The sequence below is a fragment of the Phyllobates terribilis genome, unplaced genomic scaffold (assembly GCF_046119375.1).
Source record: "Phyllobates terribilis strain yellow unplaced genomic scaffold, ASM4611937v1 Scaffold_1__5_contigs__length_1240528914, whole genome shotgun sequence".
NCBI classification, from domain to species: Eukaryota; Metazoa; Chordata; class Amphibia; order Anura; family Dendrobatidae; genus Phyllobates; species Phyllobates terribilis.
The window spans coordinates 140,012,325-140,156,503 of record NW_027362761.1 but is presented as its reverse complement, the minus strand read 5'-3'; the positions used below and the strand labels follow the sequence as shown (position 1 = coordinate 140,156,503).

Sequence of the window (144,179 nt, the reverse complement as noted above, 5' to 3'; positions counted from 1 at the left end):
CCGATACCCCATATCTGGGGAAAATATACTGTTTGGGCACACGGCAGGGTTCAGAAGGGAAGGAGCACTGTGTGACTTTTTGAACGCAAAATTGGCTGGAATCGAGAGCGGAGGCCATGTCGTGTTTGGGGAGCCACAGATGCGCCTAAACAGTGGAAACCCCTCACAAGTGACCCCATTTTGGAAAATAGACCCCTCAAGGATTTTATCAAGGGGTATAGTGAACAATTTGAACCCAAAGGTACGACACAGAATTTGATAACATTAGGCCATCATATTGAATAAGTTGCCATTAATCTTGAGCGCAAGTGCTCACTACTTGAGTTTGCATCGGGTACTCGGGTATGCACCATGTATTGCAGGTGCTCGAGTGACATGCTCGAGTCCCCGCCTCACAAGTTTCACGGTTGTTAGACACCAAAACATGTGGGGATCACTCGTGCATGGCAGGCAATCCCCGCAAGTTTTTTTTTGGCTGTATAACAGCCGCAAAACATATGAGGCGGAGACTCGAGCATGTCACTCGAGCACCCGCGATACTCGGTGCATACCCGAGCACCCGATGCAAACGAAGTAGCGAGTACTTGCGTTCAACACTAGTCGCCATATCTTCATCATATTCTTTTCTTTACTTTTGAAAAAATCCCAACCCCCAACACAACCCTAACTCCAACTCTAACACAACCCTAACCCTAATACAACCCAAACCCTAATACCACCCCAACCCTAGCACAACCCAAACCCTAGCAAAACCCCAACCCTAGCACAACCCTAACTCTAGCACAACCGTAATCCTAGCACAATCCTAATACTAGCACAACCCTAACCCTAGCACAGCCCTAACCCTAGCACAACCCTTAACCTAGCACAACCCTAACCCTAGTACAACCCTAACCCTAGCACAACCCTAACCCTAGCACAACTTTAACCAAAGCACAACCCTAACCCTAGCACAACCCTAACCCTAACCCTAGAACAACCCTAACCCTAGCGTTTATTTTTTACGTAGTTCCTCATGCGGTATAAGTGATTAGTCTACTTTTTTCTTTGGGTCGGTGCTATTACAGTGATACCAGATTCATATTGGGTTTTTATGTTTGGCAGCTGTCACACATTAAAAGAGGTTTTTTTTTGCAATGCTAAGTTTTTGCAATCATTTTTCCATATCTCGGCCGACAGAGTCATGTAAGGGCTTGTTTTTCTGCGGGATGAGTTTACATTTTTATTGGTGCAATTTTCCGGCAAATTACATTTTTTGACCGCTTTCTATTCCAATTTTTGGGAGGTAGAATAAACAAAAACCAATAATTCAGGAATTGTTTTTTTTTAAATATTTTTATGCCATTCCGCATGTGGTAAAATTGATAAGATAGCTTTATTTTTCGGGTCAGTACGTTTACAGCGATACTACATTCATATCTTTTTTTATGTTTTGCCGCTGTTACACAAACTATTTTATAGAAAAAAAATTTTTTTACCGCTTTATTCTGAGAGCTATTTTTCATTTTTCGGCTGATGGAGCTGTATGGCGGCTTGTTTTTTGCAGGACAAGATGACCTGTTTAGCGGTACCATTTTTATTTACATTCGTCTTTTTTATCGCGTTTTATTCCATTTTTTGTTTGGCAGTATGATGATAAAGCATCGTTTCTTGCTTTGTTTTTTTATAGTGTTCACTAAAGGAATTAAATATTGGGACAGTTCTATAGGTCAGGTCGCTCCGGACGCAGTGATACCAAATATGTGTACTTTTATTGGTTTGTTTGTTTGTTTGTTTTTTCATAATAATATTTATTTATGGGTACAGCATATTTTTATTTTTTTGGGATTTTTTCTTTTTTTAATATTTTTACAATTTTTTTTTCACTTTCTGGCACTTTTTTTTACTTTTACACTTTGACCCACTATGGGACTTTCATTTTTTGCAGGCTGATCGCTTGAATAGCATAGGGATGCAGCAGCATCTCTATGCTTTGCAGCCTGTCAGCCCTGCACAGGCACAAGTTACTTTGATCGTGCACTGCGCATGATCAAAGTAACTTCCTGATGCCTGGTGACCTGGATGTCGTCATGACAACATCGGGTCACCATGCCAATGACCAGGACCCACACAGTGCGGGACCCCCGGAAGCAAGGTAAGAGGCGTGCGTTTACCTCCCCTTGCTCCCGGAATGGTGCGATCGACTTCAATCACAGTATTTCTGGGGTTAATGTGCCGGGAGCGGTTTGGGACCGCTCCTGGCACATAGCATCAGGTGTCAGCTGTGAGAATCAGCTGACACCCAGTGGCGATCGCCCTGCACAGATTCTGTATGGGCGTAATCACATTGTGCATAATAGTATGTACCTGGTTCAATAGGATGAGGGCACAGGGACATATTATTACTGACAATGTCAGAAAGTGGTTACATCATGGCTGCTGGATAGAGAGTGATGCTCAACTTTTACCTTCAGAATTCCCCTAAGTGTTTGATTGGGATGGTAGCAATTTCTCTTTCAATATAGAGCAGTACTTCTTTGAATTCATGGTACCATCAATAAAATGTAGCTGTCATGGCTCGGTTTTGTGATTTGATCCAGTGACCTTTTGCTGCATGGTCCGTTTCCCTCTCTGCTGGGCTACAGTTCTTTTAGTCTCTGTCCAAATGCTGATGGTTTCTTTTGTCTTGGTTTTCCTTTCTTGGTTAGCTTCCCTCTGGGTGTTCCTTTTGGCTTTGGGATGGGCTTTATATGTTCACCTTTCACTTACCTCACTTGTTGGCTCTACTTCCATGTATGTTGGTGTTTGAAGTTCCAGCTCCTCTGTTAGGGGTTTACCTTGTCCGGTAAGCCACAGTTGTTTTTCCTGCTACAAATCTCTGAGTTTTCCTCTCATAATGTCACGGGTGTGTCGGGTGTGACAGACAGTCGCTCTGGAGCCGGCTGTAAAGGTCACTGCGCTTGGCATTGCAGATGCCTTCTTGATCCTCTCATCTCTTTAGTATACTTATCCTTCTTCCTTTAGGACCCAGCAGCGACCTCCACCTTCTGCTGCTGATTGACATACCCTTGCTTAGTAGTTAAAAACTCTCAGTTTATCCAGAGAGTCGCTGGTGATAGTTCTATGTACCTCTGTGCAGACTTGGAGTACTGGCAGTTGGTGAGTCTCGTCTTTGGTGCCCTTAGAGGACAGTTGGCGTTATCTCTCTGGTGTCTGCTCAAGCTAAGTGTATCCCCTTTGTTTGTTTACCTTATTGTCTTTAGTTTGTAGTGGGGCCTGACTAACGCTCACCCCATCCCTTCCGTATCCAGGGCCTAGCTGTAGGGACATTCAGGGCTTAGGTTACTGCTCAGCGATTGGTGCAGAACCAATATAGGGACGATAGGGTAGGCAGGGTGATATTAGATCTGCCTAAGGGTCTCCACTCCCTCTTTCCCTAGTTGTAGGGTTCCCTTCACCCTCTTCCCGTCGTTGTACACTTATTCCTTTCCTCACCTTGTGTGACACATAACCTTGGGACGTTTTACTTATTCTCTTTTGTTTTTTGGTTCTCTTTATTTATCCCTGTCTATCCTTTGTGAATGTGTTTTAGATTCTTACCTTGGATTCTTGTGTCTCACTACACGCTTTTCTGTACCTTTGTTGGATTTGTGTTGCAGCCTCCCCTCTGGTTCCTCAGGAGGTACAAGAAACCACTCGATGGCCTTTTAGGAAGCCAGGTCCGAGGATGTGTAATTACTTTTCTAGCCTGTACTGGGACCAGTTGGGAACAGGTGTGGCTTCGCTCTTTGGTAGTTCTTTCCCTCCTCTGTTACCCATGTGAATGTGTGAGTACAATCATAAAAGTAGCTCCCCGACATCAGCATTGTTCATGCAGCATGTCGATTGTCTTCAGCTCTAATCATCAGAAGATGCTCTTATTTAGGTGTTAAAGTCCATAGTTAGACTGTCAATCTCTGTGAGATGGTTGCAGTTCCATCTTAGTTAAATGTTTGTATCACTTACACTGCAGTATTCTGGCTGATAATTAAAGCTTTGCTGATTTTCTGGAGGCCCTTACCTTTCTTATGTAAAGAAATTATTTTTTTTCTCTCTTTGTGATAATTCTCTTCTATGTGGTGCCATAGCTGACAGAATTAAATGAGGAGTTTTCTTTGTTAAAGAAGTTGTCCACTACTTTATCCCCCACCCTATGTATCCCCCTGAGGCCCCTAAGACTTCTTGTAAATACCTTCTATTGCTGATAATGCCTGTGAGCGGCGCTATCGGTGGGCACTCACAGGCATCACGTGACCCCGCGCTGACGTCACGACAAGTGAGGCATGACTCAGCACTGGGGTCCCCGCGGTGGCTGCTGGGTTGTGGGTGGGGTTACCACCCTCGTCACACCCAGCATCCACGGCGCGATTTCCCCATGACTGGGGAAAGGCAGAGGGCGCGGTGGATGCCGGGTGTGACGCGGGGGTAACCCCGCACACAGCCTGACATTCACCGCGGAACCAGGAAGATCGTGACCCCCGGCTGCTGCCAACACTTGTAGTGACATCAGCGGTCAGAGTCGGCTGCAGCCGGGGGTCACGTGATGCCTGTGAGCGGCCAGTGAAAGTGCCGCTTGCAGGCATTATCAACAACAGAAGGTATTTACAAGAAGTCTTAGGGGCCCTGGGGAGATACATGGGGGGGGGGGTAATATAAAGTAGTGGACAACCCCTTTAAGTAGTGCCCTTTTATAATCATCTGACTGCTGGACATCTGTCTAATGAATAATTAGACTTGCCTCTTGTTGAAGTCTTGTTAAAGGGTTTTTCCCACAAACAAAGGTTCATTTTATTCACTAGATCTTGGGTTGGGGAATAAACAGATCAGCATGTATATCAGAGCATAGCAAGGTATGAGACGCCAGCATCTCCACCTTCAGGGGTAATCTGGGGAACAGGGATAGCCTAGGCTCCGCCTACCTTGAGGGGCAGGGAAGGAGCCTATTGCCCTGGGAAATCCTGCTACAGAATTGTTACATTATCACCAGCCATACCTGGATCATCTATGGATCTTGTGGCTGCTCTGGCTGGGCAGTTACAAACACTTAGACTAGAGGTGGCAGACTTGTGCACAGTTGTCTTACAGCATCCACCGACTCCAGGCTTGTGGTCTGCTACCTCTGGGCAACCACTGTTGGAACCCAAGATAGCTTTGCCAGATAGGTTCACTGGGAGTAGGGATAAGTTTGTGGTTTTTAGGGAGTCCTGCAAAATTTTAGGGGACATTTTAGCTACCGAGGAACAGTGGGTGGGGATAGTAATCTCTCTTCTCCAGGGTGGCCCCCAAGCCTGGGCATTTTCTCTCCCGCCTTTTTCCCAGTTCCTTCAGATGGTCGAGGAATTGTATAATGCTCTGGATCTAATTTATGATGACTCAGACTGTGTCTCTCTGGCTGAGTTTAAATTACGTTGGCTTCAGCAGGTAGACTGGCAAGCGGAGGAGTATTGCTCTGTGTTCCAGTAGGTGGTCTACGGATGCTAGGTGGAATGATCCTGTGCTCCTAGCCAGTTTTGTCTGGGGCTCTTACAGAAGGTGAAAGATATCCTTGTTCTATATGAGACCCCCTGGAGGCTACGTAGTTACATAGGATGAAAAAAGACCTAGGTCTATCAAGTTCCTTTCTTCACCAATTATACATTTTGTCACTAATTTATCTATAACCCACAATATTATTTGTACTAAGGAAATCATCTTGCCCTTTTTTAAAAGCTGTTATAGTGCCATTACTACCTCTTGTGGTAGGGCATTCCACAGTCTTACTGTTCTAACTAAAAAGAACCCTTTCCTATTTAGCTGCCAGAATTGCCTTGTCTCTAGCAATCCGAATAGACTGCCATCTATGAGGGAGACAAAAAGAAACACCTCAGTCTTTGGGGGGGAGGTCAGGTATCAATGGAATCTAGGGCTGAGTCTACTGAGGAACCTATGCAGTTGGGTGGGACGACCCGTTGCACCAGTACTCCTACAGTCTAGTGCAAAGAGGGAATGTGTTTTTTTTGTGGCAAGAAGGGGCATTTTGTGGGCACTTGTCCAACCTTACATAGTCGCAAACAAATCATCGGAAAACGAAGAAACCTGGGTTGCGGGAAGGGAACCATATTTCATTTTAGGTGAAAGTAAGGTGTTTTTTTTGGCCTTTTTTGAACAGTGGGTCAGGGTTTAATCTGGTTGACGCCTTGTTCGTCCAGGACCATGGTCTCAGTCCTCATAAATTGTCTAGGCCTATACCTATAATACCTATAATACCTATCGATTCTGAACACACAAGCTAGGGGTATTTTACTCAGGTCATTCGAGAGATACGGCTGCAGGTAGGGGCCATACACTAGGAATCTATAGATTGTCACGTGTTAGAGGGCTTGCCCTCCTCAGTGGTTCTTGGACTACCTTAGCTGACGTTGCACAATCCCGTGGTGGACTGACAGACTCGGGAAGTAGTAAGATGGAGCAATTACTGTAAAAAACACTGCATGTGCACCCGTATTGCCAGGGTTGCTACTCAGTCTCTGCCAGAATACCTGTCTGATTTTGGGGATGTGTTTTTGGACCAGAGGTGTCAAGAACTTCCACCTCATCGACCATATGATATCTCAATTGATTTAATTTCTGGGGCCAAGTTGCCTAAGAGTAGGTTATATAACTTTTCAGGTCTGGAGAGGCAGGCAGGGGCGGACATGCCGCCAGTGCAGATGCATCGGAGCCTGGAGGTGTAGGGGGGCCCTTGCAAGGTGGCTAATAATGAGCGTTTCTCGGAGCCCAAGGCTCCGGGGGGGACATCGCAGGTTGCCCTCATGTGTGGCGGGCAGGGAGCGATCCCTGCAGCTCCACTGCTTTCAGGAGAAAATGTCAGCGGAGCTGCAGGAACACATCCTCTGCTTCCTGCCCTGCACTTTTTGTCTGACACAAGCGCGCGTGGCTTGATGACGTCAGCATGAAGTGTGTGCCTGTTTCAGAGAAAAAGTTGCCGTAGATGATGATGCTGCGGGGAAACGGACAGAAAGGTGTGTGTTGTGGTGTTTGTTTGTTTTTTACCAATACATGGGGTAGAACAATGATGGAGGTGGAGGGAGGGACAATGGTGAATGTGGGGGAGAACAATGATGGAGGTGGGGGAGAACAATGTTGGATGTGGGGGAGAACAATGTTGGATGTGGGGGAGAACAATGTTGGATGTGGGGGAGAACAATGATGGATGGGGGACAACAATGATGGTGGTGGTGGGGGAGAAAAATGATGGGGGTGGTGGGGGAGAACAATGATGGGGTGGTGGGGGAGAACAATGATGGAGGTCAGGGAGAACAATGATAGAAGTGGGGGAGAACAAAGATGGGGTAGCGGAGAAAAATGATGGAGGTTGTGGGGTAGAAAAATGATGGAGGTGGGGGAAAACAATGATGGAAGTGGGGGAGAATAATGATAGATGTGAGGAAGAAGACAATGATTGGGGTGGGGAGAGGGACAATGATGGGGTGGGGGAGAGGACAATGATGGGGGTGGGGTAGAGGACAATGATCGATGTGGGGAAGATGACAATGAGGGGGATGGCAGAGATGACAATGAAGGATGTGGGGGAAAGGACAATGAGGGGGTGGGGGAGAGGACAATGAGAGGGGTGTGGGATTGGGATGAGAGTAAGGGGGACTTGTAATGGACTTATGAACAGGGGGAGGGGGAGAAGAACATTAGATATGGATGTAAAATGAATTGGGTGGTGGAGAGAGTGCTAAGTCCCTGATAGCGTCCTCCTCCATCTCTCAATTCACTATGACATTATCAGGGATTTAAAATGTATTGGGGAGTGGGAGAGAAGGCGGTAAGGGGCATAGAACACTTTATAATGAATTGAAAGGTGGGAGAAGACGCTAACAGGAACTTGTAATGAATTGGGAGATGACAGAGGATGCTCAGTACCTGATAATGTCTTCTCCCACTCTCAAATTCATTATGATGCTATTAAGGATTTATAATGAATGGGGGGGGGGGGCACAGAACAGGGACTAAGGCTTTGTGCACACGTTCAGGATTTGCAGAAGAGAGTTTTGCTGCATATCCTAATGTGTTGGCAGGAAGAATGCTACGTAAAATCATTTTTTTGCCATATTTTTGTTGCGGATTTTCCCCCACTCATTAGTACAAATGAAGTACGCTGCAAGAATTTACATTAAGCAGATTTTAATCTGTTGCAAATCTGCAAGGAAAAAATAAGCAATGTGTCCATGAGACTTCAGGGATCTCATTCACTTTGCTTGTACTGTAAAGCCTTGCATATTTTCTATAACAAAAATGCAGCATGTGCACATAGCCTTACAGTTAATTGGGGAGAGTGACAGAGACTGAATAATTTATATTCTTGGGCGGTGGAGATTATAGTTAATGGGGACACAGTGATGTCTATCACATTATATTTAATAGGTGCATTGCTAACAGTATATTAATGGTGGGGTATATATCTGTACTCAGGGGCGTATTGCGAGGGAGACTCATGTATGTGTAATAGTGGGGAAGAGCGTAGCCTTCCCTTGGCACTGAAGTAGTTAAAGGAAGTGTTCCTGTAGTTAGACCTCTCTGAACTGTTGGTAGGCCAAGCTAAGGGGTTAGCTTCAGTGGTTGAGTCAGTAGAGTAGAGGGGGAACTTAGTGCCCTGATCAAGCCTTGAGAGTTATAGAGCTTGTTCCTGGCATAATTCCTTGTGGGCTGCAGTACCTGTAATCAGCCACAAGATGCCACTGTCCTGGGTGCAGATGTCAGGTTGAGTCTGCTAGCAGTGTTACAGACAGTGATGGGGTTAATACTGTTCTGATCCGATTTTGAGGATCAGAATAGGACATGCTCAATGCGTCTGTAAAAGCGGGCAGCACACTGACATTGCACACAGGTACAGGAATGTAGCCTTATAATGTATAGCACAGTCCCTTAGTATATAGTGTACTCACTTATGCATAGCACAGTCAATTAGTATATAGTGTACTAATTATTATGTATAGCGCCGTCCTTAGTTACATAGTTTCCTCTTTTATTATGTATAACACTGTCCCTTATTACATACTATCCTCTCTAGTTATATATGGAGCCGTCTCTAATTATATAGCTTCATCTGCTGACATGTAAAGTGCTGTCCCTTACATAGTATATTCTTGTTATTTTTGTTATTCACAATGCCCTCTTTTATTACATAGTCCTCTCTTCTTAGATATAAAATGACCACTGATGGACTAGCTGGTGATCAGAAGACCAATCCATCAGCTCCTCCATCAGAAAAGAAGATTTCCCTTGCTCCATCAGCAATCATTTCAGTTGATATCTTACAAGAGACGACTGTATGTAATAAAAACAGGGCTCTATATAATCTGATATGTAAGGGACGGTGCTGTATATTACATGAGAGGGCACTGTGTAATACAGTCATATGAAAAAGTTTGGGCACCCCTATTAATCTTAAGCTTAATGTTTTATAAAAATTGGTGTTTTTGCAACAGCTATTTCAGTTTGATATATGTAATAACTGTTGGACACAGTAATGTTTCTGCCTTGAAATGAGGTTTATTGTGCTAACAGAAAATGTGCAATCTGCATTCAAACAAAATTTGACCGGTGCATAAGTATGGGCACCCTTATCATTTTCTTGTTTTAAATACTCCTGCCTACTTTTTACTGACTTACTAAAGCACTTTTTTTGGTTTTGTAACCTCATTGAGCTTTGAACTTTATAGCCAGGTGTATGCAATCATGAGAAAAGCTACTTAAAGTGGCCACTTGCAAGTTGTTCTCCTGTTTGAATCTCCTCTGAAGAGTGGCACCATGGGCTCCTCAAAACAACTGTCAAATGATCTGAAAACAAAGATTATTCAACATAGTTGTTCAGGGGAAGGATACAAAAAGCTGTCTCAGAGATTTAACCTGTCAGTTTCCACTGTGAGGAACATAGTAAGGAAATGGAAGAACATAGGGACAGTTCTTGTTAAGGCCAGAAGTGTCAGGACAAGAAAAACATCAGAAAGGCAGAGAAGAAGAATGGTGAGATCAGTCAAGGACAATCCTCAGACCACCTCCAGAGAGCTGCAGCATCAACTTGCTGCAGATGGTGTCACTGTGCATCGGTCAACTATACAACGCACTTTGCACAAGGAGAAGCTGTATGGGAGAGTGATGCGAAAGAAGCCGTTTCTGCAAGTACGCACAAACAGAGTCGGCTGAGGTATGCAAAAGCACATTTGAAGAAGCCTATTTCTTTTTGGAAGAAGGTCCTGTGGACTGATGAAACCAAGATTGAGTTGTTTGGTCATACAAAAAGGCGTTATGCATGGTGGCAAAAAAACACAGCATTCCAAGAAAAACACTTGCTACCCACAGTAAAATTTGGTGGAGGTTCCATCATGCTTTGGGGCTGTGTGGTCAATGCCGGCACTGGGAATCTTGTTAAAGTTGAGGGACGCATGGATTCCACTCAGTATCAGCAGATTCTTGGCAATAGTGTTCAAGAATCAGTGATAAAGTTGAAGTTACGCAGTGGATGGATCTTTCAGCAAGACAATGATCCAAAACACCGCTCCAAATCTACTCAGGCATTCATGCAGAGGAACAATTACAATGTTCTGGAATGGCCATCCCAGTCCCCAGACCTGAATATCATTGAACATCTGTGGGATCATTTGAAGAGGCTGTCCATGCTCGGCGACCATCAAACTTAACTGAACTGGAATTGTTTTGTAAAGAGGAATGGTCAAAAATACCTTCATCCAGGATCCAGGAACTCATTAAAAGCTACAGGAAGCGACTAGAGGCTGTTATTTTTGCAAAAGGAGGATCTACTAAATATTAATGTCACTTTTCTGGTGAGGTGCCCATACTTATGCACCTGTCAAATTTTGTTTGAATGCAGATTGCACATTTTCTGTTAGTACAATAAACCTCATTTCAAGGCAGAAACATTACTGTATCCAACAGTTATTACATATATCAAACTGAAATAGCTGTTGCAAAAACACCAATTTTTATAAAACATTAAGCTTAAGATTAATAGGGGTGCCCAAACTTTTTCATATGACTGTAGGTGATGGTAATATACATACAGTAATAAAGGAGACTATGTAAGATATATATATATAAATATATATGCACGTGGCTATATACAGTGTATATGTAGCTTTGTCGCCATAAAAGGAGGAGAGCCCAGACACATTTCTTGCACAGAGGACCCAAGCTGACAGTGTTCGCCCCTGGAGGCAGGCCATGAAGGACTATATCACAGAAAGTCTGGCTAAGGGTCATATCAAGCCCTCCTCATCTCCCGTTGCAGCAGGGTTTTTCTTTGTTAAGAAAAAAGATGGGGGGGTTACATCCCTGTTTAGATTTCCAAGAACTAAATCAGATCACGGTTCGGGATCCATACCCTCTCATTCCAGATCTATTTAATTAGACTGTCGAGGCTAAGTGGTTTTCCAAACTCGACTTCGGGGGCTTATAATCTCATCCGTATTAAGGAGGGGGATGAGTGGAAGACTGCTTTTAATACACCTGAGGAACACTACAAAAACCTTGTTGTTACGGATACGGGTGGTGGAACCTCTGTGCTGCGGTGGAAGGAGGGACCAGAGGGGCGTAACTAGGTATCAACTCGGACCAACCAAGGTCGTACGGCGGCTCAATCGACTCCGTGACCAGGGAAGGACCGAGCAGAGGGACCAGGGGCTACTCTGGGGCCGACCTTGTATGAGAGCAGGTGACTCCCATGGGGCCAGAAGGCAGGGACTGACCAGTACAGCAGATGAGCACGGGAGGCAGGTTGATGGGTGATCCGGGTAGACGGACTGGCAGACACGGCAGGTATCAAGCAGGTATCAAGCAGGAACCTCCAGGTAGGCTGGCTGGCAGGCACGGCAGGTAACAGGCAGGTGCTTCCAGGTAAGTGGGCTGGCAGGCACGGCAGGTAACAGGCAGGTGCTTCCAGGTAAGCAGGCGGGCAAGGCCCATAGACAGACTGGCGGACTGGACTGTAGACAGACTGTCGGGCTGGAGAGTAGACAAGCTGGAGGGCAGGACTGGTAGTCAGGCTGGCGGATTGGACAGGTAGTCAGGCTGGCAGACTGGACTTGTATTCAGGCAGGCGGACTGGACTTTTAGTCAGGCTGGCGGGCTGGACTGGTAGTCAGGCTGGCGGGCTGGACTGGTAGTCAGGCTGGCGGGCAGGACTGGTAGTCAGGTTGGCAGCGGGTCCTGAGGGCTGAAGCAGAGTTTAACACACAAAGCTACAATCTTGCACGGGCCCCTTCATTTTGGAGGAGGTGCCTTTTATATGGGAGGTTCTCCAGCCATTGGCCGGGGACTCCTTAGGACGGCGCGTGCGGCCCCTTTAAAAGGGAGGGAGCCTAAGTACAGTGCCCGGGAAGCTGCATGCGCCGGCAGCAGCAGATCCAGGAGCGCCAGAGGACGCCGGGCGGGGAGTGCGGCGCTTAGAGGCATGGCGTCTCTGCCTGTCAGGGGGCAGAGAAGCCGATACTACAGTACCCCCCCTTTCCGCCCCCTCTTTTTTAGGCCTGAAAGAAATTTTTTAAGGAGAAGCGGGGCATGGATGTTCTCCCTGGGTTCCCAAGTTCTCTCCTCTGGGCCAAACCCCTTCCAATCCACCAGGAAAAAGGTTTTTCCTCTTACCCTCTTGGTGGCCAGAATGTTCTCTACCTCATAGACGTCCTCAGTGGAGACCGCAGCTGGGGAGGTACCTGGATTGTCGGAAAAAGAATTAAGCACAACTGGTTTGAGGAGAGATACGTGGAAGGAGTTGGGAATCCGTAAGGTGGCCGGGAGTTTTAACTTGTAGGCTACTGGGTTGATTTGCTTGAGGACTTCAAATGGACCGATGAACCGTGGACCCAACTTATAGGAGGGTATTTTGAGACAAACATGTTTGGAGGAGAGCCAAACCTTGTCTCCCGGACGGAACTGAGGCGGATCCAGACGTCTCTTATCAGCATGTTTCTTCATCCGCTCCGAGGATTGAAGAAGTGCGGATCTAGTGTCCTCCCAAATAGTGGAAAATTTGCTGACCAGAGACTCCGCGACAGGGTTGTCCACTGAAGCAGAAACGGGAAACGGAATCTGGGGATGTTGACTGTAGACCACAAAGAACGGGGACTTGGAAGAAGATTCGCTCTCATGGTTGTTATAGGAGAACTCGGCCCATGGTAGGAGCTCCACCCAATCGGAATGGTGAGCGTTAACGAAGTGCCGGAGGAAGCTGGTAAGGATCTGGTTGACAATTGGACTGCGGATGGTAAGCAGAGGAGAAATCCAGGGTGACATCCAGCAACTTACACGTAGCTCTCCAGAAGTGCGAAGTGAACTGGACCCCCCGATCAGACACAATGTGGAGGGGTAGGCCGTGGAGACGACAGATGTGATGGAAGAAGTCCTTAGCCAGCACAGATGCAGACGGGAGACCAGGCAGAGGGATGAAGTGAGCCATTTTAGAAAAGCAGTCAGCGACCACCCAAATGACCGTACAACCAGCAGAAACAGGAAGATCAGTAATAAAGTCCATAGCAATGTGTTGCCACAGGGCAGCAGGTATGGGAAGAGGCAGGAGACGGCCGGCTGGAAGTTGTCTGGGAACCTTGTTGCGCTCACAGGACGAACAGGCCGTGACGAAGTCTACAACATCCTTGCGCAGGGTAGGCCACCAGTAATGCCGGGTAATGAGCAGGAAGGTCTTCTTTTGGCCAGCATGGCCAGCTAGTTTGGATGAATGACCCCAGTGAAGAACCTTCTTATGATCCGGAACCGCTACGAACGTCTTACCGGGTGGGAGACGAGACAGGTCCAAGGGGGCCACATTCATCACTTTGGAGGGATCGATGATAGGCATAGGCTCTTCCTGTTGATCGGAAGACAGGAAGAATCGGGACAAGGCGTCGGCTTTAACATTCTTGTCTGCCGGGCGGCAATGTAGGGTAAAGTTGAAGCGGGCGAAGAACAAAGACCACCAGGCCTGAAGCGGATTGAGTCTTTGGGCATTCTGTAGATATGCCAGGTTTTTGTGGTCAGTATAGATGACCACCGGGTGCAGAGTCCCCTCGAGCAGGTAACGTCACTCCTCCAGCACCAATTTGATGGCTAGCAGTTCTCGGTTTCCTATGGAGTAGTTGCGCTCAGACGAGGAGAAGAGCTTGGAGAAGAAGCCGCAGGTTACCATTTTCCCGGATGAAGATTTCTGGATGAGCACTGCTCCGGCTCCGGAAGAGGAAGCATCAACCTCCAGAAAGAACTGTTTGTTGCTATCCGGACGGTGCAGCACAGGGGCAGAAGAGAAGGCTTGTTTTAAGGAGAGGAATGCCTCCTTCACTTCGGACGGCCATTCCTTAGGATTTGCTCCCTTTCGGGTGAGCGCAGAGATGGGAGCAGTCCGGGAAGAGAAATGTGGGATGAAGAGACAGTAATAATTGGCGAAGCCCAGGAATCGCTGAATCGCCTTCAACCCCTCCGGACTGGGCCACTTTAGGACGGCAGAGACGTTCTCGGGGTCCATCCGTAGACCGGTCTTAGAGATAATATAGCCCAGGAACGGAAGAGAGGTCTGCTCAAAGAGGCATTTCTCAAATTTTGCATATAGGTGATTCTGCCTGAGCCTAAGCAGGACCTGACGAACATCCCTCCGGTGTGTAGGAAGATCCGGAGAGAAGACCAAGATGTCGTCCAGGTATACCACTACGCAAGAATATAAAAGGTCACGAAAGATGTCGTTAACTAGTTCTTGGAAGACGTCGGGAGCATTACAGAGACCGAAGGGCATCACACGATATTCATAGTGACCGTCCCGGGTGTTGAATGCCGTCTTCCACTCGTCTCCTTGGCGGATCCGGACCAAGTTATGCGCCCCATGAATATCGAGCTTGGTGAAGATCTTCACGCCTTTAAGGCGGTCGAACAGCTCAGAGATGAGCGGCAAGGGGTATTTGTTTTTGATAGTAATTTGGTTGAGTCCTCTATAATCGATACAGGGGCGTAGTGAACCGTCTTTTTTTTTTACAAAGAAGAATCCGGCTCTAGCCGGGAAGGAAGATTTCCGGATAAATCCCCTAGCCAGATTTTCTTCGATGTACTCCGACATGGCCCGGGTTTCGGCCAACGACAACGGGTAAATTCGCCCACTGGGTGGAGTGGCACCGGGTACCAGGTCGATAGGGCAATCATATGGCCAATGAGGTGGCAGTGTCTCTGCCTCCTTCTTGTCGAAGACATCAGCATAGGACCAGTAAGGTGCCGGTAGACCAGGTAAATTAGCCGGAGTAGATGGAGGTCGAGCTGGGCGAACCGGAACCAGGCAGGTCTCATGGCAATCCTGCCCCCAACGGAGCACCTCACTGGATTGCCAATTCAGAACGGGTTCATGTCTCTGTAGCCAGGGTAGACCTAGCAAAAGGGGGTGAGAGAGTCCAGAAAGCACATGGAAGGAGATCCTCTCAGAGTGCAGCATTCCCACCTGCAGGGTTACATGCTCTGTGACGAGCAGGATGGTCACCGGAAGGAGTCTTCCATCCACAGAAGCAACTGCCAATGGTTCAGCCAGAGGTTTGGTAGGAATCTGATACTTCTCTACAAGGGACTGGGAAATGAGATTCCCAGCGGCTCCGGAATCCAGATGTGCGGTTTCAAAGAAGCGGTTCTCTCCGCAGGAGATAGAGATTGACAGAGTCAAGAACGGAGAGGATTTACTCCTGCCTAGGACGACCTCTCAGAGCGGTCCTAGACACTGGAGTTTCCCGGCTTCACCGGACAGGAACAGATCAGGTGCTCCTTACTACCACAGTAGAAACAGCTCCCCTTGGCTCGGCGTGTTTCTTGGCGAGACTTGACCATCTTGGTCTGGTCGATCTGCATAGGTTCGGGCGAGCATGCCTGGGGAGTTGCTGGTTGGGAAGCCGGTTTCTGGAAAACAGGAGCAAGACGGGGAAATTTTCTCTCCCGGGTAGTCTCCTTAGCACATTCTAGGAAACGGATGTCAATCCGGGTAGCTAGTGACACAAGGTCATCCAGGGTGGTAGGAATGTCCCGGCCGGCTAACTCTTCCTTAATCCGACCGGAAAGACCCTCCCAGAAGGTGGACACCAGGGCCTCGTTGTCCTAGGCAAGCTCAGAAGCGAGGGTACGGAACCGTATGGCATACTGGCCCACGGTGAGACTCCAATGGCAGAGACGGAGCAATGAGTAGGCAGTAGAAATCCTTCGTCCGGGTTAATTGAAGACCCTCCGGAAGGCAGTGAGGAAAGCTGGAAGATCGGACACCAGGGAATCCCCTCTCTCCCATAGAGGGTTTAGCCATGCCAATGCTTCCCTGGTGAGGTGGGACATGATGAACGCCACCTTGGCCGGGTCGGAGGGAAACTGATGTGGCAGAAGTTCAAAGTGCAGCGTGCACTGGTTTAGAAAGCCCCGACATAAGACAGGGTCATCTCCAAAATGAGGAGGCAAAGAAAGCCGGGGTCCTAGGCTGGATGCCGTGGTATTAGTAGGCAGCGGCGCTGCCGGAGAGGGTGTCGCTTGACTCGAGGCGAGCACAGGTGGGACAGACAGCATGTCCAGGCGAGAGTTGACAGACCACAGGTAGGTCAGGATGGTTTCCTGTTGGGATCTCTGACGACAAACCTCCTGGTACAGGTCAGCAAGCGAAGGAGCCTGGGGGCCACCGGGCTCCATGGCCCGTGCAAACTGTCACGGATCCGGGTGGTGGAACCTCTGTGCTGCGGTGCAAGGAGGGACCAGAGGGGCATAACTAGGTATCAACTCGGTCCGACCAAGGTCGAACGGCGGCTCAATCGACTCCGTGACCAGGGAAGGACCGAGCAGAGGGACCAGGTGCTACTCTGGGACCAACTTTGTATGAGAGCAGGTGACTCCCACAGGTCAGAAGGCAGGGACTGACCGGTACAGCAGATGAGCACAGGAGGCAGGCTGACGGGTGATCCGGGTAGACGGACTGGCAGACATGGCAGGTAACAAGCAGGAACCTCCAGGTAGGCTGGCTGGTAGGCACGGCAGGTAACAGGCAGGTGCTTCCAGGTAAGCGGGCTGGCAGGCACGGCAGGTAACAGGCAGGTGCTTCCAGGTAAGCAGGCGGGCAAGGCCCATAGACAGACTGGCGGACTGGACTGTAGACAGACTGTCGGGCTGGAGAGTAGACAAGCTGGCGGACAGGACTGGTAGTCAGGCTGGCGGACTGGACTGGTAGTCAGGCTGGCGGTCTGGACTTGTAGTCAGGCAGGTGGACTGGACTTGTAGTCAGGCTGATGGGCTGGACTGGTAGTCAGGCTGGCGGGCTGGACTTGTAGTCAGGCTGGCGGGCTGAAGCAGAGTTTAACACACAAAGCTACAACCTTGCACGGGCCCCTCCATTTTGGAGGAGGTGCCTTTTATATGGGAGGTCCTCCGGCCATTGGCCGGGGACTCATTAGGACAGCGCGCGCAGCCCCTTTAAGAGGGAGGGAGCACGCGCACGCCCTAAGCACAGTGCCTGGGAAGCTGCGCGCACCGGCAGCAGCAGATGCAGGAGCACCAGAGGACGCCGGGCGGGGAGCGCGGCGGTAAGAGGGACGGCACCTCTGCCTGTCAGGGGGCAGGGATGCCGATACTACACTTGTTATGCCATTTGGGTTGACTAATGTAATTAAAAAGCAATCTTAGTGAAAAATAATATCAGCTGGTTTAACTGATGGGCTATAAAAAGGTGCCACACAAGAAACATCTCATGATGGGAAAAAAACAGTGAGCTGTCTCAAGACCTTAGCAACCTTATTGTTGCAAAACATACTGATGGCACAGGTTACAGAAGAATTTCTAAACTACTGTAGGTTGGTGTTATAATCCAGATGTGTAAAGAACATAATTTCACCAGAAATCAACCACGACCAGGAGCTCCCCACAATATTTCAGACAGGGGAATAGTTGTCCAAAAACCAAGGACCACCTGTGGAGAGCTACAGCAAGACCTGGAATCAGCATGTACAATACTTTGAAAGAAAACTATACATAATGCAGTCAACCTCCATGGCCTGAATTCATGCTCATCACACAAGACTCCATTGCTGAACAAGAAGCATGTTCAAATGCTTTTAAAGTTTGCTCAACATTTAGACACCTCTGTGAAATACTGGCAAAATATAGTCTGGTCAGATTAAACCAAAATTGAACGCTTTGGATGCCGTAATACACACCATGTTTGAAGGCCAAAAGGCACTACATATTATCCCAAAAACAGCATGCAAACATCATGGTGTGGGGCTGTTTTTCAGCATAATTGAAGAAAGGATGAATGGACAAATATACTGAAACATTCTTGATAAAAATCTGCTGCCATCTACCAGGATTATGAAGATGAAACGAGGGTGGAAATTTCAGCAAGGCAATGATCCCAAATCTAGGGGCAATATTTCTCCTTGCGGAGAGTGACGTGTTAAGTACGTCAGGTAAGGAGACTTTTAAAGCCGCAATGCTGCTCTGGGAAATATGCAAATTGTCTCTTCAGAGAGGAAGAGGACTAGAACTCTAGTGCCACCTGCAGGAAGTAGCAATCCTAAAAGTCAATAGCGACCCTTTAACGAGCCTTATCACATGACTTAGGTTAAAAGCCAAGACCAGAAACTCAATTTGCAGACACTGTGTTTCGGGGTACTGCCCCTTGTCAATGTAGGTGGCAATAGAGTTCTAGGGCTGGGCACCTTCTGAAACATACAGTGAACCCTCGAAAGTGCATCCGCTTCACCATGATCCTTACCGGGTCTATGCTGTACCTGGAAGCTGAAATCCTGTAAAGCTAAGAACCACCTAGTTGCCCTTTTTTTCGCGCATTCATGGTCTGACACTAGCCTAAACTTTCCACCTAACAGATAGTACCTTAATGCCTCCAGTGCCCACTTGATAGCTAAGCCCTCTTTTTCTACAATCGAGTAGTTCTTTTCACAGGGGGACAACTTCCTTCTCAGATAGATGACAGGGTCTCCCCCTTGTTAACTTCCTCCTGTGACAAGACAGTGCCTAGCCCGACATGCGACGCATCCGTCTGGACTATAAACTCCTTGGAGAAGTCCGGCACCACCAACACTGGCTGTATACAAAGGGTTAGCTTCAGCTCTTGGAAGGTTCCTTCAGCTTTTGGGGACCATTTAGTCATAGCCTACTTTGTATATTTGAGAAGGTCCGTAAGTGGGGCTGCTATCAGGACGAAGTAAGGTACAAATCTTCGGTAATAGCCCATGATGCCTGAGAAGGCTCTGACATGCTTCTTAGAGAGATGCTGTGGCCAGCTCTGTATTGCCTCTATCTTACTTATTTGGGTTTTGATCATGCCCCTGCCTACCACATAACCCAAATACTTGGCTTCCTCCATCCAGATGGCACAATTATTTGGGTTGATGGTAAAGTCCACCTTCCTCAGAACATCAAGTATCGCCTGGACTTTGCTCAGATGTCTTCCCCAATCCTGGCTGAACATTACGATGTCATCCAGATAGGCCACTGCATACTTTTTGTGAGGAGCAAGGACCCAATCCATGGCCCTCTGAAAGGTGACTGGAACCCCCTGCAACCCGAAAGGCATCCTGATGTACTGGTAACATCTGTCTCGTGTTGAGAAGGCTGTCTTCTCCTTGGCCTCCTTGGACAGGGGTATCTGCCAATAACCGTTTGTGAGGTCAAGGGTGGTGATGTACCTAGCCATTCCTAGCTCTCAAAGAGCTCATCCACCAGGGGCATGGGATAGGTATCAGACTTAGAGACCTCATTTGGCTTCCTGAAGTTGTTACAGAAGCGCCACTCCCTATCTGGCTTTGGCACCAACACCTGGCCTGGAACAGCCACTTTTGGACTCTTCAATAAATCCCAGATTCAGCATCCGCTTCACCTCTTTCGAGACCACCTCTCACCGGGCTTCTGGGATCCGATAGGGCTTTAGGTTGACTCAAACATGAGACTCCATGAAAACCTCATGCTCTACATACTCAACACCTGAGTGAGGCCTGGTAATTCAGAGAAGAGGTCTCTATTTCGGTACAGCAGAACCAAGCACTGCTGCTTTTGGGAGCTCAAAAAAGTCACTGCCACCTTGACATCTTCCACGTTGGCTTCCGACTTAGCCAACAAACAAGGAGCTTCCAGGGGTTGCCTGTCTTGCCAAGGCATGATCAGGTTAATATGGTAAACCTAGTAGGGCTTACTTTCCCTGGTTGATGCACTTTGCAGTTGACTTTGACAATTTCCTGTACTACTTAATAGGGGCCTTGCTACTTGGCCAAGAACTTGCTTTCCACCGTGGGCACCAGCACAAATACCCGATCCCTCGGTTGAACTGTCCCACCCTAGCTGATCTATTATACAACCTTAATTGTGCCTCCTATGCCTTGAGGAGGTACTCCTTCAAAATAGGCATCACGTTGGCAATCCTGTCTTGCATCTGGACCACATGCTCTACTAGGCTTCTGTAAGGTGTTGTCTCAGCTTCCCAAGACACTTTTGCATTAACCAGGAGTCCACGGGGGTGTTGGCCATACAGCAGTTCAAACTGGGAGAAGCCTTTGGAAGTTTGGGGAACTTCCCTGATGGAGAACAACAGATAGGGAACTACACATTTCCAATTCCAATCCCGGCTGTCCTTCTCTACAACCTTCTTCAACCTGGCCTTTAAGGTTTTATTAAACCTTTTCACCAATCCATCCCTCTGTGAGTGGAACACCAAGGTCCAGAACTGTGAAATATTTAGGGCTTGCACAAATCTCTCATGGCCTTTGACATAAACGGAGTCTCTTCATCCATTAGAATCTCCTTAGGCAGACCTGTTCAAGAGAAGATATGAATTGACTCCCAACCTATACAGTTTGCGGAGTTTCTCAATGGCACCTCCTCCGGGTACCGCGTAGCATAATCCAGGACCACCAGTATATATTTATGTCCTCTGGTGTACTTGACCAGGGGCCCCACCAAATCTATTGCTATACGTTCGAATAAGACCTCGATGATGGACAATGGAACTAGAGGACTGCGGAATTGGGCCACCGGGGAGGTTAGCTGGCATGTGGGACAGGACTGACAGTAGCTCATGATTTCACTATAGCACCCAGTAAGTAGAGTATCTGGAGGATCCGATCCTGGGTATTATCTACCCCCAGATGCCCACCCAACAAATGCGAATGAACCATGCTAAGGCACACATTGAGCATTTGGTGAGCTTTTTACCTCAGTATTTGTAAGCCAAAACCAGAGGTGGAGCAATCAGAGGAAAAGTAAAATAGAAACATGGGAGCTACTTTTCACCCACTCCTGGTTTTGGCTTACAAATACTGAGATAATAAAACTCACCAAATACTCAGTGTGTGCATGTGGCCCAACACTCTGCATCTATAGGCCCATGGCACCAGTAATTACTCCATAGTCACACTATATAACAGTTTCCCATTCATTGCAAAATATGGATTCCGAGTTTCGGCCCCAGCTCTTGGGGAACACCATTCAACCATTCAACACTGCTACGTTTTCAAATGCAGTTTCAATGTTAAGTTGCTGAGTTGGGTGGTTTCAAAGCTCCCTCTGGACACCTCCAGCTTAGGAACACTGGCTTCAGAGGATGCTTCCTCATCCTCATCATCAGCAAGCACAGAAAATGGAAATTTGTCGGCCGCAACATGCGACAAAGTTTCTTTCATTGCGACCTGGCTGGCGGCCAAGCTACCAGGCGACACGGCTTTCCTCCATCTTAGGAGGATATCTGTTTGTGCAGGTAACTATTACTGTGCAGAATTATTAGGCAGCTTAATAAAAACCAAATATAATCCCATCTCACTTGTTTATTTTCACCAGGTAAACCAATATCAGTGCACAAAATTTAGAAATAAACATTTCTGACATGCAAAAACAAAAGCCAAAAAAATTAGTGATCAATATAGCCACCTTTCTTTATGATGACACTCAACAGCCTTCCATCCATAGATTCTGTCAGTTGCTTGATCTGTTTTCGATTAACATTGCGTGCAGCAGCCACCACAGGCTCCCAGACACTGTTCCGAGAGGTGTACTGTTTTCCCTCCCTGTAGATCTCACATTTTATGATGGACCACAGGTTCTCTATGGGGTTCAGATCAGGTGAACAAGGGGGCCATGTCATTATTTTTTCTTCTTTTAGACCTTTACTGGCCAGCCACGCTGTGGAGTAGTTGGATGCATGTGATGGAGCATTGTCCTGCATGAAAATCATGTTTTTCTTGAACGATACCGACTTCTTCCCGTATCACTGCTTGAAGAACTTGTCTTCCAGAAACTGGCAGTAGGTCTGGGAGTTGAGCTTCACTCCATCCTCAACCTGAAAAGGACCCATAAGTTCATCTTTGATGATACCAGCCCATACCAGTACCCCACCTCCATCTTACTGGCATCTGAGTCGGAGTGGAGCTCTCTGCCCTTTACTGATCCAGCCTCTGGCCGATCCATCTGGCCCATCAAGAGTCACTCTCATTTCATCAGTCCATAAAACTTTTGAAAAATCAGTCTTAAGATATTTCTTGGCCCATTCTTGACGTTTTATCTTATGTTTCTTGTTCAAAGGTGGTCATTTTTCAGCCTTCCTTACCTTGGCCATGTCCCTGAGTATCGCAAACCTTGAGCTTTTTGATACTCCAGTAACGTTGCAGCTCTGAAATATGGCAAAACTGGTGGCGAATGGCATCTTGGCAGCTTCATGCTTGATTTTCCTCAATTCATGGGCAGTTATTTTGCGCCTTTTTTGGCCAACACGCTTCTTGCGACCCTGTTGGCTATTTGCCATGAAACGCTTGATTGTTCGGTGATCACGCTTCAAAAGTTTGGAAATTTCAAGACTGCTGCATCCCTCTGCAAGACATCTCACAATTTTGGACTTTTCAGAGCCCGTCAAATCTCTCTTCTGACCCATTTTGCCAAAGGAAAGGAAGTTGCCTAATAATTAAGCACACCTTATATAGGGTGTTGATGTCATTAGTCAACACCCCTCCTCATTACAGAGATGCACATCACCAGATTTACTTAATTTGTAGTTGGCTCTCAAGCCTATGCAGCTTGAAGTAGGACAACATGTACAGTGGTGGCCAAAAGAATTGGCACCCCTGCAATTCTGTCAGATAATGCTCAGTTTCTTCCTGAAAATGATTGCAATCACAAATTCTTTGGTATTATTATCTTCATTTAATTTGTCTTCAATGAAAAAACATCATTGAGTTTCTTACAATGCTCTGCTGGAATTGTAGACCATTCTTCTTTGGCAAACTGCTCCAGGTCCCTGATATTTGAAGGGTGCCTTCTCCAAACTTCCATTTTGAGATCTCTCCACAGGTGTTCTATGGGATTCAGGTCTGGGCTCATTGCTGGCCACCTTAGAAGTCTCCAGTGCTTTCTCTCAAACCATTTTATAGTGCTTTTGGAAGTGTGTTTTGGGTCATTGTCCTGCTGGAAGACCCATGACCTCTGAGGGAGACCCAGCTTTCTCACACTGGGCCCTACATTATGCTACAAAATTTGTTGGTAGTCTTCAGACTTCATAATGCCATGGACACGGTCAAGCAGTTCAGTGCCAGAGGCAGCAAAGCAACCCCAAAACATCAGGGAAGCTAAGCCATGTTTGACTGTAGGGACCGTGTTCTTTTCTTTGAATGCCTCTTTTTTTTTCCTGTACACTCTATGTTGATGCTTTTTCCCAAAAAGCTCTACTTTTGTCTCATCTGACCAAAGAACATTCTTCCAAAACGTTTTAGGCTTTCTCAGGTAAGTTTTGGCAAACTCCAGCCTGGCTTTTTTATGTCTCGGGGTAAGAAGTGGGGTCTTCCTGGGTATCCTACCATACAGTCCCTTTTCATTCAGACGCCGACGGATAGTACAGGTTGACACTGTTGTACCCTCGGACTGCAGGGCAGCTTGAACTTGTTTGGATGTTAGTCGAGGTTCTTTATCCACCATCCGCACAATCTTGCGTTGAAATCTCTCGTCAATTTTTCTTTTCCGTCCACATCTAGGGAGGTCAGCCACAGTGCCATGGGCTTTAAACTTCTTGATGACACTGCGCACGGAAGACACAGGAACATTCAGGTCTTTGGAGATGGACTTGTAGCCTTGAGATTGCTCATGCTTCCTCACAATTTGGTTTCTCAAGTCCTCAGACAGTTCTTTGGTCTTCTTTCTTTTCTCCATGCTCAATGTGGTACACACAAGGACACAGGACAGAGGTTGAGTCAACTTTAATCCATGTTAACTGGCTGCAAGTGTGATTTAGTTATTGCCAACACCTGTTAGGTGCCACAGGTAAGTTACAGGTGCTGTTAATTACACGAATTAGAGAAGCATCACATGATTTTTCAAACAGTGCCAATACTTTTGTCCACCCCCTTTTTTAGGTTTGGTGTGGAATTATATCCAATTTGGCTTTAGGGCAATTCTTTTTGTGTTTTTTCATTGAAGACAAATTAAATGAAGATAATAATACCAAAGAATTTGTGATTGCAATCATTTTCAGGAAGAAACTGAGTATTATCTGACAGAATTGCAGGGGTGCCAATACTTTTGGCCACCACTGTATAAAAAGTATCATGTGATCAAAATACTCATTTGCCTAATAATTCTGCACACAGTGTAGTCATGTGACAGGTCACGGAATTGCCGCTGCGGAAACGCTTAAAAAACGCATAGTGGGCACACAGCCTTAGTATTCTGTTAGTCATATGGATCTATATACACTACCGTTCAAAAGTTTGGGGTCATTTAGAAATTTCAATATTTTTGAAAGAAAAGCACATTTTTTTTCAATTTAGCTAACATTAAATGAATCAGAAATACACTCTATACATTGTTAATGTGGTAAATGACTATTCTAGCTGCAAAAGTCTTGTTTTTATTGCAATATCTACATAGGTGTATAGAGGCCCATTTCCAACAACCACCACTCCAGTGTTTTAATGGTACATTATGTTTGCTAATTGTGTAAGAAGGCTAATGGATGTTTAGAAAACCCTAGAAAACCCTAGAAAACCCTTGCACAAGTATGTTAGCCCAACTGAAAACGGTTTGGCTGATTTGAGATGCTATAAAATTGACCTTTCTTTGAACTACTTGAGAATCTGGAGCATTACATTTGTTTGTTCTATGAAACTCTCAAAATGGCCAGAAAAAGAGAACTTTCATGTGAAACTCGACAGTCTATTCTTGTTCTTAGAAATGAAGGCTATTCCATGCAAGAAATTGCCAAGAAACTGAAGATTTCCTACAACGGTGTGTACTACTCCCTTCAGAGGAGAGCACAAACAGGCTCTAACCAGAGTAGAAAGAGAAGTGGGAGGCCCCGCTGCACAACTGAGCAACAAGTACATTAGAGTCTCTAGTTTGAGAAATCGACGCCTCACAGCTCCTCAACCGGCAGCTTCATTAAATAGTACACGCAAAACACCAGTGTCAACGTCTAGAGTGAAGAGGCGACTCCGGGTTGCTGGCCTTCAGGGCAAAGTGGCAAAGAAAAACCATTATCTGAGACTGGCTAATAAAAAGGAAAAGATTAATATGGGCAAAAGAACACAGACATTGGACAGAGGAAGATTGGAAAAAAGTTTTATGGACAGACGAATCAAAGTTTGAGGTGTTTGGATCACACAGAAGAACATTTGTGAGACGCAGAACAACTGAAAAGATGCTGAAAGAGTGCCTGACGCCATCTGTCAAGCATGGTGGAGGTAATGTCATGGTCTGGGGTTGCTTTGGTGCTAGTAAAGTGGGAGATTTGTACAAGGTAAATGGGATTTTGAATAAGGTAGGCTATCACTCCATTTTGTAACGTCATGCCATACCCTGTGGACAGCGCTTGATTGGAGCCGATTTCATCCTACAACAGGACAATGACCCAAAGCACACCTCCAAATTATGCATGAACTATTTAGGGAAGAATCAGGCAGCTGGTATTCTATCTGTAATGGAGTGGCCAGCGCAGTCACCAGATCTCAACCCCATTGAGCTGTTATGGGAGCAGCTTGACCGTATGGTACGGAAAAAGTGCCCATCAAGCCAATCCAACTTGTGGGAGGGGCTTCAGGAAGCATGGGGTGAAATTTCTCAAGATTACCTCAGCAAATTAATAGCTAGAATGCCAAAGGTCTGTAATGCTGTAATTGCTGCAAAGGGAGCATTCTTTGACGAAAACAAAGTTTGAAGCAGAAAATTATTCTTTCTAATAAAAATCATTATTTCTAACCTTGTCAATGTCTGGACTATATTTTCTATTCATTTTGCAACTCATTTGATAAATAAAAGTATGGGTTTTCATGGAAAACACAAAATTGTCTGGGTGACCCCAAACTTTTGAACGGTAGTGTACACCTGATGAAGGCTCTTGGAGCAGAAACGCTTTGTGTGTGAATATTTTATATATTTTTGATGTAACACAGAGATCACTTTTATGATCGCAGTTTTAATAAATCTATAGTATTTTAAAGCTTGTGGTCATTTTACTCATACGGACCACAAAAAAGACAGAAATCTCCTTGCCATACTGGGGACATTACTATCCAATGGGAGCGCCTCTGGAATAAAATTTCCTTTTCCCTCTGTTTATGAGGTACCCTCCTGGCTTTTGACCTCGGACTCCTAGCCAAATAGGTTGAGGTCAGTTGGACATTAAAAAGGCTGTTTCCATTACAGAGCTCAAACAGGTTCAATAGACTCCAATTGGAATACATAGAGTTTTCTGGGCAATTAGAGGCCTCTTAACTGTTGGAGAAAATTTGGTAATTTCAAAATTCAAGTGACCATGACCAGCTCATCTCTAATGTGTATGTATTGTGGTAGAGTGGCTTGCTCGGCTGTACACGGAGGTAGACACGGAACACTGTCTCTTTAAAGTTTGGATAGGCTTATTAACGTCATAAACCAACCTAGAGTTCATAAAGTAAACACAGCCCATTCAGCATAATGGCAAAGCAAAAATAAAAGATAAAGCACAGTCCGTATATCGGCCGGGGTCCGGTCACTCAACAATAGAACACGGTCCAGGTTAGCACAAAACACAAGCTACTCTCTCTCAGGAGCTAGCTTCTCCATACACTGGACAACACCTGAGTCATTTATAGCCCAGACCACACCCTGAGGTGGAGAGATGGTGAATGACCTCCCACCCTTCACAATGGTCAGTCACAAAACCACTCCCTTTTAAAATGGAGGTTTGACCCCCCTTAGCAAATAACATGCTAGAGCAAACTTCATGGTTTCAATTCATGGAAGCTAATAGCCTCCGTGAAACATATCTTCCCTCTATCACTTTACCAGTGACTTTGTCATAGTGTATAGATATTTAGTGTACAGTGCAGTCCGTAAATATAACTTTTCTTTTATCTACTAAATATACACATATGCTGTACATACGAGGGAGTATTGATAAACAATTGGCCTTGCCTAAAAAACAATGTTTTCGAAGTAATACTATTTTATTCAACATGATCTCATTTCAAGAAGTAAAAAGTCTGGATATCTTATTCTGCAAACCACAAATCCACAGTATCAATGATGTTTGAAAAAGGATAATAATCAGATAGGGTCAAATCAGGAGAATATGGCAGATGATCGACAATTTCAAAGCCAGTGTCATTGAGATTTTGTAGGGCAATACGAGACTTGTTGGAGGGCAAAATATCCAGCAAAAACAAGATGTCTTTAGATAGTTTTAGCTGATGTTCCAATCTTCACCTGACAGGGTTAACTTTTCTTAACCACAATTTCAAAATGACAAATGATATAACCTTTTCTGCTAAAACTTAGCACTTGTACTTGTTACATTTACTACTTGTTTCCATAGGAAGGGGATTTATATTTTTCTGTTAGAAATATTGATAGCTAAATATTTATGAATATCTCCTTGCATGATTTACTTATGTTGCACTTATGTCTACTTATATTATATTAATTTGTGTGTTCATATATGAAAGATGCGGCAGAACAGGGATTTACATTTAGCGAATGTGCATACTGTGTCTTTTTGCTGAGTTTTCAGAGTAGAAACAAATTCTTGTGGAGATTTGAGTTTTTGAGGAGGATTTGGAGAATTTATGCTCCAAAAACTCAGCAAAAAGACATCGGGGCCAATACATCAAAGTGTTTACGACAGAAAACTGGCATAAAACACTTTGTAAAATCACAACATTTTTTTGCAACAAGGAGTTGTACTGTACAAAATAAATAGCAACAGCAGTCAAAATATAATATTTTATTATTGTGTTGCACATTGTGTTCACATCTTTAACACTGTTATGTATCTTCTGGTGAGGTGGATCCTTGAAGCCTTCAGTCCTGATGAGCAGTTGTCATGCAGCATGGACAGATGACAGTGGGCAGTCTGGTTGGAACCATGGAGGCTGCAGACACTGGACAGCAACTAGAGAATGAAAGTAGCAGTCTACTAGGAAGCTGGAGACTTATGTAGCTTAGAGAGTTTCATGAAGTATTGTCAAGATAGGGGTACAGCAAAATAGACTCACCAATAAAGTTAAACAGAGTATGTCACAGTCCTATGTAGAACATAAATCAGTATGGCAGAGCTGGGAGGCTCAATGGAGAGGTGATCAGCACAGTTAAGTGATGCAGCAAAGTTGGGTACGCTAAAAGACTCAATTTAGAGATAAACAGTAGAATTCAGAGATGTAGCAGAGCCAGGTGATGTAGAAGAGTTGGGTTTGAGAGTAGACTCATTATAGAGATAATCAGCAGAGCTGAATGATGTAGCAGAGTAATGTAACAGAGTTAAGTACAGTTAGGTCCATATATATTTGGACAAAGACAACATTTTTCTAATTTTGGTTCTAGACATTACCACAATGAATTTTAAACAAAACAATTCAGATGCAGTTGAAGTTCAGACTTGCAGCTTTCATTTGAGGGTATCCACATTAAAATTGGATGAAGGATTTAGGAGTTTCAGCTCCTTAACATGTGCCACCCTGTTTTTAAAGGGACCAAAAGTAATTGGACAATTGACTCCAAGGCTATTTCATGGACAGGTATGGGCAATCCCTTCGTTATGTCATTCTCAGTTAAGCAGATAAAAGGCCTGGAGTTGATTTGAGGTGTGGTGCTTGCATTTGGAAGCTTTTGCTGTGAAGTAAACATGCGGTCAAAGGAGCTCACCATGCAGGTGAAACAAGCCATCCTTAAGCTGCAAAAACAGAAAAAAAAACATCCGAGAAATTGCTACAATATTAGGAGTGGCAATATCTACAGTTTGGTACATCCTGAGAAAGAAAGAAAGCACTGGTGAACTCATCAATGCAAAAAGACCTGGGCGCCCACGGAAGACAACAGTGGTGGATGATCGCAGAATAATCTCCATGGTGAAGAGAAACCACTTCACAACAGCCAACCAAGTGAACAACACTCTCCAGGAGGTAGGTGTATCAATATCCAAATCAACCATAAAGAGAAGACTGAATGAAAGTAAATACAGAGGGTTCACTGCACGGTGCAAGCCACTCATAAGCATCAAGAATAAAAAGGCTAGACTGGACTTTGCTAAAAAACATCTAAAAAAGCCAGCACAGTTCTGGAAGAACATTCTTTGGACAGATGAAACCAAGATCAACCTCTACCAGAATGATGGAAAGGGAAAAGTATGGCGAAGGCATGGTGCAGCTCATGATCCAAAGCATACCACATCATCTGTAAAACACGACGGAGGCAGTGTGATGGCTTGGGCATGCATGGCTGCCAGTGTCACTGGGCCACTAGTGTTTATTGATGATGTGACACAGGACAGAAGCAGCCAAATAAATTCTGATGTATTCAGAACCATACTGTGTGCTCAGATCCAGCCAAATGCAGCCAAACTGATTGGTCGTCGTTTCATACTACAGATGGACAATGACCCAAAACATAAAGCCAAAGCAACCCAGGAGTTTATTAAAGCAAAGAAGTGGAATATTCTTGAATGGCCAAGTCAGTCACCTGATCTCAACCCAATTGAGCATGGATTTCACTTGTTAAAGACTAAACTTCAGACAGAAAGGCCCACAAACAAACAGCAACTGAAAACCACCACAGTGAAGGCCTAGCAGAGCATCAAACAGGAGGAAACACAGCGTCTGGTGATGTCCATGAGTTCAAGACTTCAGGCAGTCATTGCCAACAAAGGGTTTTCAACCAAGTACTAGAAATGAACATTTTATTTACAATTATTTAATCTGTCCAATAACTTTTGGTCCCTTTAAAAACAGGGTGACACATGTTAAGGAGCTGAAACTCCTAAACCCTTCATCCAATTTTAATGTGGATACCCTCAAATGAAAGCTGAAAGTCTGAACTTCAACTGCATCTGAATTGCTTTGTTTAAAATACATTGTGGTAATGTCTAGAACCAAAATTAGAAAAATGTTGTCTCTGTCCAAATATATATGGACCTAACTGTATATAAGCAGGCTTAATGTAGATACAGCATGTTCACAAGAATTGGGTGATTTAGCAGAGCACATGTGACATGCAAAAGTAGTGATGTTGCTTCAAAAGCATCCAGCAACTGTTACAAATAACACAAGCACAGGAGATAGGAAGTGTTTTGCTTCAGAAGCATCCAGCAATTAGAGGGGATAACACAGTCACAGGAGACAGGGAGTGTTTTAGCAGAGCCCAGGGGGATTGTGGGGAACTTGTTATTGTAGTCTGGCTGAAGCCAAAGAGAAAGCTGGTGTGTTATCTGGATCTGACAGAAGGCAACTGAACAGGATTCAGATCAGGAGAGAAACTAAACACAGGTCAGATAAACTCCCTGAACTAATAGTGCAGAGTATTATCGGGCAGGAAGATAAGGACTGGAAGGAATTGTGTCACAGGGATCATCTCCCTCATCAAACCCTCCCCCCTCCATCTCCATGCAGGATAAAGAATGCTGTGTACTATTGTGCCCTTGTGAAGGAAAAGCCTGTGGTTGTGTATGCATAGAAGTGTGCTGCTAAGAGATCTAATCTATGCTGAATTATGCTACTGAAGAGACTGTAATATTGTGCCTTGTGAAGAAACTAGTGTATTGTTACTGGAGCCGGTTGCTCAAGAAACTCGGACTGTACTGTAATTAAGATTGTGCTGTAATATCCCTGAATTGCACTGGCCGTGCTTCAGATTAAATTCTACTGTTAAACTCTTGAAAAAGACTCTTGTCAGATGTGTCTGGTCAGCAACTGAATCTATCGTGTGCCTGAGAGAAGCTGCAGCCTATGGTCGCCCTGAGTAACGGTTCCCCCAGGATTCCAAAGAATTAATGAAACCCGTCTCGACCTATCTGAACCTAGCGGCATGAGTGTAACACACAGCTGGTAGCAGAACTGAGTACATCAGAAGGCTTATTGTAGAGAGAGTAGGCAAGTAACTACCTGAATTCTCAGGCAGCAAGCTGGCATATAATGTCTTTAGAGTGTGACTCATTGAAGCATGCCAGATGTGAAGTATAGCCCAGGTAGCCAAACTGAGCAGAAGGGCAGAGGGTCAAACTGTGGAGCTGAGACAAGTGATTAAAAAATATGTGGAAATCTTGCCACAGTTTGACTGCAAATTTGTTGATAATTCCAGGGCAGAATTTTTAGGCTGTGTGCACACAATGCGTTTTTTATGCGTTTCCGCAGCGTTTCTGCAGCTGCGGAAACGCAGAAACGCATTAAAAACGCATGGTAGAAGGGCAACAATGTTCCCCAATGATAATCCGCATGTGCTGTGCACATGCTGCGGATTTTTCCGCAGCGTTTATGCTGCGCTCAAAAATCCGCAGCATGTTCATTAATTTTGCGGAAACGCGGCGTTTTCGCCGCCATTGACTTGCATTAGAACGCGCCAATTCCAGAAGACTGCATCTGTACTTGAGTTATTGGCGCGTTCTAATGTTTGGATGGTACCCGAGTGTAGAGCAGATGAGACTCTCCTCCACACCCAGGTACCATTAAAAAGCTGTAAAAACAAGAATAAAATATAAAATAAACATATATTCACCTTCTGACGGCCCCCGGTCTCCTTCCCTCTGCTCGCGTGCAAGACTGAAGGACCTTCGGTGACGTCACAGTCATGTGACCGCAGGCCCTTCAGCGCAGTGTCTCGCGATATCCCGGCAGCCAGGAACAAGCCAGGAACGAACGCGGCAGCACACGCCGGGGCATCAGAGGGTAAAGTATAGCTTTATTTTTTTATTTTTTACCATTCTTATACGGTCACACTATATAAATCCATGCCGGTTGCATGGATTTATATAGTGTGACCTAGTTGTCAAGCACTTTCCAGGTGATGCTAAAATCGCCTGGAAAGCGCTTGTCAATCCGCATGCGGAAACACATGTGAATCCGCATGTGTTCCGCAGGAAAAACGCATGTACAATCCGCATGCGTTTTTTCTGCCAGGGAGATGCAGAAATGATGCAGAAATTTTCTGCTTCATTTCTGCATCGTGTGCACATACCCTCACACAACATCCAGGTTGTGAACTTAAAGTGACCTTGGAAAAAATATCTAAAAGTAACCTCATTTTGTAGGCTGGCCAGCAGACTAGTTCCAGGGTGCTGCAGATCAGCTCCTACTGATAAGAACAGGAGCTGATTGCAGTAGTTGACAGAAGCCACTAAACAGTGTTCAGTGCTGTCCTGCTTAGAGCACTGTTACATCCGGCCTCCATTTGAGTGGGGACAGCTGATCTAATAAGGTGCCAGGTTTCGTACCCCCACTGATCATATACAGTTGAAACCAGAAGTTTACATACAATATATAAAAAGACACATACTGTATGCATGTTTTCTCAATATCTGACATGAAATCAGAATAAACCTGTCACGCAAGGTGTGGGAAAGACTTAGTGCAACACAAAGGGAAGAGTGAAAGGGAGCCCGGACTGGGGAAAGGGGGGAAGTGGAGACCTCCAAGGTTGATTTAGCGTCGCCCTGTCTCCCCTAACGTCCCTATATTGGCTCTTCACAAATCGTCGCACGCGTGCCTCGTAGTGATGAGCGAGCATGCTCGCTACTGCTCTATGCTCACCTGACGATCTCACTGCTCGAGATGCTCAGTGCTCGCCGAGTATTTCCAGGGTTGCTCGGCGGGAGCTCGGGTCCCCTCCCTGCATGTTTGGCTCTCTTTAGAGCACCAATGAACATGCAGGGATTGTCTGCCACACACTGTAATGCCGCAGCCATGTTGGTTGTGGCATTACAGTGATTGGCTGGACGCATAGCGTCAAAGGGTTTATATCAGACCTGGCGCCGCCATGCTCGTCACAGTCTACTTCGGAATCAGGCAGAGTAGGGAGAGCTGCTGCTGTGTCAGGGAGAGATTTGCTTGTTTCTTAGTTAGTGTAGGTATACCACAACATATTCTACACATATCCATCTCAACTAACAGTCCTTCTGAGGACTAATCCAGCTGTATAGATATCAGTGCTAGGCAGGCAGGCAGTGTATGTGGCAGACTGCAGTGCATATAGCAAGAGGGTCCGTTCCAGTTCTGTCTGCTGGTGCTTTTACAAATATTTCTAGAAATAACCCCAGGTATCAGGGGCCAGGAAAAAAAATTTTTGGGATATTAATCCTGATTATTTGCTTAAACAGCAATCCAGAAAACACAGTTTTTCTGTTCTATTTCCTTGTTGGCACTGCAGAATACACCAAGATCCTTTCCATATTACAGCGCTAAAAATCCATCTATTTAAAACTGTGGTTTGTCCGTCACACGGATCACATATAATTGCGCTGAAAATTCTGCCATTTCTGGCCTCCATTGAAATTTTGTTGCAGTGTGTTAGTGAAGTTATTGACACCAGTTCGCTGTTAAAAATAGTTACTTACAGACCAGCTATTTAAAACTGTGGTTTGTCCGTCACACGGATCACATATAAGTGCGTTGAAAATTCTGCCATTTCTGTCCTCCATTGAAATTTTGTTGCAGTGTGTCAGCTAAGTTATTGACACGAGGTCGCTACTAAAAATAGTTACCTACAGGCCAGCTATTTACAACTGTGGTTTGTCCGTCACACGTATCACATATCACTGTGGTTCAAATCCAGCCATTTGTACTGAACTTGGAAAATATTGTCCTCCATTTAAAATGGGCAAGGCGCGTGGCAAGGGACGGGGAAGTGGACGTGATGGTGATGATGGTGCGTGCAGAGGACGAGGCCGAAGCAGTGGGCTAGCTGAAATTGTGCCACAACAAACACCGACATCTTCTCGCTCGACCTTCCTGTTCCAATTAATAGGGGACCGCAGAACAACACTATTGAACACAGAGCAGTGTGAAAAGATTATTGGTTGGATAGCAGATAATGCTTCCAGTCACTTAGCCACCACCACCGCCACCCTGTCTTCCACACAGTCAAGTCTCAGTAGCCGTGAGTCTGGACCGCATGTTCCTCACTCTGATCCTCCTTCCTCCCACCATGCCGGAGTACCCGGAGACAACTGATCCCACACTTGGACACTTCAAAGAGCTGTTCACTTTTCCATTTATAGATTCGGGCCTCTCGCCCGGTCCACTTGTAGCGGGGCAAGAGGAGATTGCATATAGCGATGCCCAAATATTTGAGCAGCCACGGTCACACGAAGGCGATGGTGGGAAACTATCACAAGAGGTGGATGATGATGAGACACAATTGCCAGAATGTCAGGAGGAGGACCAGGGTGCGGAAGTGGAAGACGAGGTGGTGGATGATATAGTAACTGACCCAACCTGGCAGGGGGACATACAGAGCGAGGACAGCAGCACACAGGTTGAGGGAGGCGTAGCACCACAACAGGCAGAAAGAAGCAGTGTGGTGGCTACAGACAGAAGGCAGGCAACCGTTCCCCGTAACATCTACACGACAGAAGTTGCCAGTACAACTGTTAGGTCTTCCCGAGTCTGGTTGTTTTTTAAAGACTCTGCCGATAACCCCAAAAAGGCCATTTGCACCACCTGCCAGGCCAGCATCAGCAGGGGTAGCAAAACTACCAGCCTGACCACCACCAGCATGATCAGGCATATGGCAGCAAAGCACCTGACTAAGTGAGCCGAACCCCAGGGTCCGGGAACAGTATCTGCGAGTGGCACCACTGCTTCTTCCGCTGTTGTGCGTGCAAGCCAATCCCCTGTCCATGGCGCATGTGAAGATGCCTCCTGCCCTGCACCTGTCGTTGCACACTCTCAAGTAGCACCATCAGCAAGCACGTCCTTGTCCCAGCACAGCGTTCAGTTGTCCCTACCCCATTCCTTGGAACGCAAGCACAAATACACAGCCACCGCCAAACAGACTTCACTACTAAATTCACACATTTCGCGACTGCTTGCGCTTGAAATGTTGCCTTTTAGGCTTGTGGAGACAGAAGCTTTCCACAACCTGATGGCGATGGCTGTCCCTTGGTACTCGGTCCCCAGCCGCCACTATTTCTCCCGGTGTGAAGTCCCTGCATTACAACAGCACGTTTCCCACAACATAAACCGTGCCCTCAACAACGCAGTTACTGGTAAAGTCCACCTAACCACAGAGACGTGGACAAGTGCTTGTGGGCAGGGACGGTACATCTCGCTGATGGCACACTGGGTTAACATAGTGGAAGCCGAGACCCAGTCGGATCTTGGGACGGAACACGTCCTCCCGATGCCAAGGATTGCGGGCCCTGGGTCAATAAGGGTTGCCCCCACATTCTACAGCTCCAGCACCTACTACTCCTCCTCCTCTTCAGCATCCATCTCCGAAATGACCAAATCAGTCGCAAGCTGGAAGCACTGCAGCACTGCCTTGGCCAAGCGGCAACAGGCTATGCTGAAGCTAATATGCTTAGGTGACAAACCACACGACGCTGAAGAGTTGTGGACAGCTCTGAAAGAGCAGGCAGATCTGTGGCTCACACCGCTGAACCTACAACCAGGCATGGTCGTGTGTGACAATGGCCAGAACCTGGTGGCAGCTGTGAGGTGAGGCAAGCTCACACACGTACCATGCCTGGCCCATGTGCTTAACCTCATGGTTCAGCGGTTTCTCAAAACCTACCCGGAGCTGACGGATCTGCTTGTCAAAGTATGCCGCCTGTGTGACCATTTTAGATATTCACCTACAGCTTCCGCTGCCCTTGACATGTTTCAGCAGCGTTTGCAGCTTCCAGCTCACCGACGTGTGTGATGTCCCCACGTGTTGGAACTCTACATTGCAGATGTTGGGAAGGATTTGTGAGCAGAAGAGGGCAGTTGTTGACTACCAGAATTAACAAGGCCGTCGGTATTCAGTTCAGACTCCACACATAAGACCTCAGGAGTGGACATGGATGTCAGACATATGTACCATCCTTCAAAACTTTGAGGACTCCACCAAGATGGTGAGTGGCGATGACGCCATAATTAGCGTCACCATCCCGCTTCACTGTCTTCTGAAATGCTCTCTGCTCACAATCAAAGAGGATGCATTGCAGGCGGAGCACGATGAAATGAAGCAAGGAACCATACAGGGTGATTACACACAGCCCAGCCTAATCTCATCCCAACGTGGATTGGGTGACAATGAGGAAGAGGAGGAGGAGGAGCTAGTTTCATGCGCTATAGACGGTACTACCTGCACAATTGTCATACCGTCTGTTCAGCGTGGATGGCCTGAGGACAGGGAGGAGGAGGAGAGCATGGTCAGTCGTCCTCTTGGTGAGGACATGGAAGTCTTGCCTGTAAGCAGTCTGGCACGCATGTGTGGCACCCCTGCGGGTTCAGTCGCCACAGAGGTACTGCATCTCACCCAGAGGTGTGGTACCCCACTCTCAGGTAAGGAGGGAGTGCAACCCGGGACCCACAAACCTACATCCAACACTACACCACTCCAGACCTAGCAGGAGGGGCAAGATGCACTTATGCACTGCTGAGCCCTGTCCCTGGTTGGAAGGGGGAGAAGCAAGAGAGGGGGAACCATGTAGTGAGTGTGGGTGGAGGAAGAAGATCAGGGGAGCACCATCAAGAAGCAGTATAAAAAGACAGAGAGAACCATCTAGAAGGGTGGAGGGTCCAGTCCTGCTCAGGAGAGCAGTGTAGGAGGGTCCAGGCTCCTGGCTTCAGTGCTTGGAGCAGGAGTTGAGAAGAGAGAGAGGAGTCGGGCCTCGTCTGAGAGGCCCAGGAGAGAGAGTGAGAGACGACGGGAGCAGAGGGAAGGCTCCAGAGACAGAGGGGATCCCAGGGGCATGGTGAGTGCAGGAAGCCACCCGCAGAGGGGACCGGCCCCTAAACTAGTGGTGAACAATCAGGCTCAGCTAGATAACCGGAGGCTGTTGTACTTGCAAGGTGCAGCGGCCAAACACCACAATTACATCGCCAAAAAGGTGGCCGCGTAGGGTCCAGGGGACTGCACGTCGCCCGACAAGATCCGAGGCTACCGGCTTGGGACACTGATTGTGAGGCGCAGGGCAGGAGGGCGAGAGCCAGCGCAGGGAAGATGTCCGTGAAAGGAACATAGAACGGGGTCCCGTTTAAGTACTCCTGAGAGAGTTGATAATTGCTGAACCCCTTCCCTGGTGAACACCGGACGACGTGGGAGGTTACACACTGGCCCTGGTAACCTGGAGTATTGAACAACTGTGAGTAAACCTTGAAGACTGCACCATCACCAGCCCTGAACTACACTGCACCAAAAACATCTACCTCATAGCATCACTATATCCTGCCCTGGAGCTAAGCTCTGCCTGTGGAGAGCTGAACCAACTCTGCTGCGTCACCATCAGCTCCAGAGGATCTGCACTGCAGCGGCGGCTCCATATAGCCACATACCACAGGTGGCGTCATGAACATTATCTCTAAAAACTTCATTCCCCTTTTACTTTCCCCTTTAATTGACCGCCCTGGGTCACGGACCTGGATACTGCCACCGCGACATCCCCCAGCAACCGGCCCGGCTACCGAGTTCCCCACGGCCCAGAAGGCACATCACATGGCTGAGTTTATGTTACACTGCCTTTTCCGTGACCCTCGCGTTCTCCAAATTTTGGGTGACATTCATTACTGGTTGGTGACACTTCTAGACCCACGCTATAAGGAGAACTTTCTATCTCTTATTCCTGAGGCGGACAGGTTTACTAAAATGGGGCAGTACCAGAAGGCCTTTGTTGATGAATTATTAAAAAAATTCCCATCTGAAAACGTTGGCGGCAGAGGTCACAGTTCATTGGACAACCAACGAGTACAGGCGAGAGAGACACAACTCCAATCCAGCAGAGGCAGGGGAACACTGCCAAAGTTCTTGGACAGTTTTCTCAGACCCTCCCATCTTACAGGCCCTGAGGTGCGGAGTACTCTCACAAGGAGTGCAAAGTTTGGGAAGATGGTGAGTACCTTGCTGACCGTACCAACGTCCTCCGTGATTGCTCTGTGCCTTATAATTACTGGGTATCGAAGCTGGACACGTGGAATGAACTGGCTGTCTACGCCTTGGAGGTCATGGCCTTCCCTGCTGCTAGCATTTTATCAGAGCGGGTTTTTAGTGCCGCCGGTGTTATTATAACCAATAGGCGCATCCGCTTGTCAATTGAAAATGCTGACAGGCTGACTCTTATAAAATTGAACAAGGGCTGGAATGGGCCAGACTTTTCAACACCACCGAATGATAACAGCATAACCTAAACTCAAAAATAGTGTCTTTTTTTGGGAGATCTAATTCTATTCCCATGCACCTCTGTCTTCACACCCAGACATGGGTTCCTGATTTTGTCTATTTGCTCTTGTCCTCCTCCTTCTCCTCATCCTCCATCACCATATCATTCACCACCATATCTACCATATCAACTCCTCTACGTGTCTTGCAAGGGGCATTGGAGTTCCTCCAAATTTTTGGCAGCCGTTGCTTCACTGCATACGCAGTATAGGAGACCCACTCGTTAATAATGGGAACAACAAAGCATAGCCGGCTGATGGCTCTCTAACAATAGCGAGGGCCGACTGCTGGCCCTTTAAGAATAGTAAGGGCTTCCTGATGGTTCTATAAAAATAGGCTTTGAGACTTTCAGAGTCCCTCCATCATAAATGAAACAGGATGTGTCGGATGATGTGTCACACACCACATGGCCAGATGAGGTTGTAAAATGTTAAAATGACATTTCCCAGTGAATGCATTTGTCTTGGTTGAAAGCAATGCAAAAGTGCAAAAACGCATAAAAAATGCTACATGTGAACATAGCCCAAGGTGAGGAGGAGCATTTTTGCTTTTGTATATTTATTTTACCTTATATACAAGTCATTACCCTGGAAAGGATGTTCCTTAACATATTTCCCAGGAAAATCCATTTTGGATTCGTTTTTGTATGTTTTATTGTGAGTCCGTAAAAGTGGCGTAATACCTCTCACAAACATTGTTGACAGCAGTGACCTGGGAGTCAGAAATGCTTCCAGGGGTCTTCCCCATGCTGTTCCCATGTAATTTGAGCACTGTTCCTATCGATTTGGGCAATTTTTAGGCCCTCTGCAGACCGCCGGGGGGAGCCGCCTGAAAAATGCTTGAGTTTCCCATAGACTTTGTACATTGGACTCGTTGTTCGGGTCAAGCTCCCGAACATTCCTATTTGCTCGACCCGAGCATCGAGCACCCGAGCATTTTAGTGCTCACCCATCACTAGTGCCTTGTCCTGTCTTTCCCTGGCATATGGCTATGGCTAGGGAAGGGAGAAGATGAGCACTAGTCGATCTCCACTAAAAGTTATAAACAACAAGGGTACAAAAACAGGGGCAAATTGCTTAGCTTTAGATTAATCCAGACAAATGTGCAAAAGTCCTCAAGCTCCAGAGAGGATGCATTACTGCTCTTGCTAAAGCCTTCACCAGTAGTAATGAATATCGCCGGCACCTCCCTCTGAAACACAGCAGGTATTTATACACCCAGGCAGGGTGTTAATTAGCCAGAGGAAGGTAGCCGCTGGGTCCTAGAGACAGTCTCTAAGAAGATGTCTGTAATGCCAATCGTAGAGATCTCTTGCAACCAACTGCCCCTCTATGAGTGGCCTCTGGACACTCAGGACCGGGTTTCTCTGGATAAGAGGTGTGGAATGAGCAAACCAACCTGGGAGCGTTCACCTCTGATGCTGAAACCCACATCCTCTCCTCTGGACCATAGCCTTTCCAGTGCAACAAGTATTGTAGAGAACGATGATGGAGATGAGAATCTACAATCCTCGAAATCTGGAAATCCAGATTACCATCAACCATTACTGGAGGCGATGGTAGAGGTGAGTGCTCAAGAGGTTCCAAATACTTATTGAGTAAAGAACTGTGGAACACGTTGTGGACCTTAAGGGCCTAAAGAAGTTCAAGACTGGGTTAATGATGGCAGTTATTTTATAGGGACCAATAAAGCTAGGTCCCAGCTTCCAAGAAGGAACTTTCAATCTTATATTCCTGGTAGACAACCACACAAAGTCATTCACATTCAGGTCCGGACCTGGCAAGCGTTTTCTGTCAGCTATATGTTTATACCTCCTCCCCCACTAAAGGTACCAAAGTGTGGGTGATAACCATATGCACCGAAGAACGGTGACCTGCCAGTGGATTCTTGACGATGATTATTGATGGCAAATTCTGCCAGCGGTAAGTAGGATGCCCAATCCTCCTGATTTTCGGAGACGAAACATCTGAGGTAGGTCTCCAAATTCTGATTGACAGGCTCGGTCTGATCATTCGACTGAGGGTGGAAGGTAGAGGAAAAGGACAGCTGTACCAACAGTCGAGAACAGAATGCCTTCCAGAACTTGGAAACAAACTGGTTCCCCCAATCTGACACCACATCGGAGGGAACCCCGTGAAGCTTCACGATCTCATTTCTGAACACCTGAGCAAGAGTCTTGGCATTTAGAAGTGCAGGCAATGCGACGAAGTGAACCATTTTACTGAACCTATCTACTACCACCAAAACCACCGTTTTACCTGCAGAAACCGGTAGGTCAGTAATAAAATCCATGGACAAGTGTATCCATGGCCTACTAGGGATAGGTAGCAGAAGAAGAGTACTAGATGGACGAGTATGCGAAACCTTAGAATGTGGACAAATACTACAAGCAGCTACGTGTTCAATCACATCCCAATGCAACCCCGACCACCAAAAAAGACGAGAGAGGACGTCCGCGGTTGCCTTACCACCTGAATGCCCAGCAAGCACAGAGTTATGATGTTCCTTAATTACTTTGAGGCGCAGAGCAGATGGTACAAATAACCATCCTGAAGGGCAGAAGGCAGGGGCGTCCCCCTGAGCCTCACACACCTCACCCTCCAGTTCAGAATACAGTACCGAAATGACTACCCCTTTCTGTAATATCGGGGCAGGGTTCTCATGGTCACCACCACCCGGGAAGCTCTGGGACAAAGCATCAGCCTTGACATTCTGGACCAGTGTACGAAAAGTGACAACAAAATTGAACCTAGTAAAAAACAGGGACCATCTGACTTGCCTAAGGCTGAGACGTTTAGCTGACTGGAGATATAACAGGTTTTTATGGTCAGTAATAACAGTAATAGGATGTACAGCCCCCTCCAACCAATGTCGCCATTCCTCGAACGCCAATTTGATCGCAAAAAGTTCCATATTACCCACGTCATAATTTCTCTCAGTCAAAGACAATTTTTTAGAAAAGAAGGCGCATGGACACCATTTACCAGGGGACGGACCCTGAGACAACACAGCCCCAACCCTGACATCCGACACATCAACCTCCACAATAAAGGGTTGGGAAACATCGGGTTGACTGAGTATAGGTGCAGTGGCAAAATGATTCTTTAAGGAAGAAAAAGCCTGGAGGGAAGCATCCGACCATTTGGAAATATCAAACCACTTCTTAATCATGTCAGTAAGGGGTTTCAAAATAACAGAGTAATTTTGGATGAATTTTCAGTAAAAATGAGTAAAGCCCAGAAAACACTGTAGAGCCTTCAGGTTCTCAGGATGTTCCCAGTCAAGGACTGCACGGATCTTCTCCCCAAAAGTACCCCAAAAACTGCACCTCCTGAACAGCAAAAACACATTTTTCCAGTTTGGCATAAAGTTTGTTATCCTTTAATATCTGGAGCACCTGCTTAACATGTCCCCGAGGAGTCTCAAAATCAGGTGAGTAAACCAAAATATCGTCCAGATAGACCACCACAAACCTCCCCACCAAATGATGGAAAATATATGAAATGCTGGAATACCGCAGGTGCATTGGTTAAACCAAAAGGCATAACCAAACTCTCAAAATGTCCTTCCAGGGTATTGAACGCTGTTTTCCATTCGTCCCCTTCTCTGATTCTAACCAGGTTGTAGGCTCCCCTTAAATCCAACTTGGAGAATACCTTAGCTCCCACAACCTGGCTGAGCAAATCCGGAATCAGAGGAAGAGGGTGTGGATTACGGATGGTAATTTGATTTCATTCCCGGTAATCCAAACAGGGACGTAGACCGCCATCTTTTTTCTTCACAAAGAAGAAGAACCCTGCCGCCACAGGCGAAGATGAGGGTCTGATAAGTCTCTTCTCCAGACTTTCCGCAATGAAATCCTTCATGGCTTGTCTCTCAGGGCCAGAAAGATTATACAGTCTGGATTTCGATAGTTTAACTCCAGGGGTCAGGTTAATGGACAGTCATAAGCACGATGAGGAGGCAAATCCTGACACCCCCTTCTCAGAAAAAAACATCCTTAAAGCCAGACAGAAAAGCAGGTAATATTTCCGCAGAGACAGTAGCAAGGGAAATATCTAAATAGTTCTCATGGCAGTAATCTCCCCATTCAGTAATCTCCCCAGTTTGCCAATTCACCAACAGATTATGTTTAACAAGCCAAGGAATACCCAAGACAATAGGTGTGGGAAGATTGTCCAGGACATAGCAAGGGATTATTTCAAAATGAACTGACCCCACCCTCAGTTTTACATTATGTGCAATCTGAGTAAATGCTTTCTGTGCAAGTAGTGCCTAGTTAATGGCAAAGATGGAAATAGGTCCAGCTAAAGCACAGTAAGCAAGACCATGAGTTTTCACAAAGTTAGCATTAGCCATGCTGACTCCGGCTCCACTGTCAATAAACACAGAAATTTTCTCGGTTTTGCTCTCTAGCACCACATCTGATGACAGGACAAAGAGGGAACTGCAGGTTGGTAACAAATGCACCCCTTGTTTATCCAATTCTAGACTACCAAGAGTTAATCAAGACTCATTTTGTTTAGGAATTGTAGGACAGGTCCCAACAAAATGTCCCTTTTTCCCATAAAAAACATATGCCTTTTTTCTTGCGAATCTCCGGGGAGATGTATGATGTATAGACACCCTCTAACTGCATGGGTTCCTCCACCTTCCCCAGTACTGGCTCAACCCCAGACTGCTCCACTGGCAGAGGTACACAAGACCGACAAGAAGGCCACGGAGAAGTGGGACTTACCTGTCTATTCTGAAGGCGTCTATCAAGACGTATGGCCAACGACATGGCAGCCTCCAAGGACTGAGGGGTTTCATATACTGCCAAGGCATCTTTCAACCTTTCAGTAGGATCCCTCCTTCTAAGGGCTGAGTCATTCCATTTGGAATCCGTTGCCCATCTACGGAATTCTGAACTGTACGTCTCCTCTCACCAATTCCCCTGCTGAAGGCGACGTAGCCTAGACTCAGCCAAGGCGACTCGGTCAGGGTCATCATAGATGAGGGCTAGAGCCCCAAAAAACCCCTCCACAGACTGGAGACAAACCGAGTCCTGCAGTAAAGAAAACGCCCTCGACTGAGGATCTCTCTGCAGTAGAGAGATCACAATACCAACCCGTTGCTCCTCATATCTGGAGGAGTAAGGACGAAGTTTAAAATACAGTTTGCAGGCCTACTTGAATACAAAAAACTTGTCCCTACCTCCTAAAAACCTGTCCGGGAAGGCAACCTTGGGTTCAGGCTAGGCTGGCCTACCTGCGGAGACCCCCACATTAGCGACCTGTAGCCGCTGATGTTACTGCCAAACCTCACAGCGGAGCTCATTAACCTCCAGGGACAAACAGCGGAACTGCTCTGCGAGCTCTGCAACAGTACCTATACCAAGGGAGAAAGGAAAAGAAAAGTCCACGCCCAAAAACACACAGAGGGAAAAAAAAAGAAGTGTCAGGTTTTTTTTCCCTTTCAAAATGTGCTTGGCCGGCGATAATGTCACACATGGTGTGGGAAAGACTTAGCACAACACAAAGGAAAAAGGGAAAGGGAGCCCAGACTCTAGGGAAAGGGGGGAAGTGGAGACCTCTTTGGTAGATCTAGCGTCACCCTGTCTCCAATGTCCGTGTATTGAATCTTCACCAATCGCCACACGCGTGCCTCGCCCTGTCTTTCCCTGGCGTGTGGCTATGGCTAGGGAAGGGAGGAGATGAGCACTAGTTGATCTCCACTAAACACTATAGACAACAAGGGTACACAAACAGGGGGACATTGCTTAGCTTTAGACGAATCCAGACAAATGTGCACAAGTCCTCAAGCTCCAGAGAGGACGCAGTACTGCTCTTGCTAAAGCCTTCACCAGTAGTAATGAATATTGCCAGCACCTCCCTCTGAAACACAGCAGGTTTTTCTACACCCAGGCAGGGTGTTAATTAGCCAGAGGAAGGTAGCCGATGGGCCCTAGAGACAGTCTCTAAGAAGATGTCTGCAATGCCAAACGTAGACCTTTCCTGCAATGAACTGCAAGGCGACTGTCTGTCACTTCTGACACACCCGTGACAAAACCTTTCCCATTTTAGGTCAATTAGGACTACTACAATTTTTAATATTTGCCAAATGCCAGAATAATGAGAGAGAGAATGTTTTATGGCATTTTTATTACTTACTGCAAAGACAAAAGTTTACACTAAGATTACTATGCCTTTAAAAAATTCTGGACTGCCCATACGATGATGTCATGTGTTTGGAAGCTTCTGATAGCTTTTTTTGGCAACATCTGACTTAATTACAGTCACACCTGTGGATGTATTTTAATGCACACCTGAATCACACTGCTTCTTTGTGTAGCGTCATGGGAAAGTCTAAAGAAATCAGCCAAGATATCAGGAAGAGAATTGTGGACAAGTCTGGGTACAATTTCAAGATATTTTAAGGTGCCTCGTTCATCTGTACAAACAATTATATGCAAGTACAAACATGATAGGAATGTCCAGCCATCATACCGCTCAGGAAGGAGACAGGTTCTGTGTCCCAGAGATGAACATGCTTTCGTCCGACATGTGCATATCAACCCAAGGACAAAAGCAAAATACCTTGTGAAGATGATGGCGGAAGCTGGTAAGATTGTGTTAATAACCACAGTGAATCGAGTACTGCATCAACATGGGCTCAAAGGCTACTCTGCCAGGAAGAAACCATTACTCCAAAAGAAACATAAAAAAGACAGATTAATGTTTACAAATGTACACGGGAACAAAGACCTTAATTTTTGGAGACATGTCCTGTGGTCTGATGAAACTAAAATTGAACTTTTTGGGCATAATGACCATTGTTACGTTTGGAGGAAAAAGTGAGAAGCTTGGAAGCCTAAGAACAGCATCCCAACTGTGAAACATGAGGGTGGCAGCATCATGTTGTGGGGTTGTTTTGCTGCAAGAGGGACTGGTACACTTCAAAAAATAGATGGCATCATGAGAAAAGATGATTAAGTGGCAATACTGAAGCAACATCTCAAGACATCAGCCAGAAAGTTAAATCTTGGGTGGAAATGGATCTTCCAAATGGACAATGACCTGAAGCATACTACCAAAATGGAAAGAAAGTAGCTTAAGGATAACAAAGTCAATGTTTTGGAGTGGCCATCACAAAGCCCTGATCTCAATCCTATTGCAAACTTATGGGCAAAGCTGAAAAGGCAGATGAGAGCAAGCCGATCTGCAAACCTAGATCACTCACACCAGTTTTGTCAGTAGGAATGGGCCCAAATTTCGACCAACTATTGTGAGAAGCCTGTGGAAGGATATCCAAATGTTTGATCCAAGTCATTAAGTTTAAGGGCAATGGTACCAAATACTGTACTAATGAAATGTATGAAAACTTTTGACTTTGCAGTAAGTAATAAAAATTCCTTAAAACATTCTCTCTCTCTCATTATTCTGACATTTGGCAAATCATAAAAATTATGGCAATCCTAATTGACCTAAAACGGGAAAGGTTTATTCTGATTTCATGTCAGATATTGAGAAAAACATACATATGTGTCTTTTTATATAGTGTATGTAAACTTCTGGTTTCAACTATATACAGTGAAGGAAATAATTATTTGATCCCTTGGTGTTTTTGTAAGTTTGCCCACTGACAAAGACATGAACAGTCTATAATTTTAAGGGTAAGTTAATTTTAACACTGAGAGATAGAATATCCCCCCCAAAAATCAAGAAAATCACATTGTATAAATTAGATAAATTTATTTGCATTTTGCAGTGAGAAATAAGTATTTGATTCCTCTGGCAAACAAAACTTAATACTTGGTGGCAAAACCCTTGTTGGCAAGCACAGCAGTCAGAGTTTTTTTGTAGTTGATGATGAGGGTGGCGTACATGTCAGGAGGAATTTTGGTCCACTCCTCTTTGCAGATCATCTCTAAATCATTCAGATTTTGAGGCTGTCACTTGGCAACTCGGTGGTTCAACTCCCTCCATAAGTTTTCGATGGGATTAAGGTCTGGAGATTGGCTAGGCCACTCCATGACCTTACTGTGCTTCTTTTAGAGCCACTCCTTTGTTGCCTTGGCTGTATGTTTTGGGTCACTGTCTTGCTGGAAGACCCAGCCACAAACCATTTTTAATGTTCTGGCAGAGGGAAGGATGTTGTCACTCAGGATTTCACGGTACATGGCTCCATCCATTCTCCCATTGATGCAATGAAGTAGTCCTGTGCCCTTAGCAGAGAAACACCCCCAAAACATAATGTTTCCACCTCCATGCTTGACAGTGGGGACGGTGTTCTTTGGATCATAGGCAGCATTTCTCTTCCTCCAAACACAGCGAGTTGAGTTAATGCCAAAGAGCTAAATTTTTGTCTCATGTGACCACAGCACCTTCTCCCAATAACTCACAAAATCATCCAGGTGTTCACTGGAAAACTTCAGACGGGCCTGTACACGTGCCTTCTTGAGCAGGGGGACCTTGCGGGCACTGCAGGATTTTAAACCTTTAAGGTGTAAAGTTTTACCAATGGTTTTCTTGGTGACTGTGGTCGCAGCTGCCTGGAGATCATAAACAAGTTCCCCCCATGTAGTTTTAGGCTCTTCTCTCACCTTCCTCATGATCAAGGATACCCCACTAGGTGAGATTTTGCATGGTGCCCCAGATCGATGTCGATTGACAGTCATTTTGTATTTCTTACATTTTCTTACTATTGCACCAACAGTTGTCTCCTTCTCACCCAGCATCTTACTTATGATTTTGTAGCCCATTCCAGCTTTGTGCATGTCTATGATCTTGTCCCTGATTAATTGTCTTTTATACAGGTGACTATGTAAGACAGTTGTCTTTAATGCAGGTAACGAGTTGATTAGGAGCGTCTAACTGATCTGTAGGAGCAGGAAACCATTATGGTTTGTAGGGGGTCAAATACTTATTTCTCACTGCAAAATGCAAATACATGTATCTAATTTATACAAAGTGATTTTCTTGATTTTATTTTGGATATTCAGTCTCTCAATGTTAAAATTAACCTACCCTTTAAATTATAGACTGTTCATGTCTTTGTCAGTGGGCAAACGAACAAAAACATAATTATTTCCTTCACTGTACAGTAGATGCTGTACAGGAGAATTTCACATTTAGAACCAAGTCACATTTAACCAATGTTAGAGTGCTAGAAATAGTCCAAGTGGCTATTGACAAAAATACTACATTAACAACCAGTCTACAAATATATATATGTTTCTAAATTATAATTTGCGTTGGTGGTTATGAGTCACTACTCTGTCACACCATTATCACTCTGGGCAGATTCCAGATAAGCTTTTATAGTAGGATATCGGCGCTTATTGAGGTAAGTAAACAGTCAACTAATGCAATTACATTTCAGACACGTTGAGTTCTAGGAATAAAGGTTATTCAGATGTTTGCCTGTTGGTGGGGAACTTGATATATTGCTTCAAATGAAGAGGTAATTGACTGTACATTATTTTGTATTAACTCTCATTGCCATTGGTGAAAATATACTTACCCAGGTAATCTCCTGGTAAGATCAAACCATTAGTCTGATCCTCAGGGCTGCTGAAGGAGGGGAGGCTGCTAAGGGAGGGGAGGCTGCTGGGGGAGGGGAGGATGCTGAAGGAGGGGAGGCTGCTGAAGGATGGGAGGCTGCTGAGGGATGGGAGGCTGCTGAGGGAGGGGAGGATGCTGAAGGAGGGGAGGCTGCTGAAGGAGGGGAGGTTGCTGAAGGAGGGGAGGCTGCTGAGGGAGGGGAGGATGCTGAGGGAGGGGAGGCTGCTGAAGGAGGGGAGGCTGCTGAGGGAGGGGAGGATGCTGAGGGAGGGGAGGATGCTGAAGGAGGGGAGGCTGCTGAAGGAGGGGAGGTTGCTGAGGGAGGGGAGGATGCTGAAGGAGGGGAGGCTGCTGAGGGAGGGGAGGCTGCTGAGGGAAGGGAGGCTACTGAGAGAGGGGAGACTGCTGAGAGATGGGAGGCTGCTGAGGGAGGGGAGGCTACTGAGAGAGGGGAGGCTGCTGAAGCAGGGGAGGCTTCTGAGGGAGGGGAGGCTGATGAAGGAGGGGAGGCTGATGAAGGAGGGAAGGCTGCTGAAGGAGGGGAGGATGCTGAAGGAGGGGAGGATGCTGAGGGGATGCTGGTGAGGGAGGGGAGGCTGTTGAAGGAGGGGATGCTTGTGAGGGAGGAGAGGCTGCTGAAGGAGGGGAGGCTGCTGAGGGGATGCTGATGAGGGAGGGGAGGCTGCTGAAGGAGGGGAGGCTGATTAGGGAAGGGGAGGCTTCTGAAGGAGAGGAGGTTGGTGAGGGAGGAGAGGCTGCTGAGGGGATACTGGTGAGGGAGGGGAGGCTGCTGAAGGAGGGGAGGCTGCTGAGGGAATCTGATGAGGGAGGGGAGGCTGCTGAGGGAATACTGGTGAGGGAGTGGAGGCTGCTGAGGTGATGCTGGTGAGGGAGAGGAGGCTGCTGAGGGGATGCTGGTGAGGGAGGGGAGGCTGCTGAGGGGATGCTGGTGAGGGAGGGGAGGCTGCTGAGGGGATGCTGGTTAGGGAGGGGAGGCTGGTGAGGGAGAGGCTGCTGAGGGATACAGATGAGGGAGGCGAGGCTGCTGAGGGGATGCTGGTGAGAGAGGGGAGGCTGCTGAAAGGATGCTGGTGAGAGAGGGGAGGCTGCTGAAGGATGGGATGCTTGTGAGGGAGGGGAGGCAGATGAGGGAGTGGAGGCAGCTGAAGGAGGGAAGGCTGCTGAGAGAGGGGAGGCTGCTGAAGGAGGGGAGGCTGCTGAGGGGATGCTGCTGAGGGGGACTGCTGAGGGGATGCTGGTGAGGGAGGGGAGGCAGCTGAAGGAGGGGATGCTGGTGAGGGAGGGGAGGTTGCTGAAGGAGGGGAGGCTGATGAAGGAGGGGAGGCTTCTGAAGGAGGGGAGGCTGATGAGGGAGGGTAGGCTGCTGAAGGAGGGGAGGCTGGTGAGGGAGGAGAGGCTGCTGAGGGGATACTGGTGAGGGAGGGGAGGCTGCTGAAGGAGGGGAGGCTGCTGAGGGAATCTGATGAGGGAGGGGAGGCTGCTGAGGTGATGCTGGTGAGGGCAGGGAGGCTGTAGAGGGGATGCTGGTTAGGGAGGGGAGGCTGCTGAGGGGATACTGGTGAGGGAGGGGAGGCTGCTGAGGGGATGCTGGTTAGGGAGGGGAGGCTGGTGAGGGGGAGACTGCTGAGGGATACTGATGAGGGAGGCGAGGCTGCTGAGAGGATGCTGGCGAAGGGGAGGCTGCTGAAGGGATGCTGGTGAGGGGAAAGATAAGGAAACCAGTTTCCAAAAATAGCAAAATTTATTGAAATAAATCCACGTAGTTTAAAATTTCCATGTCATATTGGGGAATCTCACATAGAAAAAACGCACAGTAATATGTGAGATTCCCCCGAATTTCATTATCCATAGTATTACTATCTGTTGATTCTTGGTCAGAGGAACTGAAACTAACGTGGAGATCAGATGGCATGTTAGATTGATTATTCCTTTTCTTAAGAATGGACGGTAATATGTGAGATGGTGAGGGGAGGCTGCTAAGTGGAGGCTGTTGAGTGGCTGTGGAGTGGAGGCGCCAATTTTGTTTCAAGAGGGTGCCAACTTCCGCAGACAGATAAGGACGAGTAGTTCGTAAATTGGGTGGCCCCCCATCCCCCTTTACTCTTGACTACTGGATAATTTTTTTATATTATCACTTTTTCAGTTATGTTTTGAGGTGTATTTGTATTTATATTCTAGAATTTATAGATTTTTAATGAGCACCAATAAAGATATTTTTAGTAGTGTATAATTGGTGAATATATACAGTATAGACCAAAAGTTTGGACACACCTTCACATTTAAAGATTTTTCTGTATTTTCATGACTATGAAAATTGTACATTCACACTGAAGGCATCAAAACTATGAATTAACACATGTGGAATTATATACTTAACAAAAAAGTGTGAAACAACTGAAAATATGTCTTATATTCTACGTTCTTCAAAGTAGCCACCTTTTGCTTTGATGACTGCTTTGCACACTCTTGGCATTCTCTTGATGAGCTTCAAGAGGTAGTCACCGGAAATGGTTTTCACTTCACAGGTGTGCCCTGTCAGGTTTAATAAGTGGGATTTCTTGCCTTATAAATGGGTTTGGGACCATCAGTTGTGTTGTGCAGAAGTCTGGTGGATACACAGCTGATAGTCCTACTGAATAGACTGTTACAATTTGTATTATGGCAAGAAAAAAGCAGCTAAGTAAAGAAAAACGAGTGGCCATCATTACTTTAAGAAATGAAGGTCAGTCAGTGCGAAAAATTGGGAAAACTTTGAAAGAGTCCACAAGTGCAGATGCAAAAACCATCAAGCTCTATAAAGAAACTGGCTCACATGAGGATCGCCCCAGAAAAGAAAGACCAAGAGTCACCTCTGCTTCTGAGGATAAGTTCATCCAAGTCACCAGCCTCAGAAATTGCAGGTTAACAGCAGCTCAGATTAGAGACCAGGTCGATGCCACACAGAGTTCTAGCAGCAGACACATCTCTTCAACAACTGTTAAGAGCAGACTTTGTGCAGCAGGCCTTCATGGTAAAATAGCTGCTAGGAAACCACTGCTAAGGACAGGCAACAAGCAGAAGAGACTTGTTTGGGCTAAAGAACACAAGGAATGGACATTAGACAAGTGGACATCTGTACTTTGGTCTGATGAGTCCAAATTTGAGATCTTTGGTTCCAACCACCGTGTCTTTGTGCAACACAGAAAAGGTGAACGGATGGACTCTACATGCCTGGTTCCCACCATGAAGCATGGAGGAGGAGGTGTGATGGTGTGGGGGTGCTTTGCTGGTGACCCTGTTGGGGATTTATTCAAAATTGAAGGCATACTGAACCAGCATGGCTACCACAGCATCTTGCAGCGGCATGCTATTCCATCTAGTTTGCGTTTAGTTGGACAATCTTTTCTTTTTCAACAGGACAATGACCCCAAACACACCTCCAGGCTGTGTAAGGGCTATTTGACCAAGAAGGAGAGTGATGGGGTGCTACGCCAGATGACCTGGCCTCCACAGTCACCAGACCTGAACCCAAATGAAATGGTTTGGGGTGAGCTGGACCACAAAGTGAAGGCAAAAGGGCCAACAAGTGCTAAGCATCTCTGGGAACTCCTTCAAGATTGTTGGAAGACCATTTCCGGTGACTACCTCTTGAAGCTCATCAAGAGAATGCCAAGAGTGTGCAAAGCAGTCATCAAAGCAAACGGTGGCTACTTTGAAGAACCTAGAATATAAGACATATTTTCAGTTGTTTCACACTTTTTTGTTAAGTATATAATTCCACATGTGTTAATTCATAGTTTTGATGCCTTCAGTGTGAATGTACAATTTTCAGTCATGAAAATACAGAAAAATCTTTAAATGAGAAGGTGTGTCCAAACTTTTGGTCTGTACTGTATGCAATATACCCTGTTTACATTTATTAATTCTATGATCGCAGGCAGAGGCAGTGGCGGTGGGCAGGTGGCAGCGGAGGGCAAGCTGAGGCGACCATTAGATTCTTCTTGACTGGGCGGCGGGCGCGGCGGCACCACTGGTTAAGTGAGTAGCTACCTTAAAGGGGTTTTCCCACAAACAAAAGTTAATTTTAATGAACTTGGAATGATAATAAGTTCCACAATTGGATGTGTGCTGAGATAATCTTATAAATGTGCTCCTGCTGTGTGCTGTGTAATGGCTGTGTCTAACTGTGTTCAGACATTACAGCATGGGATCACAGCTTTCTTTGAGTAAAACATTGTTTAAAAACAGGCAGTGAAATGTTTTACCTCACAGAAATAATTAGCTGTGATCCCCTGCTGTAATATCTGTATACTCTTTGTTTCCTCCCCTGCTCAGATCATGTTCAGTACACGGTCAGACACGGCCATTACACAGGGGAACATTTATAAGATTATCTGAGCCCAGGAACATTTTATTTAAACACATCCAATTGTGGAAGTTATTATTATTCCAAGATTTATTGATTAAAATGAACTTTCGTTCGTGGGAAAACCCCTTTAAGTCCATGCATTAATTTGTACACCATTTCAGTACGTGATTGTATGATGCAATCATTCCCTCCGCTCCCACCTTCCAATTCCCAACCAAAATTTATAAGCTACTGGATGATTCTGAGCGATGCTGCAAAACTAAATGCCAAATTACAACATTAGGCAGCCACGCTCAGGATTCACCAGTGGCTTATAAGTTTTGGTTGGGGAGGGGAGAGAATGATTGATGAAATCTGCAATCAGAAATACAGATTATAAAAAAAAAAAATCACAATCTGATTACAATTAGTTTAAAAAAAATAAGAGTATTGGATATTATAATAAATATTTAATAGGTTAGAGAAGAGTAGGGCCCGGCAAGAAGAGTCTCCTTGTCGTGGTGGCGGCTTAAAAAATCTTTTGGCCAAAACAAAAGCTGCTGGCTATATATGTAGTGTTTGATGGGAACTGTTAAAGGGAATCTGTCACCACTTTTTTTTAGTTATCAGACCTCTACTATGGCCATACAAAATATAGAAAAGTAAATCTATACTTACCTGTATGGCCCATAGTTGAGGTCTGAATACAGAGAAATCTAGTTTTATCTCCTTGGTTTTTCACAGGCTTGGCGTCCCTCGGAAGCCAAGCTATCCCCACCGATCTGCTTATTATTCCACCAATTCCCCGCCTATGTCCATGTTTACTATATTTCCCCCCTCCCACATGTCACAGATCCCTGTGACGTGTGCTTTATTCCCTCACCTCCCAGCGCATGAGCAAAGCTCAGCTCACAGGGAGCGCGCTTTGTTTCCTTTCGGGCCCGTTTGGCTGAGCACAGTGCCACAGTCAATGTGGACTCCCCGGCGCCTGCACAATAGAGCACTGTGCTCAGCCAAAGGGGGCTTTCAGACCGAGCAGCTCGGCAAATGAGTACTTCCGGCCGCGGCCAAGACGGATAACAGCTGATCGGGTGTTGGACCCTGGCTGATCAGAAATTTATGAGGATAGGTTATCAATGTAAAAGTAGTGGACAACCTCTTTAAAGGGGTTGACTGGCCCAAAGTGATAAGTCTGTAGTCACTCTGTGTGACTGCAGACTTATGAATCCCCCAGCGCACGTACTGTGCGCTGCAGGGATTCGCCAGTATGACACCTGGTAACGGAGAGTATGTATGTGTTATATATACCCCTGGCCAGTGGGCGTGGCCTTGCTCTCCACACACTTGTATTGAGCGAGGCTGCGCCTTCTAGCCGGACATGCCAACTGGCCGTCCACATCACTAGACAGGGCGTGGCCTCGCTCCATACAAGTGTATGGAGCGAGGCGGCGCCTACTGGCCGGGTGTATGTATAATTTATACACTGCTCAAAAAAATAAAGAGAACACTTAAACAACAGAATATAACTCCTAGTTAATCAAACTTTTGTGAAATCAAACTGTCCACTTAGGAAGCAACACTGATTGACAATCAATTTCACATGCGGTTGTGCAAATGGAATAGACAATAGATGAAGGTTTGCTGTGTCTGTCAGCGTAGTGTCCAGAGGCTGGAGGCGCTACCAAGAGACAGGCCAGTACACCAGGAGACGTGGAGCGGGCCGTAGGAGAGCAACAACCCAGCAGCAGGACCGCTACCTCCGCCTTTGTGCAAGGAGGAACAGGAGGAGCACTGCCAGAGCCCTGCAAAATGACCTCCAGCAGGCCACAAATGTGCATGTGTCTGCACAAACGGTTAGAAACAGACTCTATGAGGGCGGTATGAGGGCCCGACGTCCACAAATGGGGGTTGTGCTCACAGCCCAACACCGTGCAGGAAGCTTTGCATTTGCCACAGAACACCAGGATTGGCAAAGTCGCCACTGGCGCCCTGTGCTCTTCACAGATGAAAGCAGGTTCACACTGAGCACATGTGACAGACGTGACAGAGTCTGGAGACGCCGTGGAGAGCGATCTGCTGCCTGCAACATCCTTCAGCATGACCGGTTTTGCAGGGGGTCAGTAATGGTGTGGGGTGGCATTTCTCTGGAGGGCCGCACAGCCCTCCATGTGCTCGCCAGAGGTAGCCTGACTGCCATTAGGTACCGAGATGAGATCCTCAGACCCCTTGTGAGACCATATGCTGGTGCGGTTGGCCCTGGGTTCCTCCTAATGCAGGACAATGCCAGACATCATGTGGCTGGAGTGTGTCAGCAGTTCCTGCAAGATGAAGGCATTGAAGCTATGGACTGGCCCGCCCGTTCCCCAGACCTGAATCCGATTGAGCACATCTGGGACATCATGTCTCGCTCCATCCACCAACGTCACGTTGCACCACAGACTCTCCAGGAGTTGGCGGATGCTTTAGTCCAGGTCTGGGAGGAGATCCCACAGGAGGCCATCCGCAACCTCATCAGGAGCATGCCCAGGCATTGTAGGGAGGTCATACAGGCACATGGAGGCCACACACAATATTAAGCCTCATTTTGACTTGTTTTAAGGACATTACATCAAAGTTGGATCAGCCTGTAGTGTGTTTTTCCACTTTAATTTTGGGGGTGACTCCAAATCCAGGCCTCCATTGGTTAATAAATTTGATTTCCATTGATGATTTTTTAGTTGTCAGCACATTCAACTTTGTACAGATCAATGTATTCAATGAGAATATTTCATTCATTCAGATCTAGGATGTGTTATTTGAGTGTTCCCTTTTTTTTTTGAGCAGTGTACATACTCTCCGGTTCTGGGTCTGAAACCGGCAATCCCCGCAGCGCACACAGTGTGCGCTGCGGGGATTCATAAGTCTGCAGTCACTCAGAGTGACTACAGACTTATCACTTTTGACCGGACAACCCCTTTAAGATTAGTAGCACCACTCCAGTGCTGAAATAAAACAAAATACTGGAGTGGTGCTTTAAGTTCTCAGAAAATGGAAACACAAAATAAATAGATCTGTAATCGGACTGATCCGAGGAATTATGTTTCCAATAATATAGGAAAAAATCCGGCACTCAAAATGGAATTCTTGTAAAGAAATTCTTTTAATGAAGTGGTCCAATTTCAGTATCAGTAACGTTTTGGTCAGACACTTTATCATACAGGCACTAGAGTGCAGAGTCAAGGCGAAAAATGTAAGGAGAAAGAGGTGGAGAGCAGGCGTCCAATGACTGCAGGGATGATGGGCCGAAGTCCTTTCTATGCTATATTAGGATTGGGACCCTACCCAAGCACCAACTATACTCCCAAGTGCTGGATTTCCTAACTACATTGAATTATGTTTTCTAGTTATTTTGTAACCCCTTTACGACCTTGGATGTATGAGCAGTCGGCTCTTATAGCAAATGAGAACTGTTGTTACACATTGCCGGAATGTTGCCCTGCTGTGTGTAACACAAGCGATCAAATGATTGCAGCTTCTAGCCTCCCATGGAGACTATTGAAGCAATTGAAAAGTAAAAAATAATGTTTTTAAAAATATTTAAAAAATATGAGTTCAAATCACCATCTTTTGCCCCATTCAAAATAAAACAATTAAAAAACAATGAAAAATACACATATTTGGTATCTGCCTGTTCAGAATCACCCAATCTATCAATATAAGAAAAAAATTAATCCGATCGGTAAACAGCGTAATGAGAAAAAAGATCTAAAGGCCAGAATTATGTTTTTTGGTCGCCGCAATGTAGCGCCCCGTGGGTTCGGTTGCTACAGAGGTATTGCACCTCAACCAGAGGTGTGATATTCCACTCCCGGGTAAGGATGGAGTGTGGACCGGGACTCAGTTAGCTGCATGCATCACACACACCCCATTTCCGGGGGACAGCTCAACGGTGCTCCCATTAGTACAGTAATGCAGGCACGACAGAACATGTCCCTGGCTGGAGTGGGGAGGGGGGAGGAAAACCCAGTGATGTAGGAGCAGGAGGGGACGGTTTCTGGGCATAGGTAGGTAGGAGCCCATTGGTTGCAAGTCACCTGGGCTCATACACAGACAGGGAGGGTATATAAGGTGGGCACCATCTTAGTTCTGGGTCAGTTCAGTGAGAGAAGGAGTTCAGCCAGAGAGGGCTGACAGGGAGCTGTGGCTCAGTCTGGGCCCAGCTCCACGAGGCAGGCCTAGGAGGAAGGCCAGAGCCAACAGAAAGAAACAGAAACAGAAAGGAACAGCAAAGAAAGAGAAGTACCCAAAGTGTAGAAGGGCCCAGAGACACGAAAGCAGAAGGAACCCTAAGGACCCAGGAGATTGCGGGTGACGGGTTGGCAGAACAGGGTACCGGACCCCAAATTGGTGGAGGCGACTAATCCTTAACCAAGGACCGGCGGTCGTGACCATTTACTGGTGCGACCCCTCACTACACCTACCAGAAAGGCACACCACATAGGGTCTGGGAAGTGGACACCCAGTCCTCCCAGGAGAAGACCCGAGGCAGCTGGACAGAGGTAGTGTCACTGGTGGGGCACGGCTGACGAAAGGATAGAAGGGAGTCCTGTGCCACACTCCGGAATTGCCTGGGGGTTGATCGAGCCCCCTGCCTGGTGGACACAGCACGGCTCGGGCGGTCCTATCTGTGCACAAGTGACCTGGATGAGAACTGTGAGTAAAGAACCTGAACTGCAACACCTTGTCTCTGTGCTTTCTCACCGCGTCAGCACTACTAGTACTGGGACGCCCCGCACCACAACCACCATCATCACTCTACACTGCCCTGAGGCTATACTCCTGCTGCACCCACAACACCAGCCTCATCGGTTTGCCCTGCAGCGGCGGTTCATCCTGACCGTAATCCACGGGTGGCGTAGTCGGACATTAAACCACAGAAACCACATAAATAGACTGCCACTGGTTTGACCACCCTGAGCCAAGGGACCGGGTCGCCGCCACGGTGACTACAACCCACAGCATCCCACAAAAGGGCCCAGTTCCGGGTTCCCCACGCGGCCCAGGGGGCCACCACTTAAATAAAACAGAACCTATCCATGTTTACATGTTTGGTATGTACGAGTTCGTAATGACCTGGAGAATCATAATAGCAGGTCTGTTTTACCATATAGTGAACATGGTAAAAAAAATCCAAAAAACAATTGTGGAATTGCACTTTTTTTTGCAGTTTCACCGCACTTGAATTTTTTTTGCCGTTTTCCAGTATACGGTTGTCACGGGTGTGTCAGAGGTGACGGACAGTTGCCCTGCAGTGGTTTGCAGGAGATCTCCACATTTGACAATGCAGACAGCTGCCTAGATAGGAGGCTGTGTTTAGGACCCAGCGACTACCTCCCTTTAGTCTGGGTGTATATATACCTGGTGTGTCTAGGTGGGCATCGCCGGTTATACTCATTTCTACTTGGAACTTGGCTGAAGCAGCATCACGTCCTCTTTGGAGTCTTGAGGCTGTGTGCCCTGTTGGAGTTTCTTCTAAAGCTAAGTTGTTATTACCCTGTGTTGTCTTCCCCTTTTGTCTTTTGAGTGCTAGCGGAGGTTGACTAGTGCTCATCTCCTCCCCCCCAGCTATAGCTTTACGCCAGAGATAGTAGGGCGAGGCACGTGATCGGCGACGGTTGCGGAGGCGGTATAGGGACGTTAGGGGGAGACATGGTGACGCTAGTCCAGATTAGGAAGTCACCTCTTCCCCCTTTCCCTAGTGTCTGGGCTCCCTCTCCCGTTCCCCTTTGTGTTGCACTCACACCTGGTGTGACTCTGGCGTGACATTATAACCAGCTGAGCACGTTTTGGAAAAAAAAAAAAAGACGACACAAGATTGACATTTTTTTTCTTTGTGTGTGCACCTTTTTTTTCCTTACTCCCTTTAGTATGGGATCAGTTGCAGAGCTCGCAGAGCAGTTCCGCTGTCTGTCTCTGGAGGTGAATGACCTCTGCTGTGAGGTTCAGCAGCAGTATCAGTGGTTACAGGTCGCCAATGTGGGGGTCTCTGCAGGTAGGCCTGTCGAGCCTGAACCCAAGGTTGCCCTCCCGGACAGGTTTTCAGGAGGTAGGGCGTTTTTGTTACCGCAGGATTCGGTTTGTCTCCAATCTGTGTAGGTTTTTTTTGGAGCTATTGCCCTCATCTATGACCGAGTCGCCTTGGTTGAGTCTAAGCTACGCCGCCTTCAGCAGGGAATTCGGTCAGTGGAAACATACAGTTTGGAATTCCGTAGATGGGCAACGGATTCCAAATGGAATGACTCAGCCCTTAAAAGTCAATTTTGTGAGGGGCTAACGGAAAGGGTGAAAGATGCCTTGGCTGTATATGATACCCCTCAGTCCCTGAAGGCTGCCATGTCTTTGGCCATACGTCTGGATAAGCGCCTTGGGGATTGACTGGTGCGACCTCCTTCTCCGGGGCCTTCTCGTCAGGGTTGTGTACCTTTGCCAAGGGAGCGGTCTGGGGGTGAACCAGTATTGGGGGAGGTGGAGGAACCTATGCAGTTAGGGGATGTCTCTACATCTCCCTGGAGATTCACAAGAAAAAAGGCGTAAGTTTTTTTTTATGGGAAAAAGGGACACTTTGTTGGGACCTGTCCTTCAATTCCTAATCAAAAAGAGACTTGATTAACTGTCGGTAGTCTGGAGTTGGATAAACAAGGGGTGCATTTATGGCCAAACTGCAGTTCCCGCTTTGTCCTGACTACAGAGGTGGTGCTAGAGAGCAAAATTGAAAATTTTTCTGTGTTTGTTGACAGTGGAGCCGGGGTTTGTAAAATCTCATGGTCTCGCTTGCTGTACTTTAGCTGAATCTATTTCCATCTTTGCCATTGACTCGGCGCCATTTGCACAGAAAGCATTTACACAGATTGTACATGATGTGAAACTGAGGGTGGGGTCAGTTCATTGTGAAATCATTCCTTGCTATGTTTTGGAGAATCTCCCTACTCCGATTGTTTTAGGTATCCCTTGGATTGTTAAATGTAATCCATTGGTGGATTGGCAAACCGGCGAGATTATTGAATGGGGAGATTACTGCCATAAGAACTGTCTGAATGTTTCCATTGCTGCTGTCTCTGCGGAGATACTGCCTGCTTTTCTGACTGGTTTTGAGGATGTTTTTTCGGAGAAGGGGTGTCAGGATTTGCCCCCTCATCATGCTTATGACTGTCCTATTAACCTGACCCCCGGAGTTAAACTACCCAAGTTCAGACTGTATAATCTCTCTAGCCCTGAGAGACAAGCCATGAAGGATTTCATTGCGGAAAGTCTGGAGAAGGGACATATCAGACCTTCATCTTCGCGCGTGGCGGCAGGGTTATTCTTTGTGAAGAAAAAAGATGGCGGTCTATGTCCCTTTTTAGATTTCCGGGAATTAAATCAAATTACCATCCATGATCCATACCCTCTTCCTCTGATTCCTGATTTGTTCAGCCAGGTTGTGGGAGCTAAGGTATTCTCCAAGCTGGATTTAAGGGGAGCCTACAATCTGGTTTGAATCAGAGAAGGGGACAAATGGAAGACAGCGTTCAATACCCCGGAAGGTCATTTCGAGAGTCTGGTTGTGCCTTTTGGGTTGACCAATGCACCTGCGGTATTCCAGCATTTCATAAATTATATTTTTCATTATTTGGTGGGGAGGTTTGTGGTGGTCTATCTGGACGATATTTTGGTTTATTCACCTGATTTTGAGACCCATTGGGGGCATGTTAAGCAGGTGCTCCAGATATTAAGGGATAACAAACTCTATGCCAAACTAGAGAAATGTGTTTTCGCTGTTCAGGAGGTGCAGTTTTTGGGGTACTTGTTGTCATCTTCAGGTTTTCGGATGGATCCGGAGAAGATCCATGCAGTCCTTGACTGGGAACGTCCCGAGAACCTGAAGGCCCTACAACGTTTTCTGGGCTTTACTAATTTTTACAGGAAATTCATCCAAAATTACTCTGTTGTAGTGAAACCCCTTACTGACATGACTAAGAAGGGGTCTGATTTTTCCAAATGGTCAGAGGCTTCCCTCCAGGCTTTTTCTTCCTTAAAGAATCACTTTGCCACTGCACCTATACTCAGTCAACCCGATGTTTCTCTACCCTTTATTGTGGAGGTCGATGCTTCAGATGTTGGGGTTGGGGCTGTGTTGTCTCAGGGTTCGTCCCCTGGTAAATGGTGTCCATGCGCCTTCTTTTCTAAAAAATTGTCTTCGGCTGAGAGAAATTATGACGTGGGTAATAGGGAACTTTTGGCGATCAAATTGGCGTTCGAGGAATGGCAACATTGGTTGGAGGGGGCTGTCCATCCTATTACTGTTATTACTGACCATAAGAACCTGTCATATCTCCAGTCAGCTAAGCGTCTCAACCCTAGGCAAGCCAGATGGTCCCTGTTTTTACTAGGTTCAATTTTGTTGTCACTTTTCGTCCAGAGGTCAAAAACGTCAAAGCTGATGCTTTGTCCCAGAGCTTCCCTGGTGGTGGTGACCATAAGAACCCTGCCCCAATATTACAGAAAGGGGTAGTTATTTTGGCTCTTTTTCCTGAACTGGAGGGTGAGGTGCTGGAGGCTCAGGGGGACGCCCCTGCCTCCTGCCCTTCAGGAAAGTTATTTATACCACCTGATCTGCGCCGTAAAGTAATCAAGGAACATCATAACTCTGTGCTTGCTGGGCATCCAGGTGGTAAGGCAAACGCGGACCTCCTCTCTTGTCGTTTTTGGTGGCTGGGGTTGCATCAGAATGTAATTGAACAATTAGCTACTTGTAGTATTTGCGCGCGTTCTAAGGTTTCGCACACCCGTCCGTCTGGTACTCTTCTTCCGCTACCTATCCCCAGCAGGCTATGGACACACTAGTTCATGGATTTTATTACTGACCTACCGGTTTCTGCAGGCGAAACAGTGGTTTTGGTATTAGTAGATAGGTTCAGTAAAATGGTTCACTTTGTCGCTTTACCTTCACTTTCCAATGCTAAGACACTTGCTCAGGTGTTCATAAATGAGATTGTGAAGCTTCATGGGGTTGCCTCCGATGTGGTGTCTGATCGGGGGACCCAGTTTGTTTCCAAGTTCTGGAAGCCATTCTGTTCCCGAGTGGGGGTGCAGCTGTCCTTTTCCTCTGCCTTCCACCCTCAGTTGAATGATCAGACCGAGCGTGTCAAGTCAGAACTTGGAGACATACCTCAGGTGTTTTGTCTCCAAAAATCAGGAGGATTGGGCATCCTACTTACCGCTGGCAGAATTTGCCATCAATAATCATCGTCAAGAATCCACTGGCAGGTCACCGTTCTTCGGTGCATATGGTTATCATCCACAGTTTGGTACCTTCAGTGGGGGTGTCGCTTCAGGAGTTCCTGAGACGGAACGGTTTGCTTTGTCGCTCTCCTCGGTATGGCAGGATGTTCTGTGTAATTTAAAGACCATGGGTGACAGGTATAAACGTATGGCTGACAGAAAGCGCTTGCCAGGTCCGGACTTGAGTGTGAATGACTTTGTGTGGTTGTCTATGAAGAATGTAAGATTGAAAGTTCCTTCTTGGAAGCTGAGACCTAGGTTTATTGGTCCCTACAAAATAACCGCCATCATTAACCCAGCAGCGTTTCGTCTTGATGTTCCTTGGGCCCTTAAGGTTCACAATGTGTTCCACAGGTCCTTACTCAAAAGGTACGTAGAACCTCTTGAGCCCTCACATCTACCACGACCCCAAGTAATGGTTGATGGTAATTTGGAGTTCAAGATTTCGAGGATAGTAGATTCTCGTCTCCAACGTCGTTCTCTGCAATACTTGGTGTACTGAAAAGGCTATGGTCCGGAGCAGAGGACGTGGGTTTCAGCTTCAGAGGTGAACGCTCCCAGATTGGTTCGCTCTTTTCACACCTCTTTTCCTGAGAAACCTGGTCCTGAGTGTCTGGAGGCCACTCGTAGAGGGGAGGGTACTGTCACGGGTGTGTCGGAGGTGACGGACAGTCGGCCTGCAGTGGTTTGCAGGAGATCTCCACGTTTGGCAATGCAGACAGCTGCCTAGATAGGAGGCTGTGTTTAGGACCCAGCGACTACCTCCCTTTAGTCTGGATGTATATATACCTGGTGTGTCTAGGTGGGCGTTGCCGGTTATACTCATTTCTACTTCGAACTTGTCTCAAGCTGCTTTATGTCCTCTTTGGAGTCTTGAGGCCGTGTGCCATGTTGGAGTTTCTTCTAAAGTTAAGTTGTTATTCCTCTGTGTTGTCTTCCCCTTTTGTCATTAGAGTGCTAGCGGAGGTTGACTAGTGCTCATCTCCCACCCCCCCCTCCCAGCTATAGCTTTACGCCAGGGATAGTAGGGTGAGGCACGTGATTGGCGACAGCTGTGGAGGCTGTGTAGGGACGTTAGGGGAAGAAAGAGTGATGCTAGTCCAGATTAGGAGGTCACCTCTTCCCCCTTTCCCTAGTGTCTGAGCTCCCTCTAACTTTCCCCGCTGTGTTGCACTCACACCTGGCGTGACAACAGTATGGTAAAACCAATGGTGTCATTCAAAAGTGCACCTCGCCATATTGACGGAAAAATAAAGAAGTTATGGCTCTGGGAAGAAGGGGAGCGAAAAACAAAAACAAACTCCCAAGGTGGTGAAGAGGTTAACTCGCAATGATCGCCCTAAAAATGAATTCTGAAACACAATGGTGGAATGGTTTTTCACCATTTCAACACACAAGGATTTTTTTCCCATTTTTCATTATATTACACGGTAAAATGAATGGAGGCATTACGACTCGGCCCACAATATACAAGCCCTCATACGGCTATGGCGACACAAGGTTACACCTCTAGGAAGGAGAGGAAAAAAGCCAAAGCACAAAAACAAGACTTGGCAATGGGGTCTTCTATGCTTCACCCTTGACCACCAGGGACTCTAGGTAGTAATTACTAGGCCACTATGGAACCCCAGGAATAATTTCACTCCCTTCCTCATACCACCCCAAGTAAAACTGTGCGGTACAGATTGCTGGTACTGGTAGTGAGCCGGGGCTAGGTGCTATGTAATGGGCAGCCCTCCTTCACAGCCCCACCTCTAGTCTGTACACTTCATTGCGCTGGCACGCTATTTCTGCTTATGACGGCTGCTTTCGTTGTTGTCATTAGACGCAAAGGCTTCTGGGACTTGTAGTTTAGGCTCTCATCTGGGACTGACATTGAATAGGCGACACGGACTACAGTCCCCGGGATGCATTGCGGCTAGTTGAAGTTCCTGGTACAGCACGGCGGGGGAAATGGATGAAAACATTCCGGTGTATGAAGTCACACACGTGAACACTAAGAAGATACATGTGGCCTCCTTAGGACACATCTGGAGACAGAACCTGACCAGCTGCGACCTGAGTCTGGCCGAAGTGTCCTGCGTGGACGTGGAGGATGACGAGCTGGCCGCGGAGCTGGGCTGCACAGCGGACACTGCGGCGGAGATCAAGAGCCTGTGCAGGTAAGGGCAGCTGCTGCAGACCCTCCACTTCTCACTATGGCTACCGATCACCTTCACATCTTGTCCCTCCTGAGTCCTCATTGTTGTCACTCCACGGGGCACATAATATGCGGCATTTACCGGGTGATGGTTATAGGGTAAGTCAGTAGCCTGGGGAACTATAAGGGACCCAGACAGCGACTCATTCCCACAGGCTCAGATCTGCCGCCTGCTGAGTTATTGCTGCAGCGTTACATGGTAATCATTGAGAAACCGGCCGGGGATTGGGGGTCTCAGATGACGTCTCCCCATATACACACACAACACAAGACCCTTCAAGTCATGGTAGCTGGAAGGTTCCCTTTAACCCCGTCACCCACGGGTCATTTTCCATTTTTGCTTTTTGCTTCCCTTCTGCCCAGACCCATAACTTTTTCATTTTTCAGTCAATATGGCCGTGTGAGGGCTTATTTTTTTGCGGGACAAGTTGTACTGGGAAACGGGGGAAAAAAATCCAAGTGCAATAAAAAGTTGCAAAAAAAGTCCAATTCCACGTTTTTGTTTTTGTTTTTACACCACATTCACTATATGGTAAAACTGACCTGCCTTTATGATTCTCCAGGTCATTACGAGTTTGTAGATATCAAACATGTATGGGATCTTTTTTATTTAAGTGGTGAAAACAATCCAAAGTTTGCTTAAAAAACAAACAAACAAAAAAAAAACACGCCATTTTCCGAGACCCGTAGCGTCTCCATTTTTCAGGATCTGGGGCTGGGTGAGGAGTTATTTTTTGCGCGCCGAGCTGACGTTTTTATTGATTGCATTTTTGTGTAGATCCGATGTTTTGATAGCCCATTATTGCATTTTATTGCAATGTTGCGGCGACCAAAAAAAGTAATTTTGGCGTTTTGATTTTTTTTTCCTCGTTACGCCGTTTACTAATCGGATTAATTATTTTTATATATTGATAGATCAGGCAATTCTGAATGCAGCAATACCAAATATGTGTATATTTGATTTTCTTTATTTTTTTTTAATGGGGCAAAAGGGGGGGGGTGAGAAACTTTTATATTTTTTTAAATATTTGCAAAAACTTTTTTTTTTACATGCTTAAGTAGTCTCCATGTAGCAGAAATACTCACTTGCATACCGGCAATGACAACCGCAGGGGTCTCCTGCAGACCCCAGGTTGTCATGCCAACCTATCGGTGACCTGCGGTCATGTGACACGGGTGCTAATGGGTGGAACTTATGACGTCCTTCCATTGTGGCCATGTTAAATGCCGCTGTCAGAGATTGACAATGGCATTTAACATGTTAACAGCCTCGGGTGGATTGCTATTTCACCTGCGGCTGTTAGGGGCACATGTCAGCTGATCAGATCAGCTGTCACGTCCCCGGAAAGGTGCAGGCTGAGCGTCGGAGCCGGCGCCAAAGGGAGAGTGCATGTACGGCAGATGTCGGAAAGGGGTTAAAGAGTAACCATCGTTATAATTGTTATTTCATAAGTGAATAGTACACATGAAAATAAGAAACTGTGTAATATATCTCATCGGAGAAATCTGCTCATTGCTCCTCCTGGACTGATCACTCATTTTCAAAATTCTCAATTCCCAAGTAAAATCTGTATTCAGTGAAGACAGATACTTGTCCTGTGGGGAATCTGTCTGTGCGATAGCCAGCTCCCCACTTTTGCAGCTGCACCATCACATACAATCATCATTCTCTGCACTGACATTTTAAAACGTCAGTGCAGAGTAAAGTGTGGACTGCCCGGACATATAAAGTCTATGGGCGGTTTCCAATGTTGCTTTCCTGATGTGCATGCATTGCAGGAGCTTAGGTATCCATGGTTACGACCGCTGATACAGTGACAGCTAGTTGCTAGTGGTCGTAACCATGGACACCTAAGGTCCTGCAATGCCTGCACATGGGGAAAGAGAAATAACGAATCAGAAAAACTATACTACATTTCTAATTGGAGGAATTTGCTAATATTATTATTATTATTACACTTACTACATATTGGGATGGGATCTTGGAGATGGGAATACCCTTTTAAATAATAGCAAAAAAAAGTTTAGCTACAATTTAACACATTTGGTCCATTTCACCTAATCCATTGCAGTTAGTAGTGGAAATTGGTCTAGTCTGTACAGAATTAAGTATGGCTAATCAGTTTGGTTTGTTGTAACGAGACATTGAATTGATTACTCGTTTTCTGTCTGATGATCCCTCTGTTCATTATTTGATCACTGGAGGTTATCTAACCGTTTGTGACAAGATTAGCTGCTTGGTCTATTTTTACTAAGACTGGAGTCTGACCAAAATTCAGACTTAAGATCGCACACATGGCATATTTGTGTATCCAGGCCCTGCACACAGGCACAGTTCCTACAGGTACGATATAAGCCCATATGGAGTACCTCCGTGACATACTGTATTCACCACTACAAGCATTTCTCTATAACACAGCATGTATTGCAGTATAAAATTGGAGACTCATAGAAGCATAGTATGTACTTATATATGATCAGGACATTACATGCTTCATTGATGATCAATTTTTTTAGTGGATCTTTGGGAATATTGCACATTTTGCACTGTTTGAATAGGAAAGAACAAAAACTTGATTTAGTTGCATCACCAATAGAATTACATTTTGTCCAGAATTAGGTATGGTATGCGAATGTAACTAGGACAGAATCTGCAATGTGTGAACATGGGCTATACCAGCAGAATCTTCCCATGTGCAAAGGTGTTAGGCTGTGTGCCCACGATGCGTTTTTCAAGCGTTTACGCTGCGGAATTTCCGCAGCGTAAACGCTTGGTAAACTTTCCCCCATGGTCTCCAATGCAATTCCGCACTTTCAATGCCCATGCTGCGGATTTTTCCGCAGCGTTTATGCTGCGCTCAAAAATCCGCAGCATGTCCATTAATTTTGCAGAAGCGCTGCTTTTTCGCCGCCATTGACTTGCATTAGAACGCACCTATTCCGCAAGACTGCATTTGTACTTGCATTATTGGCGCGTACTAATGTGCGGATGGTACCCGAGTGTGGAGGACAGGAGACTCTCCTCCACACCCAGGTACCATAAAAACTGTAAAAAAAAAGAATATATTCACCTTCCGACAGCCCCCGGACTCCTTCCCTGTGCTTGCCGACAGATCGCACAGGACTGAAGGACCTGCAGTGACGTCACAGTCATGTGACGGCAGGTCCTTCAGTACAGCGTACCGCGATCTTTTGGCAGCCAGGAACGAGCGCAGCAGCACACCCCGGGCCATCAGAAGGTAAGTATAGGTTAATTTTTTTTATTTTTAACCATTCTTTGGGGTCACACTATATAAATCCATGCCGGTTGCATGGATTTATATAGTGTGACCAAGTTGACAAGCACTTTCCAAGTGATGCTAAAATCGCTTGGAAAAGCGCTTGATAACCCGCATGCAGAAATGCAAGTGAAGAACTCTTCCCATCCGCATGTCCCTGGCAGGAAAAACGCATGTATAATACGCATGTACAATCCGCATGCGTTTTTTTTTTCTGCCACGGAGATGCAGAAACGCTCAGGAAAAAATCCTGAACATTTCTGCATCGTGGGCACATAGCCTTAAACTCAGGGCCTGCGGGCTGATTCGGCCCGCCATGTCATTCTATGCGGCCCGTGAGGTCAGGACACACTTCAACAGTGCTCTGACCAGCTCGCCATACTGGGAAAGTGGAGCAGTGTTGAAGTGTGTGCAGGAGCTCAAAATCTAAGATGACAGCCGCCCCCTGTGCTGGCGCCACCCTCTCTACTAAGTACTGACTGCGTTTTATGTTGACACAGCCAGTCCTTAGCAGAGGGTGCGGAGTTGATGCCATCTTTGAATCTGAGCAGATGCAGCTAGCGTTAAAAAGATGGGGAGGCGCAAGCACAAGGAGCAGGTGCCATCTTTGTCAGAGTGAACCGTGCAAGCGGTGAATGCAGTCAGCCCGCCCAAGCGGGGAACTCTGAGAACGCAGTCCTCTAACATTTTTGCGTGGTCTGAACATACTCGGTTACACTAGTCATCAGCTTTTATACAAGGTGTCATTGGGCCTAATCTATTGCAGTTTCGCCTCATTGTGTGTGGGGTTTGGGGTTTCCAGATGTTCTCAGATGATTCATTAATTGCATTTCTTAAAAAGTTGCAAAATTTGGATGCCCATATAGTTAAATTGCCCCCTGGAGTGATGTTATGTTTTACAGATATTTTGGTGCCAATTTTGCAGCTTTTTAGCAGAATATGTAACTTTTCACGCTAAAGTCACATTTTTTTTTTTATTTTGTGCAAAATTCATTAACCACGTAAGCTATTTTGAAAAATTTGGAGCAAAAATAGTCAATAAATACCACAAGAGTAAGAAAGAAAGTGACTTAAATCCCCCCCCTGCAAATGATGAATCGAATAGTGGGCAGGTCACTGAAGGATCACTGACCTGTCAGTTAAGCCACAATGATGAATATGTAAGCAGATCACCAGATAGAGCGCCCACCACAGGCCGCCCTGGAGCAAGAGCATATCATTATCTCCAAAACTGAAAGTAAAGGTTACACAAGAACCACAGGATGGATTTTATCAACCAAGGTATCATTTTAATCAGTGTAATGTCGCCCACCTGACAGTGTATGTGGTTTACTGAGCACAATCCTGCTGACAGGTGTACTTTAAGAGCCATGAAGAAGAAACCTTTTTAAGACTGAGTGGCCTCCAGCAAAGACTACTATGAATATGTCAGTCTAGCTGGACTCTGGGATGTAATTCCCCATTAGGAGCAGTCCAGCAGTGTAGGTATCCCTCCTCTTACTTGTCCTACTGCCTCATATTTAAGGTCTGGCTTGGTCTGCTGCTTTTAACCTCATGATTGCCTTATGGCTAGGCCTGCTGCCTCATGGCTTCCTCATGGCTTGGTTTCATGGCTCTCTGTGACTGCAGACATGTGAATCCTCAGTGCATGCACTGTTCACCATGAGGATTCTTTGGTGCTGGTGGATAAGGTCTATGTCTTTCTGCTGATACTTGTAATAGCCATGCCTTTGGGTTATCTGTTTATTTTTCCACAGAAATAGTTGGCCACACATTTGGTTTTGTCTGTCAATGTCCCATGATGGTTTTGTGTTAAACCATGTGTATGGCGTATATTAAAACATAAGATATAGACTTAAAGGGAGCCTGTCCAGAAACACTATTTGTGGCTGTAGGATTAATCTGCAGGTAAATAACATTAAAATCATGCCTGCTTTACTGGAAGCACGGCTATAGGAGAAAATGTAGTTATAGCGTCCCTTTAGCTGCTTGCTTCCGGTCATAGGGGCGGTTACATTCACCCTACACTAAACTGTGAATGTGCTATAATCACTCCCTGACACTTTGATTGACAGCTTGCCCTGCAGTGTGTGTGTGTGCGCGTGCGCGCAGAGCAGGCTGTCAATCAAAGTGTGAACCGGAAGAGAAAAGCCAGCTCGCCATTAAATAGACAGTCCAATGTGCACCGAACGACGTTCTGACCAAACGTGGCAAATGGAGAGAAGGAGCAATGGGTTCCAGCTTCTGGTAAAAATATTTCTGTCCAACTTTATTGAGTTAAAAATTCATGCACTTTTTTTTTTTTTTTTGACTTGATAAAGACCATACGTGGCCGAAATGTTGCTAACTTTTCTGTGTGTACACTGGTGTCAATAAAAATAATTTTGTGGAATGAAGATACCTAGTGCTTCTGATTCTTGAATTCCGTGCAATTTTTACAACCTAGTGGAGGGGCTGTACCCAGTCTGCACGGGATACGGAGCGGTGCATGGGATACACCTTATTTTTAAAGATCCATATCAAACGTAAGGTGCAAGAGACAGGATCAAGGCAACGCGTTTCGAATGCAGTCCGGCGTTCTTTTTCAAAGTGCTGGGTAGTGATTACTGCTGCGGTTCAGTGTATTGAGCTGTGACTATAGCCACCCCTGCGAGGCTTGCAAAAGTATTCACTCCCTTTGGCTTTTTACCTATTTTGTTACATTACAACTTGTGTTTTAGATATTTCTGTGATGCATCAGCACTAAATAGTCTAAATTGGTGAAGTGAGAAAAATGTAGGCATAAATTTAAATTTTTGGGATCAAATAACTAAAAATTGGCATTTGCATATGTATTCACCCCTTTTACTACGCAGCCCCTAAAAATTTCTGGTTCAAGCCATTACCTTCATGTCACATGCTTAAAGAAAGGAAGTCCACCTGTGTGCAGTCTGTCAGTGTATGCACACCTTTTCTGAAAGGCCACAGTGGCTGCAACACCATTACAGGGGTACTCTAGACATAAAATAAAAAATTGTTCTGTCCCTAATCTTATACACTGTAAAGAGGAGATGGTCAGTGCAGTTTTATGATCTTTATAACCCTTGTAATTCCGTGTGACATTATCTGCTCCTCACTGCTCTCCCCTCCCATCTGGGTCATTACATCATACACGTTTAACGCTTAAATTCCCTGCCGTGCAGATCAATTAATAATGTGACCTTCAAAAAAATATAAATATTTCCAAACAACATTAGCCATACATACATTTAAGACACCTGCATTCTACCAGATCCTATTAAATTTATAAAGAAGGAAGAAAGATGGTTCCTCTCATTGAGACGACAAATTCCTAATGCCCTCTGGTCTATTTCAGCTTCTTATCGTAAAAGGTCGATCCATTCCATTTCTCGGTATAAATGTCGCAAATCCGCTAAGACATGAAGGATCATTGCCATGACATTCCTTCATATGATCAATTAATTGTCCAATGTCAAAGGATTTACGCGTTCATGAATATGTTTGCGTAACCGGTGAATTGTGTCCCTTCTGTAATAGAGGTGACAAGGGCATGAAACTATACAACATTAATCTGTTCTACACATGATAAATTACTTACAGTAATTCTATGTCGTACAGGATCTATTTAGATCTTATTATTACCTGTATGCATTAAAGAGGTTGTCCGAGACTTAACATTTATGGCCTATCATTAGGACTCCTCTCTCACTAGTGCCATCATGGTTTCTGGGACAATCTTTTTGAATACAGGAAAATGCTCTTCTCATTGCTCAGCTTGTTTCTGCTACAAATATAGCTGTGCAAGGATCCTGTGCGGATATTGTAGATTCACCCCCTATTCCAATGAATTCATACGACTTGGAGTGGATCTGCAATATCCAAAGGCGGCCAGTCTTGATTTGACAGAGCTGCTGTGTTCCAGCAGCATCTGAGAACTTCCATCTGGTGCCAGTAACAGCTGATAGGCGGGAGTTTCAGGTGTTGCACCCCCACCAATCAGATATCGACGGCCTATCCTAAGGGCTCTTTCACATGACCATATTTTTGGTTTTGGATGCGATCTGACAAAATATCGGATCACCCTCGGACCGGTGTTATGCTTTGATGCTGTGCATATGTTCGATTTTGTTCCTTGGAACAAGCCACACTTGACCATGCAATTGAGTCCGTTGAAAACATCGGATTGTATTTGGATGACATCTGAGTGCAGTCTGATTTCCACGCACTGACAGAATGGAGAAGATGGAGAAAAAAAATCGAGATAATCAGAGGGGCAGTACAGCAGAGCTCATAAAGCTATGAGATTAGGTGAGCTCATGGAAGGGTCTATAATGTGACACAGCTAAACTCAGCTGAGCAGGTACCTTATCTGAAAGGCATGAAAAGTATCTGATAACTTTTGTTACATCCATGTGAGTGTTAACTCATTAGGTGCTAAATGTGTTGATTGCTTAATATCTACACTAAGGAAAGGCACAATTAAAAAAGCAAACAAAAAAAACCCACTAACGTTTTATTTTGCTCTGCAGCAACTATTACCTTGTGTGTGCAGTTTAGCATGAAAAATTTGGTGAAAAGTCTTCTTCGCTGAGTGACTGAAGGCCCCGTCACACATAACGAGATCGCTAGCGAGATCGCTAATGAGTCACGTTTTGGTGACGCAATAGCGATCTCGTTAGCGATCTCGTTATGTCTTACAGGTAGCAACGATCAGGCCCCTGCTGTGAGATCGCTGATCATTACAAAGCTTCCTGGACCATTCCTGGGTCGTTGCGCTCCCGCTGGGCAGTGTGCATCGCTGTATTTGACACCTTGTCAACGACCTCGCTAGCGATTCAGAACTGAGACACGTAGAGGTGCATAAATTGGACTTTTCTGCGTTCATCGTCCCCGATTGGTGGTCGCTACTGCGTCCTTGTTTTTTCAGATCCCACCAGCGTTCTCCGGCTGTGACTCCACTTTGAACAAATCAGACATCTTTAGCGAAGTAGGTATTGTTTGGGGTCTCAAATGAGTTTCCATTTTTAATTAATTTATAGGACATCTACCAATTATCTGCTATCATTGCTCTTCAGGGAGGGAGGGCTTGGCTTCAATAGCGATCTCGTTAGCGATCTCGTTATGTGTGACGGGGCACCAGGACCGTTAAAATACTGGCAGCAGTTGTCGCGGCAGGTCTTCGCATCATGGGTGTTTCTGCCATGTCCCACTGGTTGAAGGCCTGCAATTGCAGGATCGTTTGCACGCTATTCACCGAGCTCCACTTCCCCATTGGCTCGGTCCACAGAGTCCACAAAGCCAGGCGGACAGTACGTAATTGCATCACGTCGACGAAGAAAGTTTTGAAGCGTGCAACAGGCCAAAAGAACAGAGTCTATTGATTTAAGCTTCATGTTAATTGGCATATGAAAAACTCTGAAGCGGTTGGCCACGACAGCGTGTCAGAAAACGTGCTGTGTGGGTGTGTGTGCACGAGACCCCTAAAATATCTGCCCATGCAAAAGCATATATATACAGATAGAAGCCAAGCCCTCCCTCCCTGAAGAGCAATGATAGCAGATAATTGGTAGATGTCCTATAAATGAATTAAAAATGGAAACTCATTTGAGACCCCAAACAATACCTACTTCGCTAAAGATGTCTGATTTGTTCAAAGTGGAGTCACAGCCGGAGAACGCTGGTGGGATCTGAAAAAACAAGGACGCAGTAGCGACCACCAATCGGGGACGATGAACGCAGAAAAGTCCAATTTATGCACCTCTACGTGTCTCAGTTCTGAATCGCTAGCGAGGTTGTTGACAAGGTGTCAAATACAGCGATGCACCCTGCCCAGCGGGAGCGCAACGACCCAGGAATGGTCCAGGAAGCTTTGTAACGATCAGCGATCTCACAGCAGGGGCCTGATCGTTGCTACCTGTCAGACATAACGAGATCGCTAACGAGATCGCTATTGCGTCACCAAAACGTGACTCATCAGCGATCTCGTTATGTGTGATGGGGCCTTTAGTTTGCACAGTTGTGTTCCCTAGTCCAGCTTTATGCTAAGGCTCCACTTTTTCCAGTATGTTAGACTTTTAATAAGTGAATTACAATAGATTTTGCTATTGCTATATGGAGGAAAAGGGTTTCTGCTACTTTCTCAATTTAGTCTGGAATCCCGGAATAGTCAGCGATGTAGTCCTAGCCTTGATCGGGAAATGTCCTTTCATGAACAAAGCCAAACTTTTCATCACATGTACTGTCCTGAGATTCTATGTAGTGTGTACTTTTTATACATAAATCATCTGTGTTCCACGGTTTAAAGGGAATCTGTCAGCAGGTTTTTGAAACCTCATCGGAGAGCAGCATAATGTAGGAAAAGAGATACTGATTTGAGTGATGTATCACTTAGATTACTGGGTGCAGCAGTTGTGACACAGTCAAAGTTTTTAGGTGTAGCTGGGCTCAGAAAGCTACCCCCCCCCCCCACACACACACACCCCTGATTAGCAGCTTTTTTATACATTCCCTATAATTCAAAGGGATTATGTTAGCAGCTTTAACCTTGCAACACTGAACAGCACTGGACAAAAGACCTGGAAACCAAATGAGATATAAATATGTGGATGTTTTTGTAAGGAAAAGAATCAAGTAAAAGAAGTTGTGTGTCACAATGACATGGGCTCTGTGCAGTATGCAGTCTCCAACCCCTCTGCTCTTGAGTGACAAGTCTATCCGTCATTCAAGACCAGAGAGGAGTGTTTGGTGAGCTCAGGCCGTGAGCCCAGGATACCTCACTGTTAGGGAATCCAAAATGACCACTGGACATGACAATGCATAAGAGAAAAGGCCCAATTCATTATTGGATTTACGCTTTTTTTTTTGTCTAGTTTTTGGTCCTTTTTATGGTTTGCACCAAACGCCTCTTTCTGTTGTGTCTTTTTTGAAGTCTATTTTATGTGTTTCCCTGTTTGTTTTTAAAGCTCATCACTGTAGGCAGAGTTTAGGGTTTTTGCCTGATTCATCATTTGCAACTTTTTTTTTGAAAATTCACTAATGTTGCAAATTTTATGTATGACAAATATTTTTATGCCATTTCAGAAAATGTGCTACTTTTTGCAAAAAAGGTTAAGGACAAGAATAAAGACAATTTTTGACTTTAATCAAAATGGTGCATGTGGTTCAAAAATTTTGCGCAATTTGGTACAGAGTACGCCAGTGAATACCAGAAGGCCAAAAAGGAAAAGTAACTTATAAAAATGATGAATTGGGCCCAATTTCTTTTTCTCTCTCATGCTCCTGTTAAGCACATCCACTGACAAAAGTTACCGTATATTTACTTAAAGGGTTTTTTTTTTTTTTAATTCCTCAACAACCACTCAGCATACTGAACCTCCTCTTCCAACACAAGAGTATACTCTTACCAATTCCTCAAGAGGTGTCACGGATGTGTCAGATGTAGCAGATAGTCGTTCTGCAGCTGGTTGCAGATGGACACTTAGTTTGTCATTACAGACGCCTTCTTAAATATGTCTTACTTTAGGACCCAGCGACTACCTCCCCCCTGGTTTGATTGACACCCTGGCCTGGGTGTTTAAATACTTTCATCTTGCTACAGGGAGGCATCGGTGATATTCACATGTTCCCTTGTGAAGGCTTGGAGCTATTGCAGTCGGCTTACTTCCTCTTTGGTGCTCTGGAGGACATTTGGTGTAATCTCTCTGAAGTCTGCTCAAACTATATTCTCCCCCCAAGTTTGTCTCCCTTGTTGTCTTTAGTTTATAGTGGGTACTGACCAGTGCTCACCCCCCTTCCCTATCCAAGGCCTAGCTCTAGGGATGCGCAGGGCTTAGGTTTCCTGTTCAGCGATTGGTGAGGAACCAATATAGGGACAGTAGTGGAGACAGGTTGATATTAGATCAGCCTAGGAGGTCTCCACTCCCCCTTTCCCTAGTGTCTGGGCTCCCTTCCCCTCATCCTTTCGTGTTTCATTTTGTCGTTCCTACACTGTGCGTGACAAGAGGTCTCTTCCAGCTCTGCTTGGGTCTCCTGTTGGTCTCTTACTTTCTCTTCAGGCTGGATGGGCTTGTTACCAGTTGCAATGCTGACCAGCAGGTTAAAGGGGTTTTCCCCTTTCAATTAAGTTTCTGCCGCTGCTGCAGTATTTTATAAAACAACAACAAACCGCCTTGTACTCACCTTTCCCAGGTCCACCGGCGAGTCTCCGTCACTGCTCCCGGTGTCTGGCATGGGCTGCAGTGTTGACGTCACATCAAAAGCACGGGGGGGCTAATCCTTGAACTCAGCGGCATTCCTTCTACACTGTCAGAGCCACTTAGCTTGCTGATTGGTTGTCGCACTGTGCTGGTGATCTAAGCACCCCCCCCCACCAGTGCCAGAAATCGGGAGAAGTGGCGCAGACTTGCCAGTGGACGCAGGTAAGGTGAGTACAGAACTTCTATACACATTTTAAGTACTGTATACCTATCATCTACAGCAGTTTTATTTTCCATGATACTACACCGCGTGCAGAATTATTAGGCAAATGCGTATTTTGATCACTTTGATACTTTTTATACATGTTGTCCTACTCCAAGCTGCATAGGCTTGAGAGCCAACTAATAATTAAGTAAATCTGGTGATGTGCGTCTCTGTAATGAGGAGGGGTGTTGACTAATGACATCAACACCCTATATAAGGTGTGCTTAATTATTAGGCAACTTCCTTTCCTTTGGCAAAATGGGTCAGAAGAGAGATTTGACGGGCTCTGAAAAGTCCAAAATTGTGAGATGTCTTGCAGAGGGATGCAGCAGTCTTGAAATTTCCAAACTTTTGAAGCGTGATCACCGAACAATCAAGCGTTTCATGGCAAATAGCCAACAGGGTCGCAAGAAGAGTGTTGGCCAAAAAAGGCGCAAAATAACTGCCCCTGAATTGAGGAAAATCCAGCGTGAAGCTGCCAAGATGCCATTCGCCACCAGTTTTGCCATATATCAGAGCTGCAAGGTTACTGGAGTATCAAAAAGCACAAGGTGTGCGATACTCAGGGACATGGCCAAGGTAAGGAAGGCTGAAAAACGACCACCTTTGTACAAGAAACATAAGATAAAACGTCAAGAATGGGCCAAGAAATATCTTAAGACTGATTTTTCAAAGGTTTTATGGGCTGATGAAATGAGAATGGCTCTGGATGGGCCAGAGGCTGGATCAATAAAGGGCAGAGAGCTCCACTCCGACTCAAACTCCAGCAAGGTGGAGGTGGGATACTGGTATGGGCTGGTATCATCAAAGATAAACTTGTGGGACCTTTTTGGGTTGAGGATGGAGTGAAGCTCAACTCCCAGACCTACTGCCAGTTTCTGGAAGACAACTTCTTCAAGCAGTGGTACAGGAAGAAGTCGGTATCGTTCAAGAAAAACATGATTTTCATGCAGGACAATGCTCCATCACATGCATCCAACTACTCCACAGCGTGACTGGCCAGTAAAGGTCTAAAAGAAGAAAAAATAATGACATGGCCCCCTTGTTCACCTGATCTGAACCCCATAGAGAACCTGCGGTCCATCATAAAATGTGAGATCTACAGGGAGGGAAAACAGTACACCTCTCGGAACAGTGTCTGGGAGGCTGTGGTGACTGCTGCACGCAATGTTGATCGAAAACAGATCAAGCAACTGACAGAATCTATGGATGGAAGGCTGTTGAGTGTCATCATAAAGAAAGGTGGCTATACTGATCACTAATTTTTTTTTTTGCATGTCAGAAATGTTTATTTCTAAATTTTGTGGACTGATATTGGTTTACCTGGTGAAAATAAACTAGTGAGATGGGATTATATTTGTTTTTTATTAAGTTGCCTAATAATTCTGCACAGTAATAGTTACCTGCACAAACAGATATCCTCCTAAGTTAGCCAAATCTAAAAAAAACCCACTCCAACTTCCAAAAATATAAAGCTTGGATATTTGAGTCTTTTGGGTTGATAGAGAACATAGTTGTTGATCAATAATAAAAATAATCCTCTAAAATACAACTTGCCTAATAATTCTGCACACAGTGTATGCTGTCTTTTTTTTTTGCATGATCTGATTGTGCAGTATTTTCCTTTTTTGAAGCTGATCTTGTGCTTCTCCTTAATATTTCAACAGAAACAGGATTGTTCTATCCAAATCTATAATATAGCAGAGTATTTATCTGGTTATTATGCAACCTGAATGTCCGACAGAGCATGTGCAGTATATAATCAGATCATACAGGCTCTAATCGTATGTGGATGTGGTGCTACATTGTTCAGGTGATCACATACTGCCGGCCAAGTCGGCTTCATCCAGACTAGAACATGGCACACATCTTACAAACTCTGCCATTATGGGACATAATCTGAGTGATCCTGCAAATCACTGCACAATATAGGCACCTTCAGCATTTGCAGTGGAAAAATCTGCAGCAAATACTAATGTGTTGGCAGGAACAACGCTGCATAAAATAAATGTTGTTGTTTTTTTTTACGCTTTTTTTTGCATGTTTTTTTTCTTTCATTCATTAAAATGGGTGAAAAACGCTGAAAGAATTGACAGGCTGCAGACTTGAAACTGCTTCAAATCTTCAAGGAAAAAATAATATGCGTGAGATTTCAGAAATCTCATTCTCATTGCTGGTACTGTAAAACGCTGTTTTTTTTCCCCCCACATATTCTAATATAGGCATATCGGTCACCTGGAGATGTTATCAAAGAATTCTAGGTATCCTTAATCATTAGGGTTGTCCTGATCACAAGTTTACATACGCTCGAATGCTTGGACTGACAATATATATCCAAGTAGTGGAGGAGATGGGCAAACTGGTCAATTTCCAAGGGCCCCGATCTCTGTGGGGCCCTTAGCATTTCTATTTCAAGGTTAAGACTGCTTAAGGACCTTCACGATCACCATGATGTCATCAAAAACCCTTTAACTGCAGGAACTAAAGAGGAGACCATCTGATATGCGGGGTCAACATTGCGGGAAAATTGGGCTATTTCTCAGGGGCCCCAGCATTTTTTTTTCTGAAGTTAACATTGCATAACGACCTTTTGGTGACATCGCTGTCGTATGACCATGATGTCACCAAAGGTCCTGGAACTGCAGGAGTCTAGGGGAACAAAAGTGTTGACAGACTGGTATGTACTGAGGAGGGGAAGGGGACTCTAGGCAATTTCTCAGGACCTCCACTCTCTTAGGGCCCCCCCCCCGCATTTCTATTCTGAGGTTAAGCCGCAGCTCCACTATCAGTATTTGGTCAGTGTTTTTTCTGCAGGAGTCTAGAGGAACTGAAGAGTAGACTGGCTGGTATGTACCATATGTGCAGTGTGTGTGATTACATGATTATATTTGAATAAATGTTGATTTGTTTATATTTTTGTTCAGGAATAAATGTGGATTGTTGTTCATGGAGGGGGGGCGAAGACCTCCCCTTAAAATAAGCCTTAACCCATCTTTTGGAGCAAAAAGTAATATAAGACCCTGTCTTATTTTCAGAGAAACATGTAAAATGTATATATCCACAGCAAGGCCATGTTCGATTAGAGTCAGTGGGGGAGAATTTACTTACACAGGTGTTTTATACAGTCTTAGGCCACAGCATGTAGAAGGAAAATAAGCCTCTTAATAAATTTGCCTTTTCATGCACAAGAAAGGCAAATCTCTGCCTACTATGAGCAGACGTAGGTATATTTGAGCTATAATTTACACCAGGCTCGGACCTTTTGGAGTGTTTAGTGAAAAGTGGAATTAGCTGCATGAAAGCAGAAAAGATGTCGCCATATGCTCACATGTAGCGTTTTTTTGCTAAGCCATTTTGATCCCTGGGAAAAAACTGTAGTAAATATTCTGAAAGAATTGACCTGCTACATAAAAAAAAACAAAAAAAAAACGCACCACCGGTCAATAAAACGAAGAAAAAAATGCACAGTGTGAATACGATTTTTTTTTTTTTTAAAATCTCATTGATTTAGCCGTTACTTCGAAGCATGTTTTTTTTTTCCATACGGAACATGTGAACAAGCCCTATTGGGCAAGGCAGATGTGTGCCAAGATGTGCTGATGTCCTCCCATCACTGCATGGGAGAAAGAGACCATTGCTGAACCAATGCCACAAAAAGCCACGTAAAATAACCAGATAACACCTAGAGAAGCCTCCAAACCTCTGAGGCCAAAATCGAATTGTATCATCACATTATATTTGTAGAGGATTCAACAAGTCCTTGGAGCATACCCAGTTAAATTCGAGGCCAGAAAGAATGCAACTTATTAGCAAAAAATATTACCTAAGGCAATTTCACCTTTACGTGACTGCAGTTGTAGAAAGCACAGGTCCTTGGGTGGCCATCAGTCTCCTGACCGCTGTCTGGAAAACTCAGACATGCAATTTGTGCCTGATAAAGAATGTGCAGTATCTGAAGACCATTACCACGTGATAAAAATAAGGGGCATTAATCCAAACTACTACAAGATGCCATTAATGCCAAAGGAAGCAACACACAGTATTAAAGCGGTTGCTCATAAAACTAAACATGGGCCCATGGGGGCATTAAAACAACTAAGAACGGACACTTGCCTACCCAGCACCTTCACTGCCTGTGTCTGATGCCACGTGCACACGATCAGTATTTGTACGCCAAAATCAGGAGTGAAACAATCAGAGGAAAAGTATAATAGAAACACGTCACCAATTCTGCATTTCTACAAGAAAGAATTTTTTTTCTTCTCCAAGAGAATTTGAGGTCTGTAGCCAATCATTGGGCACTGATTGGCTGCAGTGGTCAAGTTAAACCGGCAGTGGATACAGACAACGGTGCAGTGAATGGTCTTGAAGGTGTGAAACCGCTTGTTTTTCACGATCATTCACTGTGACTAAGGATGGCTTCACGCCAGAAATAGTCAGTGTTTTTTTTATGGAATATATGCAATAATATGACGAGCTTTTTTTTTTTTTTTTTTTTTTTTAAACCCTTCCGCACAACAACTGGATCCAATATCTTCTGGAGGATTTATCCACCAGCCACGGGGCAGCAGCAGCTGTTTTTCTTCATGCCTTCATAGTAGTTGTGCCTGTCTCATCTCCGTCAGGTGAGTGTAACCAGCACTCTTACTCTCCCTCCATCGGCTATCCCCCTATTGTGCGCTCTGTTCCCCACATTTAGATCTACATGTATCAAAGTATAGCACAATCATTACATAAAGATAACAGTAATAAAGAAAACTACTACAAAATGGCCCACACAGGTGCAGTTGTGGCTCTTTCTCGAGCTGCACGAGTCTCCTGTGGGTCTGACTGCCGAGGGTGCGTTGAGGGGGCGTGATCTCCCAGACGCGCATGCGCCGATTACTGCGGCACTACTGGCTGGCTTCCGGTCACATGGTTCTCCCATGTGATCGGTTGCCAAGATACATAAAGGTCCTGGAAGGCGCAAGTTCTCTACTTACCTTGAAAAAGCAGTGCACAAGCAATGCGAAACGCGCGTTGTGAAGATACAAAACAGCCCTCTTTACTGTTCTGGGGGGGTGCTGGACACCTACTTGAGGGTAAAGTGGATCTGGGTTCTCGGTTTGCTATTATGGCACTGATTGTTTCCTGGTTGTTGGCCCTATTATCCTGCACTATGCTTGCACTTTTTGTGCTTATATTATAACCATAGGGCTCACATAATATTTCCAGTTCAACCACCTGTTATTAGCTGAATGTACCCTGACTTTCCAGTCCACATGATGCACAGGTTATCCCATTACCTCTGGCTCGCTTGTTTATAGGGGCTTTATTCTCGGCAATTGCTCTTGCACATTGGTTTTATACTTCTGTTGGTTCTGTCTATATATGTTTGTGTCAATAAAGATTTTGTTATTTTTGCATAAAAACTCCTAGTTTCTCCAGTCTTTTATATGCCTTTTGGAGTTGTATGAGCACACTCTCGCTTATGTGTGTTGATGTGCCCAAGCGTAACATGATTTTGGGAATTTTTTATATAAAAGCCTACACTGTGTGCCCGCTGCAAAAGAAAATGAATATTCGGTGCTCCCCACGCCCATAGCGAAAAGTAACCTGCCCATAGCTCCAGTGTTTCATGGAGCGCGCCAGAGGTCATTTTTCAATGCATCTCTATGAGAGCCTCTTCCTGGCCTCGTTCTGCCTATCATAGAGTTGTATTGAGAGCGTGTGACGTAGCTTCTGACTTCCGGCCGTCAGAAGACTGCGCGGGGGGACCTGAGCTGCACTGAAAACTGAAGATGCCGGAGGGTGAGTATATGACCGGCGGCAGGGGCTTAGCTTTAAAGCGCCACTCCAGCGCTGAAAAAAAATATGCTGGAGTGGTGCTTTAAGTCACACATTTGTGTTGAGGTAACATGATAGTTGGTGCACTTAGGCAGGCCATATACAGTACAGACCAAAAGTTTGGACACACCTTCTCATTTAAAGATTTTTCTGTATTTTCATGACTTTGAAAATTGTACATTCACACTGAAGGCATCAAAACTGTGAATTAACACATGTGAAATTATATACTTAAAAAAGTGTGAAACAACTGAAAATATGTCTTATATTCTAGGTTCTTCAAAGTAGCCACCTTTTGCTTTGATGACTGCTTTGCACACTCTTGGCATTCTCTTGATGAGCTTCAAGAGGTAGTCACCGGAAATGGTTTTCACTTCACAGGTGTGCCCTGTCAGGTTTAATAAGTGGGATTTCTTGCCTTATAAATGGGGTTGGGACCATCAGTTGTGTTGTGCAGAAGTCTGGTGGATACACAGCTGATAGTCCTACTGAATAGACTGTTAGAATTTGTATTATGGCAAGAAAAAAGCAGCTAAGAAAAACGAGTGGCCATCATTACTTTAAGAAATGAAGGTCAGTCAGTCCGAAAAATTGGGAAAACTTTGAAAGTGTCCCCAAGTGCAGTTGCAAAAACCATCAAGCGCTACAAAGAAACTGGCTCACATGAGGACCGCCCCAGGAAAGGAAGACCAAGAGTCACCTCTGCTTCTGTGGATAAGTTTATCCGAGTCACCAGCCTCAGAAATCGCAGGTTAACAGCAGCTCAGATTAGAGACCAGGTCAATGCCACACAGAGTTCTAGCTGCAGACACATCTCTTCAACAACTGTTAAGAGGAGACTTTGTGCAGCAGGCCTTCATGGTAAAATAGCTGCTAGGAAGCCACTGCTAAGGACATGCAACAAGCAGAAGAGACTTGTTTGGGCTAAAGAACACAAGGAATGGACATGAGACCAGTGGAAATCTGTGCTTTGGTCTGATGAGTCCAAATTTGAGATGTTTGGTTCCAACCACCGTGTCTTTGTGCGACGCAGAAAAGGTGAACGGATGGACTCTACATGCCTGGTTCCCACCGTGAAGCATGGAGGAGGAGGTGTAGGGGTGCTTTGCTGGTGACACTGTTGGGGATTTATTCAAAATTGAAGGCATACTGAACCAGCATGGCTACCACAGCATCTTGCAGCGGCATGCTATTCCATCCGGTTTGCGTTTAGTTGGACCATCATTTATTTTTCAACAGGGCAATGACCCCAAACACACCTCCAGGCTGTGTAAGGGCTATTTGACCAAGAAGGAGAGTGATGGGGGGCTACACCAGATGACCTGGCCTCCACAGTCACCAGACCTGAACCCAATCGAGATGGTTTGGGGTGAGCTGGACCGCAGAGTGAAGGCAAAAGGGCCAACAAGTACTAAGCATCTCTGGGAACTCCTTCAAGATTGTTGGAAGACCATTTCCGGTGACTACCTCTTGAAGCTCATCAAGAGAATGCCAAGAGTGTGCAAAGCAGTCATCAAAGCAAAAGGTGGCTACTTTGAAGAACCTAGAATATAAGACATATTTTCAGTTGTTTCACACTTTTTTAAGTATATAATTTCACATGTGTTAATTCATAGTTTTGATGCCTTCAGTGTGAATGTACAATTTTCAATGTCATGAAAATACAGAAAAATCTTTAAATGAGAAGGTGTGTCCAAACTTTTGGTCTGTACTGTATATTCCACTAATTTGCCTAGGTTGTTAAAAGGAATATGCCCTCCCCCCTTATCTGACCTCTAATATGGGCATACAGGTGTTAGAGGTCTTGTTGCTTTGCTGTCTTTTTATTCAATCACGTTTCTGATGCTTGCGGGCCGGGGGAAGATATCCCTGCCTGTTGTGGTGATTATAATGTTTCCCCCCCTCCCCTGTATGTCACAGTGCATTAAATTGTAAAATCGTTCAACCAAAGAAATCCCCTATTCTGTGAAAAAAAGGAGAAGAAAAGATTATATAGAATATCCTTTTTTTTTTTATTTATTTTTTTTTTAGTGTGGATTCATTAAGAAGTAATGATGAGGAGGAGGCTGACCCGGAGCAAGTCCCTGAAGATAGCTGCCTGGTGACATTGAGGTATGCTTTGATCAGTGAATCTAGTCATAGCACTAGAGAAAAAAACTTGTTTCACATGTCCTTATGGTAAAAGAAAACAACACAAAAGGCCGTACATTCTAACTGCATGGTAATGGGATGTTGGAAGAGATCGCCAAATATCCTTGCGCTATACAGTTTGGATAAAAGTGATTTCAGGACCGTCATAATGGCTATCCTCTCCATATGGCAGTGATGGCATATCCCTAGAACAGGGGTCCCCAGCGTGACCCATGACGAGTGGCTCACAGCTGTGCCAGCTTGGTGCTTTAGGCTAAGTGCCCACGATGCAGAAATGCTGCATATTTTTTCCGCTTCTCCCTGGCAGGAATAACGCATGCGGATTGTACATGCGGATTTTACATGCGTTTTTCCTGCCAGGTAGAAGCGTTTGTCAAGCTTCTTTGCATGCATTTCTGCATGCGGGTTATCAAGCTCTTTTCCAAGCGATTTTTAGCATCACTTGGAAAAGTGCTTGACAACTTGGTCACACTATATAAATCCATGCAACCGGCATGGATTTATATAGTGTGACCAAGTAATAGTTAAAAAAAAAAAAAAAAAAAGAATAAGAATGGTAAAAAATAAAGATTATACTTACCTTCCGATGGCCCCTGATGTTTTCTCCTCTCCGTCTGGCCTGTTGTATGGGTCGCGGTGGTATTAAAGGACCTGCAGGGACGTCATTGAGTCATGTGACAGGTCATGTGACCGCTGACGTCAGCGGTCGCGTGACCTGTCACATGACTCAATGACTTCATGGCAGGTCCTTTCACACCACCGCGACCCATATAACAGACCAGACGGAGCGGAGAAAACATCAGGGGCCATCGGAAGGTAAGTATAATCTTTAATTTTAATTTTAAATTCTTTTTTTTTTTTTTTTTAACATGGTAGAAGGCCTGCCATGTTCCCCAATGATAATCCGCATGTGCTGTGCACATGCTGCAGAAATTTCCGCTGCGGGTTATCATTGCGGAAAAATAACGCAGCACTACCAATTATTTTACTGAAGTGCTGCGTTTTCGCCGCCATTGACTTGCGTTGAATCTCTTGGATTCCGCATCACTGCGTCTGCAGATGCGGATTACATGCGTTTCACTGTGCGGATGGTACCCGGGTCTGGAGAAGAGGAGACTCCTCCAGACCCAGGTACCATATTACCTGTAAAAAAAAAAAAAGAATAAAATAAAAAATATACATTATACTTACCTTCTGATGGCCCGCGGTGTGCTTATCTTCACTTGCCGGCAGATCGTGGTGGACTGAAGGACCTGCGCTGACGTCCTAGTCATGTGACGGCAGGTCCTTCAGTGTAGTGTACCGCGAGCTGCCGGCAAGCGAGGACGGAGTGAAGAAAGACTGCAGGGGCCATCGGAAGGTAAGTATAGATTTATTTTTTAACATTCTTTAAGGTCACAGTATATAAATCCATGCCTGTTGCATGGATTTATATAGTGTGACCAAGTTGTCAAGCACTTTCCAAGTGATGCTAAAATCGCTTGGAAAGCGCTTGACAACCCGCATGCGGAAATGCATGTGAAGAACTCTTCACTTCCGCTTGTCCCTGGCAGGAAAACGCATGTACAATCCGCATGTACAATCCGCATGTGTTTTTTCTGTCAGGGAGATGCAGAAACACTCAGGAGAAAATCCGGAGCATTTCTGCATCGTGGGCACAGAAGTGTGGAAAGATCACCACAGTGAAAATCAGCAAAATGTTTTCAACTACTTTCCTCCAGACAGCACACAAGTGGTAGTCCTTTCTTGACCTATAAAGGGATAGGATCACAGAGAGATTAAAAGGTCCCTCACACCTCCACCCTCCAGGGTTTTTCATGTCCCTATAGAGGATAGTCGCATGAGAGTTGCTACTTGAGTGAAGATATTTTCTTCTGTGGAATTTAATTGAATGGACTCTGGTGAGATTGGGAAGGTCACGGCCTTCCCTTGCTTCTGTCAAGCGGTCCAAGGCCAACACCTCTGGACAGAGGTCTCTCAGCCATCAACCAGCCTGTGCACCATCTGCAATAATGCAGTATTTCTGGTTGTGATGCCTTTTCCTCCATGGCGGGCTCTCTGCATTACCAGCTTCCCCTGTTCCTCTAAAGTATATCCAGAGGCAAAAGTTATGAGGTGGAAAGAAGGGGTGAAGCTACGGAATGGTATGGAGGCATCACAGGTAAGTGCACTATGTGAAGGTTGTTTCCACGGACTAGGCCTCTGGTCTGATACTAGCCGCATGCCTTTATGCCGAAGCTGGGCCTTGGGCCTCAGGTGTTGAAGTTTTGCTTCAGGTACAGAAGCTAGGTCTCTGGCCTCTGAGATAAAGTTAGGCCATATGCCTGAGCTAAGTCTCTTGATTTGATTTCAGTTTCCTGCCTCATGTCATGGCTGCTGGTCTTCGGTTGTTTTCAGGGTTTGGCTGCACAGGGCCTCATGAGTGGGGTTTGCGTATTAACTTATGCCGGGGCCTCACGTTTGTCCGCATTTTGGGTTGAATAATACTCAGATGTTTCCACTATTATTTCACCAGATCAGGCTTAGTCTGACTACTCCATCAATAGGAGGGTATATGATGTTAATGCAGCACATTATCGCGTATATGGAGACTGCTCTCGATCTGCGCCTCATGGTGAATTAATTGGCTCCTTTAGGTAGGGCTAGCCTGTTAATGGAGAGGTACCACTCAAAAAGGTTTATCCTGAATTCACAGATTCTCTGGCCTGGTGCCTCGTGCATGGGAGCGTGGCCCTGGCCTGGCGCCTCAAGCCTTTTGTCTCTATCCTCGATTCCGGTTAGAGGGGCTTGTACCTGGATTCAGCTTCATTTGCCTAATTCTGTCAGATTCTATTTCATAGTTTATGGTTGAAGTGGAACATATGTCTATCGATTTCATCCTAGATCATGACATACTGTTGAAGCTGGGAGTGGAGTGAAAAAAAACCATGACTGATGCTAATTTCCCCCATATTAAGGGAAAAGATTTTTTCCTACTCCCCACACTGTAATCAACTAGTTCCCTGGATCAATGTCAAGAAAGACATCCAGGCCCTCCTTGTACTTTTTTTTTTTTTTTTTTTTTTTTTTTTATAACAAGGAGAAAAATGGAGCATTCAATAGCTTAGAACGATTATTCAAATTTTATTACATATAAAGATTAAAATCAGTAACAAAAAAACCTCCATATAACATTTATGCACAAAAAAGTGATCAACACAGACCTCAAGCTGTGAGTAGCCAGTGGCGCCAATTACAAAGTGGTATCATGAATAGTGACTATGCCACAAGGGCATTCCTATACTTAGTACTTACTGATAGTATCTAATGAGTCCATAAGTTAAACCCTGAGCCAAAGGGAAGGTAGAATACCTAGTACATCTTGGTAGTTATCAATAGGCTCAAGGGAGAATGCATATTAAATAATTGGACTCATGAACATACCCAGCAGTTGGAGATGAACGCCAATGGGACAGTCAACCTGGTGAGAAGATTCCCCACGTCCCCTACGCACGTTTCGCTTGTATAAATGACCGCTTCATCATGGGGGAATATGCACCTATACCTTCCAGGACCTTCTTATACCATGTGATGAGTCACATGGTGTAGCCTCAGCCAATGGGTGATGGTTCTGACGGTGTAACCTCGGCCAATGGGGGGGATATGCACCTACACCTTCCAGGACCTTCTTATACCATGTGATGAGTCACATGGTGTAGCCTCAGCCAATGGGTGATGTTTCTAATGGCGCATGCGCGCCCACTTATCCGAGCTACCCCCCCCCCACACACGGGCGTCACGTACCGTGCGCATGCGCGGGAGCCGGGGCACGTCACAGGACTCCCGGTCATGCGCACAGCCCTGTGCGACACCGCAAGGGAAGAAGGTTTGGGAGGGCTTAACGGTATCCTACCCTAAGATCCCGACCTTCTATCTGCTTCCTAAGATCCACAAGGATCCCGTCAACCCCCCCGGGGCGTCCAATTGTGGCAGGGATTGATGGACTCTGTGACCCTGTATGTAGGTTCATAGATTATTACCTAAAACCATTGGTGGAAACTCTCCCCTCATATGTTAAAGACACGACGGACGTCCTGAATAGGATTGACGGGATCTTCGTGGATCCAGATTTGATCATCTTAACGGCAGACATTGAGTCTCTGTTTACGTGTATTGACCATAAACATGAGTTGGAAGCTGTCCGCTTTCTTGGGCTGGAGCAACCGGGATGGCCCACTGTGTGATCTGATAGTTTAGCTCCTCCGATTTGTACTCATGCACAATTTTTTTGTTTTTAAACACTCTTTTTACCTTCAGCAACGCAGAACCGCCATGGGCGCGGCCTGTGCGCCTTTGTACGCCGATCTATTCCTCGGCCATTGGGAGAGGGGTATTTTCGGCGGCGGGGGCGTGCAGGCGGTGGACCTTGTGCAGGGCTGGCTGAGGTATATTGATGATGTTTTATTTTTTTTGCCAGGGTACTGTGGGGGAGCTCAACAATTTTATGAGCAGCTTGAATGAGAATTTGCTAAATATTAAACTTATAAATACAGCACTAAACAGATTGATTTTCTGGATGTCAGTCTGGAAGTGGATGAATCATCCTTTCCCCAGACTGACGTCTTCAGAAAAGAAACATCAGTGAACTCTCTTCTGCATGCCTCATCGGCTCATCACAGTGCTACCATCAGGGCCGTCCCGGTTGGTCACTACTTTCGAATGAGACGGATATGCTCCACGGATGAGCGGTTTGAGAAGCAGGCCGGTGATCTTAGGGATAGGTTCCTCCAAAGGGGATATAGCCATAGGAATGTGAGGGTCGGATATAATAGGGCCAAAAATACTACTCGTGGACGTGGATCTGATCAGAAGATCAGGTTCATCTCCGCATTTAACCACGAATGGGACACCATGAGGGCGGCCATGAAGAAACATTGGCCGATCCTCATGATGGAACCTTATTTGGCGGAAAGCCTTGGAGCCACCCCAATGATGACTCCAAGGCGTTCTAAGAATCTCAAGGATATTCTAACTCAGAGCCATTATGCTCCCCGTACCCCCAATCCTTTCGGTGCTATACGCCCTCTAGAAGGCTGCTTTCCATGTGGCCACTGTGCGACATGTGCTAATATATCCCATGCCACCACCTTCAGCTCTGTTGATGGAATGCGCCAGTTTAACATTAACCAATATATTACCTGCGGCACGACCAACGTGGTATACTATGCCACGTGTGGCTGCCCAAAGTTGTGTGTGGGCTTGACGTCTAGATTGCTGAGGGTGAGGACTAGGGAACATGTTCGCGATATTGCTTCTGCCAGCACAGTGGCCGATCCCTCTATATTAAAAACTCTGCCACGACGTTTTAGACAGTTCCATAACTGTAATGCAAAGACCTTGGCCATTAAAGGCATTGATGTTGTGCATGGTGGCATTAGAGGAGGCAACCTGAAAAAGATATTGGCCCAAAAGGAGATTCGATGGATCACAGTCCTGGGTTCAATGGTACCGCATGGTCTCAATGAGACTGTTTGCTAGTTTTGTGCCTTCCCTGTAAGCATCCCTATCTCCCCTGGTTGTTTTTTTCTGTTCCTTGTTTTTTAATTTATATAATGATATATTTTATTATTTTTTATGTGTTATTTGTCATTCATTGTTTATCTCTCTATTCTTACCTGACAGTGATCTTCCTTTTGAAAGCCAATACAGAGTTGCTTTGGGGCCATCACCTTGGGGAAAACTGCTGCTCCTTGTGTTAAGACAATGTATCTACGTTAATGGGACGAATCACTAGAAGAATCCATTGCGTGACCCTCTAAATTGTTTATGTGACGCCTGTAGGGGGAGGGCGGTAGCTCGGATGAGTGGGCGCGCATGCGTCGTTAGAAACATCACCCATTGGCTGAGGCTACACCATGTGACTCATCACATGGTATAAGAAGGTCCTGGAAGATATAGGTGCATATTTCCCCATGATGAAGCGGTCATTTATACAAGCGAAACGTGCGTAGGGGACGTGGGGAATCTTCTCACCAGGCTGACGGTCCCATTGGCGTCCATCTCCAACTGCTGGGTATGTTCATGAGTTCAATTATTTAATATGTATTCTCCCTTGAGCCTATTGATGACTACCAAGATGTACTAGGTACTATACCTTCCCTTTGGCTCAGGGTTTAACTTATGGACTCATTAGATACTATCAGCATGTACTAAGTATAGGAATGCCCTTGTGGCATAGTCACTATTCATGATACCACATTGTAATTGGCGCCACTGGCTACTCACAGCTTGAGGTCTGTGTTGATCACTTTTTTGTGCATAAATGTTACATGGGTGTTTTTTGTTACTGATTTTAATCTTTATATGTAATAAAATTTGAATAATCGTTGTAAGCTATTGAAGGCTCAATTTTTCTCCTTGTTATAAATTATGGTATGTATATGGAGTTGTTTTTGGTGGACAAAAGGGGCACTGTTCCCACTTTTGAACCTCTAATCATGATGTTTGTGATCCAAATGGGTTGTTGTACTGTATAATACCTCCTTGTACTTTGTTGGGAATCAAATATTAAAGCATCATGTTACATTAAAGAATCCATAGTCTCTGCTCTGACAGTAAAGAGTCGCCCTCTGTGATTGGGAAGAGACCTTTTATCTAGAGCATAAATGTCAAACTCTGACCCGTGGGCTTAGATTTGGCTCGTGACACCAGAGCCACCACCCCTATGTGGGGCCCATTATACTCTCTGGAGGACTGTGTGGGGCCCATTATACTGTATACTGGTTGGCCTGTGACTTTGTCCAAGTTTTTTATTTTGGCCCTCTGTGTGTGTGAGTTTAACATCCCTCTAGAGTATAGAGGTAGAGGATGGCACCATGTCGCTGTTGCAGACTAGGTGTAAAAGCTCTTTCTGTTCCCTCATATATTTGCACATTGAAGTGGAATGGCTTTTAGGCCTTTGTTCTTCCAAGCGGAGCGATCCAAAATTTGAGAAGCGGTGCTAGTTAACAAACATTTTTGCATAAATTCGCACAACAAATGGTAAGTGTGTGTATTGAGGCCACTTTCATCAATACTGGAACCTTCCTCTGTAATTAACATCCACATCACAGGAGTGATGACCCACGCCCTAAAGCGGTGCTCGTTTATCCATATCCTAGAGGTTATTTGGTCTTTCGGCAATCCAGGCCTCTGTCCTGCAGGACTCCTTGTGGTTTGGTAAGCTGGTCTGTAACCAGGGTTTAGTTCATTTGGGTCCCAGGAGAATCGGTTAAGGAACATTTCTATTTTATGAAGCACAGGCTAGTTTATTATTGGTCTACAGCAGTCCTCATTACAGCATGTGCAGCGGTGGACACCACCATCCTTTTCTGTGCAATAAGAGGTGCTCATTGTCTATTCTATGGCTGCGGTGTTTATATGTATAATTCATCTATCAGTTACTGTGGCACATTATTGGTGTTGTGGTACAACAATAGGGTGTCGCACTCTATCCATTTCTACTGTATAATTTATCTACCATTTTTGTGCTGATTATTTGGCGTTATACATATATATCAGACACTCACTACGGTGATTTATCTTGCCAAAGATTTGATCCTTCCAATCTGTTTCATCAGGGTTTTGCTGTTCTGGGGCGTTATGGATCTATGTCTAGCCTAGTTCTTGCCCGGGACTATGGTCCTTTAGGGCTTCTGTACCCACCCTGGTCCTGGTGCTATTTCTCTGGCACTACTCCTGCTGTGCTGTCCGGAGGGACATACTGGAAAGGGGAAATTAGACCTAAAGGTAATTCAATTTCCAGGTAGTCCCTCAGGACAGCACCATTATTTCCCCTCCCTTATGTTTTATCTTGCGTATGACTTTCCATAGGGTCATATAGACCATTTGCATCCATCCTTCTGTGGTAATTTGAAAGACATTGGAGGGTGGAGGTTATCCTCTTTTATCCTCTTTGTGATCCTGCCCCGTTATAGGTCAATGCAGGACTTACTCCTGTGCTATCCTGAGGGACTACCTGGAAATCGAATTACCAGTAGGTCTAATTCCCCTTTTTTGTGCAGTTTTTATCTTTTTGAGATTATCCCTCTAACCCCAACTTAGAGTGTTGTACCTTTTATCACAGATTTACTTCGGTGTATTTTCCACTTGAAAATATTACCTGAAGTAGTTCAACATGGTTCCATGTCTCCTGTGTATTAAAAAAATGTGTGTATATGTATATGTGTATATATATATATATATATACAGACCAAAAGTTTGGACACAGCTTCTCATTTAAAGATTTTTCTGTATTTTCATGACTATGAAAATTGTACATTCACACTGAAGGCATCAAAACTATGAATTAACACATGTGGAATTATATACTTAACAAAAAAGTGTGAAACAACTGAAAATATGTCTTATATTCTACGTTCTTCAAAGTAGCCACCTTTTGCTTTGATGACTGCTTTGCACACTCTTGGCATTCTCTTGATGAGCTTCAAGAGGTAGTCACCGGAAATGGTTTTCACTTCACAGGTGTGCCCTGTCAGGTTTAATAAGTGGGATTTCTTGCCTTATAAATGGGGTTGAGACAATCAGTTGTGTTGTGCAGAAGTCTGGTGGATACACAGCTGATAGTCCTACTGAATAGACTGTTAGCTGCTTTTTTCTTGCCATGATACAAATTCTAAGTAAAGAAAAACGAGTGGCCATCATTACTTTAAGAAATGAAGGTCAGTCAGTCCGAAAAATTGGGAAAACTTTGAAAGTGTCCCCAAGTGCAGTTGCAAAAACCATCAAGCGCTACAAAGAAACTGGCTCACATGAAGACCGCCACAGGAAAGGAATACCAAGAGTCACCTCTGCTTCTGAGGATAAGTTTATCCGAGTCACCAGCCTCAGAAATCGCAGGTTAACAGCAGCTCAGATTAGACACCAGGTCAATGCCACACAGAGTTCTAGCGGCAGACACATCTCTACAACAACTGTTAAGAGGAGACTTTGTGCAGCAGGCCTTCATGGTAAAATAACTGCTAGGAAACCACTGCTAAGGACAGGCAACAAGCAGAAGAGACTTGTTTGGGCTAAAGAACACAAGGAATAGACATTAGACCAGTGGAAATCTGTGCTTTGGTCTGATGAGTCCAAATTTGAGATCTTTGGTTCCAACCACCGTGTCTTTATGCGACGCAGAAAAGGTGAACGGATGGACTCTACATGCCTGGTTCCCACCGTGAAGCATGGAGGAGGAGGTGTGATGGTGTGGGAGTGCTTTGCTGGTGACACTGTTGGGTATTTATTCAAAATTGAAGGCATACTGAACCAGCATGGCTACCACAGCATCTTGCAGCGGCATGCTATTCCATCCGGTTTGCGTTTAGTTGGACCATCATTTATTTTTCAACAGGACAATGGCCTCAAGCACACCTCCAGGCTGTGTAAGGGCTATTTGACCAAGAGGGAGAGTGATGAGGTGCTACGCCAGATGACCTGGCCTCCACAGTCACCAGACCTGAACCCAATCGAGATGGTTTGGGGTGAGCTGGACCGCAGAGTGAAGGCCAAAGGGCCAACAAGTGCTAAGCATCTCTGGGAACTCCTTCAAGATTGTTGGAAGACCATTTCCGGTGAATACCTCTTGAAGCTCATCAAGAGTGTGCAAAGCAGTCATCAAAGCAAAAGGTGGCTACTTTGAAGAACCTAGAATATAAGACCTATTTTCAGTTGTGTCACACTTTTTTGTTAAGTATGTAAATCCAGTAAATCCACGTGTTAATTCATAGTTTTGATGCCTTCAGTGTGAATGTACAGTTTTCACAGTCATGAAAATACAGAAAAATCTTTAAATGAGAAGGTGTGTCCAAACTTTTGGTCTGTACTATATATAGATATATATTATTTTCGAAATAGGTCACCATATAACTCTAATGATAAATGACAGCAAAAACAACTTGTTTCTTTTTTATGCTCCCTAGTGTTCGGAAAAAAATCAATGAGAGACGTAAACAATTGATAGTCGACCGAGCCTTCCGTCAGGAGACTTTCCAGTATGAAATGGTGAGACTAAAGGGATTTTTCCAGTAAATAAATGAATTGTGCATCACATGATTGGTGATTAATGTAAAATTGCATGGGGTTCAACTACTGAGACTCCCACCAATCCCACAATGGTCCCAAAATCCTGTGTGAATAGAGCAGGAGTACACATGTATGAACACAGCTCTGTTCACTTTTGTAGATCGAGTCTGTCACTGGCATGCAAATGGGTAGAAAAAAAATGGGTGCCAATGGGTGCATGACGGAGAGACGTCATCCACTTACATGCACTTAGAAGAGGCATTTGAAAGGACTGGGGCAGTGTCTGAATGGACCGGGGCGGTGCTGATCACAATATGGGGACACCCATTGGACCAGACCGCGCAATTTACACGCAGCACGGTTCAAGTATAAAACACTTTTTCTGGGGTATGCAGGAGCACGTCTGAGGACATAAAGGGCTTGAAGGAACCACATCCTTGTGATCTTAAAGGTGGTGGGCATAGTTTGAGCCAAAAAAAACTGGTGACAGGTTCCCTTTAAATAACCTGCCTGCTCAGTTGTACTTTCCCCCAATGCAAGAAAGGGGGAACACAGTCCCAATCATCATAGGCATGACATTTCTATGACCAGCTTTCTTTCACATGTAAGAAATGGCATGATACAGTGAGAAGCACTGCTATATATAGTTTTTAAAATATGAAAAATAAAAAACACAAGTTTAAATCATCCCTCTTTCATAGAATGTTAGAGTTGGAATGTATCTCCAGGGTCATGTCCAACCCCCTGCTCAATGCAGGATTCATTAAACCATCTCAGACAGATGTCTACCAACCTCTGTTTGAAGATATCCATTGAAGGAGAACTCACCACCTCTTGTGGAAGCCTGTTCCACTCATTGATCACCCTCACTGTCAAGTTTTTTCTAATATCTAATCTTTATCCCTTTGTTTCATTCCATTGCTTCTCGTGTTTCCATGTGCAAATGAGAATAAGGATGATTCCTCTACAGTCATGGCCAAAAGTATTGAGAATGAGACAAATAGTAATTTTTCCAAAGTTTACTGCTTCATTTTTTGTAATGGCAATTTGCATATACTCCTGAATGTCAAAGAGTGATCAGCTTAACAGCAATTACTGTACTTGCAAAGTCAATATTTGCCCAGAAAATGAACTTTAACCCCCAAAACACTTTTCAACATCATTGCAGTCCTGCCTTAAAAGGAGCAGCTAACATCGTTTTAGTGATTAATCCATTAACACAGGTGTGGGTGTTGATGAGGACAGGGCTAGCGATCAATCAGTCATGATTAAGTAAGAATGACATCACTGGACACTTTAAAAGGAGGCTGGTTCTTGGTATCATTGTTTCTCTTCAGTTAACCATGGTTATCTCTAAAGAAACACGTGCAGCCATCATTGCACTGCACAAAAATGGCCTAACAGGGAAGAGTATCGCAGCTACAAAGATTGCACCTCAGTCAACAATCTATCGCATCATCAAGAACTTCAAGGAGAGAGCTTCCATTGTTGTCAAAAAGGCTCCAGGGCGCCCAAGAAGGACCAGCAAGCGCCAGGACCGTATCTTAAAACTGTTTCAGCTGCGGGATCGGACTACCAGCAGTGCCGAGCTTGCTCAGGAATGGCAGCAGGCTGGTGTGAGTGCTTCTGCACGCACTGTGAGGCGGAGACTCTTTGAGCAAGGGCTGGTTTCAAGGAGGGCAGCAAAGAAGCCACTTCTCTCCAGAAAAAAGATCAGGGACCGACTGATATTCTGCAAAAGGTACAGGGAGTGGACTGCTGAGGACTGGGGCAAAGTCATTTTCTCTGATGAATCCCCTTTTTGATTGTTTGGGACATCTGGAAAACAGCTTATTCGAAGAAGAAGAGGTAAGCGCTACCACCAGTCTTGTCTCATGCCAACTGTAAAGCATCCTGAAACCATTCATGTGTGGGGTTGCTTCTCAGCCAAGGGAATCGGCTCACTCACAGTCTTGCCTAAAAACACAGCCATGAATAAAGAATGGTACCAGAATGTCCTCCAAGAGCAACTTCTCCCAACCGTCCAAGAGCAGTTTGGCGCCCCAAAATGCCTTTTCCAGCATGATGGAGCACCTTGCCGTAAAGCAAAGGTGATAACTAAATGGCTCATGGAACAAAACATAGAGATTTTGGGTCCATCGCCTGGAAACTCCCCAGATCTTAATCCCATTGAGAACTTGTGGTCAATCATCAAGAGACGGGTGGACAAACAAAAACCAACAAATTCTGGCAAAATGCAAGCATTGATTATGCAAGAATGGACTGCTATCAGTCAGGATTTGGTCCAAAAGTTGATTGAGAGCATGCCAGGGAGAATTACAGAGGTCTTGAAGAAGAAGGGGCAACACTGCAAATATTGACTTGCTGCATTAACTCATTCTAACTGTCAATATAACCTATTGGTACTCAAAATATGACTGCAATTATATTTCTGTATGTGATATAAACATCAGACAAACACTAATAAAAACCAGAGGCCAGCAGATCATGTGAAAATATAATTTTGGTGTCATTCTCAAAACTTTTGGCCATGACTGTACACTCTGACATCCCTTCAGAATATTTGTAGACCGCTATTACGTCTCCTCTTAGCCTTTTTTTTTTTGCAAGCTAAACATTCCCAAATCCTCCAACCATTCCTCGTAGGACATACTTTGCAGTCCGCTCGCCATCCTGGTAGTTCTTCTCCGAACTTGCTCCAGTTTTTCATTGTCTTTTTTTCAAAATGTCTTGCCCAGAACTTGGTCAGTATTCTAGATGGGGGTTAATTACTTAACGTGATCTAGACTTTATGCTTCTCTTAATACATCCCAGAACTGTTTGCCTTTTTGCTGCTGCATCACACTGTTGACTCATGTGCAGTCTGTGATCTATTATCTATACCCAAGTCTTTTTCGTATGTACTGTTGCTTAGTTCTATTCCTCCCATCCTGTTTTATGTAATTTTCGTTTTTGTTGCCCAAATGTAGAATCTTGCGTTTCTCCCTTTTTAAATACCATTATATTAGTCGCTGCCTATTGTTCAAGCTTATCTAGATCCTTCTGAATCCTTTCTCGGTCTTCTCTAGTGTTGGCTATCCCTCCTAGCTTTGCATCTTCTGCAACTTTGATTAGCTTACCTTCAGTTCCCTTATCTAGTTCAACATTTTTATAATTGATCAACACTGGGGCCAGGACAGAGCCTTGTAGTACCCCACTTGAAACACTCTTACAATTGGAGCCATTTATTACCACTCTTTGAGTACGAACACTGAGCCAGTTATGAATCCACCTAACTGTAGCCTTGACAATCCCATACTTGTTTATTTTTTCAATAAGGATAGTATGAGATACTTTATCAAATGCTTTGCTGAAGTCAGGATATACTATATCTACTGCATTTCCCTGATCCACCCAGTCAGTGATTCCACAATAGAAGGAAATTAGATTAGTCTGGCATGACTTATTTGCTATAAACCCATGCTGGCTCTGGTTAATTTCTGTATTCTTATCTTAATTGTAAAGTGCTGCGGAATATGTTGACGCTATATAAATAAAAATTATTATTTTTATTATTAAGTACTTGCATACATGCTGTTTAATAATTTGTTCATAAATCTTTCCTTGTATAGAAATAAGGCTCACTGGCCTGTAATTTCCTGGCTCCATCTTCTTTCCTTTTTTGAAGATACGGATAACATTTGTCCTTCTCCAATCTTCTGGGATTTCTCCTGTTCTCCAGGATTTTTCAAAGATTCTGGGTTCTGCAATTTGCTCTGCTATCTGTTTCAGTACCCTAGGCTGGACCAGGAGATTTAAATTCATTTAAATTAGCTAAGTGATTCCTCGCATCTCTCTGTTTATAGATAGTGTGGGCTCTTTTATTCCTTCGATAGCACAGCAAAGATCAGTTGATGTTACAATTGTTTTCTTAGAGAACACAGATGCAAATTAGGAATTTAAAAGTTCGGCCTTCTCAAAATCATTTTTGACCACTTCACCCTTTTCATCCTGTAAAACGTCTATAGCATCTTTGGCTATTCTTTTGCTTTTGACATGCCCCCAAAATCCTTTTTTATTGCTTTTGGTCTCTCCTGCAAACCTCACTTAATTACTGGCTTTAGCTCTTCTGATGCTTGCCCTGCATTCCCTGCAGACAGCATTATATTCTTTAGATATGCCCCCCTCTTTCCATTTGATATACATTTCGTTAAGTTCTGTGTTAATCCATTCTGGTCTCTTTAAATGCTTCCAATTCTTCATTATTTTTGGGATTGTTTCCTCCCTGTTGGTAAGAATTGGGTCCAAGATGTCAGATCCTCTTGTACTCTCTTCTACCTTTTGAAAGATAAAGTTGTCAGCGAGAGAAGATAAGAATTTTCTGGACCCATTACTTTTGCCTGACAGATTCCCAACAAATATCTGGATAGTTAAAATCTCCCATGATCACTATGTGGTGCTTTTTTGAGAACAATGACATCTGATGCAAAAAGAGTTTATCCATATCTCCTGTCTGTTCAGGTGGCCTATAGTAAACACCTACAATAGTGTCCTTTCTGTTATTCTCTCCTTATATTCTTACCCAAACAGTTTCTGCAAAGCTACCATTCTCTGAAGCTTGGATCTCTGTGGAGATATGTTTTAATAACATACAATTTAACACCTCCTCTCCTCTTGTTAATTCTGTTCCTAATAAATAAATTGAATCCTTTTGCCCCAATGAAAATAAAACAATTAAAAAAAAAAATACACGTACCTGATATCATTGTGTTCAGAATTGTCCAAACTATCGAAATATAAAGTAAATTATTCTAATCACTAAACAGTGTAACGCAAATAAAAATTGAAACTGCCGTCGCAACATTGCAATAAAATGCTTTGAGAGGCGATTAAAACATCGTATCTACCCCAAAATGTAATCCGTATTGATGAGCGAGCGTGCTCATTTAACCCTTTTGCCGAGCACGCTCGAGTGCTTCCCGAGTATCTTCGGCGTGCTTGTATATTAAGTTCGAGTCCCTGCGTCTGCATGATTTATGACTGTTAGGGAATCCTCATATGTGTTGAGGCTGACTAACAAACAGTCAGCCTCCACACATGCAGAGATTGCCTTTTTGTTAGTTAGCCTCAACACGTGAGGATTCCCAAGCAGTCATAAATCATGCAGGGACTCGAACTTAATATACGAGCACACCGAAGATACTCGGAAAGCACCGGAGTGTGTTCAGCGAAAGGGTTAAACGAGCACGCTCGCTCATCACTAGTCAGTAAATATGTCAGCTCAAGGTGCAAAAAAATAAACCCTCACACAGCCCCAAATCAGGAAAAATGAAAACTCTATGGGCCTCGGAAAATGGTTAAAACGAAGATAAAATTTTCATACAAATTTTTTTTTCCACCAAATAAAATTAAACGATACATGTTTGGTATCTGCTTACTCATACTGACCTGGAGAATCATATGGCCAGGTCAGTTTTACCATGTAGGGAACATTGGTAAATAAAAAAAAAAAAAAAATGGGGAATTGCACTTTTTTTTTTAAATTTTTTTAAATTTCACCACATTTTCCAGTACGCTATATAGTAAAATCAATGGTGCACCTTATCCGGAAAAAAAAAGCTCTCAAAGTTATGGCTCTTGGAAGAAGGGGAGGAAAAACTGACAATGGCCCCACGGGTGAGGGGGTTAGTATTGAGCAGAATTAAGTATGGTGACTAACTGCTAGTACATATTACGATAGGTCTTATTGTTGCTTGAATTCTTTAGCAGCTAAATGAAATCAATATAACTTTACTGTTTTTTCTAAAAAATTGATAAATCACCTCTCCTGTTGTTCAGCCTTGACTATATATAATAAATATAAGGGTATGTGCACACGTTCAGGCTTTGAAGCAGAAATTTCCTGAGCGTTTTTGCCTCTCCCTGGCAGAAAAAAACGCATGTGGATTTACATATGTTTTTGAAGCATTTTTACATGCGTTTTTTGAAGCGTTTTTGTACATCAATTAATGCTTTTTGGAGCTAAATAAAGTTATTTGACGGGACATTGCTTAAGCCCTTGGATTGCCAGATCTGGGGTGAGTATATTGGTTCATTTAAATGATTTAAAGAATGGGTCTGTTGTATTTCAAATAAAGTGTTTACACTGTGTCTGTGTGTTTCTTTACTTTAAAGTTTGGTCATGAAAAGGTCTGACACCTTGACACCACCAAACAAGAGCTGGGTGTCAGCTAGTCCCATTCACCCAATCTTCATTAGCATTTCTATTCATGTAATTTATGTGACTGCTGTGAGCTGTTAATTTTAGCCTGGGAAGGTGTCATTAGGCAAACATGGTCCCTGGCCATTAAATAATATCTCAAAGTTGGTTCGTTAGCCACTACGCCCCCCGATCAGCACTCAGCAGCGCTTTGGACACAACGTATCCTGCGCTGACGTCACTAATCACCTGATGGTCACGTGACCATCAGCTGATTGCTGCCGGCACTGATCACCTGATGGTCACGTGACCATCAGCTGACCGCTGATGTCACCAATCTGCTGATGGTCGCATGACCATCAGGTGATTGGTGACGTCAGCGCAGGTTCTGGCAGCGCAGTACAGTACTGGGAATGAGCCTCCTCCCAGCAGTGTACCGCTGGCCGCCAGGCTGAAGACATCGCCGCTGGGGACCAGGAGGACACCGGGGGCCGCCAGACAGGTGAGTATAGGTTTATTTTTATTTTTTTACCGCGGGCACACGGGTTGGAAAGAGCAGACTGCTGCTCCTCCCATCCACGCTGCTCTCGCTGTTATCAGCCAGAGCAGCGGTCAGATGAGAGGAGTATCAGCCTCCTCTCCCAAACAGAGTACCACCTGCAGCACGATTCTAGCACAATTTCACGCCTATTTATTTTCTTTGAAACGCCCCAAATCCGCATGTATAGATATTATACATGTGGGTTTGCTGCGATTCAATGCAAGTCAATGAGTGCGTATTTGCGATGGAATTGCTCAATAAATGGTCCTGCTGCGATTTTTACCGCAATGGTAATCCGGAGCGGAAATTTTTGTATCATGTGCTGTGCGGATTACCATTGCTATACATGGCAGACCTATTAACAAGCGGTTTTAATGCGTTTCCACGGCGGAAAAAACGCTGCGGAAACGCATTAAAACCGCATCGTGTGTACATTCCCTAATTTGTACCTTGATCATCAAATATGATGCCCCACAACCTCCCCGACACACAGTATCGTGGCCCTCACATCTCCCAACACACAGTATGATGCCTCCACGACCTTCCACACAGTATGATGAGCCCCACAGGCACCCACACTTTATGATGTCCCAACAATCTCCAGCAGACAATGTATGATGCCCTGATAGCTTCCCACAACACAGTACGATGCCCCATAGCCCACACAACACAGTATGATGCCCCGCAGTGCCCTCCACAACTAATGACTTCCGAAAAAAGAAAACAAATCACCTTGTCTTGTCTCCCTGATGCACTTCTCTGGTCTGTGTACTGTGTAAAGCATTGAGGCTCCATGCAGCAGGCTCAATCTGGTGACATCACGCCTGCTGTGCTGAGAATTAGACACCGGCTGAATGGTAAGAGAGTTAGCTGATGGCTCTCTTCCATTACTGTATTTGTGTATATGCATTGTAAGGATTCAGATACTATTGAAATCAAGATGCCACATTGGGGAGTGGATGCATGTTGCAATACACCACTGTTTCTAGTCCTTTGGCTGGACAGGATCAGTTAAAAGGCTGGATGTGGCTTGCAGGCTACAGTTTGAACACTCAAGTCTATAAATTGCCTGTAACTGAGTATCCATACTTCATGAGCAATGCAGCCTGCTGAAAAGGAAAAAAAAAACATGCAGATGAAAATAAAATAAAGTTATATATAACAAATCGATTAATGGTAGCAATATAGTCTGTAGGGCAGAAAAATAACTGTGTAAATTCTCTTTATTTCTAGGAGTCTCGTGGTTTAGGAGCAAGACCGGAAGATCCTTCAGATCTGGTTCATGAGGGAGAATTGGTGATCACTATGAATCTCGTTTATCCTGTTATCTTTCAGAAGGTTTGCATTTATTCTTTAAACTAGAATACTTTATTTTATTTGTGATGCATGTAGTCGGTAAGATAGTGAAACTCCTTTCACATTGAATTCTGCAGTAAGACCCCTGAAGTTTCTGTGTATGGGTTTCTTGACTTAAAGGGAATCGGTCACCCCTTTGGAGGTACCTAACCTATTAATATGGGCATACAGGTTATAGAATTCTTAAGTCATACCTGTATGCCCCATATATGCAGTCTTGTTGTGCAGAAATCATCTTTTATTCCTTTATGTTAATGTGTTCTTCCAGGCTCTGGGGTGTGCGGTGCCTGGAAGAAAACTTTGCTTCCGGTCTTCATTTGCGTATCTGTCTCCTCCCATCAGTGTCACAGGGCTGCGCCCTTCAATTGCGTTGTTCCGCCCTTCTATGGGTACTTGCACAGAAGAAACAAGAAGCCAGTGCCCATAGAAGGGCGGAAAAGTAATGTGAAATATCGCAATTGCTGGGCACAGGTGCGGGACAACCACTAATGTCACAGGGCACCGATTCTACATATAGCTTACACTGACTGCAGAGCGTAAGCTAAATGTAGAATATGTATGTGCTGCATGCCTGACATCATAAACTGTGATTGTATTTTATCTTTTTCCCCCCAGCACAAGATGTACAAGCCCTATGAAACATTTATGGTGTTAGGTAGCCAGAGGCTGACAGAACTTCGAGACGCCATTAATTGTGTCAGTGACTTGCAGATTGGAGGAGAATTTAGCAACAATCCAGACCTGGCACCTGACAATATTTGCAAGGTAAAAGGTCTCATATAATTGCTGTAATACCTTTCAATTTGATTACATGTGTAAAACATATGTAAAATAATGATTTGCACCCTTCAAAAATAATATATATATTATGCGCCGATCTGGGTCATCCTCATTGAGATGCAGCAGCAGCTGGATTTAAGGGTGCCATTTGTGAGTAGCTAATATCCGCCGAAGGGATGTTCGACTGATGCCACTCTCCAGTGACATGCGGCGAGTGCTACGCTGTGGGCTCTTGCTGAATGCAGCTAGGACAGCCACTGATGTTTCTTCATTAGTGACAGTTTTCTTGAGTCCACATTTTGACAAATCCAACACTGAACCTGTTTCACGAAATTTGGCAAGCAGTTTGCTAACTGTAGCATGGGAGATGGGTGGTCTCGTAGGGTGTCTTGCATTGAAATCTGCTGCAATGACCCAGGTACTGCGTTCACCAAACATCAACACAATTTCTATCCGCTCCTCACGTGTTAACCTCTGCGACATGTCAATGGCTGTAAACAAAGAGAAACTTGTAAATAAGTCATGAAAGAATAAAGTTACGTTAAAACCAAGCGCACCATTGTTTTTCTTATGAAATTCTCAATAAGTTTGATGTGTCACATGACCTTCTTCCCATTGAAAATAATAAAGTTGGAATCCAAAATGGCCGGCTTCAAATTGTCCGCCATGGTCACCACCCATCTGGAAAAGTTTTCCCCCTCCCATATACTGTGCCACAAACAGGAAGTTGATCTCACCAACCATTCCCATTTAATTTAGGTGTATCCATATAAATGGCCCACCCTGTACAGAACGATCTCCAAAAAAGATAGGCTTTACACAAAGGCCAATGTTAAAAGGTTATTTTTTTATTATTAAGTACATAACAGTAGAAGACATATAAAAAAGTGAGAAAACTACTGCCAATACAATAAGTGGGTATATTTGAGTACAGTAATGGGTATGTGCTTTACAGCAAAATATAATGAATGTGACTCATCACTGTAAAATAGTTATCTGTACATGTAACTCTCAGGAAGATCATACATTACTATGGGCATAGCAATTCATACCTAACAATTGATAATATCTTGTAAACATATAGAAATAGATATTATGCTAGAGGCCATTGTACCCTTGTACATGAATCATACAATGATTAGGTTAAACCCCATAACGATTAATAATATCTAGCGGTGTTCTAAAGCATTCAGTAGCATATCTGTCAATACAATAGGTAATGGCAAAGTTTCCAACAGTAAAAACTGTTTAATAAGTGGAAAGATGGAATACCACTAATGTTATAGATCTAATTCTGTCCAGTGACTAAAAACATATGATGGCTTATTACAATGAGCATGATTACTAGAGCAAAGTCAGGTAAATAAAGCACATGAAATTTCCTCAGCAGTCGATCTCGGTAAACCACCACACCCGACTCTTGTTTCGCATTGAAACGCTTCATCCAGGGGTCAATATAAGGGAAAGTTTCACCCCCCCCCCCCCCCCCTCCGTCAGCTGGCAGGGACTCCCGGAGAGTGATCTGCCTTACACCTCAGCTTACCAGATACTGCTGGTCTGATGGGCTACCTGTAAGCAGCCAATCACTGACGGACTGAGATGATAATGCAATACTAAGTAAGTAGTGCAGCGTATCGTCTGTGATCAAAAGTACCACTGTGGAACTAATAAGTATTGTACAGGAAAAAATAAAAACTAGAAAGTGAAACAAAAATTTCCAATTTAAATAAAAAAACCTTTAACCACCCCCACATATTTCGTATCATTGCACTCGTAACGACCCGTACTTTAAAACTGTTTCATTGCTTATCTCAGATGGTGAATGCCGCAAAAGAAAAAAAAGTTTTTATATATTTTTCCCGTCGTGCAAGAATAGTGATCAAAATGTTTCATGGTTAGCAAAATGGTAGTAATAAAATATATAATATATGTATGAGTAACAAAGCGCAAATATGACTATATATTTGGTATCATCACCATAATTTAATGACAAAAAAATAAAATACTGTAGAATTACTGTTTTTGTTTTTTTGTTTTTTCTTGTCATCCTATAAAAAGAAGTGTAAGGGGTTGCCCAATGTTTGCGCTCAAGTGTGCAATCACTCTGTTGCTGCAGACTTGTGAATCCTCACAGTGCGCTCCATCAGAATTCGCCGGTCCGAGAGTGAGCGGGCGGGCGTGATTGCAAGTATGTGATATGCATACATGCGGTCACGTGCTGACTAGATGTGTGTGGCCACGCTCTATACAAGTGAATGGAGTGAGGCCGGACATGTCTACTCGTAATGTGGCCAGAAGTATGCAATAAAAAAATAAATAATAAAAAATAAATAATTGCGGTCACATGACTGCCTGCTACCGACGCATCCTGACAGCTCACACTGTAAGGATTCACAGGTCTGCAGTCACATAGAAAGAATGCACACTTGGGCCCCAAGACTATACAATCCCTTTTAATGAAAGTTGGTAAATCAGTTATATGTACCCAAAAATGTTGCCAATGATAAATACAACTCCTCCCGGAAAAAAAACAAGCCAGCAAACAGTTATATAGAAGGAGAAATAAAAATGTTATGGACCTTTGAATGCGATTGTTTAAAAAAAAAATAAATCTTTGTCCTGAAGGCCCAAAATTGGTCAATCCAGAAGGGGTTTAGAGTTAAAGAGCAGCCTGTCAAATGTGACAGATTCCTTTTAAGCTTCATAATTAAGTTAAATTCAATTTAAAGGATTTTTTTCTCTAACCACTTTCATGTTTATTTCAGGAGCTCTTCAAATCGGCGTTCTTTTATTTTGAAGGCATATTTTACAATGATATGAGATATCCAGAATGTAGAGATATTAGCAGGTAAATTACTCGCCTTGTATACATCCATAAGCAGATGTTACATTTATCTGTTTGTGTACTGTATTTGTCCTATTTGATTTTTAGGCTGTGCTATTAGGGCAGTTTTCGTTCAAATGTGTAATTGTGAGTAGTATTCTTATATGCAAAAGTGTTTAGAGATAAAAAATTGTAGATAGCGGCACTCCCCACTGGTATTTTAAAACGGCAACTTTATTAGAGTAACGTGAGAAGTGTAGGCCTGGAGAAAGATGCGAGTGACAGCTGTTTCGCTTGAAACACGCTTCTTCAGGCGCACACGTCACAAAGAAACACACCTCCTATTTTATCATACCGCCCATCAACAATACAAATAAGAAAAACATTATTTACTAAAACAATTTTTATCTAAGAAGTACAAAGCACTAATTAATTTACTAATGTAAGAATGGACTGAGGTTATGTTGAATATTTTTAGTCCCAAATGACCTAAAGCCTCTGTTATTTTGGATAAAATAATAACTTTTTGTTGAGAAAAAAGATCTATGTCGACCATCACTTGATATCGGTACTGGTTCCAAATGCAAATCCACAACATTTTACAACAATCTGAAGGTCTGAAACATAGATCCAACATAAAAATACAGACTGGCTAAATAGGAGTGTACCGAGAGGGAATTTTAAGTGTATACACTGCTATTATTTTAAATATACAGCTCTGGCTAAAATTAAGAGACCACTGCAAAATTTGTATTTTCTCTGATTTTTCTCTTTAAGGCTATGTGCCCACGTTGCGGAAATGAAGCAGAAAATTTCTGCTTCATTTCCGCATGTCCTCTCCCAGAAAAACGCATGCGGAATTCCGCACGCGTTTTTTGCGCGTTTTTCACGCGTTTTCGACATGCGGAATTGCCTTGCGTTTTTTCATGCATTGAATAAGGCAATTCCGCATGCAGAAACGCAAAATTAATGAACATGCTTCGGATTTTTGAACGCAGCATAAACGCTGCGGAAAAATCCGCATCATGGGCATAGAACTTGCAGATTCTCATTGGGGACCATGGGGTGCGGATTAACAAGCGTTTTACAAGCGTTTATGCTGCGGAAATTCCGCATCAAAAACGCTTGTAATCCGCAACGTGGGCACGCAGCCTATAGGTATATTTTTGACTAAAATGTACATTGTTGTTTTATTCTATAAACTACTGACAACATGTCTCCGAAATTCAAAGCTTTTTAATTTAGAAACAACAATACTCATGTTTTAACTCGGGAAGAGTTCAGAAATCAATATTTGGTGGAATAACCATGATTTTTAATCGCAGCTTTCATGCATCTTGGCATGCTTTCCACCAGTCTTTCACACTGCTTTTGGGTGACCTTATGCCATTCCTGGCACAAAAATGTAAGCAGTTCTTCTTTGTTTGATTGCTTGTGACTATCCATCTTCCTCTTGATTACATTTCAGAGGTTTTCAATGGGGTTCAGGTCTGGAGATTGGGCTGGCCATGACAAGGTCTTGATGTGTTGCTCCTTCATCCACACATTGATTGACCTAGCTGTGTGGCATGGGGCATTGTCCTGCTGGAAAAAACAGTCCTCAGAGTTTGGCAACATTGCCTGAACAGAAGGAAGCAAGTATTTTTCAAGGATAACCTTGTATGCGGCTTGATTCATACGACTTTTGCAAAGATGAACCTGCCCAATTCCAGCCTTGCTGAAGCATCCCCAGATCATCACCGATCCTCCACCAAATTTCACAGTGGATGCAAGACACTGAGGCTTGTATGCCTCTCCAGGTCTCCGTCTAAGCATTAGACGACCAGGTGTTGGGCAAAGCTGAAAATTAGACTCATCAGAGAAGATTACCTTACTCCAGTCCTCTATGTTGCAATCCTTATGATCTTTGGCAAACTTCAACTTGGCTCTCCTTTTGCTTCTCATTGATGAAAGGCTTTTTTCTAGCTTTACATGACTTGAGGCCTGCCTCTAGGAGCCTGTTACGAACTGTTCTTGCCGTGCACTTCACCCCAGCTGCCATTTGCCATTCCTTTTGTAGGTCACTTGATGTCATCCTGCAGTTATTGAGGGACATTTTAATAAGATGACTGTCATCCCGGTCAGTGAAGAGCCGCTTTCGCCCTCTTCCGGTCTGTAGCTTTGTTGTCCCCAATGTCTGCTGCTTGACCTTGTTGTAATGGACTGCCGTCTTCGAAATTTTAAGGATGGAGGCAATATGACGCTCCCTGTATCCCTCTGATAGTAAAGCCAGAATTGAGCCCTTCTTTTTCTCACTCAAGACTTTTCTTTTCAACTCCTTTGGCATGGTTAAAAGTTATTTTTTCATTCAAATTACTTTTGGGCTATTCCTAGCACTTGTTTTGCCATCCAGCTTGTCCTATTGCAAGAGGATTGTGAAGACCACAGCAGTGTTTTTCATACTTTACCTCATTACATAAGATTTGGTTCAGTAAGTAGTAGTAGTCCACATTAAGTAGAATGAGGTGTACTTTGGTTGGAATTCAGCTGACACTGGAATGGAATGGCTGTCAGACATGTAGAGATGGTGATTTTTAGAAAACTGTGCAGTGGTCTCTTAATTTATCGGTCGACAATGACAGCACCACGAGAGAGGGGATCCGAACACCAAGGACAGGAAACCTACAGGCTTAAAAGGGGTGGCCCTCTCTCTCGCCTCAGTTTGGTTTCCTGTCCTTGATGCAGGGAACCTATTTCAGGCTCGTGGAAAAAACCCGGATGGCGACTGCTGTCGAGCAGCGCCCCTATCTAGGATCTGCAGCTCCAGTGTCTGCTTTGTGGGTGCACCCCTATCTGGGAGTGGCACAGCATATTTTGCATCGGATAAGCAGGAGGCTGCGCCCCTATCTGGGGTGGCAGCCCTTTCATCAGCTGCTTCAGCCAAGTTTGCGCCCCTTTCTGTGGAGGAGTCTGCCCCTGGTCTGATCTGGACTGCAGTGGGACTGCGCCCCTATCTGGGATGGCAGAGCCCACCATCGCCCTCAAGACAGGCGGGTTGCGTGGGATGTCGTCCCCATCGACACCCAGCGGAGGTCGGCGTGCTGGATATCCGATGTTGCGCCCCAATCCCGGGTAGCAGGCACGTGGATCTTGGCAGAGCCTACCTGGAGCGGCGGCGACTGGAGCTTCCCGGCACAAGGCTCGTGCGGGCGCGCACTTCCGGCCTCCTCCTGTAAGTCGCGGCCCGATGACGTCACCGCACCTCGGGGCGATCACGTGACCATTACCCGGAAGTCCGGTCACGTGCACCTAATTGTAAGTGAGGTATTAACCACAGCGTCGGGGCCGGCGTCCCTTTTTGTTAAAAAAAAAGAAAAAGGAAATAGGGAAATGTATTCAGTCGAAATCAGATGGCTGAGGGGTGGAACAGGTGCTACTTAACTGGCCCAAGCACCACTGTTCAGGGCTTCCCAGCTTGTTCTCATCATGGAGTCTGATAATGAGCAGCAGCAAGTTGAGCAGCCGCCATCTCCACCATCTCAGCGGCTGTTTGGGGAGCCCCAAAAAGTGCATCGCCCTCGTGTTTCTGGTAATGCCCGGTCCCCAGGAAAAAGAGGTTCGGGGTCTAAGTCCAGTCATCACGGCTCCAGCAGGATGGACGAATCTGCAGCCTCCAGGGATGATCCCCCAGCTGAGAAGGGTCCTTCCTCCAAATCGGTACCAGCCTTTTTTGAGTCACCTGGGTAAGTGATCTTTTGAGAAAGTATCCCTTCTCCCCTTCTAATTTTAATAGGGGAAGAAGTGTACCTCCAAGACCAGGCATATTCAGTGTGCATTGTGTAACTCCGTCCTTCCCGACTCGTATCCCAAAAAATTGTGTCAGTCCTGTATAAATCAAATGCTGGCAGGAGACCCCTAGCCTGACCTCGGGATTAAGAACCTTGGTCAAGTTGGAAATCAGTAAAATCCTCGCCAAAAAAACGAAAGGAAAGGTGGATACAGACCGTGAGATCTCCCCAGCCCCTGATGACTCCCTGTCGTCGGCTTATGAGTTGGACTCGGACGACGCAGCCTCTTCATCGTCCACTTCCTCAGATAGTGGTGCTGGTCAGAATTGTTTTCCCCTTAATGGTGTTGATGGTTTAATTAAAGCAATTCGGTCAACCATTGGTATTACAGATGCCGGACCGGAAAAATCAGTCCAGGATGTTATGTTCAGGGGGCTGGGGCAGAGGAAAAGAAGAAGTTTTCCCTTTAACGATAAAATTCAGGACTTGATACGTAGAGAATGGAAAAGGCCAGAGAGAAAGGGTATTCTTCCTCCGTTCTTTAAAAGAAAATATCCCTTTGAAGACTCAGCTTCTTCCTCCTGGGAGAAAGCCCCCAGAATAGATGTGGCTATAGCTAAGGCATCTAAACGGTCCTCTCTCCAATTTGACGATATGGGGGCTCTTAAGGACCCTTTGGATAGGAAAGCTGACACTTTTCTCAAAGGGACCTGGGAAACATCTGCGGGGGCCTTAAAACCAGCGGTTGCCGCTACTTGTACCGCCAGGTCCCTAATGATATGGCTGGACCAACTTAAATCCCATCTGAGAAATAACACCCGCAGGAAGGAGATTTTGTTAGATATGTCACTCCTACAGGGGGCAGCAGTCTTCCTGGCAGATGCCTCTGCGGATTCAGTCAGATTGGCAGCGAGGTCAGCCGCCATGTCCAACTCAGCCCGTAGAGCCTTGTGGCTGAAATGTTGGCCACGTGATATTCAAGCAAGAACGAGACTCTGTACTATTCCATGTGAAGGAGAGCATCTGTTTGGGCCTGTTCTGGATGAACTTCTGGATAAAGCTAGTGACTAAAAGAAAGGTTTCCCTAGCTTGTCTATCCCCACTTACAAACGTCCTTTCCATAGGAGAAGGTTTCTACGAAAAAGACCACAGAAGGGTCAGGAGAAATGGGAAGACCGCAGACTGAAAGGTAGAGGGCTCCTATTCGGCTCTTCTTCTTCTAACCAAGGCCCCAGGAAACCGAGTCAATGACTCACAGCCCAGGTTCCAGTCTGAGGTTCGAGTTTCGGCAGATTCCTCGTGGGAGATTCATCTTGACCCCAAACCTTTCCTCAGAATTAGAGCAAACGGCCCTACAAGTGGAGGTCCTGAACTTGGTCCATAAAGCGGTCCTAGTAGAAGTCCCGACAGCAGAAAGGGGACTAGGATTCTACTCGCCTCTTTTTGGTTTCTAAGCCTGACGGGTCTTTTAGGTGCATCATTAACCTTAAAGCCCATAATACGTTTTTGTTAGTTACCACCTTTAAGATGGAATCCATTAAATCTACAATAAAGTTACTTTTTTCAGGCTGTTACATGGTAGTGTTAGACCTAAAAGACGCCTATTACCATGTACCTATACATATGGACTTCCAGAAATACCTTAGGGTGGCTTTGATCATAATGACGAAATTAAACATTTCCAGTTTAGAGCCTTACCGTTCGGTCTGGCCATAGCCCCCAGGGTATTTACTAAGGTTATAGCGGAAGTCATGGCTCACGTTAGAGAACATAATATTTTGATTATCCCTTACCTGGATGATTTCTTGATAGTTGGAGACTCAGCCTACCAATGTGATAATCATCTTAATTTAGTATCCTCCATCTTGGAAAGTCTGGGTTGGATCCTAAATCTAGAGAAGTCCAGGGTAGTGCCTTCAAAAATACAACAGTTCTTGGGTATCATACTGGATTCAGAGAAAGCATTATCAAACCCGGTCTTGTCCCTTAGAGCTGCGATGTCCTTGTTGGGTACCCTGTCATCTTGCCTTCCTGGGGTTCTGTGGGCACAATACCACTCCAGGGTTCTACAATGGGATGTTCTACATAATGAGGTTTTGTTAAATGGGCATTTAGAAGGACGAATGTCCTTGTCTCCCCGATCTGTTGAGTCCTTGCAGTGGTAGGTGAACATGGCGAACCTGTCACGAGGTGTTCCCTGGGTGTTTAGAGTCACTAAAATAATTACAACCGATGCAAGCTTCCGTAGATGGGGGGCTCATCTGGGGGATATGATTGCCCAGGGGTCCTGGTGAGAAGCTGAAAAAAGTCTTTTCTCCAACACTAAGGAACTGCTAGCAGTGGATAAGGCGATTAATCATTTCTTGCCTTTCCTTCATGATAAGAATGTTAAAATCCTTTCAGATAATAGGATAGCCGTAGCTTACGTGAACCATCAGGGGGGTACACGTGCTGGATCACTGATGAAAGTGACGGATCATCATTTTCAGATTTCGGAATGTCATCTCCTTTCCTTAACGGCCCTCTACATCAAAGGAAAAGAAAACGTAAAAGCAGACTACTTAAGCCGTTTTTCTCTGAGGCAGGGCGAATGGGAACTAAAGCTGGATATTTTTTCCCAAATAGTCCGAAAATGGGGTCTTCCGGTGGTAGATCTCTTTGCCACAAGGCTAATCGAAAGACAAAGCTCTCTTGCTCCCTAAATCCCAGAGAAAACCCCCTGGCAGTAGACGCTCTCCAAATAACTTGGAATTTCAGTCTGGCCTACGCCTTCCCACCATTGAATCTCCTTCCCATTGTTCTAAGAAAGATCAGAGAGGACAAGGCGAGGGTCCTCCTGATCGCCCCCTTGTGGCCCAGGAGACCCTGGTTCTCATGCCTGAGGAACATGTCCATCTCCGATCCTTGGGTCCTACCCAAAATTCCGGATCTCCTCAGCCAGGGTGCAATAGTCCATCCTCAAGCTCCCGGCCTTCACTTGACGGTGTGGAACTTGAGAGGTCCCTGTTAGAACTCAAAGGATTCTCCCAAGATCTAGTGATTACACTAATGCGTAGTAGAAAACCTGTCACTACCAGGATTTACGCTAGAACTTGGAATTTTTTTTTATCTTTCTCTGGTTCTACAGTTGGTGAGGGAGCGCCAATTGGTAAAGTTTTAGAATTTTTACAGAAAGTCCTCGAGTCGGGGTTGGCAACAAGCACCCTTAAAGTCCAAGTCTCTGCCTTAGGTGCCCTATATAACTGTGACCTGGCAGGAAATTATTGGATTTCTCGCTTTATCAAAGCTGCGTTTAGATCCAGGCCTGTTATCAAAAACAATTTAGCACCCTGGGATCTAAATTTAGTTCTAAAGGCATTAACTAGTTCACCCTTTGAACCAATGGATTCAGCATCCCTTAAGTCCATCACCCTTAAAACAGCGCTTCTAATAGCTCTAACATCAGCTAGAAGGATTAGTGACATCCAGGCTCTGTCTTCAGCTTCACCTTTCACTCAGATCCTGGAGAATAGAATAATTCTTAAAACTGACCCAGCATATCTCCCTAAAGTAGCTTCCCGTTTCCATAGACTCCAAGAAATAGTCCTACCCTCGTTCTGTCCTAATCCAAGTAACCAAAAAGAGGCAGAATTCCATACCTTAGATGTTAGAAGATGTGTGATTAAGTACCTGTCGGTCACCCAGGCTTTCAGGAAAGATAGTTCCTGGTTTATCTCCTACCAAGGGGCTAGAAAAGGGCTTAAGGTTGCTAAGTCCACCATAGCTAGGTGGATCAGGGAAGCTATGTCTGTAGCTTATGTCTCCAGCGGGGAGGAAGCGCCACAGGGGTTGAAGGCTCACTCTACCTGAGCAGTGGCGACCTCGTGGGCGGAGAAGACGGGTGTCTCGATGGAAGACATATGTAAGGCTGCTACCTGGTCTTCTCCATCTACCTTCTATAGGCACTATAGACTGGATTTGGGTGTTTCATCTGACCTCACATTTGGAAGAAGGGTGCTCCAGGCTGTGGTCCCGCCCTAAACTTCTTCATCTCTGCAATTTTCTCGTGGTGCTGTCATGGTCGACCGATAAAGTCTTAAGTTACTTACCGGTAACGAGATTTTTCAGAGACCATGACAGCACCCTTATATTCCCTCCCTTCACTTTATGGGAGCACTCCTCAGTTATTTATTATAATTCTCTCACTTAGTGGTGTTGTATAAAAATATTATTTTTATCATTGTTTACCATGTCTACTAACCTGGTGGTCCGCTCAATGCTCTGTAATCCAAACTGAGGCGAGAGAGAGGGCCGCCCCTTTTAATCCTGTAGGTTTCCTGTCCTTGGTGGGCGGATCCCCTCTCTCATGGTGCTGTCATGGTCTCCGAAAAATCCCGTTACCGGTAAGTAACTTACGACTTTTTGCCAGAGTTGTATATATTGTAATAATCAGGTACAATTAGGTTGTTATACTCACAACTCCAATCACTTCATTATGTGCCAATAGTAAATTTTTGGTATATGCTGCTTTATGCGATTGTGGGTGATGATTTTTGTTGAAAAAAGATCTCTTTTTATCAACAAAAAAAACCCCAGAGGCTTTTGGTCCTTTGGGACTAAATGATCGACATGATCTCAGTCCATTCTTACATTAGCAAATTAATTAATGCTTTGTAATTTTTAGATAGAAATTCTTTTTGTAAATCATGTTTTTCGTATTTGTATTGTTGATTGGAGGTGTGTTTCCTTGCGATGTATGAGCTAGAAGAAGCGTGTTTCACGTGAAACAGCTGTCGCTCGTCTCTTCCTCCAGGTCCACACTTCTCACATGTTACCCTAATTAGGTTCCTGTTTTAAAGTACCAGTGGTGAGTGCTGCTATCTACAATCTTTTCTCTCTTTTCCATGTATGCAGCACTTTTTTCCAAAAAGCTGAACACCACCAAAGTCTGGTTTCGGTAATTTTTGGTCAAATTTGTAGTTATTACTTCCTGTTAACAAATATGTGGATTTGTTAACAATGCCAGCGTTGTATATCTACATCTACCAGCAAAAATGTTTAGGACTGTGTGCTCCTTATCTATCTGTTTTATTTATAATAATGTTCTTATTATATTTTTCCATCTTAATACATTTTTAAAGTGAGTCCGTCACCCCCAAAATACATTTTAAATAGGCTAGACATTGTTGTAAGGAGCTTAGCTCCTATAACAACCATACTAGCACAGTGTCGGTTACTAATACAGTACTTGAAAAAATAACTTGATATACAAATGTAGAAGCTTCGGTGCATGGCCGAGAGTTTGGTACAGTGATATGCATTCCTGTTTTGCATATTGAAGCCTTTTATCCACTTTGGATTGACAGTGCTCCCTTTCTAGAAGGAGCACAGTTTGAATGCTGCTTGCTTGTGCGTGGACACAGTGTCTGGGTATGTTCTCCTTCCTTTATCCTTTCTTCCTATGGCACTCGATGCACTTTGGAGTATATTAGTCCCAGTATGCAAATAAGGAGGTGTAATGGTGCACCAAACTCTTGGTCAAGCCAAGGGTTCACCGAAGCCTCCTCATTTGCATATGAATTTAAGTTATTTTCTCAGGCACTGTATCTGTAACAGGTACAGTGCTAGTATATTTTGGTATAAGTCCCCCACAACAGTGTATAGCCCATTTAAAATGCATTTTGGGAGTGTAAGAAAGCAGATAGACAGGTCCTGGGTGGAATATGCGTCACCGAGGTGCCTAGCATCGGTAATGTGAAACCCGGAAAAGCAGGCTCCAGCACGCATAATGCTGAGTGTTGTTTTTTTTTTTTTTGTTTGTTTGTTTTTAATGTGCCCAGATTTTGGGTCCGGGTTTTAGGAGCATCTGGGAGAGCTGAGTGGGACTGGCTGCTCCCATATCTCAAGTCTAGGCCCGACAGCTGATATAAAATGGCAATTGAGCTGCTCCATAGTTGCCTGGGAGTGGAGGTGGAAATACTCTGGCATGCTAGTCTGCCATTAGCTGAGACCAAGCGTAGACCTGTGCTGCTGGTGAGTCCCAGCCAGTGACACAAGGTATGTGGATTGTCAAGGAAGGACTCTGTATGTGTTGCTGTCACCGTGTCTTCTACTGAATCATCTGTTCTCATTCATGGAAGTCCCACAAGCCTCTACCGGTTTCTCCCCATTTGAACTGTTGTATGGCCGACACCCTGTGCGCTCCTGGCTATAGTGAAGAAGACCCGGGAAGCAGAGTCTGCACTCTATAAGAGTGTAATAGCAATCCTCTAGTTTCTAAGCTACATGTTCTAACGTGATGCCCTTTGTGAAGGAGCACCTCCTCAAGGCGCAGGAGGCACAGTCAAGGGTGTATAATAGGTCAGCTAGGGTGAGACAGTTCAACCCTGGGGATCGTGTACTTGTGCTGATACCCACAGTGGAGTACAAATTCTGACCAAGTGGCAGGGCCCATATGAAGTGATGGAGCAGATTGGCAGAGTAAACTACAAAGTCCATCCACCAGGGAAAAGGAAGCCTTACCAGGTTTACCATGTTAATCTGATCAAGCCTTGGCAGGACAGTGAACCTCTGGAAGCTCCTTGTTTGTTCACCAAGTCGGAAGCCAACGTGGAAGATGTCAAGGTTGGAAGACACTGTTGCGCTCCCAAAAGCAGCAGTGCGGAGAGTTACTGCACCAGAACAGACACCTGTTCTCAGAGTTACCAGGACTTGCTCAGGTCATAGAGCATAAGGTTCTCACGGAGCCTCATGTTTGCGACAGCTTGAAGCCCTATCGGATTCCGATTGAGCTCATTGAAAGGTTAGGGCTGGCTCGGTACATTACTACCCTGGATGTCACCAAAGGCTACTGGCAGATTCCCCTCTCCAAAGAATCCAAGGGAAAAAACTGCCTTCTCAAAGTTGTATGGATGTTATCAATACGTCAGGATGCCGTTTAGGTTGCCGGGAGCTCGGCCACCTTCTTGAAAGCCATGGACTGGATCTTGGCAACCCCCAAAAAGTATGCAGTGGCCTACCTAGATTACATCGTCATATTCAGCCAGGTTTGGGGGAAGTCATCTGAGCAAGATCCAGACAGAACTTGATACCCTAAGGAAGGCGAGTTTTATCATCAACTGGAAGAAAAGCGCCATGGGTATGGAGGAGACAAAGTATCTGGGCTATGTTGTAAGATGGAGAGAGATCAAACCACAGATAAGTAAGGTTGAGGCAATTCAGAGTTGACCACAGCCCCTCTCAAAGAAGCAGGTCAGGACATTTTCTAGGCATTGTGGGCTCCTATTGAAGATTTTTACTTAATTTCGCCTCGATAGCAGCCCCTCTGATGAATCTAATGAAGGGTAAAAAGTTGACGATGGCTAAATGGTCCCCAGAAGCTGTGGCGGCCTTTTAGGAACTGAAGCTCGCCCTCTGCAAACAGTCAGGGTTGGTGGCACCGGACTTCTGAAGTTTTTGGTTCAGACGGACGCATCGGATGTTGACCCGATCTCTGTCTTGTCCCAGGAGATTACCAGGGAGGAGCACCCTGTCATGTACTTAAGTCGTAAGCAGTCCACTTGTGAGATAGAATGCCTGGCCATTAAGTGGGCATTGGATGCACTTGGGTACTATTTGTTGGGTAGAAAATTTAGGTTAGTGTCGGACCATGACACACTGAGGTGGATGTGGGAGAAGAACAATGCCCGAGTGACCCGGTGCTTTCTGGCATTGCAGATTTTTAACTATAAAGGTAGAGCATGGGCCTGGAAAGCAATAAAGCCATGCGGATTCAATGTCATGGGTACATTGTATGATGGCAGAAGGTGCCCCCCCCGGCTTTGGGCGGAGGGGGGGGTTGTAAGAAAGCAACTGGACAGATCCTGGATGGAGTAAATGTGTCACCGAGGTGCCTAGCCTTGGTGATGTGAACCCGAAAAAAGCAGGCTCCAGTACATAAAGTGCTGAGAGGGTTTTCTTAATGGGTACAGAGTCTGGGTTTTAGGACCAGCTGGGAGAGCTGGGTGGGACTGACTGCTCCCATATCTCCAGTCTAGGCCTGGCAGCTGATATAAAATGGCAGTTGAGCTGCTCCATAGTTGCCTGGGAGTGGAGGTGGAAACACCTCTGGTATGCTAGTTAGACTGCCATAAGCTGAGACCAAGCGTAGACCTGTGGTGCTGGTGAATCTCAGCCAGTGACACAAGGTATGGATGTCTAGGAAGGTCTCTGTCAGTGTTGCCGTCACTGTGTCTTTTTAGATGATTGCTGTTTATCTTCATTTGCTGGAAGTGTTATGAACTTTTTTTTGGAATAAACCTTCCTGTGTGAACAAGACACTTTGTGAGTGAATCCATACAATGGTGACTGACTCTCTTTAATGTGCCCCAACTTGCTATTTGATATCCCATCTTTTAAGGATGCCCTTCAAGGTTTTTCAAGACAAGTGTTCCAAAATTCCAGTTGAGAGGTATAAGAAGCCTTGTTAATGGTTATAGGAAGCCCATGATTGCAGTTATTTATTCCAAAGGGTGTGTAACCAAATATTAAGTTGAGGGTGCCAATAATTTTGTCCGGACCGTTTTTGGGGTTTTGTGTGAAATTATGTCCAATTTACCTTTTTTTTCCTGTTTATTTCCTTTTATGTATTGGAACAGCACAAAAAAAACAAAACGTGTAATTGCAATAAGGTTCTGGGAAAAATACTTTATTTTCTGGAACAACTTGAAAAGATGCTAACACTTTCAGTCATGACTGTTTAAAAAAAGCATGGATTTCAATTTAATACATCGAATCTCAGATTTCAAGGTATCATGTTATTCAGCTTCCTATGACCTACATGCCCATATAGACTGCTTAGGAGGGTTGATCCTACTGACAGATTCCCTTTTAAGTCATTCTACAGCCACCAGTAGACAGTACAACACCAACACTATAGAAGACAAAAAATGCAATGTTTTTAATGAAACCCAATTTCAAAAATATTTTTTTAGCTCCAATTATATACATTTAAGTATCAAAAAAAATTGTATAAAGAATTTTATACTTTTCTGTTTTTGATCTTTTTTTACATTGAGGCTTTCTAGGAGGTGATAGGTCATCTTTAGTCAGTTGCTCCACTGCCATATTCACCAAAGCAGAGTAAACTATTCAATATCGAGTGTTCTGGTTTATGATGAGCTGTCGCTTTTCTTATTAATGCATAATGCAATGATCTCATAGGTAATTAGTTATGTCAATGATTTGATATTAATGCACTGTTTTGTATTTGAATGGTTTTCCAGAACCACAATTGAATGGTCCGAATCCCGCGATAGAGGCTATGGGAAATTTCAGTCAGCCAAAATGGAAGACTTTACTTTTAATGATCTCAATATAAAAATTGGTTTCCCTTACATGTACTGCCATCAAGGAGATTGTGAGCACATTGTAACTTTCACAGATATAAGGTAGGTCAATAAGCTGATTGCTTTTTGTTTTGATATTTTGTCACATAAAAGTATCAGAAAGTGTCATGTCAGATATCGGGCAACTGCAATTTCCTGTGGATTTGCACTTCATTAAAGCGCACCTGTCAGCAGGATTGTGCTCAGTAGACTACATACACTGTCAGGTGGGTGACATTACACTGAGTAAAATTATACCTTGGTGGGTCTTTTTTAACTGCAATCAAAGATTTTCAGTTAATGAGATTCTGGTGCATCGGGGCGGCCTGTGTGATGGGCTCTATCTGACGCTCTGCTTATAGATTCATCTGTATGCTCTTATGGCAGGTCACTGTGCCTTCACTGACCTGCTTCCTATTTTCCATAATGCATATACTATGTGGGGTTAGGAAAAAGAAGATTTACATCTAGGAAAATGGTGCCAGCACATGCACAGTAGCAGCTATCGCGTCCCGATCTTTTTTTTTTTTTGCTCCAACAAAATGGCCACGGTGCGTGTACAATAGCATCTGTCGGCAAGCAATAGCTGCTACTGCGCATGGACGGGCGCCGGTGCCATTTTGCTGGATGTAATTTTTTTTTTTTCCTAACCCCACAGTCCCACCCTGAAGCACCAGAATATAATTGACTGAAAACTGCAATCAAAGATGAAACAAGAACCACAGTGCGGATTTCATCAACTCAGTAATCCTTTTAATCCGTGTAACGGCGCCCACCACTGCATGTAGTTTACTAAGCACAATCCTGTTGACAGGTGCTCTTTAAGGCACCAAGCACTGGCCTTCAGTAGGGGAAAGTTGTTGCACAAAGACCTGTATCATCCACTGGGAAAATCAAACTGCACAGATCAGACCAGATCATATGAGAAATCACAGAAAGCTGCCATTTTTAGACTAAAGCCTTACAGTGTTTTAGATGTCGCCATTTGGAAAATATCTTATTGAACAATTTAACAGTTTGCGTTTTCTGTTTCCCATTAACAGGCTAATACACCACGAGGACTGTTTAGATAGGAGGCTCTATCCACTGAATGTTCGAAAACATTGGTTTTGGACCAGAAAGTGCAATGTCTGTAAAGTGTATGTTGCAAAGTAAGTGTTTTCTATGAATGTGGATTGCATGACAATATACTTGTGTTTTAATGAAATAGCGGTATTTGTCTGCATTTTTTGACTTTGCCTTGTTGGGATTCACTCTCTCTGGTAGTCATTAGGCCTTCGGTAGCGTTCACACAAGCAGTGCACTTTAGGTCCAAACACCTGCAGTTTTTATTGCTCTCCACAGCACGGAAACAAACTCATAAACATAAATCCCTAGCCTTGTCCAGGAACTAACTAAATAGAACAGACCCTGGCTACTCATACACACCTGAGCTAGCCCCAACTAAGCCAAACAAAACAGCTATTGTCCATATCATCCACTGATACTTGCGGTTCTGCACACTGCCTGTACAAACTCTTCTCAGAGAGGGATTCTGGCCTGTCTCTCACTAAAGATCAGGACGCATCCAGTCTGGTCCGCTTCCCTGAGCTGACTGACTAACTAAGGAGAACAGCTATCCTGGTTATATGCAGGCCAGCCAGATGATCTAGTCAGAACCTGTAGGACTAAGGTTTAACCCTAGCCTACCTGGCTTTGCTACATACCCCCCCACCTTTCTGCCCAAAGCCAGGGGCTGGGCACCATCTGCCAACACACACAACCTACAGGACTTTAAATTGACCCAAACGTGAGGCTCGAGCTTGATGACACGAGGGTGACCTAGTAGCTCAAAGAACCTGCCCCTATTTTTGGGTACCGATTTTCAGCCGTGCTAAATTTTGGAAGGCAGCTAAGTTCCTGCCACTTTGACGCTGGCAGGGTTGGCTTCTGACTGGGCCAACCAGCAAGGGGTTTCGAGTGGGTCCTTATGCTTCCACGGGTTTTAGTAGGTTGCCATAATATATGGGAAAGGCCTTCCTTTTCCCTGGTTGGTGTTTTTTATAGTTGACCCCTCCCACCTTTTCCACCACCCTATAAGGCCCCTGCCACTTGGTAAGGAGCTTGCTCTCTCCCCTGTGGGCACTAACACAAGTACCCAATACCCAGGCTTAAAGGGGTTGTCCACTACTAGGACGACTGCTTCTTGATCTAAATGTTTGGCCACAATAAAATAAAAAGCCTATACTCCCTTCCCGTGCGAGTTCCGTTCCAGCGGTGTTTCCACTCGCGGTACTGGGGCTCTCGTGCTGTTGTCATGACAAGCGAGTCTGGCGCCCAATCAGCGGTTGGCATCACTGTTCCCGCCTTCTTACGAATTGAACACAAAGAGGACTTTAGGGCTGCAGCTGATCTGATTTCCTCTTCATGTTCAATTCATACAAAGGGTACAGTGACTCCAGTGCTGATTGGGCTCTGGGCTCACGTGTCATAACACGCGAGAGCCGCAGGACCACGAGTGCCAACACCGCTGGAATGGCGCCGACACAGGAAGTGAGTGCAGGCTTTATTTTATCGGGGCCAAACATTTAGTTTAAAAAGGGGTTGTCCTAGTAGTGGACAACCCCTTTAAATTGTCTCACTCGAGCTGACCGATTATAACACATGGGTTTTTCCTCTTGGGCCTAGAGGAAGCGCTCTTTTACTTGTCCCTTCACTTTATTCCCACAACACAGCAAATCAATATGCCTGGCCCCTTGCGAAACCGATTATCGGCTCCTGTCTCCCGGGGAACCCCACTTACATTTTCCAGAGTACCATTTACTGTTAAGTCTCTGAGCTGGGTAGTCCCAAAGTTGTCTTGGGACTCCTCCAGGTCAGGGATATTCACTTCAGGGGATGCTTCCTTATCCTCCTTTCTAGCCAGTACAGTAAAGCTATGTGCCCACAATGCTGAATTGATGCGGATTTTACATACATTTTTTCTGCCAGGGAGAAGCTTTTTTTAATCATTTTTGCATGCGTTTTCGCATGCGTTATTTCTAGCGCTTTTCCAAGCGATTTTGAGCATCACTTTGGAAAAGTGCTTGACACGTTGGTCACACAATATAAATCCATGCAACCGGCATGGATTTATATTGTGTGACCAACTTATGCTGCTTTAAATGCAGCATCAATAGTAAAAAAAAAAAAAAAAAAAAAAAAATTAAAACAGAAAAAAAAAAAAAATTAATTTATACTTAACTCTCCGGTGGCATCCTCCGGCCTCTGCGTCCCACGGTGTTCAGAAAGGACCTGTGGTGACATCATTTAGTCAGCTGACAGGTCATGCAACTGCTGACGTCAGCAGTCGTGTGACCATCACATGACCAAATTGTGACCGCAGGTCCTTTCAGAACACTGCGGGACGCCGAGGACAGAGCACGCCGCCGGAGAGGTAAGTATGTTTTTTTTTTATTTTTTACGTTTTAATTCTTTTTTTTTTACTAATGGTACCCGGGTCTGGAGGAGAGTCTCCTCTTCTCCAGACCGGGGTACCATCCACGCATTGAACCTCATAACATGTATACATGAGGATGTTATGCGGTTCAATGCAAGTCAATGGCGCAGCGATTACACACAATAAATGGTTGTGCTGCGGATTTTTCCGCAATGATAATCTGCAGCGGAAACTTGCGCAGCATGTGCAAAGCACATGCGGATTATCATTGGGAAACATGGCAGACAACTTAACAAGTTTTTTTAATACATTTTCGCGGCAAAATGCCGCTGTGGAAACGCATTAAATCCACATCATGGGCACACAGCCTAAAAGGAAATTCACAGTTTCCATCATGGAACTGGACTACTGCGTACTACAGCTTTAGCCTATAAGTTACAGAACAAAGGAAAAGCTCGACCGATAACAATAGCATGCAACAAGTCCTTGACCATTCCCAATTGGTGGGACACGGAACCACAGTCTGTGACTCGACACCTTCAACGAATATTGATACGAGTTGTACCCTTTGAACCTGGCTCTGACCCCCCCCTCCCCGGTCTTTGTGCGCCCCTCAGACTTAGCCCTGGGCCCCTTCTTTTGGGTATCCCAGAAATGTGACCTTAGGTTCTGTTCATTGCCCAGGAAGTTCTCCATGGCTGAGTATCTTTCCACCAGGCTTACTAAGTCATGTGCATTCTGGGTATCTCCTTAGACAACACAGCTTTGTACGGATTTCAGTAGTGAGTGGATATATCGGTCCACTACCACTCTTCCACCATCTGTACTGGAGAGCAGGTCTCCGGCTGCAGCCTTTTTTGCAGCAAAATAGAAAAGGTTCACCAGCTCACCTGAGTATAGGCGTTCTGAGGTACGGAGCACGAGGAACCACTTCGGAGTCCATGTAGGAAAAAAAAAAAAGGAGAAAAGCTCCAGCCACAGATAAATCCCAAAAAATAGTTGTCTTTATTGAGTTAAGATACAGATATCAAAGCCATGTCCATAAAAGCAACGCGTTTCGAACACAAATGGTGTGTTCTTTTTCCAAGCCTTTTTTGCACCAGTTGTAACAGGTCGTATATCTGGAACCTGGGAGGCTTGTCCCTTTGTTAGCGCCAGAGGTGGACCCCTTATGTTCGGACTGCCAGGGTGAAAGCCCAAATGTGCCATAAGCTCCGCCTTCAGCTTTCTGTGGTTCCCTCATAAGGTATGGAGGTAGGACCTCTGCCCATTGCTCTGGGGGCAGTTTCTCTCTGTCTTTCACCCTTTCAAGTAGAGTCAGAAAAGCCTCAGCGTCGTCTTGGAGTCATCTTCTATATGGTTTCCCGTACTGTTCCTATCTCCTGGATACCTTCAGTTTGGCTAGCGAGTGATGCCATCTCTTGGACAGTTTCTGCCAGGAGAGCCATCTGCTGTTGATGCTTCTGCTGTAACTGCTGCAGAAGCCGCTGCTTTAATTCCTGCTGCTGTTGATACTGCTGGATCAGGAGTTTGTTGTTTTCCTGTTGGGTCTGCTGTTGCTGCACCTAGACTAATTGCTTAAGAAGCTCTTCCATGCTTTCAGACTGTTTGCAATGCTGTAGCTGCCTTTACCCAGGATATTCAATCTTTACACTGCAATCACCTGTGCTCTCTGGGACGTCACACCCGCATTGCATCCATCAATTGTAGGGATTCACTCGCTCTGGTAGGTATTAGGCCTTTTGTAGCCTTAACATATGAAATATACACTGCTCAAAAAAATAAAGGGAACACTTAAACAACACAATGTAACTCCAAGTCAATAACACTTCTGTGAAATCTACCTGTCCAGTTATGAAGCAACAATGATTGTGAATCAATTTCTCCTGCTGTTGTGCAAATGGAACAGACAACTGGTAGAAATGATAGACAATTAGCAAGATACCCCCTATAAAGGAGTGGTTCTGCAGGTGGTGACCACAGACCATTTCTCTGTTCTCATCCTTTTTGGCTGTTTTGGTCACTTTTTCATTTTGCCATTGCTCTCACCCCTAGAGGTACAGTATCATGAGGTGGTGTCTACAGTACAACCCACAGAAGTTGCTCAGGTAGTGCAGTCCATCCAGGATGGCACATTAGTGCGAGCTGTGGCAAGAAGGATAGCTGTGTCTGTCAGCACAGTGTCTAGAGCATGGAGCAGATACCATGAGATGTGGAGGGAGCCATAGGAGGGCAACAACCCAGCAACGGGACCGTTACCTCCTCCTTTGTGCAAGGAGGAACAGGAGGAGCACTGCCAGAACCCTGCAAAATGACCTCCAGCAGGCCACAAATGTGCATGTGTCTTCACAAACGGTTAGAAACCGACTACGTGAGGGTGGTATGAGGGCCTGACGTCCACAGATGGGGGTTGTGCTCACAGACCAACACCATGCAGGATGCTTGGCATTTGCCACAGAAGACCAGGATTGGCAGTTGCCACTGGCGCCCTGTCCTCTTCACAGATGAAAGCAGGTTCACACTGAGCACATGTGACAGACGTGACAGAGTCTGGAGACGCCGTGGAGAGCGATCTGCTGCCTGCAACATCCTTCAGCATGACTGGTTTGGCAGTGGGTCAGTAATGGTGTGGGGTGGCATTTCTTTGGGGGGCCGCACAGCCCTCCATGTGCTCGCCAGAGGTTGCCTGACTGTCATTAGGTACCGAGATGAGATCCTCAGACTCCTTGTGAGACCATATGCTGGTGCGGTTAGCCCTGGGTTCCTCCTAATGCAGGACAATGCCAGACATCATGTGGCTGGAGTGTGTCAGCAGTTCCTGCAAGATGAAGGCATTGAAGCTATGGACTGGCCTGCCCGTTCCCCAGACCTGAATGCGATTGAGCACATCTGGGACATCATGTCTCGCTCCATCCACCAACGTCACGTTGCACCACAGACTGTCCAGGAGTTGGCGGATGCTTTAGTCCAGGTCTGGGAGGAGATTCCACAGGAGACCATCCGCAACCTCATCAGGAGCATGCCCAGGCGTTGTAGGGAGGACATACAGGCACGCCACACACAATCCTGAGCCTCATTTTGACTTGTTTTAAGGACATTACATTAAAGTTGGATCAGCCTGTAGTGTGTTTTTCCACTTTAATTTTGGGGGTGACTCCAAATCCAGGCCTCCATTGGTTAATAAATTTGATTTCCATTGATGATTTTTTTGTGATTTTGTTGTCAGCACATTCAACTTTGTACAGAACAAAGTATTCAATGAGAATATTTCATTCATTCAGATCTAGGATGTGTTATTTGAGTGTTCCCTTTATTTTTTTGAGCAGTGTAGTTTAGGTACCAACACATGGAGTTTTTATTGCTTTGCACAGGTTGCACATCACCAAAAAACTCATAAACCTAAATCCCTAGCCTTGTTTAGATGCTTACTAAACAGAACAGGCACTGGGTACTCATATATTGCAGAGCTAGCCCCAGCTCTTTCAAACAAAACAGCTATTGTCCTTAGCAACCACTGATACTTGCGGTTCTCTGCACACGATTTGTGCGACTCTTCTCAGAGAGGGATTCTGGCCTGTCTCTCTCTGTAGTCCAAGACACATTCAGTCTGGTCAGCTTCCCTGAGCTGACTGATTAAGGTGAACAGCTAGGCTGGTTATATGCAGGGCTAGCCAGGTGATCTAATCAGAACCTGTATAACGAAGATTTAACCCTAGCCTACCTAGCTTTGCTACAGCCTAATTTGGAAGCTTTACAATGTCAGAATTTACTTCTATAGCAGCTGCAAAATGCAGTTTCACTCAGAAGTTCATTCTCCCAGTGAAAATTAACTCATTGGGAACCAAATACTTTGATGGCTAATAACTCCACAACGGAGTAGAAAGAAGAAGAAAAAAAAACAAAAACGTTTTATTCCGCTCTGCAACCAGTATTTCATCATGTGTCCAGCTCAGCATGAAAACACTTGGCAAAATAGACTTTTTAATGATCAGTTAACTCTCTTCATTTTTGCCTTCCCACATTTTTGCAGCCATAATTTTGTTTTTGTTTTCCCTGATGTCTAAGGCTTTGTTTTATATGCAATAGTTTGTATTTTTTTTTTTGCTTATTAGGTTTTACACTGCACCCATTTATCTAATTCTTACAGTATTATGGATACCTAATTTGTTTTAATTTTGTTTTTTTAAGTTATGTAATGTACATACAATAAAATGCATTTTTTACTTAAAAAAAAAAAAAAAGGCTAAATTGGTGTAAGGTCTTTTTTTTTTCTTTTTTGTTTTTATTTTGGTTACACTTTTTTCTTATTTTATATTGATATTTTTCACATAATCTATCCCCCAAGAAGCCATAAAAGATCTCTGGAGAACATTTATTCTCTATGGGGTTTTTCACTGATTCCTAAAATAGCTCCCTGCAAAGACCCTGTAGCTTTGCTATGCCATGCAGACACCATGCTATCTGACTGTCCCTTAGTGCTGTCTGTAGTCCATGTAATGCAGATAATAATGTTGTAAAGCTTAAGGCTGTGTGCCCACGATGCGTTTAAGCGTTTCCGCAGTCGCAGAAACGCTTAAACGCATGGTAGAAGGCCTGCCATGTCCCCCAATGATAATCCGCATGTGCTGTGCAGATGCTGCGGAAATTCCGCTGCGGATCATCATTGCGGAAAAAACGCAGCACTATCAATTATTTTGCGGAAGTGCTGCGTTTTCGCCGCCATTGACTTGCATTAGAACGCGCCAATTCCGCAAGACTGAATCTGTACTTGCGTAATTGGTGCGTTCTAATGTGCGGATGGTACCCTGGTGTAGAGGAGAGGAGAGTCTCATCCACACCCAGGTACCATTAAAAAAGATGTAAAAAAAGAATAAAATAAAAAATAAATGTATACTTGCCTTCCGGCGGCCCGCGGTGCGCTCCTCCTTGCTTCCCGGCACTTCGCGATGGAATGAAGGACCTGCGCTGACGTCAGAGTCATGTGACGGGTCACGCTACGCTGACGTCTGCAGGTCCTTCACTCTACCGCTGCCGGCAGCCGGGACGGTGAAGCAAGACAGCGCGGGCCATCGGAGGGTAAGTATATATTTATTTTTTGACCTTCTCTTGGTCACACTATATAAATCCATGCCGGTTGCATGGATTTATATAGTGTGACCAAGTTGACAAGCACTTTCCAAGTGATGCTAAAATCTCTTGGAAAACGCTTGTCAACCCGCATGCGGAAATGCATGTGAAGAACGCTGCACATCCGCATGTCCCGGGCAGGAAAAACGCATGTACAATCCACATATAGTGCCTACAAGTAGTATTCAACCCCCTGCAGATTTAGCTGGTTGACACATGCGGAATTAACTTGGCATTGTGACATTTCTACTGTAGATCAGCCTGGAAGTGGGAAATGCACTGCAGCAAATTTTGTTTTTTTTTTTGTTTTTTTTAAAACGTTAAAAGTTAATTCAGAGTGTCATTTATTATTCAACCCCTCAAACCACAAGAATTCTGTTTGGTCCCCCTAAAGTATTAAGAAGTAGTTCAGGCACCAAGAATAATGAGCTTCACATGTGTGGATTAAAGATCTCTTTTGCCAGCCTTTTCTGACTATTTAAGACCCTCCCCAAACTTGAGAACAGCACTCAGACATGGTCAACATGGGAAAGACAAAGGAGCATTCCAAGGCCATCAGAGACAAGATCGTGGAGGGTCACAAGGCTGGCAAGGGGTACAAAACCCTTTCCAAGGAGTTGGGCCTACCTGTCTCCACTGTTGGGAGCATCATCCGTAAGTGGAAGGCTTATGGAACTACTGTTAGCCTTCCACGGCCAGGACAGCCTTTGAAAGTGTCCTCCCGTGCCGAGGCCAGGCTTGTCCGAAGAGTCAAGGCTAACCCAAGGACAACAAGGAAGGAGCTCCGGGAAGATCTCATGGCAGTGGGGACATTGGTTTCAGTCAATACCATAAGTAACGTACTCCACCGCAATGGTCTCCGTTCCAGACGAGCCCGTAAGGTACCTTTACTTTCAAAGCGTCATGTCAAGGCTCGTCTACAGTTTGCTCATGATCACTTGGAGGACTCTGAGACAGACTGGTTCAAGGTTCTATGATCTGATGAGACCAAGATCAAGATCTTTGGTGCCAACCACACACGTGACGTTTGGAGACTGGATGGCACTGCATACGACCCCAAGAATACCATCCCTACAGTCAAGCATGGTGGTGGCAGCATCATGCTGTGGGGCTGTTTCTCTGCCAAGGGGCCTGGCCATCTGGTCCGCATCCATGGGAAGATGGATAGCACGGCCTACCTGGAGATTTTGGCCAAGAACCTCCGCTCCTCCATCAAGGATCTTAAGATGGGTCGTAATTTCATCTTCCAACAAGACAACGACCCAAAGCACACAGCCAAGAAAACCAAGGCCTGGTTCAAGAGGGAAAAAGTCAAGGTGTTGGAGTGGCCTAGTCAGTCTCCTGACCTTAACCCAATTGAAAACTTGTGGAAGGAGCTCAAGAATAAAGTCCACATGAGACACCCAAAGAACCTAGATAACTTGGAGAAGATCTGCATGGAGGAGTGGGCCAAGATAACTCCACAGACCTGTGCCGGCCTGATCAGGTCTTATAAAAGACGATTATTAGCTGTAATTGCAAACAAGGGTTATTCCACAAAATATTAAACATAGGGGTTGTATAATAATTGACCCACACTTTTATGTTTAAAATTTAATAAAATTCAACTGAGCAACATAACTTTTTGGTTTGTAAGATTTATCCTTCTGTTCATAAAACCTACTCTCGTTTGCAGTTTGAAGGCTCTAACTTATTTGCATCTTATCAAACCAGCTAAATCTGCAGGGGGTTGAATACTACTTGTAGGCACTGTACGTTTTTTTCTGCCAGGGAGATGCAGAAATGCTCAGGAAAAAATCCTGAGCATTTCTGCATTGTGGGCACATAGCCTAACTCTAAATGTTGTACATTGCAGCTCAGACAGGAGTGTGGAAGTTCTTTTAAGGAATTGTAGGTAGTAGTGGGTTTTGGCTATAATAAGTTCTTCTTTCCTCCATTTTCTGGTTTTAGTTGACGTGCTTTCTTCCACAAGCATCATCTTTGCTTCCTTGCATTTCTGCTGAATTTGAAGCTGGACCATCAATAATAAGAAAATAAATCAACACTTATTTTTTTTTTCTGTGTTTCAGGTGGGTAACAAACCAAGACAGCCTTGCTCCAGACGATCCTTGCTTCTTCTGTGATGTTTGCTTCAAGATGCTTCATTATGACATGGAGGGCAATAAACTTGGAGACTTTGTAGCATATGCTTATGTTGACACCGGAACATTTAATTAAAACTGATTAATTACAACAAAACTAATTTACCAGATATGTGAACTCACTGTGATGATTCCAGATGCAAAGAACATGCAGTTATCTTTTTCATTGTCTATACCGAAACTACATTTCTGCAAGTTTAGTGTTGGACAAGGAATCTGAGGTCAAAAACGTTCTGTAAAACTATTGTACGTTGATATATCTTCCATTACATGCATCTTTATTTTGTAAGGCCCTATGATGTTATTTTTATGAAATGATGTAATGTAGATTAAGGGTGGAGAACAGGAAATCTCAGCAAAATAGTCAAAATGTGACCAAAATTATTCTCTTTGTAGGGAAAATGTTTTGTCTTGTAATTATTACAAAAATCCAGGTACAATATTAATGCAGTTATTTGTTGTCTGTAGTCTAAATATGATCCCAAAATACTAATTTGTGGCAGCCTGCCTCAGAAACCCTAATAAGCTTGTTGGCCACAGTGCTCCCAATAATAATAATGAAGGAAAAGGCCTGGGCGCTGGAGACAGTGGCAGGCAGCTGAAGGAATGTGGATCATTCCCTTCCTTCCCTAGTCCTTTTGTGTCAGGAATATTTTTATGGTTGCAGCTTCTGCCAGTTGAGTCAGGGGGTCTGCTAGCTGTGTCGTAGAAAATCTACTAATCTCTTCCTCATAGGCTTGCTTGCCCCTATATGTTTATGGTGGGTGTTTCACTGGTGGTTATGTCCCCTACAATCCAAGCAGGACCCTTTAATCAAACTGCATGGGTCCTGTAGATATCAATGGGATATTATCCGATCATATGTCAATCATGGCATTCACAGATTCCCAGTGTTGTCTCTCTTCTAAGCTTCTGTTAGCTGTTCACTGTCTCTCCTCAGATCACTCACTGACACTCTGCTGTGACAGCCATGATCTTTGCTAGCAGCAATTGTGGCCGTTTAACCCTTTAGATGCTTCTGTCAATAGAAACAGCAGCACCTAGATGGTTAACAGAAGGAGGGGGCTAACTTTGTATCCCCATCAGCAACCTTGTGAAGCGATCATGCAGTGCTGAATTTTGCCATGGCAGCCGGAGGTCAAACAATGACCTCCGGGTCAGTCATCTCTGTTAGGCCCCTGCACAGTGAGCCTTGTATTAAAAAAAAAATTCTAAAAACTATGCAGATTAACCGCTTCCCGACCGCCCACTGTAGATAAATGTCGGCACTTGCTGGGCTCTGTGCAGCGCGGACATTTCTTTATGGTCTGCGGTCTTGCAACTCTTAGGACCCCCAGGGTCCTGCAAGCGGTGTGATTGTGTTGCTCTTGCTACCACCTGATTGGATCGGGTCCCAATGATGTTAACCCTTTGCTATCTTTGAGCTGCCGCGGTCGCGGCATTTAGAAGAGAAGGAGAGCACGCCCCCCCTCCCCTTTAGCTCTCCGACGCCCCTGTGATGTGATGTGTAAATCCACTCACCTATTTGGTGTCTTGAGGTTCTGCATGTAGATCCAATCAGTGGATCAGTCCATTCCTCTTTCCATTCAGTTTGCTGCAGAAATCTGGGAGCTGATGAGAGCACTGGACAGAGCTTTCATGGGCGATACCACTTTGTAAATGTTTTTCCCAGCAATATGCGCTCCTGAAGGATGATGATGGAACTTGATATTCGGATTCAAAGATGATTTTAATTCAAACTAAAATACAACCGGTTTCGACTTCTTTGAGCCTTCCTCAGGTATAACATCATGCATATAAACAGATCTATCTACACACATTTTATAGCAGATATCCTTGCTTGTCATTTTGGGTGGGGACTGAAAGATCTGTTTTTCAGACACCCCCAGATACTCAGATATGCAGGATTTTGCACTCTGAGGAATCTAACAAAGCCCATATACTAAATGACTTTCATACAGTTTTTTTTTCATCAAAACCTATTTTTTTTTTTGCACAACAAATTTTTTCACACAAAGTATTTTCTTTTCTAAAAACACTATAAATATAATTTTACCATATATAAAATGTCTTTTAAAGTGTTATTAAACATACTAAAAGTGTGATTTCACACAGAAATGTAAAATCCTACAAACATATATATTATGACAAAATTTAAAACCCTTTCTTTCTTCATATTATAGCCATTTTCAAATACAATTTTTCGATATTTCATTCATATATGTAAAAAAAAAAAAATTAAATTAAAAAATGAATTACATATATATATATATATATATATATATATATATATATATATATATATATATATATATATATATATATAAATACCTGTCAATATTTATTTTATATGTCATATACCATCTATAATATCATTTAATACATCTGGGTATAATGTACCCAGACGGAAGATTCAATATGATTCTTTCTGGTTTAAATTTTGTACCCTACTAGTACAATTCTCAGGTATTTGATCCAACGGGGTCACGGAAATGTTGAATGTTTTATTATTCTTCAAACATACAGTTAGGTCCATATATATTTGGACAGAGACAACATTTTTCTAATTTTGGTTCTAGACATTACCACAATGAATTTTAAACAAAACAATTCAGATGCAGTTGCAGTTCAGACTTTCAGCTTTCATTTGAGGGTATCCACATTAAAATTGGATGAAGGGTTTAGGAGTTTCAGCTCCTTAACATGTGCCACCCTGTTTGTAACTGAATGGTCCGACCCACATATTGCAGGCCACAGGCACAGGTAATGACATATATCACAAAATCACTATCACACGTTAATTTTTGTGTGATTGCTATGGTTTCACCCGTACTGTACGACGTAATGTACTGAGTCATATGATTGATTTTGCAGGTACAACATTTTCAGGAACCACATCGATAGACCCCCAGTTTGAAAGCATCCATTTTATTTATCCTAGTTTTTTCTTTATACATTCCCGTTCCCCATCTTTGGTCATTCTGAGATTACTAGGGGCAATTATACCCTTCACTGTTTGGCCCCTACGAAAGGTAATATTGGGTCTATCTGGTAAAAGTTTTTTCAAAAATGTATCCTTTTTCAACAAGTACCAGTATTTATTTGAAATGTTTCTGATCTCCGTATTACTGCGATTAAAAGCGGTAATAAAATTATACTGCCATCCATCTTTTTTTCTTTCCTTATTCTTATTAATTATCTGCTCAGGTTTTTCTCCTCCTTCCTTAGTTATCACCTCCTCCACATCCTTATTTTTGTTGTTCTCTCTAGATAAGCACTCCTGCTGAGTTCTTTCTAGATTAGTTCTGTATGCTGCCATAATTAATCATTTTGGATATTTCTTATCTTTATGTATAAAGAAAAAAGAAAAAACTAGGATAAATAAAATGGATGCTTTCAAACGGGGGGTCTATCGATGTGGTTCCTGAAAATATTGTACCTACAAAATCATCAATCATATGACTCGGTACATTACGTCGTACAGTACGGGTGAAACCATAGCAATCATACAAAAATTAACGTGTGATAGTGATTTTGTGATATATGTCATTAGCTGTGCCTGTTGCCTGCAATACGTGGGTCGGACCATCCAGTCCCTACGATCCCGTATGAATGGCCACAAGCACAACACCAAAAATGTTTTTTTAAAACAGCTTATCTCGGCACTTATGTTTGAAGCATAATAACACATTCAATATTTCCGTGACCCCGTTGGAGCAAATACCTGAGAATTGTACTAGTAGGGTACAAAATTTAAACCTGAAAGAATCATATTGTATCTTCCGTCTGGGTACATTATACCCAGATGGATTAAATGATATTATAGAGGGTATGTGACATATAAAATAAATATTGACAGATATATATATATATATATATATATATATATATATATATATATATATATATAATTTCTTTTTTTTTTTTTTTTTTTACATATATGAATGAAATATTGTATTTGAAAATGGCTATAATATGAAGAAAGAAAGGGTTTTAAATTTTGTCATAATGCATATGTTTGTAGGATTTTACATTTCTGTATGAAATCACACTTTTAGTATGTTTAATAACATTTTAACCCCTTTACAACCCAAGGTGGTTTGCACATTAATGACCAGGCCAATTTTTACAATTCTGACCACTGTCACTTTGAGGTAATTACTCTGGAACGCTTCAAATGATCCCCCTGATTCTGAGATTTTTTTTTCGTGACATATTGTACTTCATGATAGTGGTAAAATTTATTTGCTATCACTTGTGTTTATTTGTGAAAAAGACGGAAATTTGGCGAAAATTTTGAAAATTTAGCAATTTTCAAAATTTGAATTTTTATGCCCTTAAATCAGAGCGATATGTCACACAAAAGAGTTAATAAATAACATTTCCCACATGTCTACTTTACATCAGCACAATTTTGGAACCAAAATTTTTTGTTTGTTAGGGAGCTATAAGGGTTAAAAGTTGACCAGCGATTTCTCATTTTTCCAACAAAATTTACAAAACCATTTTTTTAGGGACCACATCACATTTGAAGTCACTTTGAGGGGTCTTTATGACAGAAAATACCCAAAAGTGACACCATTCTAAAAACTGCACCCCTCAAGGTGCTCAAAACCACATTCAAGAACTTTATTAACCCTTCAGGTGCTTCACAGGAATTTTTGGAATGTGGAAGAAAAAAATTTACAATTAACTTTTTTCACAATGTTATTTTAAACCCAATTTTTTTTATTTTCGCAGGGGTAACAGGAAAAAATGGACCCCAAAATTTGTTGTGCAATTTCCCCTGAGCACGCAGATACCCCATATGTGGGGAAAAACCACTGTTTGGGCGCACGGCAGGGCTCGGAAGGGAAGGAGCGCCATTTGACTTTTTGATTGTAAAATTTGCTTGAATAATTAGCGGACTCCATGTTGCTTTTGGAGAGCCCCTGATGTGCCTAAACAGTGGAAACCCCCCACAAGTGACACCATTTTGGAAACTAGACCCCTCAGGGAACTTATCTAGATGTGTGTTGAGCACCTTTAACCCCCAGGTGCTTCACAGAAGTTTATAACATTGAGCTGTAAAAATTTAATTTTCACATTTTTCCCACAAAAATGTTTTTCAGCCCCCAATTTTGCATTTTCATAAGGGTAACAGGAGAAATTGCACCATGCAGTTTGTTGTGCAATCTCTCCTGAGTAAGAAGATACCTCATATGTGGTGGAAAACCACTGCTTGGGCGCATGGCAGGGTTCAGAAGGGAAGGAGCGCCATTTGACTTTTTGAATGTAAAATTTGCTTGAATAATTAGCGGATGTGCCCCTGATGTGCCTAAACAGTGGAAAACCCCCACAAGTGATACCCTTTTGGAAACTAGACCCCTCAGGGAACTTATCTAGATGTGTGGTGAGCACCCTGAACCCCCAAGTCCTTTACAGAAGTTTATAACATGGAGCCGTGAAAATAAAAAAATCTAACTTTTTCCACAAAAATGATGTTTTAGCACCAATTTTTTTATTTTCACAAGAGTAAGAGGAGAAAATGGACCCCAAAAACTTTTGTGCAGTTTCTCCTGAGTACACCAATACCCCATATTGGGTAAAATACAGTGTTTGGGCGCACGGCAGGGTTCAGGAGTGAAGGAGCACTGTGTGAATTTTTGAACGCAAAATTGTCTGGAATCGAGAGAGGACGCCATGTCGCGTTTGGAGAGCCCCTGATGTGCCTAAATATTGGAAACCCCCCACAAGTGACCCCATTTTGGAAACACCCCTCAAAGATTTTATCAAGGGGTATAGTGAACATTTTGAAGCCAGAGGTACGACACTGAATTTGATAACATTAGGTCATCATATTGATAAGTTGTCATTAGTCTTGAGTGCAAGTGCTCGCTACTTGAGTTTGCATCGGGTACTCAGGTATGCACCATGTATCGCGGGTGCTCGAGTGACATGCTCGAGTCCCCAATCACATGTTTCACGGTTATTAGACACCCCAAAAAAAAAACATGCGTGGATCGCTCGTGCATGGCAGGCAATCCCCGCGAGGATTTTTTGGCCGCGAAGCGTATGGGGCGGAGACTCGAGCACCCGCGATACTCAGTGCATACCCAAGTACCCGATGCAAACTCAAGTAGCGAGCACTTGCGCTCAACACTAGTTGCCATATCGTCATCTTTTTTTTTTTTTTTTACTTTTGAAAAAAAAAACAACCCTAACCCGAGAGTCAATTTTTTACGCCGTTCCTCGTGCGGTATAAGTAATTAGACGACTTTATTCTTCGGGTAGGTGCGATAACAGAATCATATCGGGTTTTTATGATTGACAGCTGTCATACACTAAAAGACGCATTTTTTGTAAAATCTAGTTTTTGCATCGCCATATTTTGAGAGCTATAATTTTTCCATATTTTGGCCGACAGTCATGTGACGGCTTGTTTTTTGCGGGATGAGTTGATGTTTTTATTGGTGCCATTTTCAGGAACGTGACATTTTTTGATTGCTTTCTATTCCGATTTTTGGGAGGCAGAATAAACAAAAAACAACAATTCAGGAATTGGTTTTTTTTTAAAAAAATTTTATGCTGTTCCGCGTGTGATAAAATTGATAAGGTAGCATTATTCTTCGGGTCAGTATGTTTACAGAGGTACCACATTTATATAATTTTTCTGTGTTTTGGCGCTTTTACCAGGGCTGTGGAGTCAGTCTGTGCTCATTTTGGTGGAGTCGGTATAAATGGACCGACTCCTAAAATATATAATAAATTGGGTGCAGTAGATCAATGCAGTTTGTGGGGAATATTTTGTCATAGGAATTTTGGAAAGTTATGAAATGTCCTATAAATGGCTGTTCTATTCCTGATCTAAGGCTACATTCACACACAGCGTTTTAGCTGCGTTTTTTGAGGATACGTTTTTCAGCTGCAAAAGCAGATCAGCTTTTTAAAAAAAACGCATCACCTGAAAGGTTTTTGAGCTCATAGATAATGTTTTCAATGGCAAAAGCAGATTAGAAAAACGCCGAACAAACTGACATGCTCATTCTTTGTGAGGATCCGTTTTTGAGCCCAAAATGGATCCTCACAAAACGATGTGTCTGAATGTCATATCTTGAAACCCATTGACTTTGCTGGGATGCCCAGAGTCACTGCATTTTACTGCAAAAAACGGATCCGCAAAAATGCTGTGTGTGAATCATGACCGTAGCCAGCGAGCGGCAGGGGGAGCAGCTGCCCCCCCCCCAGAAGCAGGGGCACGCACCTATCAAAACTCACTTGTATGCTACAGTGCTCCCGTCCTGCATCGGCTCCAGACTGCAGGGGGCAATCTCCCCTCCTCTGTCCTGTCTTCTGCCGTCTTCACCAGAGAGAGGAGGGGGAGGGGTGCCTGCCCTGCACAGGATCCGATTCCTGGGCCCCGAGCTGGAGAAAGTGAAAGTACTACTGCTCATCTCTGTCACAGGAAGGTAACTAATGCTAATATTGTAGGTGATTATTATGTGCTTTCTGTACAATGTGTGATCTATATGTGCGATATGTGCAATGTACTATTTGCTGTCTGTAGCTGTCATGTCTATCACACTCTATCCCTCCATCTATCCCTCCATCTATCCCTCCATCTATCCCTCCATCTATCCCTCCATCTATCCCTCCATCTATCCCTCCATCCATCCATCCATCCATCCCTCCATCCATCCATCCCTCCATCTATCCCTCCATCTATCCCTCCATCTATCCCTCCATCTATCCCTCCATCTATCCCTCCATCTATCCCTCTATCCATCCATCCCTCTATCCATCCATCCCTCTATCCATCCATCCCTCTATCCATCCATCCCTCTATCCATCCATCCCTCTATCCATCCATCCCTCTATCCATCCATCCCTCTATCCATCCATCCCTCTATCCATCCATCCCTCTATCCATCCATCCCTCTATCCATCCATCCCTCTATCCATCCATCCCTCTATCCATCCATCCCTCTATCCATCCATCCCTCTATCCATCCATCCCTCTATCTATCCATCCCTCTATCCATCCATCCATTGATCTATCCCTCCAGCTATCCATCCATCCCTCTATCCATCCATCCATCCCTCTATCCATCCATCCATCGATCTATCCCTCCAGCTATCCATCCATCCCTCTATCCATCCATCCCTCTATCCATCCATCCATTGATCTATCCCTCCAGCTATCCATCCATCCCTCTATCCATCCATCCATTGATCTATCCCTCCAGCTATCCATCCATCCCTCTATCCCTCCATCCATTGATCTATCCCTCCAGCTATCCATCCATCCCTCTATCCATCCATCCATTGATCTATCCCTCCAGCTATCCATCCATCCCTCTATCCATCCATCCCTCTATCCATCCATCCATTGATCTATCCCTCCAGCTATCCATCCATCCCTCTATCCATCCATCCATCCCTCTATCCATCCCTCTATCCATCCATCCATCCCTCTATCCATCCATCCATCCCTCTATCCATCCATCCATCCCTCTATCCATCCATCCATCCCTCTATCCATCCATCCATCCCTCTATCCCTCCAGCTATCCATCCATCCCTCTATCTATCCCTCCATTGATCTATCCCTCCAGCTATCCATCCATCCCTCTATCCATCCATCCCTCTATCCATCCATCCATCCCTCTATCCATCCATCCCTCTATCCATCCATCCATCCCTCTATCCATCCATCCATCCCTCTATCCATCCATCCATCCCTCTATCCATCCATCCATCCCTCTATCCATCCATCCCTCTATCCATCCATCCCTCTATGCATCCATCCATTGATCTATCCCTCCAGCTATCCATCCATCCCTCTATCCATCCATCCATCCATCCCTCTATCCATCCATCCATCGATCTATCCATCCATTCCTCTATCCATCCATTCCTCTATCCATCCATCCATTGATCTATCCCTCCAGCTATCCATCCATCCCTCTATCCATCCATCCCTCTATCCATCCATCCATTGATCTATCCCTCCAGCTATCCATCCATCCCTCTATCCATCCATCCATTGATCTATCCCTCCAGCTATCCATCCATCCCTCTATCCCTCCATCCATTGATCTATCCCTCCAGCTATCCATCCATCCCTCTATCCATCCATCCATTGATCTATCCCTCCAGCTATCCATCCATCCCTCTATCCATCCATCCATTGATCTATCCCTCCAGCTATCCATCCATCCCTCTATCCATCCATCCATTGATCTATCCCTCCAGCTATCCATCCATCCCTCTATCCATCCATCCATTGATCTATCCCTCCAGCTATCCATCCATCCCTCTATCCATCCCTCCATTGATCTATCCCTCCAGCTATCCATCCATCCCTCTATCCATCCATCCCTCTATCCATCTATCCATCCCTCTATCCATCCCTCTATCCATCCATCCATCCCTCTATCCATCCATCCATCCCTCTATCCATCCATCCATCCCTCTATCCATCCATCCATCCCTCTATCCATCCATCCATTGATCTATCCCTCCAGCTATCCATCCATCCCTCTATCCATCCATCCCTCTATCCATCCATCCATTGATCTATCCCTCCAGCTATCCATCCATCCCTCTATCTATCCCTCCATTGATCTATCCCTCCAGCTATCCATCCATCCCTCTATCCATCCATCCCTCTATCCATCCATCCATCCCTCTATCCATCCATCCATCCCTCTATCCATCCATCCATCCCTCTATCCATCCATCCATCCCTCTATCCATCCATCCATCCCTCTATCCATCCATCCATCCCTCTATCCATCCATCCATCCCTCTATCCATCCATCCATTGATCTATCCCTCCAGCTATCCATCCATCCCTCTATCCATCCATCCATCCCTCTATCCATCCATCCATCGATCTATCCATCCATTCCTCTATCCATCCATCCATTGATCTATCCCTCCAGCTATCCATCCATCCCTCTATCCATCCATCCCTCTATCCATCCATCCATTGATCTATCCCTCCAGCTATCCATCCATCCCTCTATCCATCCATCCATTGATCTATCCCTCCAGCTATCCATCCATCCCTCTATCCCTCCATCCATTGATCTATCCCTCCAGCTATCCATCCATCCCTCTATCCATCCATCCCTCTATCCATCCATCCATTGATCTATCCCTCCAGCTATCCATCCATCCCTCTATCCATCCATCCATTGATCTATCCCTCCAGCTATCCATCCATCCCTCTATCCCTCCATCCATTGATCTATCCCTCCAGCTATCCATCCATCCCTCTATCCATCCATCCATTGATCTATCCCTCCAGCTATCCATCCATCCCTCTATCCATCCATCCCTCTATCCATCCATCCATTGATCTATCCCTCCAGCTATCCATCCATCCCTCTATCCATCCATCCATTGATCTATCCCTCCAGCTATCCATCCATCCCTCTATCCATCCATCCATTGATCTATCCCTCCAGCTATCCATCCATCCCTCTATCCCTCCAGCTATCCATCCATCCCTCTATCCATCCATCCATTGATCTATCCCTCCAGCTATCCATCCATCCCTCTATCCCTCCAGCTATCCATCCATCCCTCTATCCCTCCAGCTATCCATCCATCCCTCTATCCATCCATCCATCGATCTATCCCTCCAGCTATCCATCCATCCCTCTATCCATCCATCCATCGATCTATCCCTCCAGCTATCCATCCATCCATCCCTCTATCCATCCATCGATCTATCCCTCCAGCTATCCATCCATCCCTCTATCCATCCATCCATCCATCCATTGATCTATCCCTCCAGCTATGCATCCATCCCTCTATCCATCCATCCATTGATCTATCCCTCCAGCTATCCATCCATCCCTCTATCCATCCATCCATTGATCTATCCCTCCAGCTATCCATCCATTGATCTATCCCTCCAGCTATCCATCCATCCCTCTATCCATCCATCCATTGATCTATCCCTCCAGCTATCCATCCATCCCTCTATCCATCCCTCTATCCATCCATTCATTGATCTATCCCTCCAGCTATCCATCCATCCCTCTATCCATCCATTCATTGATCTATCCCTCCAGCTATCCATCCATCCCTCTATCCATCCATTCATTGATCTATCCCTCCAGCTATCCATCCATCCCTCTATCCATCCATCCATTGATCTATCCCTCCAGCTATCCATCCATCCATTGATCTATCCATCCATCCCTCTATCCATCCATCCATTGATCTATCCATCCATCCCTCTATCCATCCATCCATTGATCTATCCCTCCAGCTATCCATCCATCCCTCTATCCATCCATCCATTGATCTATCCCTCCAGCTATCCATCCATCCCTCTATCCATCCATTCATTGATCTATCCCTCCAGCTATCCATCCATCCCTCTATCCCTCCAGCTATCCATCCATCCCTCTATCCATCCATCCATCAATCTATCCTTCCAGCTATCCATCCATCCCTCTATCCATCGATCTATCCCTCCAGCTATCCATCCATCCCTCTATCCATCCATCCATCGATCTATCCCTCCAGCTATCCATCCATCCCTCTATCCATCCATCCATTGATCTATCCCTCCAGCTATCCATCCATCCCTCTATCTATCCATCCATTGATCTATCCCTCCAGCTATCCATCCATCCATTGATCTATCCCTCCAGCTATCCATCCATCCCTCTATCCATCCATCCATTGATCTATCCCTCCAGCTATCCATCCATCCCTCTATCCATCCATCCATTGATCTATCCCTCCAGCTATCCATCCATCCCTCTATCCATCCATCCATTGATCTATCCCTCCAGCTATCCATCCATCCCTCTATCCATCCATCCATTGATCTATCCCTCCAGCTATCCATCCATCCCTCTATCCATCCATCCATTGATCTATCCCTCCAGCTATCCATCCATCCCTCTATCCATCCATCCATTGATCTATCCCTCCAGCTATCCATCCATCCCTCTATCCATCCATCCATTGATCTATCCCTCCAGCTATCCATCCATCCCTCTATCCATCCATCCATTGATCTATCCCTCCAGCTATCCATCCATCCCTCTATCCATCCATCCATTGATCTATCCCTCCAGCTATCCATCCATCCCTCTATCCATCCATCCATTGATCTATCCATCCATCCCTCTATCCATCCATCCATTGATCTATCCATCCATCCCTCTATCCATCCCTCCAGCTATCCATCCATCCCTCTATCCATCCATCCATTGATCTATCCCTCCAGCTATCCATCCATCCATTGATCTATCCCTCCAGCTATCCATCCATCCCTCTATCCATCCATTGATCTATCCCTCCAGCTATCCATCCATTCATTGATCTATCCCTCCAGCTATCCATCCATCCCTCTATCCATCCATCCATTGATCTATCCCTCCAGCTATCCATCCATCCCTCTATCCATCCATCCATTGATCTATCCCTCCAGCTATCCATCCATCCCTCTATCCATCCATCCATTGATCTATCCCTCCAGCTATCCATCCATCCCTCTATCCATCCATCCCTCTATCCATCCATCCATTGATCTATCCCTCCAGCTATCCATCCATCCCTCTATCCATCCATCCATTGATCTATCCCTCCAGCTATCCATCCATCCCTCTATCCATCCATCCATTGATCTATCCCTCCAGCTATCCATCCATCCATTGATCTATCCCTCCAGCTATCCATCATTATATTCTATCTAAATATCTTGATTATTGTATCATAAAAATGATTAAATGTCTGATGTTCACATTGTACTACAATAAATTTTTCACTTAAATATAAGCAATATAAGGAAAATTGAGGAGTCGGAGTCGCAGGTTTGGCTTACCGACTACACAGCTGTGGCCTTTACACAATAAAAGCTATTTTATAGAAAAAAAATATTTTTTTGCATCGCTTTATTCTGAGAGCTGGAACTTCTTTATTTTTCAGCTGATGGAGCTTTATGGCGGCTTGTTTTTTGCGGGACAACATGACGTTTTCAGCGGTACCATTTTTATTTATATTCGTCTTTTTGTTCGCATGTTATTCCATTTTTGGTTGGCAGTATGGTGCTTCGTTTTTTTTTGTTTTTTTTACCGTGTTCACTGAAGGGGTTAACTAGTGGGACAGTTTTATAGGTCAGGTCATTCCGGACGCGGCGATACCAAATATGTGTACTTTTATTGTTTTGTTTTTTTTTCATAATATTTATTGATGGGTACATTATATTTTTATTTTTGATGGATTATTTATTTATTTTTTTATATATTTTTACAATTTTTTTTTTTTTTTTTTTTTTTTTTTCCACTTTCTGAGACTTTTTTTTACTTTTCTACTTTGTCCCACTATGGGACTTTCACTTATTTTATTTTGATCGCCTGCATAGCACAGGAATGGAGCACCATACCTGTGCTATGCAGGCTGTCAGCGCTGCACAGGGAGAAGATCATTTGGTCATGCACTGCGCATGACCAAACTATCTTCCTGCTGTCTGGTGACCCGGATGTTGCCTCCGCGGCAGACAGCGCTGGAGGCCGGAAGAGGAGGTGAGTATTGCGATCACCTCCCCTTGCCACCGCAACGTTGCGATCGACTTCGATCGCAACATTGCGGGGGTTAATGTGCCGGGAGTGGTGCGGGACTGCTCCCTGCACATAGTACCGGGTGTCAGCTGTGACAATCAGCTGACACCCGGCGGCGATCGCGCCCGCACAGCCTGTGTGCGGGCGCAATCGCCATGACGTATTAATACGGGTCAGGCTCTTAATGCCCAGTGCACAGACGCGTATTAATACGTCATGGGCTTTAAAGCGGTTATAAGACATTTCATATATGGTAAAATTATATTTATAGTGTTTTTAGAAAAGAAAATACTTTGTGTGGAAAAATTTGTTGTGCAAAAAAAAAAAAAACCTGTATAAAAGTCATTTAGTATATGGGTTTTGTTAGATTCCTCAGAGTGCAAAATCCTGCATATCTGAGTATCTGGGGGTGTCTGAAAAACAGATCTTTCAGTCCCCACCCAAAATGACAAGCAGGGATATCTGCTATAAAATGTGTGTAGATAGATCTGTTTATATGCATGATGTTATACCTGAGGAAGGCTCAAAGAAGTCGAAACCGGTTGTATTTTAGTTTGAATTAAAATCATCTTTGAATCCGAATATCAAGTTCCATCATCATCCTTCAGGAGTGCATATTGCTGGGAAAAACATTTACAAAATGCATGAGACCAGTGATCAGACATATAAAGGTTGAAGTCCCATACAGGGACTAAGTTTTAAAAACATTTTTAGCTTTTTTTTTTACTATTTAAAAAAAAAATCACAAAAAAAAGAAAAATATTACACCAATAAATGTATGTATGTGTATTTTTTTGTTTTTACATATATTCCCTATAATGAGGCAGGTGGAGTCACTGTGAACTCTATCTGGCCTGTGATCCAGCAGTGTCCATCTTTTTAGGCGTGCATAAAAGCGCCGTTGGCCATAGTTTTGTGCACTTCTGAAAAGGACACCAGCTGAACAGAGGCGAGACTGAGTCCAGAGTAACTCTGCTGCCTCATTATAGTGAATGGATCCCTTTGGGGTTTCATCTGAATCACGTCATTTGGAGATTTAGATGGAAACCCCCATTTTAAATGCTCAGCGTAGAGCGCCGGATAAATGTGAACCAAAATATTCCCAACAAAAGCTTCAACTCAATCCCCAAAAAAAAAGTCCCCACTCTGGTCCGTCATCTGTTATCGGAAATATAGGGGCTTCCACGTTACGTCTCAAGTTACGAAATCCAGCGAATTCTGCGCTCTCAAATCCAAATGCACCCTTCTGAGCCCCACAGTGTGCCTAAACCACATTTAGGATCCACATGTTTGGCTTTTCTGAAGCGATGAGAGTCCGCGTAACTT

The 144,179-nt window shown here is 44.6% G+C and overlaps 1 protein-coding gene across 2 annotated transcripts; it reads left to right on the top strand.

Moving 5' to 3' along the window:
• The first annotated feature begins 63,723 nt into the window (after nt 1-63,723).
• Nucleotides 63,724-129,772, top strand: SNAPC3 (small nuclear RNA activating complex polypeptide 3). Of its 2 annotated transcripts, XM_073652304.1 has the most exons (9): nt 63,725-64,010; nt 83,644-83,724; nt 93,705-93,786; nt 101,760-101,864; nt 102,498-102,647; nt 105,428-105,510; nt 118,496-118,660; nt 119,641-119,748; nt 129,212-129,755. In XM_073652304.1, exons 1-9 carry the CDS (start codon nt 63,802-63,804, stop codon nt 129,357-129,359), a joined length of 1,131 nt encoding a protein of 376 aa, XP_073508405.1. In that variant the 5' UTR covers nt 63,725-63,801; the 3' UTR covers nt 129,360-129,755. The 2 variants fall into 2 exon arrangements, with proteins under 2 accessions (XP_073508413.1, XP_073508405.1); XM_073652312.1 differs by lacking the exon at nt 83,644-83,724 and having other exon boundaries at nt 63,724-64,010; nt 129,212-129,772.
• The last annotated feature ends 14,407 nt before the right edge of the window (nt 129,773-144,179 follow it).

Excerpts from the sequence above, each read along its gene's own strand:
- SNAPC3 (XM_073652304.1), top strand. The coding sequence starts at position 63,802 with ATGGATGAAAACATTCCGGTGTATGAAGTCACACACGTGAACACTAAG. Across the intron at positions 102,648-105,427 it reads CACCTGACAATATTTGCAAG|GAGCTCTTCAAATCGGCGTT; the intron begins GTAAAAGGTCTC and ends TGTTTATTTCAG. Across the intron at positions 118,661-119,640 it reads GTAACTTTCACAGATATAAG|GCTAATACACCACGAGGACT; the intron begins GTAGGTCAATAA and ends TCCCATTAACAG.